The 144,179-nt window shown below is 39.0% G+C and overlaps 2 protein-coding genes across 7 annotated transcripts; both read right to left on the minus strand.

Moving 5' to 3' along the window:
* Nucleotides 1-9,332: 9,332 nt before the first annotated feature.
* LOC104217268 (pentatricopeptide repeat-containing protein At2g13600-like) lies at nucleotides 9,333-96,646 on the minus strand. 3 transcript variants are annotated; one of them, XM_070150487.1, is made up of 5 exons: nucleotides 96,618-96,646; nucleotides 43,488-43,684; nucleotides 38,273-39,179; nucleotides 37,136-38,206; nucleotides 36,781-36,816 (listed from the first exon to the last, which is right to left on the minus strand). In XM_070150487.1, the coding sequence occupies exons 3-4, from the start codon at nucleotides 39,162-39,164 to the stop codon at nucleotides 37,422-37,424; spliced, it is 1,677 nt and encodes a 558-aa protein (XP_070006588.1). In that variant the 5' UTR covers nucleotides 39,165-39,179; nucleotides 43,488-43,684; nucleotides 96,618-96,646; the 3' UTR covers nucleotides 36,781-36,816; nucleotides 37,136-37,421. The 3 variants fall into 3 exon arrangements, 1 of the variants encoding a protein (XP_070006588.1); XR_011400830.1 differs by lacking the exons at nucleotides 37,136-38,206; nucleotides 38,273-39,179 and adding an exon at nucleotides 9,333-9,368 and having other exon boundaries at nucleotides 36,662-36,816; XR_011400831.1 differs by lacking the exons at nucleotides 37,136-38,206; nucleotides 38,273-39,179 and adding an exon at nucleotides 9,333-9,368 and having other exon boundaries at nucleotides 36,662-36,835.
* LOC138872457 (pentatricopeptide repeat-containing protein At2g13600-like) lies at nucleotides 82,493-97,605 on the minus strand. Of its 4 annotated transcripts, none has more exons than XM_070150486.1 (6): nucleotides 97,424-97,605; nucleotides 95,120-95,316; nucleotides 87,535-88,441; nucleotides 86,398-87,468; nucleotides 85,924-86,078; nucleotides 82,493-82,656 (listed from the first exon to the last, which is right to left on the minus strand). In XM_070150486.1, exons 3-4 carry the CDS (start codon nucleotides 88,424-88,426, stop codon nucleotides 86,684-86,686), a joined length of 1,677 nt encoding a protein of 558 aa, XP_070006587.1. In that variant the 5' UTR covers nucleotides 88,427-88,441; nucleotides 95,120-95,316; nucleotides 97,424-97,605; the 3' UTR covers nucleotides 82,493-82,656; nucleotides 85,924-86,078; nucleotides 86,398-86,683. The 4 variants fall into 4 exon arrangements, with proteins under 4 accessions (XP_070006587.1, XP_070006586.1, XP_070006584.1 ...); XM_070150485.1 differs by lacking the exon at nucleotides 82,493-82,656 and adding an exon at nucleotides 83,670-84,140 and having other exon boundaries at nucleotides 85,953-86,078; XM_070150483.1 differs by lacking the exon at nucleotides 82,493-82,656 and adding an exon at nucleotides 83,670-84,140.
* Between the last annotated feature and the right edge of the window lie 46,574 nt (nucleotides 97,606-144,179).

The raw sequence follows: 144,179 nt of genomic DNA on the forward strand, positions 1-144,179 counted from the left end.
CCTAGGCTCTGATACCAACTTGTCACGACCCAATTCCCGAACTTGGTCGTGATGGCGCCTCTCATGAAGACAAGGCCAGCCATTCAACCCAATTCATCCTTTTAAGACAATTAATTAACACAATTATAGTATAACATGGTTTAATAATATCCAATAGCGAAAAGTATAGATAAAATACGGAAATCCAACCCAACTCAGCCCTAACCGGAGTGTCACAAGTCATGAGCTACTACAGAGTTTACTAAAATTCTACAAAGTATGGAATTAGGAACAAAGTCTGAAGATATCATAAATAACAGAAGATAAGGGAGAAAACGGGTTTGCGAACGCCATACAGCTACCTCGATAACTCCGATGAAAACTGAACAGCAGAAAACTCGCTCTATGCCTTAGGAATACATGTACCTGCACACATGATGCAGGGAGTAATGTGAGTACTCCGACCCAGTGAGTAATACTTATAAATAATGACTGAAGGTAAGAAAATACGTTAAGGCACACAACATTATATACAGAAGCAGTGAAATCATTTAAAATAACAATTCAGTAAAACATCATGTGAAATTTCTTTTAAACCAGTAAAACAGGTAATTTGGCAGTAAAATGACTAGTAAAAATCGGCCCCTCGGGCTCAATACCAAAACAACAAGTAGAAATCTGCCCCTCAGACTCAGTATCAAAATAACAAGTAGAAATCTACCCCTCGGGCTCAGTATCAAAATAATAATTAGAAATCTGCCCCTCTGGTTCAGTATCAAAATAATAAGTAAAAATCTGCCCCTCGGGCTCAGTATTAAAATAATAATTAGAAATCTGCCCCTCGGGCTCAGTATCAAAATAATAAGTAGAAATCTACCCCTCGGGCTCAGTATCTCAGAACAGTATCAGCCCCTTAGGCTCAGAACAGTATGAAGCAACCAGTCAATGAAATAAGAGCACATAATTATTATGGCAGATAATGCAGATAAGGAATAAATGCATGAGTGCAATGCAATTCATATGACGGTACCCTCTGGTACCCACTGCGGCGTGCATCCCGAGCCATCCATATTTATTTATCGTCGACAACGCTCACTGGGGGTGTGTACAGACTCCGGAGAGGCTCCTACAGCCTAAGCGCAATATCAAGCCATCTCGTGGCATCAAATCTAGGCCCTCGGCCTCATATCAATATTAGTATAATCACCCAGGCTCTCGGCCTCAATATCAATGTAATCAACCAGGCTCTCGGCCTCAATATCAATGTAATCAACCAGGCTCTCGGCCTTAATATCAATGTAATCAACCAGGCTCTCGGCCTCAATATCAATGTAACACTGTTGCGGCACGCAACTCGATCCATGCTCAGTCCAGAAATCATCATAAGCCCCTTGGGCATTCGTAAAACAATAGTTCTCAGCCCGAAATATCATTTAGAAATATCATTTAAGTTTTCAAATCTTAGAAAGATGGCTGAGTTTGCAAAACAGTATTTAAAACCTTGGACTGAGATCAAATGATATGCAAAATATGCGAAAACAGTGATATCAATCCCTGAAGGATTCAAATAATTGGCAAGAAGCCCAAATGTAACAATCAAATCTAAGTAAGGATGATTCTCAATTTAGTTCAAGTAGAAAACACGGTAAAAACATCTCTCGGGATGGACCAAGTCACAATTCCCAATAGTGTTGTACCCCACGCCCATTATCCGGCGTGCAAGTCACCTCAATATAGCGTTACGATGTGAAATTCCGGGGTTTCAAACCCTCAGGACATCATTTACATCAATTACTCACCTCAAGACGGCCAAAAGTCTAGCTCGCTATGCCTTTGCCTCTCGAATTGGCCTCTTCGTGCGTCGAATCTATCCAAAATCAGAACGAATATGTCACATTATGCTGTAGGAACAATACCCAATCGAAAATAACTGAAAAACATCAAAATCCCGAAATTTGGCAAAACCCGAGCCCTGGACCCACTTCTCGAAATTCAGAAAAATTAACATCAACGGATTCCTTATCTCGCCACGAGTCTATACATATAAAATTTACCAAAATCGGACATCAACTCGACCCTCAAATCTTCAAATCTTATTTTCAAATCCCTAGGCCTAAATCCCCAATTTACTCCTCAAAAACATGTAATCTAGTCGGATTATTCGATGATAATTCAATATTATGGAGTAGAAATGATCACAAGTGACTTACCTCAAGATTTCCCATGATTTCTTGCTCAAAAATCGCCCCAAGCCGTGTTCTTCACAAGAAAAACGTGAAAATGAGCTAAAAAACAGAACAACACTAATAAAGCCCATTCTGGTCGCTAAAGGTGCCAAATCTGGTCACTAAAGGTGCACACCAGAACCTTCTGCACCAGCAATTTTTATTTTCACTAAAAAGGCTCTAACTCCACCATACGAACTCTGAATTCGATGATTCTTGTTCCTATGAGTCACAAATAATGATACGAACATAGTCCTTCAATCGAAACTCAATTAGGAGCTCGTTTGCTTATTGCGATATCCATTTCGCTTGTTAAACAATTAACAGATGTTTCGCGTCAAAAACCCAATCGCGACTTGATGAAATTAGACCAAACTTTCCAGATTAGTCCTATAATTCATTATTAAAATTCCGGAAGTCTCGAAATCAAATTTCAATCTCTAGAACTAAAAATGGACCTTTGGATCATTACGTGCTTATGCTCAAAACGACAAAAATCTTTCAAAAACTCTTCCAAAACTTATCCGAGCCTCATGTGACCCCGAACAAACATGACAACACACCCCATAACATCATTCAAACTTTTTCCAATCAACAAAACACCTCAAACAACATCAAAACCATCAATTCACATCGAATTCAAGCCTAAATTTTCCAAAAACTTCCGAAACACGCATTTGATCAAAAACCTGACCAAATCACCTCCGAATGATATAAAATTTTTCACACACATCCCAAATCACATAATGAAGCTACAGAAACTCTAGGAATTCCATTCCGACCCTTGGATCAAAATCTCACCTATCAACCAGAAATCGCTAAAATACTACTTTCGCCAATTCAAGCCAAATTCCACACCGGACCTCCAAAACCAATTATGATCACGCTCCTAAGTCATAAATCACCTAATGGAGCTAGACAAATCATAAAAGTTCCAATCCGAGATCATTTACACATAAGTCAACTCTTGGTCAAACCTTTCAAATTCAAAGCTTTCAACTGAAACTATTCTTTCAAATTCATTCCAATTTTTTTTCCTGAAAACCAAAACCAACGATCAACATCAGTCATAATACATAACACGGGTCAATTCATGCCTGAGAACTGGAGATCAAAGCGTAAAAGCTCAAAACGACCGGTCGGATCGTTACATCCTCCCCCACTTAAACACACGTTCGTCCTCGAACGTTCCAGAGTTGTTCTAGAAGCTAACCAATAGCTGAATAACCTTACCAAACACATACCCGGGGGTGATCCCACGTCACCCTATCTCATATAGTTCCGATAGCACAATATAACTGAAATTTCACAACACAATCTAGCCCATAACCTTAGAACCACATTTCCATTTCCGAAATCATACACAAGGTCAGAACCTCACATCTATATTCAGAATAAGCCCGAACCAGCTGTAATAACCGATACCTGCAACCTCAGGTGCAATTACATGATAGACCACATAACTCAAACGCTTGTAGTGATAACTTCTAATCACAACAGTTGCACACAACACCCGAATATCGATAGAAAAACTCGTATCAACTAAAGTGTCATCTCAACACTTTTACATACTACCAATGCTAACTAAATCAAACGGTAAGCCATAACCATTTTCCATATCAACCATTCATGAAGCCACTTCTCCTTCGGCAAATGCTACATCAAATTTCTGAGCCGAAGCTCGATATTATCCTTTCAACATGCTGAAATCAAATCCGTTCCTATTCATTAATGATCCCACTGATCTCTTCTAATCCAACACATTATTTTGGTGACATGACACATCAATACAGGCCTAAGCCACCACTCACACAATACGCGCGCCAATAAGCAACAGTTCGAGCATACTCAATTCATAAAAATGACTTAAACGAAAGAGTTGTACCTCAAGCTCACCAGTACCACCACAACACAAGGCTGAGAACCCGTCTCACATCATAGAAATATAACACACGAATCTAACTCGGAAGGTCATATCTCCACATAGCTTTGCTTCCATGCGCGACCCTATCCAGACACTAGTTCACATGAGACGCCCCAAGTCACCATGCTCAAAATCATCAACCAAGCACAATTTGATATCTAGTACCACCAGTGAATAACCATACCCACAGAGAAGTACATAATACAATGCCATACTGGAAAACCTCACTATTGCGCCATCTGGTACCCCAAAAAGGGAGAATACCTTAAAGAAAAAAGCCGCTTTGCATGTTCCACAAGTACCACCCCAACGATATGCTATGGGCTCGTCAATCACAGTGGAACCAAGATATATGAATATAATAATAATAACCGGCTCTTCTATTGCTCACATTGACATCAACCTCACGAGCAACTTAGCTGCCAATAACATAATCCACATGGCACGGTCACAGACCTCCAGTCCAAGAATATCATATAGAAGCAATCCAACAAGTACACATGTATATGCTAACTGAAACAAGATTCTCATTCTCCTTGACTGGAATAAATAACACTCTATATCGTAGGCATGAGCAAACTGCGTTGTCATATCTTAAATTATCAAGTTAACACAAAATTAGTAATTACCAAGTTTGTTCTGGAATTAAGCATCTTGGAAATCTCAAGTATAGTCCAGATAGTTCTTAACAGAGTTACGAATACGAGAAACATTATACCTTAGCCCAATATCCCACTCTAGGCATATCATAGCCTACGTATCTTCCGAGCATGAATATTAGCTCGGTGCTTGCACACAGGTTCAACCCTCACATATATTCTCGCTCACAGCGCATAGTTATCACCATCAATTAGCTCAACTAGTGCATCCAAAGAGTTTAGATAAGACACTCACCTCAAACATGCCACAATCCCGAAATAGTATATTTTTGAGAATTCCCCGTCTCCAAATTCCTAGATTACCTAAATCATCGTAACTGATCACAACCTCAACACTCAATGACTGACACATCCCTCAAGTACGATCATTTCATGATAATTATTCTCAAAATTTTCCTATAATACATAGCAAGATCGAAATATTGGCAGTCGATCAACCAAGTGGTGTTGAAATACCAATAGACATTTGTTGGTTAAAATATAGTGTGCACCCTTCTAAGGTCTTACCGAGCAGTTATAACATTCATCTAAATACCTGAAACTGACTATTCCATCCAGAACTCGTGACCTTCCCTTTAAGAATGAACTGCCACGTTGCACATGAAAATATTAATCATGTACACACCACGTCTATCATACCATCTTGTTGCAAACAAAAAATCTCATTAGAAATTTATGGGCTATAGGAAAATTACATTCCGGCAGTTAGAAATCTTCTATTTGCTCCCATTTAAGAGGAGTTCGTAATATACAATATGTTCCGCGCACCGGTAGAAGATATACGGCTCGAACTATGGTAAAAACCATCAAGAAAACTTTCAAATCTGCTCACACACACCCATGTTATCAAAACAGAATTCCTCTGGCTTGACCAGGCCATGTAGGTCACCAACCCAAAAATATTTCCATAAAACATCTGTAAAGCATCATAATATACGGTATATGAATCTGAAGCTAATGGAAAAACCAACACTGGAGTTATGGTCAAAGCTGTCTTGAGCTTCTGAAAACTCTTCTCACATTCGTCTGACCATACAAACGGTGCACCCTTCTGAGTCAGCTTGGTCAAGGGCGATGCAATGGATGAAAAATCCCTCACAACTGGGATAGAATCGATGCTAGTAGTCTCAGCTCCAACATCTAGCACAAACGCTAGATATGACAGACAACCCTTCCCAACTATATGCTGGGCTTTCAAGAAAGAAATTACTCTGCTAGGAACATAATCAGTCATACCAGGGCACTCGATCCGCGGTACACCCGGCATAGCCAAAGTAACTGTCTTAGCATGACAGTCTAGAATAACATGATACAAAAATAACCAATCCATGCCCAATATAACATCAAAGTCCACCATGCTCAATAGCAATAGATCAACTCGGGTCTCCAGACCCTCAATAATCACAACACATGACCGGTACACACGGTCCACAACAACAGTATCGCCCACCGGGGTAGATACATGAACAGGTAAAGAAGGAAACTCTCGGGGTGTACCCAAATAATGAGCAAAATATGAGGACACATAAGAATATGTGGAACCGAGATCGAATAATACAGAGGCATCTCTGTGGCAGACTGGACAATTCCTGTAATGACAGCATATAAAGCAATAGCATAAAAAAACAGGCCCGTCCACCGCCTGATCGACCTTAATCCCCGTAAGCAATAACCGACTCACCAACACGCCTCAAACTGGAACCAATATAGCACATAATCGTGCAATCAACTTATTTAATAGCAAACTCCCCAACTTGGCTCAAAGACATAGATCAAAACGCACTCAATAAATCATAACGCACATACTCTATTATTGCTGTAATACCATAGTGAGATTGAACTCACTCCTTCATAAGCTTGTGGAAACACAAATCATTTGAAATTTTAACTCTTCTGCAATTCTTGCATCCACTCACATAACAGTTAAGCCCACTCTCTAGGCGACCAAATTTAGATTTCAACGCATATTCTTCACTTGTAAATGAGATCTTCTAATAGACAGTATAAGAATCGCACCACCTTAGAACACTCCGCGGGAAATTACCCACCTGTTTCACTTCTAATTAATATTTTTGTATACCTTCCACCGTTATTAACATTACACAATCACTTAGTCTTCCTGAGTCTAAACTTATACCGTAACATGAAATTTACTTCACTCCAAACAGTAGACATGAAAAAATTCTTCACGCGCCCATAACTCGAGGCTACACATCAGATCACAATGAAAATCAAACACTTAATAGTTCATCTATCATCCTGCCGCCCTTCCTCGTCACCTCCAAGTCATATAGATATATCTCGCAGTACTAACATACTCCTCACGTGGCTATCAAACCATCATTCCCACTAATAGGGACAATACCGAACATATAATTTCAAAACTCTTGCTCACACAATCAACACTTCGGTGCTCAAGCCATAGGCAAGGATCTAGCCTCAAGTCTTCCAAACTGGCCTAACATCAAACTCACAGCGATTACGTCTCGCCCTTCGACCGGGGAATTACAAGACATCAAGGCACATCTAATACTGAGCGCTTGTTCGCGCATACAAACACGTGGATGGAATTGTAAGAGTTACTTTTTTTCAGCTGAATCAAGGATGCACGATAAGAATTCAAGAATATGAAGTTTTCCTAAAGGTTCTACAACCTTTTGAGGATAAATACAGACGTCTCCGTACCGATCCGCAAGACTCTACTAAACCTGCTCATGACTCGCGAGACTTAGTAACCTAGGCTCTGATACCAACTTGTCACGACCCAATTCCCGAACTTGGTCGTGATGGCGCCTCTCATGAAGACAAGGCCAGCCATTCAACCCAATTCATCCTTTTAAGACAATTAATTAACACAATTATAGTATAACATGGTTTAATAATATCCAATAGCGAAAAGTATAGATAAAATACGGAAATCCAACCCAACTCAGCCCTAACCGGAGTGTCACAAGTCATGAGCTACTACAGAGTTTACTAAAATTCTACAAAGTATGGAATTAGGAACAAAGTCTGAAGATATCATAAATAACAGAAGATAAGGGAGAAAACGGGTTTGCGAACGCCATACAGCTACCTCGATAACTCCGATGAAAACTGAACAGCAGAAAACTCGCTCTATGCCTTAGGAATACATGTACCTGCACACATGATGCAGGGAGTAATGTGAGTACTCCGACCCAGTGAGTAATACTTATAAATAATGACTGAAGGTAAGAAAATACGTTAAGGCACACAACATTATATACAGAAGCAGTGAAATCATTTAAAATAACAATTCAGTAAAACATCATGTGAAATTTCTTTTAAACCAGTAAAACAGGTAATTTGGCAGTAAAATGACTAGTAAAAATCGGCCCCTCGGGCTCAATACCAAAACAACAAGTAGAAATCTGCCCCTCAGACTCAGTATCAAAATAACAAGTAGAAATCTGCCCCTCGGGCTCAGTATCAAAATAATAATTAGAAATCTGCCCCTCTGGTTCAGTATCAAAATAATAAGTAAAAATCTGCCCCTCGGGCTCAGTATTAAAATAATAATTAGAAATCTGCCCCTCGGGCTCAGTATCAAAATAATAAGTAGAAATTTACCCCTCGGGCTCAGTATCTCAGAACAGTATCAGCCCCTTAGGCTCAGAACAGTATGAAGCAACCAGTCAATGAAATAAGAGCACATAATTATTATTGCAGATAATGCAGATAAGGAATAAATGCATGAGTGCAATGCAATTCATATGACGGTACCCTCTGGTACCCACTGCGGCGTGCATCCCGAGCCATCCATATTTATTTATCGTCGACAACGCTCACTGGGGGTGTGTACAGACTCCGGAGAGGCTCCTACAGCCTAAGCGCAATATCAAGCCATCTCGTGGCATCAAATCTAGGCCCTCGGCCTCATATCAATATTAGTATAATCACCCAGGCTCTCGGCCTCAATATCAATGTAATCAACCAGGCTCTCGGCCTCAATATCAATGTAATCAACCAGGCTCTCGGCCTTAATATCAATGTAATCAACCAGGCTCTCGGCCTCAATATCAATGTAACACTGTTGCGGCACGCAACTCGATCCATGCTCAGTCCAGAAATCATCATAAGCCCCTTGGTCATTCGTAAAACAATAGTTCTCAGCCCGAAATATCATTTAGAAATATCATTTAAGTTTTCAAATCTTAGAAAGATGGCTGAGTTTGCAAAACAGTATTTAAAACCTTGGACTGAGATCAAATGATATGCAAAATATGCGAAAACAGTGATATCAATCCCTGAAGGATTCAAATAATTGGCAAGAAGCCCAAATGTAACAATCAAATCTAAGTAAGGATGATTCTCAATTTAGTTCAAGTAGAAAACACGGTAAAAACATCTCTCGGGATGGACCAAGTCACAATTCCCAATAGTGTTGTACCCCACGCCCATTATCCGGCGTGCAAGTCACCTCAATATAGCGTTACGATGTGAAATTCCGGGGTTTCAAACCCTCAGGACATCATTTACATCAATTACTCACCTCAAGACGGCCAAAAGTCTAGCTCGCTATGCCTTTGCCTCTCGAATTGGCCTCTTCGTGCGTCGAATCTATCCAAAATCAGAACGAATATGTCACATTATGCTGTAGGAACAATACCCAATCGAAAATAACTGAAAAACATCAAAATCCCGAAATTTGGCAAAACCCGAGCCCTGGACCCACTTCTCGAAATTCAGAAAAATTAACATCAACGGATTCCTTATCTCGCCACGAGTCTATACATATAAAATTTACCAAAATCGGACATCAACTCGACCCTCAAATCTTCAAATCTTATTTTCAAATCCCTAGGCCTAAATCCCCAATTTACTCCTCAAAAACATGTAATCTAGTCGGATTATTCGATGATAATTCAATATTATGGAGTAGAAATAATCACAAGTGACTTACCTCAAGATTTTCCATGATTTCTTGCTCAAATATCGCCCCAAGCCGTGTTCTTTCACAAGAAAAACGTGAAAATGAGCTAAAAAAAATAGAACAACACTAATAAAGCCCATTCTGGTCTCTAAAAGACCTTTCCGGTCCCTAAAAGTGCTAAATCTGGTCGCTAAAGGTGCACACCAGAACCTTCTGCTCCAGCAACATTTATTTTCACTAAAAAGACTCTAACTCCATCATACGAACTCTGAATTCGATGATTCTTGTTCCTATGAGTCACAAATAATGATACGAACATAGTCCTTCAATCGAAACTCAATTCGGAGCTCGTTTGCTCAGTGCGATATCCATTTCGCTCGTTAAATAATTAACAGATGTTTCGCGTCAAAAACCCAATTGTGACTTGATGAAATTAGACCAAACTTTCCAGATCAATCTTATAATTCATTATCAAAATTTCGGAAGTCTCGAAATCAAATTTCAATCTTTATAACTAAAAATGGACATTTGGATCATTACGTGCTTATGCTCAAAAGGACAAAAATCTTCCAAAAACTCTTCCAAAACTTATCCGAGCCCCATGTGACCCAGACCAAACATGCCAACACACCCCATAACATCATTCAAACTTTTTCTAATAAAAAAAACTCCTCAAACAACATCAAAACCATCAATTCACATCGAATTCAAGCCTAAGTTTTCCCAAAACTTCCGAAACACGCATTTGATAAAAAAACCCGACCAAATCACCTCCGAATGACATGAAATTTTGCACACACATCCCAAATCACATAATGAAGCTACAAAAACTCTCAGAATTCCATCCGACCCTTGGATCAAAATCTCACCTATCAACCGAAAATCGCTAAAATACTACTTTCGCCAATTCAAGACAAATTCCACACCGGACCTCCAAAACCAATTACGATCGCGCTCCTAAGTCATAAATCACCTAATGGAGCTAGACAAATCATAAAAATTCCGATCTGAGATCATTTACACATAAGTCAACTCTTGGTCAAACTTTTCAAATTCAAAGCTTTCAACTGAGACTATTCTTTCAAATTCATTCCGATTTTCTTTTCCTTGAATACCAAAACCAACGATCTACATCAATCATAATACATAACACGGGGCAAGTCATGCCCGAGAACAGGCGATCAAAGCGCAAAAGCTCAAAACGACTGGTCGGGTCGTTGCAAGTTTATTATTAAATCTACTAAAGTATTGTATTGTTTATCTTCGGTATGTAATATATGTTCTCCACTACTAAAATTATACTTTATTACCGTATTATGTTTTAATATTCTATACTTCTTTTCTGGGTATATTTTTAAATCTAAATATTCTAGGTTCTTTAATTTATCTATTTTGTTCAACCTAATGGTATCCAAATTTTTCGGTTCTTAAAGAATTTTATTCTTTGATTTTCTAAATATATTTCTCCTTCTATATGTTGTATTTTCCACTCTAAAGCTGATATGGTTTATGAAATAATACTATGTTTTACTATATAACTTGGTTCTCTATTTATTTTTAGATCTGATTCTTTTATTTGTTTAGCTAATTCTAAAGTTGATATTAATAGAGTCTTAGTCTTTCGTAGTATTTTCTTTAATTCTTCTTTTCTCTATATATTTCTACATAAAATCCAATAGTTACAAGCTATTTCTTTAGCTAAAGGATGCTGTCTTAACATATATGTTACCCTAATGGGATATGTTTTATCTTATTTCTGATGGTTCGGATATAATTCTTTTCTTGTTGTATTTCAATATTAGTTCTTTCTATTTCAAAATGAAGGAAATTTTGAAAATTTTCAGTATTTAAAATATCTAGTTCTGGGTTTTCAAAAAGCCTTTGTTGTGATTCTAATGTTTCTCTATATTCTCTGTTATTTCTAATGCTCTCAAAACTAATATATATTAGGTGGTGATGGTAACTTATGTATTTAGCAAAAATATGTTGTTTCATAAACTTTTTGGTCCGAAAATCTTCTTGCTCTGATACCAATATAAGAGGGGATTTTGGATTAAAGTTAAAGTCTTAAAGTATAAAATGGTAGTGTATGTCTTTAGTGGGGTTAAAATCTTCTACTTAGATGGTATAGATGATATGATTGATGGTATGATAATATTAACAATATTAGATGCAGTTGTTTTCTATATATATCTGAACAGATACTACTATTATGTTGTAGGTAGATAAACTGTATGGCCAAATCTACTATCGAATAGAATCCGGTTTCTATGTCTAATATAAATTCTTCTAAACTTTGGGTAAGGCTCCTAGCAAAGCTTTCTAGATGGGTATAATTATTACGATTAATGGACATTAACAATAAAATTATTTTTTGCAATTAAACTCTTATATTGTGAAAATCCTACTTGGTACTCTCTCTTATTCTATAGACTTGTATAGTTACAATATTATCCAAATTATGAACTAAGATTATGTGATGACCCAAAATGTCATCTTTAAATTAAATAATCATCTCGGTATTCTTAGGACCTTGAAAAGCGGTATCAATAATTCCTCGACTTGCATGAGCAGTCCGTATAATTTTCCGGAAGGTTCTTATGTAAAAAATGGATTAAATTGTGAACTAGAGCTTTAAAAACTCAATTGAGTTGACTTCGGTCAACATTTTGAGCAAACGAACTCGGATAAAAGTTTTGACCATTCCGGTAGTTCCGTATCGTGAATGGGGACTTGGTCATATGCCTGAAAGTGAATTTGGAGATCCCTAGATCAAATTATCGCCATTTAACGGAACCTAGAAATCTAACGCGAAAGATTTCTTAAGTTTGACAGGAGAGTTTAATTTTTTATATCGGGGTCGGAATCCAGTTTTGAAAATTTTCATAGCTTCATTATGTCATTTATGACTAGTGTACAAAATTTGAAGTCAATCGGACTTGATTTGATAGGTTTTTGCATCGAATATAGAAGTTCGACGTACTTAGTTTCATTAGGCTTGAATTGGGGTGTGATTCACGGTTTTAGCATTATCTGATGTGATTTGAGGTTTCGACTAAGTCCGTATCATGTTTTAGGACTTGTTGGTGTATTTTGTAGAAGTCCCGAGGGCCTCGGGTGGATTTCGGAAGGTTAACGGATATAAAAAGGCTGCTGAATTTTCTCTTTGGACAGTTGATAATTTTTTTCACAGCATGTGAATAGTACCCATAAACAGTCCCCGTGAACAGTACCCCGTGAACAGTACCCCGTGAACAGTACCGAAATTCTGGACAGAATGTTTATTTCTGAAAATGGGACTTTTGTCAAATTGGAGCTCGGGAAGAGGCGATTTTCGGGAGATTTTCAGAGAAAACAATGGGGTAAGTGTTCTTAACTTAATTTTGGTTAGATTACCAGAATCTATTACTAGTTTTGGCATTTATTGGTGATTTTAGTTGGGAAAAATCTTGAAAACCCTCTTGGTTTAATTTGAAGATTTGAGGGTCGAGTTGATGTAGGATCTTGGTAAAATTGGTATGGTTGGACTCGTGGTTGGATGAGGTTTCATGTTCCGTAATTTTTGTCGGGTTCCGAGATGTGGGCCCCACGGGTGAATTTTTAGTGCAATTTCGGATTTAAATGGAAAATGTAGAATTTCATACGGAATTAATTCCTATAATTTTTATTGACTGAATCGAATTGTTTATGACTAGATTTGACAATTTCAGGCACGAATTCGCGAGGCAAAGGCTTGTTGGAATTTTGAATTGGTTGCAAAGCGAGGTAAGTGTTTGGTCTAACCTTAGCTTGAGGGATTTTGAGTTGTGTCTTATTTGCTACATTTTAATTGTGGAGTACGACATATAGGCATGGTGACGAGTATCTATACGTTGGTGTCAAGCATGCCCGTGAGTTTTGTATTATAATTGTTATGACTCTGTTGTGATTTATTGCGCTCCATATGTTATTATCACCATTGTTCCCTTGCCGGGATGTTTGTTTGATATTATTGTTCCCTTGCCGGGATGTTTGTTTTGATAGTATTGTTCCCTTGCCGGGATGTTGTTGAAATATCATTGTTCCCTTGCCGGGAAGTTGTTATACTGCTCTTGTTCCCTTGCCGGGATTCTTTGTGATTATTGTTGGCTTGTAACTGGGAGCGGGTGGTACGCCTACCATAAGATATAATGAAATGGGAGAGGATGGTACGCCTACCACAAGATATAATAAAATGGGAGCAGGTGGTACGCCTACCACAAGATATGGTACACCTACCACAAGATATAATGAAATGGGAGCGGGTGGTACGCCTACCACAAGATATAATAAAATGGGAGTGGGTGGTATGCCTACCACAAGATATAATAAAATGGGAGCGGGTGGTACGCTTACCACGAGATACATGAAATGGGAGCGGGTGGCACGTCTGCCACGAGATACAGGAAATGGGATTGGGTTGCACGCCTGCAACAAAATGTGAAAAGAAAGTGAAATCTGCCTTTGTTTTCCTTATTCTTGTTAGTGGTTGGATTTTGATTCCTTTATAATTCTCTTGATATTCTGTTTTTACTCTCTCTTTTTTATATGTTCAATACTCCAAATTTCAACAATTGTTACATTTTTAACTCAATTGATTTCTCAACTAAATTTTCCTTAAACCATTTGAGGTTGTACTTTACTTAAAAATGAATTTATACTATGTTTTGATTTATTGATTTCTCATATTAAAGGTAATGATTCATTCGATATTGTACTTTAATTGAAAAGAGTATCTTCTTTATCAAATGATTTTTAAAAATAACTTCATCTTTTCTTATTGATTTCCTAATTGGGCTGGAAGTTGTACTCTACTTTATGTTAAGTGAATGAGGCGTCACAAGGTGACCTTTACTCAAAAGAATTATATTCGAAAGATAATTATTTGAAAGATATTTATTTAAAGGAAATATATTCGAAATCTATTCATTGAAAAGCATATTATCTTATAGATTATTACTTGACTGTCTGTGAAGCTGTGACACCAAATTCTAGGTAGAGTTGTATTTAGACTTCCGTAGTTTTGTATTAAGATAAATTGTTCGATTTTGTCTTCCGCTTAATTATTTTCACTATTTGCATGATATCTACTCTTCACTGATAATGATTTAAAACTGGAAAAGGTTAAGTAATTAGGATAATTTGGTTTGCCTAGCTGTGACGACCTGGCAAGTCATCTCATGAGTTACCGCTCCCTTTCCCCATTTTAGCTTCTTTACGCTTCGTTATCCGTGTTTTATGTGATCGGGTTGATTAGTTCGAGTTCGGTGAGGATTTGGTAAGAAATGAGACACTTAGTCTCTTTTAAGAAGGTTTAAATTGGAAAAGTCAACCGGATGTCGACTTATGTGTTAGAAGGCTCGAAAGTGAGTTTCGATGGTTCGGTTAGCTTTGGGAGGTGATTTGTGACTTAGAAGCGCTATAGGAATGAGTTTTGGAGTTGTAGAGAAGATTTAGGCTTGAATTGGCAAAATTGATATTTTGGCAAACTCCGATTGATAGGCGAGATTTTGATATAGGGGTTGGAATAGAATTTCGAGAGTTGCAGTAGCTTCATTGTGTCATTTGGGATGTGTGTGTAAAAGTTCAGGTCATTCGGACGAGATTTGATAGACCTTTTGATCGAAAGCATAATTTAAGAGTTCTTGGAGTTCTTAGGCTTGAATCCTATGTTAAATTGGTGATTTGATGTTGTTGTAAGTGTTCCGAAGTGTTGAACAAGTTTGTACGATGCCATGGGATGTGTTGGCACAATTAGTTTGAGGTTTCGGGGGTCCCGGGTAGGTTTCGGGATGTTTTAGGCCAAAAATCATAGCTGTAGCAGGTCCAGGAAGGTTGCAGGCCCCGGAACTCACCCACGCGGTCCGCACAAAAATGAGTGCGCCCGCGGTGAGTGCTGTGCGGACCGCACAAAAGCGGGCGCGGCCGTGGTAGGCGTCGTGCGGACCGCACAAAAGTGGGCACGGCCGCGGTGAAGAACCTTCCTGCTGGTCCAACTTCGGAAGCTCATATCTTATGATCTACAAGGAATTGTGAGGTGATTAAAACGAAGGTTGTATCCCTTCGTGTCTAGTTTCTAGAAAGGTAAAGATATTGCAATTTGGACATCTTTAGCAAATGTTATGGCCAAAATACTAAAGCTTGTCACTGCAGAGGAAGACTTGTGCGGCCGCGGTCGTTTTTGCACAGACCGCACTGGCTTGTGCAGACAGCGGTCGATTTAGTGCGGCCCGCGGTAGCTGAAATCTGAGGGGTACCTATAAATACGAGGTTTTGGGTTTTATTTAATATTTTGACCTAGAGAGCTCGAATTTTGGCGATTTTTTGAAGGTTTTTCAAGAAATTCATCGGGGTAAGTGATTTTAACTCAGATTTGGATAGAATACATGAATCTATCACTGAATTCATCATTTAATTCGTGATTTGGGATGGAATTTGGGAAGAAAATTGTGAAACCTTTCAAAAATGTAAAATGATGATTTGAAGGATCAAATGGTATCAGAATTGGATAATTTTGGTATGGTTAGACTCGTGAGGGTATGAGGATTCTGAAAATGTAAATTTTACCCGATTTCGAGACGTGGGCTTGTGCTCGGGTTTTGCTAATTTCAGGATTTTTGATATTTTTCGAATGTTTTCGCTTGGGCTTTGTTCCCTTAGCATATTGTGGCGTATTCGTTCTAATTTTGGATAGATTCGACGCGCGTGGAGGCTAATTCGAGGGGCAAAGGCATCACGAGCTAGAGAATTAGCCAGTTCGAGGTGAGTAATGGTTGTAAATGATGTCCTGAGGGTTTGAAACGCCGGATTGCACATCGTAGTGCTATATTGAGGCAAGATACGTGCTGGATGATGAGCGTGGGGTCTTTCACTACTAGGGATTGTGACTTGGTCCATCCCGATTGATGATTTTACCGAATATTTGACTGAAATTCATTTGTTATCATCATGATTAGAGTTGATTGTCATATTTGGGCTTCGTGCCAACTATTTGAACCCTTCGGGGATTTTTATCACTGTTTCCTCACTACTTGACTTATTATTTGAATTCAGTCCTGTTGATATCTACTGTTTTACAAACTCATCCACTTTTACTCAGATTTGAAACTTAAATGATATTTCTAGATCATGATTTGGGCTGAGAACTACTGTTTTACTAATGCCCAAGGGTCTTATGATTATTTCCGGACTGAGTGAGGCCGAGGGCCATATGTGAGGATATGCTAAGTGATATGAGGCTGAGGGCCTTAGTTACTATTTATGCCACGCAGTGGCTTGAGTGATGTGAGGCCGAGTGATATGAGGTCGAGGTCCTGATATACTATATATGCCACGCGTTGGCTTAAGTGATGTGAGGATATGCTGAGTGATGATTCCATGAGGTGGCTTGATATAGCTTTTGGGTCGTAAGGGGGCCCCTCCGGAGTCTGCACACCCATAGTGAGCACGGGTACCCATTGTTCTGAGTGATTGATGCTATGCCCGAGGGGCTGATATGAGTGATTGTGAGGTAGCCCGAGGGGCTGATACTATTTTGACAGTGAGCTCGAGGGGCTAATACTGTTCTGAGTGATTGATACTGAGCCCGAGGGGCTGATACTGTACTAAGAGTGAGCCTGAGGGGCTGATACTATGCTGAGCGATTGATACTGTGCCCGATGGGTGGATTTCTACTTGTTATTTACCTGTTAAATTACCGGTTTTACTTGTTTTAAAAGGAATATCATTTGATTTCTTCACTGATTTACTACTTTAAGTGATTTTTACTGCTTGATGTAGAATTGCTTTGTGCCTTTACATGTTTCATACTTTCAGCCATTATTTATAATTATTACTCAGTGAGTCGGAGTACTCACATTACTCCTTGCACCGTGTGTGCAGATTCAGGCATAGCAGAGTCCGCACCTGAGCGCTGATTCCGTCCAGGCTAGGCGATGATTTGGAGTTACGAGGTAGCTGTTGACATCCGCAACCCCTTGTCTCCCTTATCCTCTATCATTTATGTTTTCTTCAGACTATAGTATCGGATTCCGTACTTTTTTGACTTATAGCAGATTCTGTAGTAGCTCATGACTTGTGACACCCCGGTTTGGGCTATGCCGGGATGGTTCTTGCGATTACTATCGTTAAATTCCGCAATTTATGAGTATTATATTATATGTTATTACTGTTTATGATGATTAACTATTTAAAAGAGGTATTTCATTTTGGTCTGGCTGGCCTTATCTTCACGAGAGGCACCATTACGACCGGGTTCGGGGGTTGGGTCGTGACAAGTTGGTATCAGAGTCTAGGTTACATAGGTCTCACGAGTCATGAGCAGGTTTAGTAGAGTCTCGCGGATCGGTACGGAGACGTATGTATTTATCCTCGAGAGGCTGCAGAACCTTTAGGAAAAACTTCATATTCTTGAAACTCCTGTCGTGCGAACTTGTTGATCCGAATGCTAAACTTATATTATTCAATTCTCTCACAGATAGTGAGGACTCGCGCTACCGGACAAGGTGGACGACCACCAGTGCCACTCACTGAGGCCACCAGAGGTCGTGGACGCGGTCGTGGACGTGGTAGAGGCAGAGCAGCGAGGGCAGCACCTGTTGATCCACCAGCTGCCCCAGCTTCGGATCAGGCTCCAGCAGAACCAGTTCAGGCACCAGCTGTGCCTATCGTGGTTCCGGGTCTTCAGGAGTCCTTGACACAGATCTTATCAGTTTGTACTGGTCTGGCTCAGGCAGTTTCAGCCACTACAGCAGCAACTACTTCACGGGCCGGGGGAGGCAATCAGACCCCCGCTGCTTGCACACCTGAGTAGGTAGTGTAGGGACTACAGACACTGGGGGCACCTCCAGCTCAGTCGGTTGCACCAGCTCAGGAGTTTGTTGTGCCAATTATGCCGGATGATGAGCAGCGTCGTCTTGAGAGGTTTGGTAGACTCTATCACCTCCATATTCATATGACCCCAGAGAGGGTGTTGGGTGCTACATTCGAGGAGGTGGTCGATATCGCTCGTGAGATTCAGACAGTTCACATTAGGATCGAGAGGAGAGGGAGGCCAAGAAGCCTCGAGGATCTGACAGTTATAGTGGTGCTTCATCGAGGGGCCAGTTTCAACATGGTAGAGGCCGTTCTTTCAGGCCTGCTCAGTCAGCCTGCCTAGAGTATCACGGAGCATCTTCGGGTCATGGTCATCATGGATCTCAGCGGGGCCAGTCATTACTCAGTGCCCTTCCAGCCCAGAGTTCATCTCGTGCCCCGTTAGCTCAGGGTTCTTCTATGCCGAGTGCGTCAGCTGGTCACTCCGGTGTGAGGGGTTCCCTTTAGTCCCCTTCTCCAGCACCTGGGAGTTGTTTTGAGCGTGTAGAGTTTGGACATGTGTGGAGGCAGTGTCCTCATTGTGTTGCTAGTTCGTCCCAGCAGAGGGGTCAGCCCTCGACTTCTGCTCCAGTTACTTCACCACCCGCCCAACCAGCTACGGGTGGAGGTCAGGCAGCCAGGGGTCGCCCTAGAGGGGGAGGTCGATCAGGGGGCGGTCAGACCCATTTCTTTGCACTCCCGGGTAGACCCGACGCCATTGCTTCGGATACTGTCATTAAAGGTATTGTTTCAGTCTTCCATAGAGATGCCTTTGTATTATTTGATCCCGATTCCACCTTTTCTTATGTGTCATCATACTTTGCTCATTATTTGGGTACGCCCCGTGAGTTTCTTGCTTTACCTATTTATGTATCTACCTCGGTGGGCGATGCTATTGTTGTAGACCGTGTGTACCGGTCATGTGTGGTGACTATTGGGGTTCTGGAGACCCGAGTAGATCTATTGCTATTGAGCATGGTGGATTTTGATGTCATTTTGGGCATGGATTGGCTATCTCCATGTCGTGTTATTCTAGACTGTCATGCTAAGACAGTCACTTTGGCTATGTCGGGTGTACCGCGGATCGAGTGGCGTGGTGTGACTGATTATGTTCCTAGTAAAGTGATATCCTTCTTGAAGGCCCAACGTATAGTTGGGAAGGGTTGCCTTTCATATCTAGCATTTGTGAGGGATGTTGGAGTTGAGACTCCTAGTATTGATTCTGTTCCAGTTGTGAGGGATTTTCCCGATGTTTTTCCTGTAGACCTGTCGGGCATGTTACCGGACAAGGATATTGATTTTGGTATTGACCTGGTGCCGGGCACTCAGCCCATTTCTATTCCGCTGTATCGTGTGGCACCAGCAAAGTTGAAGGAATTGAAAGAACAGCTTTAGGAACTCCTAGATAAGGGGTTCATTCGGCCTAGTGTGTCACCTTGGGGTGCACCCGTTTTGTTTGGGAAGAAGAAGGATGGCAGAATGAGAATGTGCATCGATTATAGGCAATTTAACAAAGTAACAATTAAGAACAAGTATCATTTGTCTCGCATTAATGATTTATTTGATCAGCTTCATGGAGCGAGAGTGTTCTCCAAGATTGATCTCCGTTCGGGCTATTACCAGTTGAAGATTAAGGATTCAGATATTCTTAAGAATGCTTTCAAGACCAGATATGGTCATTATGAGTTTCTTGTTATGTCTTTCGGGCTAACCAATGCCCCAGCAGCATTCATGCATTTGATGAACAACGTATTCCGGCCTTATCTTGATTCGTTCATTATAGTATTCATTGATGATATCCTAGTGTACTCGCATAGTCAGGAGGAGCACGCAGAGCATTTGAGAGTTGTGTTGCAAAGATTGAGGGAGGAGAAGCTTTATGCAAAGTTCTCCAAGTGTGAGTTTTGGCTTAGTACAGTGGCTTTCTTGGGACACGTGGTGTCCAGTGAGGGTATTCAGGTTGACTCAAAGAAGATAGAGGTGGTTCAGAGTTGGCCTAGGCATCCTCAGCCACAGAGATTCGTAGCTTTCTTGGGTTAGCAGGCTATTATCGTCGGTTTGTTCAGAGATTTTCATCCATTGCATCGCCCTTGACCAAGTTTACTCAGAAGGGTGCTCCATTTGAATAGTCGGACGAGTGTGAGGAGAGCTTTCAGAAGCTCAAGACAGCCTTGATCACAGCTCTAGTGTTGGTTTTTCTATCAGCTTCGGGTTCATATATTGTGTATTGTGATGCTTTGAGAGTTGGGATTGGTTGTGTCTTGATGCAAGAGAGTAGAGTTATTGCTTATGCTTCTCGTCAGTTGAAGCCCCATGAGAAGAACTACCCCGTCCATGATTTGGAGTTGGCTGCCATAGTTCATGCATTGAAGATTTGAAGGCATTACTTGTATGGCGTATCTTGTGAGGTGTTCACTGATCATCGCAGTCTTCAGCATTTATTCAAGCAAAAGGATCTTAATTTGAGGCAGCGGAGATGGTTGGAGTTGCTTAAGGATTATGATATCACTATATTGTACCATCCGGGAAAAGCCAATATGGTGGCCGATGCATTGAGCCGAAAGGCAGTGAGCATGGGGAGTTTGGCATATATTCTAGTTGGGGAGAGACCCCTTGCAGTTGATGTTCAAGCCTTGGCCAATCAGTTTGTGAGATTAGATATTTCGGAGCCCAGTCGGGTGTTGGCATGTGTGGTTTCTCGGTCTTCCTTATATGATCGCATCAAAGAGCGTCAGTATGATGATCCTCATTTGCTTGTCCTTAAGGACAGAGTTCAGCATGGTGATGCCAGAGATGTGACCATCAGTGATGATGGTGTGATGAGGATGCAGGGCCGGATTTGTATGCCCAATATGGATGGGCTTAGAGCGTTTATTCTGGAAGAGGCCTATAGCTCGCGGTATTCTATCCATCCGGGTGTCGCGAAGATGTATCAGGATTTGAGGCAAAACTATTAGTGGAGAAGAATGAAGAAAGATATCGTGGGATTTGTAGCTCGGTGGCTCAATTGTCAGTAGGTGAAATATGAGCATCAGAGACCGGGTGGCTTGCTTCAGCAGATGGATATTCCCGAGTGGAAGTAGGAGAGAGTCACCATAGATTTTGTGAGTGGTCTTCCTCGGACTTTGAAGAAGTTCGTTGCTATTTGAGTGATTGTGGATCGGATGACCAAGTCCGCGCACTTCATCCCTGTGTGTACTACCTATTCTTTAGAGCGGTTGGCAGGGATTTATATTCGGGAGATTGTTCGGTTGCATGGTGTTCCAGTCTCCATCATCTCAGATAGAGTTACTCAGTTTACTTCCCAGTTTTAGAAATCTGTTCAGTAAAGGTTGGGTACTCAGGTGGAGTTGAGCACAGCTTTTCATCCTCAGACGGACGAACAGTTCGAGCGTACGATTCAGATATTGGAGGACATGTTGTGTGCTTGTGTTATTGACTTTGGAGGTTCATGGGATGAGTTTCTACCGCTTGCAGAGTTTGCTTACAATAACAGCTACCAGTTGAGTATTCAGATGGTATGAGGCTTTGTACGGGAGGCGGTGTAGATCTCCGGTTGGTTGGTTCGAGCCTGGCGAGGCTAGACTATTGGGGACAGATTTGGTTCAGGATGCCTTAGAGAAGGTGAAGGTGATTCAAGAGAGACTTCGTACAGCGCAGTCGCGTCAGAAGAGTTATGCGGACCGGAAGGTTCGAGATGTGTCCTATATGGTTGGTGAGAAGGTCTTGCTGAAGGTTTCTCCCATGAAGGGTGTTATGTGGTTTGGGAAGAAAGGCAAGTTGAGTCCTCGGTTCATTGGGCCTTTTGAGGTGCTTCGGAGGATTGGGGAGGTGGCTTATGAGCTTGCTTTGCCACCCAGCCTGTCGAGTATGCATCTGGTATTTCATGTTTCTATGCTCCGGAAGTATATTGGGGATCCGTCTCATGTTTTGAACTTCAGCACGGTTTAGTTGGATGATGATTTGACCTTTGATGTGGAACCAGTAGCTATTTTGGGTCGCCAGGTTCGGAAGTTGAGGTCAAAGGATATAACTTCAGTGAAAGTGCAGTGGAGAGGTCGGCCCGTGGAAGAGGCTACCTGGGAGACCGAATGGGAGATAAGGAGCAGATATCCTCATCTGTTTGAGGCTTCAGGTATATTTGTTGACTCGTTCGAGGACAAACGTTTGTTTAAGTTGGGGAGGATGTGACGACCCGGCCAGTCGTCTCATGAGTTACTGCTCTATTTTCCCATTTCAGCTTCTTTACGCTTCATTATCCGTGTTTTATGTGATCAGGTTTTATCCGTCTGCACATAAATGAGTGCACCCGCGGTGAGTGTTGTACGGACCACACAAAAGGGGGCGCGGCCGCGGTAGGCGGACCGCACAAAAGTGGGCGCGGCCGCGGTGAAGAACCTTCCCGCTGATCCAATTTCGGAAGCTCATATCTTTTGATCTACAAGGAATTTTGAGGTCATTCAAAAACAAAAGTTGTAGCCCTTAGTGTCTAGTTTCCAGAAAAGTAAAGATATTGCAATTTGGACATATATAGAAAACGTTATGGCCAAAATACTAAAACCTGTCACTCAGAGGAAGGCCTGTGCGGCCGCGGTCGTTTTTGCGCGGACCGCGGTCGATTTGGTGCGGCCTGCGGTAGCTGAAATCTGAGGAGTAACTATAAATACGAGTTTTTGGGTTTTATTTAATATTTTAACCTAGAGAGCTCGGATTTTGGCGATTTTTCTAAGGTTTTTCACGAAATTCATCGGGGTAACTGATTTTAACTCAGGTTTGGCTAGAATACATGAATCTATCACTGAATTCATCATTTAATTCGTGATTTGGGATGGAATTTGGGAAGAAAATTGTGAAACCTTTAAAAAATGTAAAATGATAATTTGAAGGATCAAATGGTATCGGAATTGGATAATTTTGGTTTGGTTAGACTCGTGAGGGTATGAGGATTCTAAAAATGTAAATTTTACCCTATTCCGAGATGTGGGTCCGGGGCTCGGGTTTTGCTAATTTCAGGATTTTTGATATTTTTCGAATGTTTTTGCTTGGGCTTTGTTCCCTTAGCATATGGTGATGTATTCGTTCTGATTTTGGATAAATTCGACGCGCGTGGAGGCTAATTCAAGGGGCAAAGGCGTCACGAGCTAGAGAATTAGCCAGTTCGAGGTGAGTAATGATTGTAAATGATGTCCTGAGGGTTTGAAACCCCGGATTGCACATCGTAGTGCTATATTGAGGCAAGATACGTGCTGGATGATGAGCGTGGGGTCTTTCACTACTGGGGATTGTGACTTGGCCCATCCCGATTGATGATTTTACCGAATATTTGACTGAAATTCATTTGTTATCATCATGATTTGGTTTGATTGCCATATTTGGGCTTCGTGCCAACTATTTGAACCCTTCGGGGATTTTTATCATTGTTTCCTCACTGCTTGACTTATTATTTTAACTCAGTCCTGTTGATATCTACTGTTTTTCAAACTCATCCACTTTTACTCAGATTTGAAACTTAAGTGATATTTCTAGATCATGTTTTGGGCTGAGAACTTGTAACGACCCGACCGATCGTTTTGAACTTTTGCACTTTGATCGCCAGTCTTCGGGCATGACATGCCTCGTGTATACATTATGCCTTAAGTAAATCGTTTTATTTGGTTTTCAGGGTAATCGGAATGAATTTGGAAGAACAGTTCTCAATTTGAAGCCTTAAATTTGAAAGGTTTGACCAAAATTTGACTTATGTGTATTTGATCTCGGATGGGAATTTTTATGATTTGGTTAGCTCCGTTAAGTGATTTGGGACTTAGGAGCGTGATCGGAATGCATTTTGGAAGTCCGTGGAAGGTTTAGGCTTGGATTGGCGAAATTGATATTTCGGCGATTTCCAGTTGATATGTGAGATTTTGATATAAAGGTTGGAATGAAATTCTGAGAGTTGCAGTAGCTTCGTTATGTCATTTATGACTTGTGTGCAAAATTTGGGGTCAATCGCACCTGATTTGATATGTTTCGGCATTGTTTGTGGGATTTGAAATTTCTAAGTTCTTAAGCTTGAATCCGAAGTTGATTTGGTGTTTTGATGTTATTTTGAGTGATTCGAAAGCTCGACTAGGTGTTAATGATGTTATGAAGGTGTTGGTTTGTTTAGGTTGAGGTCTGATGGCTCCGGGTGTGTTTCGGGTGAGTTTTGAGCGAGTACAGACATTTCAGAACTTAGAAAATGGATGGGGGCAGAATTGTTAGTGCTGGTCGTGGTAGAATTAGCGCTGGGCGCGCTGGTCTAGTGCTGGGCGCGGAAAATGGTCGCAGACTGCGGTCATGAAGATCCGCAGATCGTTGGTCCAACTTCGGAAGCTCATATCTTTTGATACACAAGGAATTTTGAGATGATTCAAAAAGTAATTTGGACATCTGTAAAGATATCCAAATTTGGACATTTGTAAAGATATCCAAATTCGGAAAGGTAAAGATATCGTAATTTGGACATCTGTAGCAAAAGTTATGGCCACAATACTAAAGCCTGTCACTACAGAGGGAGGCATGTGCGGCCGCAATCGTTTTTGCGCGGACCGCACTGGCTTGTGCGGACCGCGGTCGATTTGGTGCAGCCCGCGGTATCTGAAATCTGAGGGGGTACCTATAAATACGAGGTTTTGGGTTTTATTTAATAGTTTGACCTAGAGAGCTCGGATTTTGGCGATTTTTCGACGGTTTTTTCAAGAAATTCATCGGGTAAGTGATTTTAACTCAGATTTTGCTAGAATGCATGAACCTATCACTTAATTCAGCATTTAATTCGTGATTTGGGATGGAATTTGGGAAAAAAATTGTGAAACCTTTAAAAAATGTAAAATGATGATTTGAAGGACCAAATGGTATCGGAATTGGATAATTTTGGTATGATTAGACTCGTGAGGGTATGTGAATTCTGAAAAAGTAAATTTTACCCGATTTCGAGACGTGGGCCCGGGGCTCGGGTTTTGCTAATTTCGGTATTTTTGATATTTTTCGAATATTATCGCTTGGTCTTTGTTCCCTTAGCATATTGTGACGTGTTCGTTCTGATTTTGGATAGATTCGACGCGCGTGGAGGCCAATTTGAGAGGCAAGGTCATAGCGAGCTAGAGTTTTGGCCAGTTTGAGGTGAGTAATGATTTTAAATGATGTCCTGAGGGTTTGAAACCCCGGATTTGCACAACGTAGTGCTAAACTAAGTTGAGATACACGCTGTGTGACAAGCGTAAGGTTCAATGCTTTGGGGATTGTGATCTGGTCTATCCCGAATGATATTTTACTCCATTTTTTATTGAGACATATACTTTATTATTGTGAATTGGGCTTGTTGCCATGCTTGGGGCCTTGTGCCGACCAGTAGAACCCTTAGGGGATTTTTGACTAGTTTTCCTCACTTATTTTGTTAAAGAATTTATATCATCAGTCATGTTTCCAATTGCTTAAGAATGATATGAACCAGATTTTTGAAATGTTAATCATAAATAGAAAGATATATGAGGGCTGAGATCCCGACCGTACATTATGCCCGAGAGGCTGTAATTTTTAAATGACTGAGAGGGATCGAGGACCCAATAGTGAGGATATATATTTTAAATGACTGAGAGGGATCGGGCTGCGCGCAATATCAGATATATCTTTTACATGATATGGATCGGGCTCCACGCCACAACAGATATATATATTACACAATTTTATGGATTGGGCTGCACGCTGCAGCAATTATATAGCGTTTGGGCTGAAGGAGCCCCTCCGGAGTCTGCACAACCCCAGTGAGCGCAGTCGACTATTATTATTATGGATCGGGCTGTACGCCACAGCAATATACGGATCGGACTGCACGATGCAGCAGTATATATATTTATTTATTCGATTATCGTGTGAAGTATATGAATTGAGAACTGAGGATAAGAACAAATAGATGAATTGAAATGCTTGAGGAGATAATTTATACTGATTATATCTGTTTTAGCTGGTTTAAAGAATTTCACATGATTTCTTCATTCACTGCTGCTTAAATGATTTTACTGTTTTGATATAGAACTGCTTAGTGCCTTTACGTGGTTTCGTACTATCAGCCATTATTTATTGTTATTTCTCACTGAGTCGGAGTACTCACATTACTCCCTGCACCATGTGTGCAGGTACAGGTATTCCTGAGGCATAGAGCGAGCTTTCTTGCCGTTCTGTTTTCATCGGAGTTATCGAGGTAGCTGTATGGCGTTCGCTGACCCGATTTCTCCTTCTATCTCCACTTATTATTCCGCATTTTCGACATATTTCTGTATTAGATTATTGAAACCTTGTATTAGAGGCTCAGACTTGTGACACCGGATTAGTGGGCTGTTTTACAGAGATTTTTCGTGATTATGGTTTCCGCAAATTTCATCTGTTAAATCCACACTTCTCTTTATATTAAATTGGTATTAAATCCCGAAAATTAGTATTGAATTACAAAGAAAGAGATTGTGAGATGTTAATTAGTCGGGCTTGCCTAGCATTGTGTTGGGCGCCATCACGGCCGAGGTTGGGGTCGTGACAAGTTGGTATCAGAGCCTAAGTTACTTGGTCTCGCGAGTCATGAGCCGGTTTAGTAGAGTCTCGCGGATCGGTACGGAGACGTCTGTATTTATCCCCGAGAGGCTGCAGAACCTTTAGGAAAACTTCATATTCTTGAATTCTTATCGTGCATCCTTGATTCAGCTTGAAAAATAACTCTTGAAATTCCTTCCACGCGTTCGTTTGCGCGCATGAGCGCTTAGTATCAAATGTGCATCAATGGCTTGCGATTCCCTGATCGAGGGGCGAGATATGATCTCTGTGAGTTTGATGTTGGGCCAGTCTAGAGGACTTGAGGCCGGATCTTTGCCTATGGCTTGAGCACCGAGGTGCTGATTGTGTGAGAAAGTGTTTTGAACTTATATGTGCGGTATTGTCCCTATTAGTAGAAGTGATGGCTGACAACTATGTGATGAGTATGTTGGTACTGCGAAAGGTATCTATATGACTTAAAAGTGACGAGGAAGGTCTGATGGATGATAGATGAACTATTAAGTGTTTGATTTCCATTGTGGTTGGATGTGTAGCCCCGAGTTATGGGCGTGTGAAGAATTTTTTCATGTCTCCTAGTTGGAGTGAAGTAAATTTCATGTTGCGGTATGAGTTCAGACTCAGGAAGATTAAGTGACTGTGTAATGTGTATGACGGTGGAAGGTATACAGAAATGTTATATTGAGGCGAAGTAGGTGGGTTGTCTCCTGCGGTGTTTTGAGATTGTGTGATCCTTATGCTGTCTGTTAGAAGATCTCCTTCACAAGTGAAACATATGTGTTGAAATTTAAATTTGGGTCACTTAATAGAGTGGGCTTAACTGTTACGAGAGTGAATGCGAGATTTGTATAGAGTTAAAGTACCTGATGGTCAGTGTTTCAAGAGCTTATGAAGGACTGAGTCTAATCTCACTATGGTATTATGGAAACAATAGAGTATACGCGTTATAAGTTATGGTGCGTGTTTTGATCTATGGCTTTTAGCCAAGTGGGGGAGTCCGCTATTGAATAATTGATTGCACGGTTTTGTGCTCTAATGGTTCCAGTTTGAGGTGTATTTGTGAATCAGTTATGGCTCGAGTAAAGGAAATTTCAATAAAGGTTATGTGGACGGAGGAGTGTGAGGTAAGCTTTCAGAAGCTTAATATAGCTTTGACTACAGCCCCAATTTTGATACTACCTACAGGTTCGGGGTCTTACATGGTCTATTGTGATGCATCGAGGATTGGCCTTGGAGCGGTTTTGATGCAGAACTGTAGGGTGATTGCCTACACGTCCAGACAGTTGAAGGTTCACGAGAAGAATTATCTGATCCATGACCTTGAGTTAGCTGCCATTGTCCATGCCCTGAAGATCTGACATCATTATTTGTACGGGGTTACTTGTGAGATTTATAGTGATCATCAGAGCTTGCAGCACTTGTTCAAGCAAAAGGATCTAAATTTATGCCAGACGAGATAGTTAGAGTTGTTGAAGGACTATGATATCACTATTTTGTATCACCCGGGCAAGGCCAATGTGGTGGTCGTTGCCTTGAGTCGATGGGTAGAGAGTTGGGGAGTTTGGATAATTTACCCGCATTGGAGAGGCCTATTGTGATGGATGTTCAGGCCTTAACCAACCAGTTTATGAGATTGGATCTTTCGGAACCCAGTCGGGTTCTAGATTACGTGGTTTCTCGGTCTTCCTTATTTGATCGTATTAGGTAGCGTTAGTATGATCACTCTAATTTGCTTGTCCTCAAGGACAAGGTTCAGCATGGTGATGCCAAAGATGTGACTATTGGTGATGACGGGGTTTTGAGGATGCAGGGTCAGATTTGTGTACCCAATATTGATGGGCTTCGGGAGTTAATTCTAGAGGAGGCCCACAGTTTGCGGTATTCCATCCATCCGGGTACCGTGAAGATGTAGCAGGATTTGAGGCAGCACTATTGGTGGAGGCGGATGAAGAAAGATATAGTTGGGTTTGTAGCTTGGTGCCTCAATTGTCAGCATGTGAAGCATGAGCACCAGAGACCGGGTGGGTTGCTTCAGTAGATAGAGATTTCGGAGTGGAAGTGGGAGCGGATCACCATGGACTTCGTAGTTGGGCTCCCACAGACTTTGAGAAAGCTCAATGATGTTTGGGTGATTATGGATCGGCTGACCAAGTCCACACACTTCATTCCTGTGTGTACTACCTATTCTTTGGAGCGTCTAGCGAAGATTTATATCAGGGAGATTATTCATCTATATGGTATTCCAGTTTCCATCATTTTAGATAGACGTACTCATTCACATCACGGTTCTGGAGGGCCGTCTAGCATAAGTTGGGTACTCGGGTGGAGTTGAGTACAACATTTCACCCTCAAATGGGCGGACAGTCCCAACATACTATTCAGATTCTTGAGGATATGCTTCGTGTGTGTGTGATTGAGTTTGGAGGGTCTTGGGATCAATTCTTGCCATTGGCAGTGTTTTCTTACAACAACAACTATTAGTCCAGCATTCAGATGGCACCGTATAAGGCTTTATATGGTAGGCGGTGTAGATCCCTGGTGGGTTGGTTTGAGCCGGGTGAGGCTAGATTGTTGGGCACAGACTTGCTTCAGGATACTTTGGAAAAGGTTAAGGTGATTCAGGATAGACTCCGTACAGCCCAGTCCAGACAGAAGAATTACGCAGACGGGAAGGTTAGTGATGTTTCCTATATGGTTGGAGAGCGGGTTCTGCTTTGGGTATCGCCTATGAAGGGCGTTATGATATTTGGGAAGAAAGGGAAGTTGAGTCCGAGGTTTATTGGCCCTTTTAAGATATTGAGGCGTGTTGGGGAGGTTGCTTATGAGCTTGCCTTACCTCCCAACTTGGCAGGAGTTCATCTGGTACTTCAAGTTTCGATGCTCCGGAGGTACCACTGTGACCCGTCGCACGTATTGGATTGCAGCTCAGTCCAGCTGGACAAGGATCTATCCTATGTTGAGGAGCCAGTGGCAATATTGGACAGGCAGGTTAGAAAGTTGAGGTCAAAGAACATTGCGTCAGTGAAGGTTCAGTGGAGGGGTCAGCCGGTCGAGGAGGCGACCTGGCAAACCGAGCAGGATATAGGCAGCCCTTACCCTCATCTTTTCACTACTTCAGGTATGTCTCTATGCTCGTTCAAAGACGAACGAATGTTTAAGTGTAGGAGGATGTGATGACCCAGCCTATCTTCTTAAGAATTAACGCCCTGATCCCCTATTAACTGTTGTCCTCGTTTTATTTCTACTATTTTGATTTGCCGGGATGTTCGGTTTTGAGTTTCGGAGAGTTTTGGGACACTTAGTCCCTAAATGAGAGCTTAAGTTTGGGAAATTTGACCCTAGTTGGAACAATGTGAATACGGCCTCGAAATGGAATTCAGAGGGTTTCGTTAGCTCCGTTGGGTGATTTTGGGTTTAGGAGTTTGATTGGATTGTGTTTTGGAGGTCCATATCTAATTTAGGCTTAAAATGCTGAAAGTTGAATTTTTGAAGTTTCCTGTTCGATAGTGAGACTATGATCCAAGGGTCGGAATGGAATTCCGGAAGTTGAAGTAGCTCCATAGTGTTGAATGTGACTTGTGTGCAAAATTTCAGGCCATTCGGAGGAGGTTTAATAGACATTTTGATCGAAAGCGTAATTTGTGAGTTTTTGAAGTTCTTAGGCTTGAATCCAATGTTAAATTGGTGTTTTGATGCCGTTTTGAGCGTTCCGAAGGTTGGAACAAGTTTGAATGATGTTTTAGGACTGGTTGGCATGTTTTGTTGAGGTTTCGGGGGCCTCGGGTGAGTTTCGGGTGGTTGACAGAAGTTGAATTTGGACTTAGGGAGATTTTTGCATTGCTGAACCTGTCATAACCGCACCTGCGTGTGTGGGACCGCAATGTGGCGCCGTAGAAGCGGCTATTGGACCGCAAAAGCGGAAATTTGGTCTAGGTCAAAGAGCCGCATGTGCGAGAAGTGTAACGCACCTGCGAGACCGCAGGTACGGAAGGTCTATCATAGAAGCGGAAAATGGATTTAAGTGAAATGTCGCAGATGAAACCATGTCCTTGCTGAAGCGGGACCGCATCGCAGAAGCGGATTAGCTGGGCAGAAACATATAAATTCTTGCATTCGCGAATTTGAGCTATTTTCACCTTTTTTCAAACAGGAAGAAGCCTTGGGGAGCAGTTTCAAGAGAGATTTTCGGAGGAATTCATTGGGGTAAGGTCTTTGGTCCCAAACTCGTTATTGAGGTGACTTTTATCATTATAAACATGAAAATTTAAGGAAAATTAGTGGTAATTTGGGGGTTATGGCTTAACTAATTAGAGACCTTTGAGTGATGATTTGAGGGACCATTTGAGGTCCGATTTTTGTACTTTTGGTATGACTGAACTCGTAATAGTGTGAGGATTCTGGAAATATGAATTTCTCCAGATTCTGAGATGTGGGCTCGAGGGGCATTTTCGTTATTTTACCTAATTTTGCGTTTTAGCTTAGAATTTCTTTGTAGAATCAGTTACTTGAAGTGTTATTTACATTATGAAATTGAATTGAATAGATTTGGGCCATTTGGAGTCGAATATTCGTGGCAAGAGCGTGGTTCCAGATTGATTTGAGCTGGTTCGAGGTAAGTGGCTTGCCTAACCTTGTGTGAGGGACCTTCCCCTTAAGATTTGGTATATTTGATAATTGAAATACCTTGTACGTGAGGCGACGAGTGTGTACTTGAGCTAATTGTTGAAAATCCGATTTTCTTTAAGTAATTTTAATTGTGTTCCTTTTTCCTGTTTTATACTACTTGCAAATTTAAGTCCATTTTTAACTTAGAAAAAACATGTTTAATTGACTTAATTGCTTGCTTGCTTAAACTGCCTTAATTGTATTATGTGAAGCATGTTAGGTTAGAATTACCTGTTTTACTTGGTACGAAATTGAGCTTAGTTGAGTATTCTTTGTATTGCTATTGTGTGTTTTACTTTGGGACTACGGGACGGCATCACGAGAGATCCCCTATACGCATTTATGATTTGAGCTGAGGTGCGGGATACCAAGAGATCCTGGCACGTATATTGAGGATACCAAGAGATCCCTAGTACATATTGAGGACACCAAGAGATCCTTTGGATACCACGAGATCCCTGACACATATTGATGGTACTATGAGATCCTCGAGATACTGAGAGATCCCCGGTTATTATCCTTATGAAGACTGGTATTTCCTTGCGATTATTTTATCTATATTCCAGTTATTGTATTCCTTATTATCCTGTATTAAATTCTTACTGCCAGCTTTCAACTGTACTGCTTATCTTATTCTGTCATCCCTTATATTGTTTAATCTCAGTAGGGCCCTGACCTTCCTCGTCACTACCCGACCGAGGTTAGGCTTGGCACTTACTGAGTACCGATGTGGTGTACTCATGCCCTTTCTATGCATGTTTTTCATATGCAGATCCAGATACCTCAACGCAGACTTTCCATGCTTGAGTCGAGGCGTTCGTAGAGACTTAAAGGTATATCTGCCGCGTCCGCAGACCGAAGAGTCCCTTTTCTACTCTCCCTTTTGTATTAGCCCTTCCATATTTGTATCCTTGTTAGATATTCTGGAGTTAGACGTTGTAGACTTTCAAAGGCTTGTTATCATGAGATTCCGGGTTTTGGGAAAAATGTGATTAGCTTTTGAGAGTTATTATTGTGTATGCCAAGCGGCACTTTAAATTTACTAATTTAATTTATTTTTTTGGTTTTAAATTGTTTCTTCTGCAAATTCGTTTACTTTTTTTGCATTGTTAGGCTTACCTAGTCGTAGAGACTAGGTGCCGTCACGATGGTTCACGGATGGCGAACCGGGGTCATGACAGCAAGACACAAAATATGTTTGGGGAAAAGCAACATTTTCTAGAAAAAAAGTAGTATTCTTTTGTTATATAATCTTCTAAATAAATAATGATTATGACACTCTAAACCCGCCGGTTGTCGCGACCCAAAATCTAATTAGTCGTGATGACACCTAACTTCACCCGCTAGGTAAGCCAATTTAATAATAATCCAATTTAAATGAGATTTACTGAGAGAAATAATGATAATAAAAATGGACTTATATACAAAGAGCTCCCAAGGACTGGTAGTACAAGTCATGAGCCACTAAGACTTAGATTTTTATAAAACTAAATTGAAATAATTACATCGTCTATTTGAAATGTAAACGAGCTGTGGATCAAATGCAACAAGTGATAGCCATAAGTGGAATGCAGGTGCATCTTCAATATCAGCCTTCGCCGTACACAGCAACATCAACACAAATATCTGCACGCAAGGTGCAGAAGTGTAGTATAAATACAATCGGCCCCATGTACTCAATAAGAATCCTAACTAGCCTCGGCGAGGTAAAAGAAGAAAGAACTGTAGATGATACTCACTAACACCTATGCAGTTCAGTATTTTCAACAAGTATAGAACATGTATATGATCAAATCAGGGACAATATCAGGTAAAACCATTTTTATGCTCACAATTCTTAGCCTTAGAGTGTTCTGCTCAGCCAACAATCCAACATATAAGGAAGATATACAAGTAAATCGGGTAATCAGTTAAGTGATTAGCAAGCAAAGATGAAAGATTTCCGACATCGGATCACTCCTCAATTCTTATTTTACATTTTGAATGGTTTTTACAAAATTTCTCATTTTCTTCCATTTAATTAAATAATTTAATGATATAAATAAGTATGAAATCATGAAATGTAACTAGCTTTACTAGAGCTCACATAAATATCAACTGCACGGATAACTCACACGATATAGTGCCAATATACAGATCCGCACTGACAACTCACATGCTCAAGGAAAATTCATGTGCTATATTATCAATATCTAGATCTGCACGGACAGCTCACGTGCTATAGTATCAATATCTGGATCTGCACGGACAACTCACGTGCTATAGTATCAATCCGCCCGGCGTGGTCACAGGTATAAAAGTCCAAATCATATTGCACAGAAGCAAGTATACAAGAACACATGTATATGATAGATAAAATATCAGATTTCATATAATTACATGCTAAAAGTGTAGGCATGTGCAATGTGCGCTATCGTAGCTCAAATCGACAATTTATCATAGAACTTGCAATTACCAAGTTTTATTCAGGGAATTACCCTCTTCGTAATCTCAAACATATCTCAAATAGTTCACAACAATTCAACAATTACCTAAATATGCACTCTCCCGAGTTATGCACACTAAATAGGCACAGCTAATTGAGGATCCTATCAATTAACTACAACAAGAACGTAGTTGAACAAATAGAGATTAAACCAGGCAACTATATTAACATAACAAGAAGTTCATCCTTCAATAGGTTCCATCAAAACCTTAGACTAAATATTTAGCTACTCATACTAGGATTCATCACAACAAGATTCAAATTCATCATAAATCGTAAAAACAAAAGGAAGAAAGGAAGAACTCGATGTTGAATTATCCTCCTTGCCTCTTGCCTCTCCTTGCCTTGAACTAAGCTATGAAAACCTTGATAATCCTCTCTTGGGCGATCTAGACCTTCTATAGGTTAAGTGGATTTGCCCCCGAACTTATTTTACCCCTGCAATTTACTCTTCCGGAACTGGGCTAGCACGGTCGCGCTAATGGACGCGCTAGTCCAGGTCTTCATTTCATCTCTTCCTTTTCTCGTATTCCCACGTACTCGGCTCCTAGGGGCTTTTCTTGCTTCAATTTAGATCCAATCATAGCTTTAAGGCCTCATACGTGCTACTCACTCCTACAACGTGTGAAATTCACAATTAGAGCCAATTTATCATCATTTAACTATATTATCACAATGAAACATAATCAAGCTGAGGCATAAACAATCGCTAAATTACATAAATCTAGCCTATTATCAGACACATTGTGCATTCAGTGGGCTCCATTTATTCCGAAATTATTTTTTCAGACATTATTTCGACATTTTGTTGCTGCTAACTTTTTGTTTTTGTTTTCTGTTTCAGAAAGTTTACTGTTTCATTATTTATTATAGTGATACAAATTTCAATAATAGGAATAAATGACATTTATATAAATAAGGAGAATGATTCAGCCAATAATGAACGAGATAGATGATTATTCTTCCTGACAATGATAAATGACAGACGAATCCTAGAATGTCGAAACTATTCTCGGATCTGATGGAAAAGTGTGGAATAATGTGTGTGAGAATATTGATGAAAAGGTAAAGTTAGTATCTTTGCTATGGAGAGAGAGAATCTTCTTTTCAAGAAGTGTTCTTGTCAAGTGAATATTACGTGCCTTACACCATTGTCTCTTTTCCTCTTTATATGAGATATGTCCCTAACAAACCCTAATAGTACAAGTGCAGAGAATAGAATATTCTCTTTAACATCCTATTATAAAATCTAGCTGTTATTGTTCTATTCTTGGTGCTCGACCTCGGTCATTGTTGACAGCCCGACCGCGAATCTCACTGCTTCCTGGTCGACCTCGACTGGCCCTTTCCGTAATGCCACTTCACGCTAAATTTCCTAGGGCATATTTTGGCTTATACAACCATATATCAAAAGAAACCAAATTCCTAAACCATTGGAGCGTCTTGTGAAAATAACACTAATATGAATACTGTAGCTACACATTATCAATCTGAAGTGTCAAAGATGTGAAAACAAAAAATGACATGACAGTGAATTACAGTAATAATAAGAATAAAGTATATGGGTAGAGCAAAATCTCCTAGACAATTTGATTAAATGGTCGGCGTCAATGGCCAATGGTTCACATTCGGATCATAAATGATGATATGGATAAAAACCATTAAAATGGAACAAGCATGTCATGAACCACTGCTAGTTCTCAAAGATCGGAGTTGTAGATTTTGTAGGAGGTGAAGAGCAATGGAGGAGAGGAGCAACATTAAAGAATTGCAAACATTTAGATTTTTTTCCTTCAAATTGATGCTTGACTGGGGATAACGCAAGGGCAACTTTTGGGAACATAACATAAGTTTTCGATGCCTCAATTTCTTCAACCATGATTAAAATTACTCACCTTCAGCAAATGGTCCTATGCCTTAAAAGATCCTCATATCAAATCCCTAAAAACCTTTTTTCCTCACTTTATGGAAAACCTAGCAGCCAATATTTTATGCATTTGAAGAATGAATATTAAAAAGTGATGGAACTTCTGCAATTGCAAGTCTTAAAGGTAATGTTAATAGAGGTAAACTACTATTAAATTACTCAAGCTTCAGCAAATCGTCCCTTATTTGCTACAGAATCCTCATCTCAATTCTCTAAGAACCAAATTTGCCTCGCTTGGAGAACCTAACAAGCCATTATTTTTTGCATTTGAAGAATGAGTATTTAATAGTTGAAGATTTTTAACTGCACATCTGGAAGATAAGTAGCTTCAAGCGTTATAAAAATTGTGAACCACACAATGGATATTCCCTCTCAATGTTAAATGCAATGGTTAGAGGCATGATGAATCAGGATCAACCAGAACTTCAGAAACTGTCATAGTAAAAATTTAAACAGAGATGGTAGTATACCTCAGAGCTGTCTCTGTGGCATGTCGTACCTTCTGAATATTCTAGCCCATGATTTATATTTTCCCTGTTAGGCTATCCCAGCTTCTTAATATTGCTGCAGTGAACTTCGAGCAGACTGGTTTTGCACTTAACTCAAGGAATGCCTATTCAGTAACCTGCCATCAATAGCAATGACTGAGAGAAAATTAGTTGTCAAAAAGAATATATTTCTAATAATATAGATATGTTGAGGCACTTAACAACATTAAGAATTTTAAATAGCTCATGATTGAGGAGAAGTGTAGGAATGGCATCGATACCATTTTTCCCTTAAGAAACATTTGGATGGTGGGAATGGGATCTTCGAATGAACAACATAAAGCCAGTTGTTCATAAAATATGATAGGTTGTGATAGTTAACAGGTCCATGTGAAAGAACATTCAGATTTTTCTTACCAAAATGAAAAGCACTAAATCAAGGCACAGAAACATTACCTGTGCACCAAAGAGGTGAGTACAGGCACGTTAATGATGGATCTATCTGCTGCTCGTAACATTAATATCTCTGAAGCTTCAAGCAGCATGAATTACAGTGCCTCACATTTTATGATCATGTTTCTTATCTTTAGTGTAAGTGATGGAGTAATATCTTGAAAAACAAAATTTCTCCCTCACTTTTCCTTTCCCAAATTTTCAGCAAAGCAGGTAACCAACCACCAGAGCTCATATTAATTGTTAAATTAGAAACTGTTATACATGGTTACTACCTGTTTTAATTATGTCAACAAAATGCATCATCTACAAGAAAGTATGAGCATTCAATTTGAAATATGTATCCAGCATCCTTCATTGGATCTACGAGTTTAAGCAGCAACTCTTTTATTTCTTCTAACTGACTGTGGGACTTATCTTTAGCGATAAACTTATGTCTGATATTGTTTATCTCAATCCAACTATAAGATGTTTCTTTCACCAATCCTCTGTCATAGATGTACCTTCGCAGAGTGCGGGCATCACCCCACATTCCTGCTGCTGCATAGATGTTGGATAACATAATATACCTGGCAGCATTATCAGGTTCCAGCTCAAATAGATTTTCAGCCACCCTTCTAGCAAGTTTTAAGTTCCCATGTACCCTGCAAGCACCCAAAAGTGCGCCCCACATTCCAATATTGTCTCTTCCCCAAGGAGCTCTCTTGATCAAATTCGCAGCTTCTCCAAGCATATTCTTCCGTCCAAGTAAATCAATCAAGATGGCATAGTGATCCAACTGGGGTACTATACCGTATTTCCTCTCCATTGAATGGAGATATTGAAATCCTTCAGGTAATAAACCACAGTGGCTACAGGCAGATAAAACCCCAAGAAAAGTTACATGATTTGGTGTTGTATCTGTTTCAATCATTTTCTCAAACCTGAACAAAGACATCACTCCATTCCCATTTTGAGCAAATCCATTTATTATCGAGTTCCAAGTAACTCGATCCTTCCCATCTAACCTCTCAAACAATCTCATAGCAGATATCATGTCTCCACATTTAGAATACATGTCAACCAAAGCATTAACTACAAAAACATTATGCAAATCAATTAAACATGTACATCTAAAAATGTGTCCATGAACTTGCTTACCTTTTTCAATAAGAGGTATGCCTGCACAAGAACTTAGGACACCAACGTAAGTGGATGCACGCGGTACAATACCTTCTTCCAGCATTTCCTTGAAAGTACACAAAGCCTTATCTCCTTCTCCATTTTGTGCAAACCCTGTGATCAGAGCAGTCCAAGCCACCACATTTCTGATCAGCATATGATCAAAAAGTGAGCACGCATCTGGCATTCTAGACGCACGTATATAAGCAACCAACAGCGAAGTCCACGAGAATACATCAGTCTCGCGCATTTGACAGAAAATAGAATAAGAGTACCCGGGTTTGCCACATTTCCCATAAGCATCAATAAGTGCATTGCAAACCACAAGATTAAACCTCACACCAATCACAGTTGCTAACCCATGCAATTCACGCAACAAGTTCAATGAACCCAAACCTGCACAAGTATTTACCACGCTAACAACCGTGAACTCGTCAATCAAAAACCCACTCCCACACTGAGTTTGCATTCTTTTGAAAAACCCCATAGCTTTTCTAGGGAACCCGTGATGAGTTAAGCTTGAAATGATTGAGTTATAGCTCACAACATTTGGATCAGGCATTACATCGAGCATCTGGAAGGTTTTCTCAAAAAGACCCTTTTGAGAGTAAGCTGACAGCATTGTGTTCCAAAATTGGGTGTTCTTGTCTGACAGTTCATTAAAAGCCTGTTGCGCATAGTCTATGGAACAGCATTTAGAGTACATGTATATCAGATGGTTGGCGAGGAATGTGTTAAAGGTTAATGCCGTCTTGATCAGACGAGAGTGTATGAGTCTCCCAAGCTTGAGATCATTAGTTCGGATGCAGTTTGAAAGGAGGCGCGCGAAGTGATGCACAGGCTCAGCGGATATTGCTTCACTTGGTTGCATGAGAGCAGATTATTTCTATAATTAACAAAAATATTCAGGATTAGCAAGGGAAGAATATGTCGCAGAATGCATGAAATAATCGTATATTTGAAATCTTATGGAATTTTACATGGTAGCGATTTGCGAATTTAAAATTTTCGTGACAGATATTTTTGTCGACTTCTCATGATTTATTTAGTAATAGTTCCAAAATTGCGATAGGGAATTGTAGCTAATATAGAAAACATGTACATTTAATTCTTGTTGAAACAGTATTAGGGAGTACTAATTTCTTTATTTGGAAAACAGCTTAAAGTACCCCTATCGTATGCTAAATGGTTTATAAAAATCCCGTCCATCTATTCATCTGAAAATATATATGACGTTAATTCTATTGTCAAAATTACACCGCGACTAATGGCACTTCATGTGGGCCTCTCATTAAATGATGTGGAATTCTTTCATTTGTCCACGTAGCTCAGTGGGGATGAAATTATGAGCCTGTTTGGATGGGCTTAAAAGCAGGTTTGACCAGCTTTTAAGTCATTTTTTAGCTTGTTGAGGTGTTTGGCAAACTTAAAATCAGTTTAAAGGTCAAATGCTTTTAAATCAAAAGGTCCAAATTAAGCCAAAAGTGATAGTTGGGTAATTCCAACTTCTTTTTTTTCTAGCTTAAAAGTCACCCCTCTTTGACCAAGTAATTTACACTACTATCCCTGATACTTATGTATAATTTCCAAAATACCCAATCATTTCTTTTTCTCCTTTCCTCCGCCATTTTCAATCCCTGCCTTCCAAATTCCATAATCTTTTATTTTTCTCCTTTCCTTTGCCATTTCAAATTTGTGCCTTCCAAATTCCATCACCGCCGAACTATTTGTTTTGTTTTAGTTTCTTTTTTGGTTCCATAATATTTTTTTTTAAAAGATTGTTGTTGAATCCCTCATTTTTTTAAATTGGTGAAACTATATTCTAAATCAAAATTTTCAATGAGTCTACATGTTAACAAAGAACTTGAAGCTATGAGACCAAAAAATATATTTTGGTGAAATAATAGATTATTGCATGTTATTTAAATAAATAATTTATATTTAGGCAATCAGTTTAAATTGAAAATGAACTAAATTATAATTTTTTTGTATATGTATTAATTTAGAATAAAATATTAATCATTTTCTTTATAGTGTAAACAACTTTAAGGATATTTCAGTCATTTTGTAGAAATAAGTGCTTACCAGCACTTATTTACCAAACACTTCAATAACTTTTTTTAAGTTTCAGCATTTTTATCCAAACATTTAACTGCTTATTTATAAAACAAGCTCCAGCACTTAAAAAGTGTTTTTAAGCCCATATACTTAAAATTCACTTTTTTTAAGCCAATCCAAACGGGCTCATGGACCTGGAGAAGAATCCCCAGTGCTTGGAATGGCTCAATTTGACCCAGAAACGAGTGACCAGGCGATTTTGTGCTACAGAAATCCCAACACCATTTTGCAAATCTGTAGCAGCTGGGGAATTTTTTTGGGTAATGGTTTACTCAGAATAGTGCGCAATTGGAAGGCGCATCTTTTGGTGGTGGTCCGGTGGCATTTCACCGACGAACGGCGGAGGAGTGTGCATTAAAGCACGACTGCGTTACTGTTCACGGCAGTCGCACTGTACGGAGAGTTGACCCACATAAAAAAGAGGGTCGGATCGGTTAAATGGGTCGAAATTTACCCAAATATAGAGCCTGTTTGGATGGTCTTAAAAACTGGTCAAACCAGTTTTTAAGTCATTTTTTAGCTTATTGAGGTGTTTGGCAAACTTAAAATCAGCTTAAAAGTCAAATTCTTTTAAGTCAAAAGGTCCAAATTAAGCCAAAAGTGATAAGTTGGGTAATCCCAACTTTTTTTTTCTAGCTTAAAAGTCACCCCTCTTTAACCAAGTATTTTACACTACTATCCATGATACTTATGTATAATTTCCAAAATACCCAATCATTTCTTTTTCTCCTTTCCTCCGCCATTTTCAATCCCTGCCTTCCAAATTCCATAATCTTTTCTTTTTCTCCTTTCCTTTGCCATTTCCAATTTGTGTCTTCCAAATTCCATCACCGCCGAACTATTTGTTTTGTTTTAGTTTTTTTTTTGGTTCCATAACATTTTTTTTAAAAGATTGTTGTTGAATCCCTCATTTTTTAAATTGGTGAAACTATATTCTAAATCAAAATTTTCAATAAGTCTACATGTTAACAAAGAATTTGAAGCTATGAGACGAAAAAATATATTTTGGTGAAATAATAGATTATTGCATGTTATTTAAATAAATAATTTATATTTAGGCAATCAGTTTAAATTGAAAATGAACTAAATTATAATTTTTTTGTATATGTATTAATTTAGAATAAAATATTAATCATTTTCTTTATAGTGTTAACAACTTTAAGGATATTTCAGTCATTTTATAGAAATAAGTGCTTACCACCACTTATTTACCAAACACTTCAATAACTTTTTTTAAGTTTCAGCATTTTTATCCAAACATTTAACTGCTTATTTATAAAACAAGCTTCAGCACTTAAAAAGTACTCTTAAGCCCTTATACTTAAAAGCCATTTTTTTAAGCCAATCCAAACGGGCTCATGGACCTGGAGAAGAATCCCCAGTGCTTGGAATGGCTCAATTTGACCCAGAAACGAGTGACCAGGCGATTTTGTGCTACAGTAATCCCAACACCATTTTGCAAATCTGTAGCAGCTGGGGAATTTTTTTGAGAAATGGTTTGCTGAGGATAGTGCGCATTTCTAAGGTGCATCTTTTGGTGGTGGTCCAGTGGCTTTTCACCGACGGACGGTGGAGCAGTGTGCATTAAAGCACGACTGCGTTACTGTTCACGGCAGTCGCACTATACTGAGAGTTGACCCACATAAAAAAGAGGGTCGGATCGGTTAAATGGGTCGAAATTTACCCAAATATAGAGCATGTTTGGATGGGCTTAAAAGCTGGTTGAGGTGTTTGGCAAACTTAAAATCAGCTTAAAGGTCAAATGCTTTTAAGTCAAAAGGTCCAAATTAAACCAAAAGTGATGAGTTGGGTAATCCCAACATTTTTTTTTCTAGCTTAAAAGTCACCCCTCTTTAACCAAGTATTTTACACTACTATCCCTGATACTTATGTATAATTCCCAAAATACCCAATCATTTCTTTTTCTCCTTTCCTCCGCCATTTTCAATCCCTGCCTTCCAAATTCCATAATCTTTTCTTTTTCTCCTTTCCTTTGCCATTTCCAATTTGTGCCTTCCAAATTCCATCACCGCCGAACTATTTGTTTTGTTTTAGTTTCTTTTTTGGTTCCATAACATTTTTTTTAAAAGATTGCTGTTGAATCCCTCATTTTTTTAAATTGGTGAAACTATATTCTAAATCAAAATTTTCAATGAGTCTACATGTTAACAAAGAATTTGAAGCTATGAGACGAAAAAATATATTTTGGTGAAATAATAGATTATTGCATGTTATTTAAATAAATAATTTATATTTAGGCAATCAGTTTAAATTGAAAATGAACTAAATTATAATTTTTTTGTATATGTATTAATTTAGAATAAAATATTATCATAATCATTTTCTTTATAGTGTTAACAGCTTTAAGGATATTTCAGTCATTTTACAGAAACAAGTGCTTACCAGCACTTATTTACCAAACACTTCAATAACTTTTTTTAAGTATCAGCACTTTTATCCAAACATTTAACTGTTTATTTATAAAACAAGCTCCAGCACTTAAAAAGTGTTTTTAAGCCCTTATACTTAAAAGCCACTTTTTTTAAGCATACTTGTAGCTTTTTCACCTTTCTGATATGTACACCAGCTTTTGGGATTAGTAAGCTCAAGGCCCTGTGGTTGCGCATTTAGGTAGCTTTTTCAACTGAGAAATTGTGCCTTTTGCACCCTAGTTCATCTTGCAGCCCTTTACTAGTTAGTACTGAATAGTGTCTTTTGCACCCCAGTTCACCCCCAGAAAATAATAACTTAATAGATACATATCATCAGTGGGAAATACTTAGAAAACTGCTCCTAACCATGAATTCCGAAGTTGAACCTCCTAACATGTATTCCGAAGTTGAACCTCCTTATGATATTCAGAGGAAGGGCAATATACCATTCTGTTAAAACTGGGCGGCATAAAAACAATGAAAGAAGAACTAGGCAGCATTTTAGCGAAGAGGAGAAGACTTAGAAAGAAGAATCGAAGGTAAAAAAAATTCGCCAGTATTTCACTGCTATTTGGACGCTGAAGAAGAATAAGAAGAAGAAGAAGGAGGAGGAGAAGGAGGAGGAGGAAGAAATCATCACATACCTGTTGCCACTGAATCTCTGTTGAAGTTGAAAAGGGAACGCTAGTCGCTGTTGCTGCTGGTCGTGTTTTAATAAAAGTGCAATGATCCCTTCTTTTTTAATTAAATAGGCTGGCAGCTTCACTCGCTTCGCTGCTACACCAACAGATTCAACGACCTCTATATTCTTTCTCTGTGTAGCTAATTTGCGAGCAGCACCCTGAGAAAAAATAAGAAGGCAAAGGTTTGATGATGTCCAAGAGAGGAAAGACATAAATGTACCAAAAGCTAGTATTCTCGTGTAATCTTCAGATATTTTCTGAATAAAATAAAAAAAAATAGATTTTTCGACCAACTCTATGTCTGTTCTTCTAGCTATTTGTGATCTTTCCATATCCTTTATACATTCTGATATCAGTTAGCTTGGTATAATTGTCTTCTTAAGGTTGATTACTCTTTTCTACAATATTCAAACCTTACTATTTCTATTTTAAGACAAATAATTGTAAGATCATGCCCCATTATATTAACAATTTAAATTAATTAAAACTGCAGAGATCATATAAAGGAACTCATGAGAATCTTGAACCAAATGATTCAATTGATATAAACATTAATGATAAAAAAAGAAGAGAACATAATCACTTTGTGAGGTCACTGGTCAAAGAGTGAATATTGTTGTCGTTGGAGATACTCCAGTAAGTTTATTATTCCTTAGAGGCAATGTCATCAAGGGAAAATGCATGAAAATTTATATGTTTTCCATGCTTCTGTTGGTTATGCAGTCATGCAAGCTATTGAGCAATTATGATTTTATCAATTCTTCACTGAATAAGAAAGAATATGCAATGAAGATGAGACAAATTAAGAAAGCAACAGGTGAAACTTAGCAAGCAAAATAAGCTAGAAAGACAGAATTCTGGTGAAAGAAATCAGAGACTCGATGTACAGAAGTGAACAAGGGGACAATTATTGGATTATTAGCTATGATGCAACTCTTCGTTACCCTTATCTGTTACAACTCTTTAGTACCCTCATTCAGACTATTTGGCTGATAACAGCCTTATTAATAATTTGTTGGATAAAATTAAGAGAAGGGTAAAATAGCCATTTAGTTTTTGATGGATATTTTGATAATTCAACTTTGACTTTAGGACCTTCCCACTTTTAGAATAGTATGACTAGTCTCTCGGCACGTGCGTTGCACGTGTATCATAAGGTATGTAGTAAAATAATTTTGTAAAAGTTTTCGATACTATTTAAGTGAAGCTTTGACTAAGTGATTTTGGAAATAAGGTTCATAAATTAAAGAACCAGAAAAGGTAGAAACACTCTTGAAATGACGAAAGGACATCAATATATAATTCCTTTTCTTTTTACAAATAAAAATTGTATCATCATTCAAATAGCAATTTTTCTTCAATCTGTATCAATTTTTCTTGAATCTGTATATTCAGAAAGGCAAGCAATTTGTCTGAGAAGAATAACCCCAATGTCTAATAGACGTGAAGGCAAACACTTACCCATTAGACTAATGCACAGACATGAACGAATCTCACAATTTTAAGTGAAAGCAACACAAGCATAATTGAACAGAAGTAAAAGAATATGTTTATCAAAAATATTACCAGAGAAAGAAAAAAGGGGCAGCGAAAAGATTTTTCTGAATAACCAAGAAAGCGAACAGGGAAGATCGAACATCGATAGCAAACATCGAACAAAAATCTCATGGTTTCAAACAGAACATCAAAACCTAACAAATAAATCCCTCAATTTTACAAACTAGAAATCACAACAAAGATCGAACATCGATAGCAAACATCGAATAAAGAAATTGGGGCAGCAAAATGATTTTTCTGAATATTACTGGAGAAAGAAAAAGGAGCAGCAAAAATAGGATTAGACGGTTTGAGGTAAGTAATGATTGTAAATACTGTCCTGAGGGTTTGAAACCCCGTATTATACGTTGTTGTATTACTTTGAGGTGACTTGCACGCTGGATGATGAGCGTGGGGTAGAGCACCGCTGGGGATTGTGACCTAGTCCATCCCGAACGAATATTTTAATGCGTATTTGATAGTTAATTGTTTGACATTATTATATTTTTGGGTTGTATGCCATGTTTGGGGCCTTGTGCCGACTTGTTGAGACCCTTAGAGGCATTTTTACTATCTTTCCTCACTCTATTTGTTTGAAAGCATATTCTCAGTCATGTTTTACCTGTTTATTGCTCAAATCTGGCTTTATCACTATAGTCTTAACATGTGGAAATTGTTTTGGCCTGAGTTCCCTGTTTTAATGAGGTAGACCGAGGGTTTGATTGTGAGATTGATGACTGAGATAGACTGAGAGTCTGATGGTGAGGTTAATGACTGAGAGAGGCTGAGGGCCTAGTTGTGAGGATTATATATCTATGGATCAGGCTGCACGCCGCATCAATGTACATATATATATATATGTGTATATGGATCGGGCTGTACGCCGCAATAATACTTATATGGATCGGGCTGCGCGCCGCAGCAATATAGCACTTGGGCTGTAGGAGCCCTTCCGGAGTCTGCACACTCCCGGCGAGCGCAGTTGACTATTTATATGGATCGGGTTGTGCGCCACAGCGATGCATGGATCGGGCTGCACGCCGTAGCGGTTACTTTGATTTCAGTTATTGTGAGAGATATACGGATCGGGCTGCACGCCACAACGGTTACTATATGGTACCAATTGAGCGTGAATGCTAAGTGCGAGTACTGATTGGTAAGAGTTGAGTCACGAGTGACAGAGAGGCTATCCCGAGGGGCGATAGATATATATATGCATATGAGTGGTGTTTTGCCTGAGAGGCCTGTTTATGGACTTATTGATTTCACTCCTCTTAAAATGAGTTTCTATCGAATATGTTGATTTATTGACTGTTTTACCTCATCTTTATATTGAGCCTCTGTCGGAAAGTTGTACAAATGTTTTAAAATAACTTTTATTTAACCTGTGGTTTATGAGATGTTCAGAAATTAATCACTGATTTGACATTGGTTATTTCCACTGAGATTTTCAAGTTATGAAGTGTTTGTGATTACTGTTTTGCTCGAGGAGCTGTTTTACGAACTATGCTTTGCCCGAGGGGACGATTATGAATTTAATCTCTATTATTATTTTAAATGGTATTGAACCCCTACTGAAACTGTTGGAAGGTATTTCAAAGATGATTTTTACTAAAAGCTGGATTTTAAAAGGGAAGATTGACTCGTATTATGATTTGAAAGCCTGTTGTGTTTATTGAACCCAACGTAAATGTGGATTCATTGTTTCCTACTGCTAAGCCTTTATTTACTCTTATTACTTACTGGGTTGGAGTACTCACATTACTCCTTGTACCTCGTGTGCAGATTCAGGTATATCGGAACCCGGTAGCGGGTGTTGATAGCTCAGCCGCAGAGTCATCAGAGTTAGCAAGGTGGCTGCATGACGTTCGCAGCACCGCTTCCTTCCCCTCATTGTTGTTACTGTATTTAGTACATTTTAAGACTTTTGTTGTATTCAGACCTTGATAGTTGCTCATGACTAGTGACACCCCGAGAGGCGCCATCACGACCGGGCCGGTTTGGGGTCGTGACATGGGGAGATATAGTAATTTGGTCCTAGTATTCCTCTTGCATAATCTAATGCTTTAGTAATGTCATTAAAACCTTTGAAAAGCGGTTTTTCTATATCTTTAATAGAGTCTAGTACTTCTAACCATGTGCGAAAAATACCCTTTGTCTTACCATGTATAACTCCATAGCGCTTAAATCTTTTGTCTTGGTTTTTATCTGTAAAATATTGTCCTAAGACATTAAGAGCCGCTATAAAATATTTAGTATCTTTTTTATTATATGTTATCCATAAGTTATTAATTAGACACCTTTGAGGTCCGTCTATGACACATTCTGGTAGAACTCTAAACGACATATTTGATGGTGGAACGAATATTAAATCATGTTTTCCAAAACTTAATCTTTCTATATTAGTTTGTTCTGCAAAAGGGTGTGGCTTAAAATGAAGATTACCTAATACTGTCTGCAAGTATTTGTCTGAGGGTGAGGCTTGAATGCCCTTCCCTTTGTCTTCAGTCTTGGAAACTGTTGGTCTCATGCTGTACATGTAAAATATTTTTTTATTAATTGACAGTAATTTTAAGCCTACTTAACTGATCTACTAAATTATTATCTTTTCCTTTAATATGTTCAAAAAACTAAATTATATATTGTTATAGTATCAATAAAATATAACCATCTTCTTCTACTACTATTTTTGCGTTTATCTTTTGGTGAAACATAACTATGGCTTCGCAATCAGGTTCTAATTGTTACTTCTTGTTTATTTAATATATATATTTTAAAACTATTTAATCCGTAAATTAAAGCTAATATCTCTGCATCTATACTACTCATATTTCTTTTTTCTCTATATTTACCACTTTGGTAAGCACATATATTTTCTGTATTCTTATCACTATATTTATTTGGTTTTGCTTTTAAAACTGCTCCCCATCCTTCAAAACTACAGTCTGTTTCTATAAGCAAGTAGTCTGTTTCTAATGGCATGTTTAAATCAGGAATATTGTTTTTATTTTTTCTTTAACTTTTTGTACTAATTTAATGTCTTCTGTGTTGAAATGTTTTTGTCCTGTAGAGCCTGTCTTAGCATATAATGGTTGTGCTATTTTTTCTAAGTCTTTTATAAAATTTCTCTCATAATTTACTATTCCTAAAATTATTTGTAGCTCTTTGGTATTATCCAATTTATCTGGCATTTCTAGAGCTTTTTTGGCTATATGGGGTTGTAATTTAATTTTTTCATCCCCTAAATTTACTCCTAGAAAATTTATATAATTTTTACATAGTTTCATTTTCTTTTTACTAATTATTATTCTATTGTCTACAAATAACCTAAATACTGTCTGTAGATGTCCTAAATGTTCTTTAGTATCTTTACTAAATACTAATATATCATCTACATATACTAAAACAAATCTCTTATATTCTCCAAATATATTATCCATTTTTCGTTGAAAAATTGGTGGAGCTGTCTTTAGTCCGAACGACATTACTAACCATTCGAAATATCCTTCTGGACAAGTAAATGTTGTCCATTCAATGCTTTCTTCATGCATTTTTACTTGCCAATACCCTGATTTACAGTCAAACTTACTGCATATCTTTTTTCCTTGTATTCTATTTATTAATTCTGTTTTATCAGGCAACTTATATCCATCTGTTCTAGTGTTATCATTAAGTCTTTTGTAGTTTATTACCATTCTTGCTTTTCCTCTTACTATCTCAGTATGATTTCTAACCATAAAAGTTGTTGACCTGTGTTTAGATGTAGATCTTCTTATTACACCTAAATTCATAAGTTCTTTAATTTGAATTTTGAAGTCTTCTAAAAATCTTGATTTGTAGCTTCTATTGAAGCTGTTTTAATTATATATTCTAGATTAATTATATCCAATTTACACATCACTTTATTATTTTCCCAATATTTTAAAGGTTTTTCTCCTATTATTTCTATTTCATCTAATATCTTTATTATATTATCCAGATCTTTTTCGTTTTTTATTATTCCTATTTTTTGTAATCATGTTTTAAAATTGTATAATTCTGTTTCGATATCTATTAAAGTGTAGTCTTTTTCTAATATATCTCTATCTTCATTTTCTTCTAGTATTAAGGTTTTAGATTCTTCTTTAATCTTACAGCATGTATTTTTATCTTTACACTCTTTACAACATTCTTCCTGATTTTCTTGCAGGTTTTTCTGGCTTGTGTTCAGTCGTGTCCTTATCCTGGTTGCAGTTTATATTATTTGTACCGGTATTTGTGTAATGTTTTTAAAGAATATTACTCCATCTCTACTGAGTAGACAACTACCATTATTATGTAATATAAAACTTAATCCTAATACAAAGTCTACATTTATGTTTAAGTCTCTTACCCAGATTTTGTCTACCTTATAGCTAGGTTTATAAAAATCTAAACATGTATTTATAAAGCTAATCTGTGATTTATCTACATAATGTTTGTATATATTATGAGTTCCATCCATTTGCATAGCTGCAACTGGCTTATCTAAGGTTTTGATTAGATTTGGAAGAACTATCTTTTTATTTATTATACATCTTGTGCATCCGGAATCTACTAGAGGTAATGTTTCTATTTCGTAATCTTCTATTTTGATTCTTGCTAAATTTTTTTATTGTACTTAATCTTTTATCTTCTTACCATATCAGCGGTATCACGACCCAATCCCCGAACCCGGTCGTGATGACGCCTCTCGTGAAGACAAGGCCAGCCAGACCAAAACGGAATACCTCTTTTAAACAGTTAATCATCATAAACAATAATAATATATAATATAACGTTAACAACAGCAGGAACTATCCCAACACCGCCCAAACCGGGGTGTCACAATTCATGAGCAACTAAGAAGTCCGGATACAAGTCTACTGAACACAAAATCCGATACAATAGTTCATAAAAAACATGGAAATGATAGGATAAGGGAGGCACAGGGCTACGAACGCCAACAACTACCTCGTAGTCTCTGAATCACTGCGTGGACTAGGAGAAATCAACACTCAGGAGCGGACTCTGCGATGCCTGAATCTGCACACATGGTGCAGGGAGTAATATGAGTACTCCGACTTAGTGAGTAACAATTATAAATAATGGCAGAAAGTATGAAAACACGTAAAGACACAAAGAAATTCCATATTAAGCAGTAAAATCACTTAAAACGGTAAATCAGTGAAGAATCAAATGATATTCCTTTTAAAACAAGTAAAACAGGTAATTTAACAGGTAAATAAGAAGTAGAAATCCGCCCCTCGGGCAGAGTATCAATCGCTCAGCATAGTATCAGCCCCTCGGGCTCACTCTCATTACAGTATCAGCCCCTCGGGCTCACTCTCGGAATAGTATCAGCCCCTCGGGCTACCTCACAATCACTCATATCAGCCCCTCGGGCATAGCATCAATCACTCAGAACAATGGGTACCCGCGCTCACTATGGGTGTACAGACTCCGGAGGGGCCCCTTACAGCCCAAGCGCTATATCAAGCCACCTCGTGGCATCATCACTCGGCACTCGGCCTCACATCACTCGGCACTCGGCCTTACATCACTCAAGCCACCTCGTGGCATATAAAGTATCTCAGGACCTCGGCCTCAAATCACTCAGCATATCCTCACATATGGCCCTCGGCCTCACTCAGTCCAAAATCATCACAAGCCCCTTAGGCATTAGTAAAATAGTAGTTCTCAGCCCAAAACATGATGTAAAAATATCATTTAAGTTTCAAATCTGAGTAAAAGTAGTTGAGTTTGTAAAACAGTAGATATCAATAGGACTGAGTTCAAATAATAAGTCAAGTAGTAAGAAAAACAGTGATAAAAATCCCCGAAGGGTTCAAATGGATGGCACGAAGCCCAAATATGGCAATCAGCCCAAATCATGATGATAACAAATGAATTTCAGTCAAATATTCGGTAAAATCATCAATCGGGATGGACCAAGTCACAATCACCAGTAGTGAAAGACCCCACGCTCATCATCCAGTGCATATCTTGCATCAATATAGCACTACGTTGTGCAATCCGGGGTTTCAGACCCTCAGGACATCATTTACAACCATTACTCACCTCGAACTGGCTAATTCTCTAGCTCGCGACACCTTTGCCCCTCAAATTGGCCTCCACGCGTGTCGAATCTATCCAAAATCAGAACGAATACGTCACAATATGCTAAGGGAAAAGAGCCCAAGCAAAACCATTCGAAAAATATCAAAAATCTCGAAATTAGCAAAACCCGAGCCCCGGGCCCACGTCTTGGAATCGAGTAAAATTTATATTTTCAGAATCCTCATACCCTCACGAGTCTGACCATACAAAAATTATCCAACTCCGATACCATTTGGTCCTTCAAATCATCATTTTATATTTTTGAAAGGTTTCACAATTTTCTTCCCAAATTCCATCTCAAATCACAAATTAAATGATGAATTCAGTGATAGATTCATGTATTCTAGCCAAATATGAGTTAAAATCACTTACTCCGATGAATTTCTTGAAAAATCTTCGAAAAATCGCCAAAATCCGAGCTCTCTAGGTTAAAATATTATCTAAAACCCAAGATCTCGTATTTATAGGTACCCCTCAGGTTTCAGCTACCGCGGTCGCGCCCACTTTTGTGCGGTCTGCGCGATGCCTACCGCGGCCGCTTTTGTACAGTCCGCGCGACGCCTACCGTGGCCGCACCCGCTTTTGTGCGGTCCGCACATCACTCAACGCGGGCGCACTTATTTTTGTGTGGACCGCGTGAGTGAGTTCCGGGGCCTGCAACCCCTATAGACCTGCTACAACTATGATTTTTGTACTAAAACATCCCGGAACCTACCCGAAACTCCTAGAACTTCGAACCAATTGCACCAACACATCCCATAACATCGTTCAAACTTGCTCAAAACTTTGGAACGCTCACAACAACATCAAATCACCAATTTAACATAGGATTCAAGCCTAAAAACTCTTAAATTATGCTTTCGATCAAAAGGTCTATCAAATCTCGTCAGAATGCCCTGAAATTTTGCACACATATCCCAAATGACAAAATGAAGCTACTGCAACTCTCAGAATTCTATTCCGACCCTAATATCAAAATCTCGCCTATCAACCAAAATTTGCCGAAATATCAATTTCGCCATTTCAAGCCTAAATCTTCACTACAACTCCAAAACCCATTCCGATCGCGCTCCTAGGTCACAAATCACCTCCCGAAGCTAACCGAACCATCAGAACTCACTTCCGAGCCTTCTAACACATAAGTCAACACCCGGTTGATTTTTCCAACTTAAGCCTTCATAAAAGAGACTAAGTGTCTCATTTCTTACCAAATCCTCTCCGAACTCGAACTAATCAACTCGATCACATAAAAAATGGATAACGAAGCATAAAGAAGCTGTAATGGGGGAAACGGAGTGGTAACTCATGAAACAACTGGCCGGGTCGTCACATCCTCCCCAACTTAAACAAATGTTCGTCCTCGAATGAGTCAAGAAACATACCTGAAGACTCAAACCGATGAGGATACATGCTCTGTATCTCCCGCTCGGTCTCCCAGGTAGCCTCCTCCACGGGCCGACCTCTCCACTGCATTTTTACTGAAGTTATATCCTTTGACCTCAACTTCCGAACCTGGCGACCCAAAATAGATACTGCCTCCACATCAAAGGTCAAATCATCATCCAACTGAACCGTGCTGAAGTGCAAAATATGAGACGGATCCCCAATATACTTCCGGAGTATAGAAACATGAAATACCGGATGCACACTCGACAAGCTAGGTGGCAAAGCAAGCTCATAAGCCACCTCCCCAATCCTCCGAAGCACCTCAAAAGGCCCAATGAACCGAGGACTCAACTTGCCTTTCTTCCCAAACCTCATAACACCCTTCATGGGCGAAACCTTCAGCAAGACCTTCTCACCGACCATGTAGGACACATCTCGAACCTTCCGGTCTGCATAACTCTTCTGACGCGACTGCGATGTACGAAGCCTCTTCTGAATCACCTTCACCTTCTCTAAGGCATCCTGAACCAAATCTGTCCCCAATAGTCTAGCCTCGTCGAGCTCGAACCAACCAACCGGAGATCTACATCGCCTCCCGTACAAAGCCTCATATGGAGCCATCTGAATACTCGACTTGTAGTTGTTGTTGTAAGCAAACTCTGCAAGTGGTAGAAACTTATCCCATGAACCTCCAAAGTCAATAACACAAGCACACAACATGTACTCCAATATCTGAATAGTATGCTCGGACTGTCCGTCCGTCTAAGGATGAAACACTGTTCTCAACTCTACTTGAGTACCCAACTCTCTCTGCATGGCTCTCCAAAACTGCGAAGTAAACTGAGTACGTCTATCTGAGATGATGGAGACCGGAACACCATGCAACTGAAAAATATCCCGGATATAAATCCCTGCCAACCGCTCTGAAGAATAGGTAGTACACACAGGGATGAAGTGCACAAACTTGGTCAGCCGATCCACAATCACCCAAATAGCATCGAACTTCTTCAAAGTCCGAGGAAGACCACTCACAAAATCCATGGTGACCCTCTCCCACTTCCACTCGGGAATAACCACCTGCTGAAGCAAGCCACTCGGTCTCTGATGCTCATATTTCACTTGCTGACAATTGAGACACCGAGCAACAAATCCCACGATATCTTTCTTCATTATTCTCCACTAATAGTGCTGCCTCAAATCCTGATACATCTTCCCGGCACCCGGATGAATGGAATACCGCGAGCTATGGGCCTCCTCCAGAATCAACTCTCTAAGCCCATCCACATTGGGCACACAAATCCAGCCCTGCATCCTCAACACACCATCATCACCGATGGTCACATCTCTGGCATCATCATCTTGGACTCTGTCCTTAAGGACAAGCAAATGCGGATCATTATACTGGAGCTCTTTGATACGATAATATAAGGAAGTCCGAGAAACCACACATGCCAACACCCGACTGGGCTCCGAAATATCCTATCTATCGAACCGATTGGCCAAGGCCTAAACATCAACTGCAAGGGGTCTCTTTCCAACTGGAATATATGCCAAACTCCCCATACTCACTGTCTTTTGGCTCAATGCATCGTCCACCACGTTGGCCTTTCCCGGATGGTACAGAATAGTGATATTATAATCCTTAAGCAACTCTAACCATCTCCGCTGCCTCAAATTAAGATCTTTTTGCTTGAACAAATGCTGAAGACTGCAATGATCAGTGAACACCTCACAAGATAAGCCATACAAGTAATGCCTCCATATCTTCAATGCATGAACTATGGCAGCCAACTCCAAATCATGAACGGGGTAGTTCTTCTCATGGGGCTTCAACTGACGGAAAGCATAAGCAATAACTCTACCCTCTTGCATCAACACACAACCAATCCCAACTCTCAAAGCATCACAATACATAGTATATGAACCTGAAGCTGATGGCAAAACCAACACTAGAGTTGTGCTCGAGATTGTTTTGAGCTTCTGAAAGCTCTCCTCATACTCGTCCGACCATACAAATGGAGCACCCTTCTGAGTCAACTTGGTCAAGGGCGATGCAATGGATGAAAATCCCTGAACAAAACGGAGATAATAGCCTGCAAACCCAAGAAAGCTATGAATCTCTGTGGCTGAGGACGGTCTAGGCGAACTCTGAATAGCCTCTATCTTCTTTGGGTCAACCTGAATACCCTCACTGGACACCACGTGTCCCAAGAAAGCCACTATACTGAGCCAAACCTCACACTTGGAGAACTTTGCATAAAGCTTCTCCTCCCTCAATCTCTGCAACACAACTCTCAAATGCTCCGCGTGCTCTTCCTGACTACGCGAGTACACAAGGATATCATCAATGAATACTATCACGAACGAATTAAGATAAGGCCAGAACACGCTGTTCATCAAATGCATGAATGCTGCTGGGGCATTGGTTAGCCCAAAAGACATAATAAGAAACTCATAATGACCATATCTGGTCCTGAAAGAAGTCTTAAGAATATCTGAATCCCTGATCTTCAACTAGTGATAACCCAAACGGAGATCAATTTTGGAGAATACCCTCGCTCTCTGAAGCTAATTACATAAATCATCAATGCGAGGCAAAGGATACTTGTTCTTAATTGTTACTTTATTTAATTGCCTATAATCAATGCACATTCTCATCGTGACATCCTTCTTCTTCACAAATAAAATCGATGCACCCCAAGGGGACACACTAGGCCGAATGAACCCCTTATCTAGGAGTTCTTGAAGCTGTTCTTTCAATTCTTTCAACTCTGCTAGTGCCATACGATATGGCGGAATAGAAAAGGGCTGAGTGACCAGCACCAGGCCAATACCAAAATCAATGTCCCTGTCCAGTGGCATGCCCGGCAGGTCTGCAGGAAACACATCGGGAAAATCCTTCACAACTAGGACAGAATCGATACTAGGAGTCTCAGCTCCAACATCAATTACAAATGATAGATATGAAAGGCAACCCTTCCCAACCATACACTAGGCCTTCAAGAAAGAGATCACTCTACTAGGGTTATAATCAGTCATACCACGCCAGTCGATCCGCGGTACACCTGGCATAGCCAAAGTGACTGTCTTAGCATGACAGTCTAGAATAGCACGACATGGGGATAGCCAATCCATGCCCAAAATGACATCAAAATCCACCATGCTCAATAGCAATAGATCCACTTGGGTCTCCAGATCCCCAATAGTCACCACACATGACCGGTATACACGGTCTACAACAACAGTATCGCCCACTAGGGTGGATACATGAATAGGTAAATCAAGAAACTCACGGGGCGTACCCAAATAATGAGCAAAGTATGATGACACATAAGAAAAGGTGGAACCGGGATCAAATAATACAAAGTCATCTCTGTGGCAGCTTGAAACAATACCTGTAATGAACGCATCTGAAGCAATAGCATCTGGCCTGCCAGGAAGTGCACAGAAATGGGCCTGACCGCCCCCTGGTCGACCTCCCCCTCTGGGCTCAAAGCCATAGATCAAAACACGCACCATAACTTATAACGCGTATACTTTGTTGCTTCCATAATACCATAGTGAGATTAGACTCAGTCCTTCATAAGCTCTTGAAACACCGACCATCGGGTACTTTAACTCTATGCAAATCTCGCATTCACTCTCGTAACAGTTAAGCCCACTCTACCAAGTGACCCAAATTTAAATTCCAACACATATGTTTCACTTGTGAATGAGATCTTCTAACATGCAGCATAAGGATCACACAATCTCAGAACACCGCAGGAGACAACCCGCCTGCTTCGCTTCAATATAACATTTCTATATACCTTCCACCGTCATACACATTACGCAGTCACTTAATTCATTTTTTTTCCTGAATCTGAACTCATACCGCAACATAAAATTTACTTCACTCTAACTAGGAGACATGAAAAGATTCTTCACGTGCCCATAACTCGGGGCTACGCATCCAACCACAATGGAAATCAAACGCTTAATAGTTCATCTATCATCCATCAGACCTTCCTTGTCACTTCCAAATCATATAGATACCTCTCGCAGTACCAACATACTCATCACATAGTTGTCAGCCATCACTTCTACTAACAGGGACAATACCGCACATATAAGTTCAAAACACTTGCTCACACAATCAGCACCTCGGTGCTCAAGCCGTAGGCAAAGATCCGGCCTCAAGTCCTCTAGACTGGTCCAACATCAAACTCACAGAGATCATATCTCGCCCCTCGACCAGGGAATCACAAGCCATCAAGGCATATCTAATACTAAGCGCTCATGCGCACATACGAACGCGTGGAAGGAATTTCAAGAGTTACTTTTTCAAGCTGAATCAAGGACGCACGATAAGAATTCAAGAATACAAAGTTTTCCTAAAGGTTCTGCAGCCTCTCGAGGATAAATACAAATGTCTTCGTACCGATCCGCGAGACTCTACTAAACCTGCTCATGACTCGTGAGACCTAAGTAACCTAGGTTCTGATACCAACTTATCACGACCCAATCCCCGAACCCGGTCGTGATGGCGCCTCTCGTGAAGACAAGGCCAACCAGACCAAAACGGAATACCTCTTTTAAACAGTTAATCATCATAAACAATAATAACATATAATATAACACTCATAAATTGCGGAATTTTAACATTAACAATAGCAAGAACCATCGTAACACAGCCCAAACTGGGGTGTCACAAGTCATGAGCAACTAAGAAGTCCGGATACAAGTCTACTGAACACATAATCCGATACAATAGTTCAGAAAAAAAACATGGAAATAATAGGATAAGGGAGGCACGGGGCTACGAACGCCAACAACTACCTCATAGTCTCCAAATCACTGCCTGGACTGGGAGAAATTAGCACTCAGGAGCGGACTCTGCGATGCCTGAATCTGCACACATGGTGCAGGGAGTAATGTGAGTACTCCGACTTAGTGAGTAACAATTATAAATAATGGCTGAAAGTATGAAAACACGTAAAGACACAAAGCAATTCCATATTAAGCAGTAAAATCACTTTAAGCAGTAAATCAGTGAAGAATCAAATGATATTCCTTTTTAAAACAAGTAAAACAGGTAATTTAACAGGTAAATAACAAGTAGAAATCCACTCCTCGGGCACAGTATCAATCGCTCAGCATAGTATCAGCCCCTCGGGCTCACTCTCAGTACAGTATCAGCCCCTCAGGCTCACTCTCGGAATAGTATCAGCCCCTCAGGCTACCTCACAATCACTTATATCAGCCCCTTAGGCATAGCATCAAGCACTCAGAACAATGGGTACCCACGCTCACTATGGGTGTGCAGACTCCGGAGGGGCCCCTTACGGCCTAAGCGCTATATCAAGCCACCTCGTGGCATCATCACTCGGCACTCGGCCTCACATCACGCAAGCCACCTCGTGGCATATAAAGTATCTCAGGACCTCAGCCTCATATCACTCAGCATATCCTTACATATGGCCCTCGGCCTCACTCAGTCCAAAATCATCACAAGCCCCTTGGGCATTAGTAAAATAGTAGTTCTCAGCCCAAAACATGATGTAGAAATATCATTTAAGTTTCAAATTTGAGTAAAAGTGGCTGAGTTTGTAAAATAGTAGATATCAATAGGACTGAGTTCAAATAATAAGTCAAGCAATGAGGAAAGCAGTGATAAAAATCCCCGAAGGGTTCAAATAGTTGGCACGAAGCCCAAATATGTCAATCAGCCCAAGTCATGATGATAACAAATGAATTTCAGTCAAATATTCGGTAAAATCATCAATAGGGATGGACCAAGTCACAATCCTCAGCAGTGAAAGACCCCACACTCATCATCCAGCGCGTATCTTGCCTCAATATAGCACTACGTTGTGCAATCCGGGGTTTCAAACCCTTAGGACATCATTTACAACCATTACTCACCTCGAACTAGCTATTTCTCTAGCTCGCGATGCCTTTGCCCCTTGAATTAGCCTCCACGCGCGTCGAATCTATCCAAAATCAGAACGAATACGACACAATATGCTAAGGGAACAAAGCCCAAGCGAAAACTTTCGAAAAATATCAAAAATCTCGAAATTAGCAAAACCCGAGCCCCAGGCCCACGTCTCGGAATCTGGTAAAATTTATATTTTCAGAATCCTCATACCCTCACGAGTCTAACCATACCAAAATTATCCAATTCCGATACCATTTGGTCCTTCAAATCGTCATTTTACATTTTTGAAAGGTTTCACAATTTTCTTCCCAAATTCTATCTCAAATAACGAATTAAATGATGAATTCAGTGATAGATTCATGTATTCTAGACAAATCTGAGTTAAAATCACTTACTCCGATGAATTTCTTGAAAAACCTTCGAAAAATCGCCAAAATCCGAGCTCTCTAGGTTAAAATATTAAATAAAACCCAAGACCTCGTATTTATAGGTACCCCTCAGGTTTCAGCTACCGCGGCCGCGCCCACTTTTGTGCGATCTGCCTGACGCCTACCGCGGCCGCGCAATCTTTTGTGCGGTCTGCGCGACGCCTACCGCGCCCACTTTTGTGCGGTCCGCACAACACTCTACGCGGGCACACTTATTTTTGTGCAGACCGCGTGAGTGAGTTCCGGGGCCTGCAACCCTTATAGACCTGCTACAACTATGATTTTTGCACTAAAACATCCCGGAACCTACCCGAAACTTCCAGAACTTCTAACCTATTGCACCAATTGTACCAATTGTGGTGCGGCCCACGGTAGCTGATACCTGAGGGGTACCTATAAATATGAGGTTTTGGGTTTTATTTAATATTTTGACCTAGAGAGCTCAGATTTTGGCGATTTTTCGAAGGTTTTTCAAGAAATTCATCGGGGTAAGTGATTTTAACTAAGATTTGGCTAGAATACATGAATCTATCACTGAATTGATCATTTTATTCGTGATTTGAGATGGAATTTGGGAAGAAAATTGTGAAACCTTTCAAAAATGTAAAATGATGATTTGAAGGACCAAATGGTATCGGAATTGGATAAGTTTGGTATGGTTAGACTCGTGAAGGTACGAGGATTCTGAAAATGTAAATTTTACCCAATTTCGAGACGTGGGCCCGACGCTCGGGTTTTGCTAAATTCGAGATTTTGATATTTTTTCGAATGTTTTCGCTTGAGCTATGTTCCCTTAGCATATTGTGACCTATTCGTTCTGATTTTGGATAGATTCGACGCGCGTGGAGGCCAATTTGAGAGGCAAGGGCATAGCGAGCTAGAGTTTTGGCCATTTTGAGTTGAGTAATGATTTTAAATGATGTCATGAGGGTTTGAAACCCCGGATTTGCACAACGTTGTTCTATACTAGGTTGAGATACACGCTGTGTGACGAGCATGAGGTTCAATGCTATGGGGATTGGGACTTGGTCCATCCCGAATGATATTTTAGTACATTTTTGATTGAGACATATACTTTATTGTTGTGAATTGGGCTTGTTGCCATGCTTGGGACCTTGTGCCGACCTGTAGAACCCTTAGGGGATTTTTGACTGGTTTTCCTCACTTACTTTGTTAAAAAATTTATATCCTCAGTCATGTTTCCAATTGTTTAAGAATGATATGAACCAAATTTTTGAAATGTTAACCATAAATAGGAAGAGATATGAGGGACGAGATCCCGACCGTACATTATGCCCGGGAGGCTGTGATTTTTAAATGACTGAGAGGGGTCGAGGACCCAATAGTGAGGATATTTTATATGATATGGATCGGGCTGCGCGCCGTAGCATATATATATATATATATATATATATATATATATATATATATATATATATATTATACATTATGGATCGGGCTGCACGCCGTAGTAACTACTTATATGGATCGGGTTGCACGCCGCAACAATTATAAAGCGCTTGGGTTGAAGGAGCCCCTTCGGTGTCTGCAGACCTCCAGTGAGCGCAATCGACTATTATTATTATGGATCGGGTTGTACGCCACAGCGATATATGGATCGGGCTGCACAACGCAACGGTATATATATTTATTCACTCGGTTATCGTGAGAAGTATATGAATTGAGAACTAAGGATAAGAACGAATAGATGAACTAAAATGCTTGAGGAGCTGATTTATACTGATTATATCTGTTTTACTTGGTTAAAAGAATTTCACATGATTTCCTTATTCACTGATGTTTAAATGATTTTACTGTTTTGATATAGAACTGCTTAGTGTCTTTACGTGATTTCATACTGTCAGTCATTATTTATTGTTTTTACTCACTGGGTCGGAGTACTCACATTACTCCCTGCACCATGTGTGCAGGTATAGGTATTCCCGAGGCATAGAGCGAGCTTTCCTGCCGTTCTGGTTTCATCAAAGTTATCGAGGTAGCTGCATGGCGTTCGCAGACCCGATTTCTCCTTCCATCTCCACTTATTATTCCGCATTTTAGGCATATTTCTGTATTAGATTGTTGAAACCTTGTATTAGAGGCTCAGACTTGTGACACTGGATCAGTGGGCTGTTTTACAGAGATTTTTCGTGATTATGGTTTCCGCACATTTCATCTGTTAAATTTATACTTCTATTTATATTAAATTAGTATTAAATATCAAAAATTTGTATTGAATTATAAGAAAGAGATTGTGGGATGTTAGTTGGTCGGGCTTGCCTAGCATTGTGTTGGGAGCCATCACGGCCGGGGTTGGGGTCGTGACACATTTACATCAATTACTCACCTCAAAACGGCCAAAAGTCTAGCTCGCTATGCCCTTGCCTCTCGAATTGGCCTCTTCGTGCGTCGAATCTATCCAAAATCAGAACGAATATGTCACATTGTGCTGTAGGAACAATACCCAATCGAAAATAACTGAAAAACATCAAAATCCCGAAATTTGGCAAAATCCGAGCCCCAAGCCCACTTCTCGAAATTCAGAAAAATTAACATCAACGGATTCCTTATCTCGCCACGAGTCTATACATATAAAATTTACCAAAATCGGACATCAACTCGACCCTCAAATCTTCAAATCTTATTTTCAAATCCCTAGGCCTAAATCCCCAATTTACTCCTCAAAAACATGTAATCTAGTCGGATTATTCGATGATAATTCAATATTATGGAGTAGAAATGATCACAAGTGACTTACCTCAAGATTTTCCATGATTTCTTGCTCAAAAATCGCCCCAAGCCGTGTTCTTTCACAAGAAAAACGTGAAAATGAGCTAAAAAACAGAACAACACTAATAAAGCCCATTCTGGTCGCTAAAAGACCTTTCCGGTCGCTAAAGGTTCCAAATCTGGTCACTAAAGGTGCACACCAGAACCTTCTGCACCATCAATTTTTATTTTCACTAAAAAGGCTCTAACTCCACCATACGAACTCTGAATTCGATGATTCTTGTTCCTATGAGTCACAAATAATGATACGAACATAGTCCTTTAACCGAAACTCAATTCGAAGCTCGTTTGTTTATTGCGATATCCATTTCGCTCGTTAAACAATTAATAGATGTTTCGCGTCAAAAACCCAATCGCGACTTGATGAAATTAGACCAAACTTTCCAGATTAGTCCTATAATTCATTATAAAAATTCCGGAAGTCTCGAAATCAAATTTCAATCTCTAGAACTAAAAATGGACCTTTGGATCATTACGTGCTTATGCTCAAAACGACAAAAATCTTCCAAAAACTCTTCCAAAACTTATCTGAGCCTCATGTGACCCCGACCAAACATGACAACACACCCCATAACATCATTCAAACTTTTTCCAATCAATAAAACACCTCAAACAACATCAAAACCATCAATTCACATCGAATTCAAGCCTAAGTTTTCCAAAAACTTCCGAAACACGCATTTGATCAAAAACCTGACCAAATCACCTCCGAATGACATGAAATTTTGCACACACATCCCAAATCACATAATGAAGCTACAGAAACTCTCGGAATTCCATTCCGACCCTTGGATCAAAATCTCACCTATCAACCAGAAATCGTTAAAATACTACTTTCGCCAATTCAAGCCAAATTCCACACCGGACCTCCAAAACCAATTACGATCACGCTCCTAAGTCATAAATCACCTAATGGAGCTAGAAAAATCATAAAAATTCCGATCCGAGATCATTTACACATAAGTCAACTCTTGGTCAAACCTTTCAAATTCAAAGCTTTCAACTGAGACTATTCTTTCAAATTCATTCTGATCTTTTTTTCCTGAAAACCAACGATCTACATCAGTCATAATACATAACAAGGGTCAATTCATGCCCGAGAACTGGCGATCAAAGCGCAAAAGCTCAAAACGACCGGTCGGATCGTTACATCCTCCCCCACTTAAACACATGTTCGTCCTCGAATGTTCCAAAGTTGTTCTAGAAGCTAACCAATAGCTGAATAACCTTACCAAACACATACCCGGGGGTGATCCCACGTCACCCTATCTCATATAGTTCTGATAGCACAATATAACTGAAATTTCACAACACAATCTAGCCCATAACCTTAGAACCACATTTCCATTTCCGAAATCATACACAAGGTCAGAACCTCACATCTATATTCAGAATAAGCCCGAACCAGCTGTAATAACCGATACCTGCAACCTCAGGTGCAATTACATGATAGACCACATAACTCAAACGCTTGTAGTGATAACTTCTAATCACAGCAGTTGCACACAACACCCGAATACCGATAGAAAAACTCGTATCAACTAAAGTGTCATCTCAACACTTTTACATACTGCCAATGCTAACTAAATCAAACGGTAAGCCATAACAATTTTCCATATCAACCATTCATGAAGCCACTTCTCCTTTGGCAAATGCTACATCAAATTTCTGAGCCGAAGCTCGATATTATCCTTCCAACATGCTGAAATCAAATCCGTTCGTATTCATTAATGATCCCACTGATCTCTTCTAATCCAACACATTATTTTGGTGACATGACACATCAATACAGGCCTAAGCCATCACTCGCACAATACGCGCGCCAATAAGCAACAGTTCGAGCATACTCAATTCATAAAAATGACTCAAACGAAAGAGTTCTACCTCAAGCTCACCAGTACCACCACAACACAAGGCTGAGAACCCGTCTCACATCATAGAAATATAACACACGAATCTAACCCAGAAGGTCATATCTCCACATAGCTTTGCTGTCATGCGCGACCCTATCCAGACACTAGTTCACATGAGACGCCCCAAGTCACCATGCTCAAAATCATCAACCAAGCGCAATTTGATATCTAGTACCACCAGTGAATAACCATACCCATGGAGAAGTACATAATACAATGCCATACTGGAAAACCTCACTATTGCGCCATCTGGTTACCCCAAAAAGGGAGAATACCTTAAAGAAAATAGCCGCTTTGCACGTTCCACAAGTACCACCCCAACGATATGCTATGGGCTCGTCAATCATAGTGGAACCAAGATATATGAATAGAATAATAATAACCGGCTCTTCTATAGCTCACATTGACATCAACCTCACGAGCAACTTAGCTGCCAATAACATAATCCACATGGCACGGTCACAGACCTCCAGTCCAAGCATATCATATAGAAGCAATCCAACAAGTACACATGTATATGCTAACTGAAACAAGATTCTCATTCTCCTTGACTGGAATAAATAACACTCTATATCGTAGGCATGAGCAAACTGCACTGTCACAGCTTAAATTAGCAAGTTAACACAAAATTAGTAATTACCAAGTTTGTTCTAGAATTAAGCATTTTGGAAATCTCAAGTATAGTCCAGATAATTCTTAACAGAGTTACGAATACGAGAAACATTATACCTTAGCCCAATATCCCACTCTAGGCATATTATAGCCTACGTATCTTCCGAGCATGAATATTAGCTCGGTGCTTGCACACAGGTTCAACCCTCACATATATTCTCGCTCACAGCGCATAGTTATCACCATCAATTAGCTCAACTAGTGCATCCAAAGAGTTTAGATAAGACACTCACCTCAAATATGCCACAATCCCGAAATAGTATATTTTTGAGAATTCCCCGTCTCCAAATTCCTAGATTACATAAATCACCGTAATTGATCACAACCTCAGCACTTAATGACTGACACATCCCTCAAGTACGATCATTTCATGATAATTATTCTCAAAATTTTCCTATAATACATAGCAAGATCGAAATATTGGCAGTCGATCAACCAAGTTGTGTAGAAATACCAATAGACATTTATTGGTTAAAATATAGTGTGCACCCTTCTAAGGTCTTACCGAGCAGTTATAACATTCATCTAAATACCTGAAACTGACTATTTCATCCAGAACTCGTGACCTTCCCTTTAAGAATGAATTGCCACGTTGCACATGAAAATATTAATCATGTATAACACACCACGTCTATCATACCATCTTGTTGCAAACACAAAATCTCATTAGAAATTTCTGGGCTATAGGAAAATTACATTCCGGTAGTTAGAAATCTTCTATTTGCTCCCATTTAAGAGGAGTTCGTAATATACAATATGTTCCGCACACCGGTAGAAAATATACGACTCGAACTATGGTAAAAACCATCAAGAAAACTTTCAAATCTGCTCACACATACCCAAGTTATCAAAACAGAATTCCTCTGGCTTGACCAGGCCATGTAGGTCACCAACCCAAAAATATTGCCATAAAACATCTGTAAAGCATCATAATATACGGTATATGAATCTGAAGCTAATGGAAAAACCAACACTGGAGCTATGGTCAAAGCTGTCTTGAGCTTCTGAAAGCTCTTCTCACATTCGTCTGACCATTTAAACGGTGCACCCTTCTGAGTCAACTTGGTCAAGGGCGATGCAATGGATGAAAAATCCCTCACAACTGGGATAGAATCGATACTAGTAGTCTCGGCTCCAACATCTAGCACACACGCTAGATATGACATACAACCCTTCCCAACTATACGCTGGGCTTTCAAGAAAGAAATTACTCTGCTAGGAACATAATCAGTCATACCATGCCACTCGATCCGCGGTACACCTAGCATAGCCAAGGTAACTGTATTAGCATGACAGTCTAGAATAACATGATACAAAAATAACCAATCCATGCCCAATATAACATCAAAGTCCACCATGCTCAATAGCAATAGATCAACTCGGGTCTCCAGACCCTCAATAATCACAACACATGACCGGTACACACGGTCTACAACAACAGTATCGCCCACCGGGGTAGATACATGAACAGGTAAAGAAAGAGACTCTCGGGGTGTACCCAAATAATGAGCAAAATATGAGGACACATAAGAATAGGTGGAACCGGGATCGAATAATACAGAGGCATCTCTGTGGCAGACTGGACAATTCCTGTAATGACAGCATCTAAAGCAATAGCATAAAAAACAAGCCCGTCCACCGCCTGATCTACCTTAATCCCCGTAAGCAATAACCGACTCACCAACACGCCTCAAACTGGAACCAATATAGCACATAATCGTGCAATCAACTTATTTAATAGAAAACTCCCTAACTTGGCTCAAAGACATAGATCAAAACGCACTCAATAAATCATAACGCACATACTCTATTATTGCCGTAATACCATAGTGAGATTGAACTCACTCCTTCATAAGCTTGTGGAAACACAAATCATTTGGAGTTTTAAATCTTCTGCAATTCTTGCATCCACTCACATAACAGTTAAGCCCACTCTCTAGGCGACCAAATTTAGATTTCAACGCATATTCTTCACTTGTAAATGAGATCTTTTAATAGACAGTATAAGAATCGCACCACCTTAGAACACTCCGCAAGAGATAACAAACCTGTTTCACTTCTAATTAATATTTTTGTATACCTTCCACCGTTATTAACATTACACAATCACTTAGTCTTCCTGAGTCTAAACTTATACCGTAACATGAAATTTACTTCACTCCAAATAGTAGACATGAAAAAATTCTTCACACGCCCATAACTCAGGGCTACACATCAGATCACAATGAATATCAAACACTTAATAGTTCATCTATCATCCTGCCGCCCTTCCTCGTCACCTCCAAGTCATATAGATATATCTCGCAGTACTAACATACTCCTCACGTGGCTATCAAACCATCATTCCCACTAATAGGGACAATACCAGACATATAATTTCAAAACTCTTGCTCGCACAATCAACACTTCGGTGCTCAAGCCATAGGCAAGGATCTAGTCTCAAGCCCTCCAGACTGGCCTAACATCAAACTCACAGCGATTACGTCTCGCCCTTCGACTGGGGAAGTACAAGCCATCAAGGCACATCTAATACTGAGCGCTCGTTCGCGCATACGAACACGTGGATGGAATTGTAAGAGTTACTTTTTTAGCTGAATCAAGGACGCACGATAAGAATTCAAGAATATGAAGTTTTCCTAAAGGTTCTACAGCCTTTCGAGGATAAATACAGACGTCTCCGTACCGATCCGCAAGACTCTACTAAACCTGCTCATGACTCGCGAGACTTAGTAACCTAGGCTCTGATACCAACTTGTCACGACCCAATTCCCGAACTTGGTCGTGATGGCGCCTCTCATGAAGACAAGGCCAGCCATTCAACCCAATTCATCCTTTTAAGACAATTAATTAACACAATTATAGTATAAACATGGTTTAATAATATCCAATAGCGGAAAGTATAGATAAAATACGGAAATCCAACCCAACTCAGCCCTAACCGGGGTGTCACAAGTCATGAGCTACTACAGAGTTTACTAAAATTCTACAAAGTATGGAATTAGGAACAAAGTCTGAAGATATCATAAATAACAGAAGATAAGGGAGAAAACGGGTCTGCGAACGCCATACAGCTACCTCGATAACTCCGATGAAAAATGAAAACAGAAAACTCGCTCTATGCCTTAGGAATACCTGTACCTGCACACATGATACAGGGAGTAATGTGAGTACTCCGACCCAGTGAGTAATACTTAAAAATAATGACTGAAGGTAAGAAAATACGTTAAGGCACACAACATTATATACAGAAGCAGTGAAATCATTTAAAATAACCATTCAGTGAAACATCATGTGAAATTTCTTTTAAACCAGTAAAACAGGTAATTTGGCAGTAAAATGACGAGTAGAAATCGGCCCCTCGGGCTCAATATCAAAACAACAAGTAGAAATCTGTCCCTCAGACTCAGTATCAAAATAACAAGTAGAAATCTGCCCCTCGGGCTCAGTATCAAAATAATAATTAGAAATCTTCCCCTCGGGTTCAGTATCAAAATAATAAGTAGAAATTTGCCCCTCGGGCTCAGTATCAAAATAATAATTAGAAATCTGCCCCTCGGGCTCAGTATCAAAATAATAAGTAGAAATCTACCCCTCGGGCTCAGTATCTCAGAACAATATCAGCCCCTCAGGCTCAGAACAGTATGAAGCAACCAGTCAATGAAATAAGAGCACATAATTATTATGGCAGATAATGCAGATAAGGAATAAATGCATGAGTGCAATGCAATGCATATGTCGGTACCCTCTGGTACCCACTGCGGCGCAGCCCGAGCCATCCATATTTATTTATCGTCGACGGCGCTCACTGGGGGTGTGTACAGACTCCGGAGGGGCTCCTATAGCCCAAGCGCAATATCAAGCCATCTCGTGGCATCAAATCTAGGCCCTCGGCCTCATATCAATATCAGTATAATCACCCAGGCTCTCGGCCTCAATATCAATGTAATCAACCAGGCTCTCGGCCTCAATATCAATGTAATCAACCAGGCTCTTGGCCTTAATATCAATGTAATCAACCAGGCTCTCGGCCTCAATATCAATGTAACACTGTTGCGGCACGCAACTCGATCCATGCTCAGTACAGAAATCATCATAAGCCCCTTGGGCATTCGTAAAACAATAGTTCTCAGCCCGAAATATCATTTAGAAATATCATTTAAGTTTTCAAATCTTAGAAAGATGGCTGAGTTTGCAAAACAGTATTTAAAACCTTGGACTGAGATCAAATGATATGCAAAATATGCGAAAACAGTGATATCAATCCCTGAAGGATTCAAATAATTGGCAAGAAGCCCAAATGTAACAATCAAATCTAAGTAAGGATGATTCTCAATTTAGTTCAAGTAGAAAACACGGTAAAAACATCTCTCGGGACGGACCAAGTCACAATTCCCAATAGTGTTGTACCCCATGCCCGTTATCCGGCGTGCAAGTCACCTCAATATAGTGTTAAAATGTAAAATTCCGGGGTTTCAAACCCTCAGGACATCATTTACATCAATTACTCACCTCAAGACGGCCAAAAGTCTAGCTCGCTATACCCTTGCCTCTCGAATTGGCCTCTTCGTGCGTCGAATCTATCCAAAATCAGAACGAATATGTCACATTATGCTGTAGGAACAATACCTAATCGAAAATAACTGAAAAACATCAAAATCCCGAAATTTGGCAAAACCTGAGCCCCGGACCCACTTCTCGAAATTCAGAAAAATTAACATTAACGGATTCTTATCTCGCCACGAGTCTATACATATAAAATTTACCAAAATCGGACATCAACTCGACCCTCAAATCTTCAAATCTTATTTTCAAATCCCTAGGCCTAAACCCCCAATTTACTCCTCAAAAACATGTAATCTAGTCGGATTATTCGATGATAATTCAATATTATGGAGTAGAAATAATCACAAGTGACTTACCTCAAGATTTCCCATGATTTCTTGCTTAAAAATCGCCCCAAGCCGTGTTCTTTCACAAGAAAAACGTGAAAATGAGCTAAAAAAAAATAGAACAGCACTAATAAAGCCCATTCTGGTCGCTAAAAGACCTTTCCGGTCGCTAAAGGTGCCAAATCTGGTCGCTAAAGGTGCACACCAGAACCTTCTGCTCCAGCAACATTTATTTTCACTAAAAAGACTCTAACTCCACCATACGAACTCTGAATTCGATGATTCTTGTTCCTATGAGTCACAAATAATGATACAAACATAGTCCTTCAATCGAAACTCAATTCGGAGCTCGTTTGCTCAATGCGATATCCATTTCGCTCGTTAAACAATTAACAGATGTTTCGCGTCAAAAACCCAATTGTGACTTGATGAAATTAGACCAAACTTTCCAGATCAATCCTATAATTCATTATCAAAATTTCGGAAGTCTCGAAATCAAATTTCAATCTTTAGAACTAAAATCTTTCAAAACGTGCTTATGCTCAAAACGGCAAAAATCTTTCAAAAATCTTCCAAAACTTATCCGAGCCTCATGTGACCCAGAACAAACATGCCAACACACCCCATAACATCATTCAAACTTTTTCTAATAAAAAAACTCCTCAAACAACATCAAAACCATCAATTCACATCGAATTCAAGCCTAAGTTTTCCCAAAACTTCCGAGACACGCATTTGATCAAAAACCCGACCAAATCACCTCCGAATGACATGAAATTTTGCACACACATCCCAAATCACATAATGAAGCTACAAAAACTCTCGGAATTCCATTCCGACCCTTGGATCAAAATCTCACCTATCAACCGAAAATCGCTAAAATGCTACTTTCGCCAATTCAAGCCAAATTCCACACCGGACCTCCAAACCCAATTACGATCGCGCTCCTAAGTCATAAATCACCTAATGGAGCTAGACAAATCATAAAAATTCTGATCCGAGATCATTTATACATAAGTCAACACTTGGTCAAACTTTTCAAATTCAAAGCTTTCAACTGAGACTATTCTTTCAAATTCATTCCGATTTTTTTCCTTGAAAACCAAAACAAACGATCTACATCAGTCATAATACATAACACGGGGCAAGTTATGCCCGAGAACAGGTGATCAAAGCGCAAAAGCTCAAAACGACTGGTCGGGTCATTACAAATTTATTATTAAATCTACTAAAGTATTGTATTGTTTATCTTCGGTATGTAATATATGTTCTCCACTACTAAAATTACACTTTATTACCGTATTATGTTTTAATATTCTATACTTCTTTTCTGGGTATATTTTTAAATCTAAATATTCTAGGTTCTTTAATTTATCTATTTTGTTCAACCTAATGGTATCCAAATTTTTCGGTTCTTAAAGAATTTTATTCTTTGATTTTCTAAATATATTTCTCCTTCTATATGTTGTATTTTCCACTCTAAAGCTGATATGGTTTTTGAACTAATACTACGTTTTACTATATAACTTGGTTCTCTATTTATTTTTAGATCTGATTCTTTTATTTGTTTAGCTAATTTTAAAGTTGATATTAATAGAGTCTTAGTCTTTCGTAGTATTTTCTTTAATTCTTCTTTTCTCTATATATTTCTACCTAAAATCCAATAGTTACAAGCTATTTCTTTAGCTAAAGGATGTTGTCTTAACATATATGTTACCCTAATGAGATATGTTTTATCTTATTTCTGATGGTTCGGATATAATACTTTTCTTGTTGTATTTCAATATTAGTTCTTTCTATTTCAAAATGAAGGAAATTTTGAAAATTTTCAGTATTTAAAATATCTAGTTTTGGGTTTTCAAAAAGCCTTTGTTGTGATTCTAATGTTTCTCTATATTCTCTGTTATTTCTAATGCTCTCAAAACTAATATATATTAGGTGGTGATGGTAACTTATGTATTTAGCAAAAATATGTTGTTTCATAAATTTTTTGGTCCGAAAATCTTCTTGCTCTGATACCAATATAAGAGGGGATTTTGGATTAAAGTTAAAGTCTTAAAGTATAAAATGGTAGTGTATGTCTTTAGTGGGGTTAAAATCTTCTACTTAGATGGTATAGATGATATGATTGATGGTATGATAATATTAACAATATTAGATGCAGTTGTTTTCTATATATATCTGAACATATACTACTATTATGTTGTAGGTAGATAAAATGTACGGCCAAATCTACTATCGAATAGAATCCGGTTTCTATGTCTAATATAAATTCTTCTAAACTTTGGGTAAGGCTCCTAGCAAAGCTTTCTAGATGGGTATAATTATTACGATTAATGGACATTAACAATAAAATTATTTTTTGCAATTAAACTCTTATATTGTGAAAATCCTACTTGGTACTCTCTCTTATTCTATAGACTTGTATAGTTACAATATTATCCAAATTATGAACTAAGATTATGTGATGACCCAAAATGTCATCTTTAAATTAAATAATCATTTCGGTATTTTTAGGACCTTGAAAAGCGGTATCAATAATTCCTCGACTTGCATGAGCAGTCCGTATAATTTTCCGGAAGGTTCTTATGTAAAGAAAATGGATTAAATTGTGAACTAGAGCTTTAAAAACTCAATTGAGTTGACTTCGGTCAACCTTTTGAGCAAACGAACTCGGATAAAAGTTTTGACCATTACGGTAGTTCTGTATCGTGAATGGGGACTTGGTCATATGCCTGAAAGTGAATTTTGAGGTCCCTAGATCAAATTATCGCCATTTAACGGAACCGAGAAATCTAACGCTAAAGATTTCTTAAGTTTGACAGGAGAGTTGACTTTTTGATATCGGGGTCGAAATCCAGTTATGAAAATTTACATAGCTTCATTATGTCATTTATGACTAGTGTACAAAATTTGAAGTCAATCGGACTTGATTTGATAGGTTTTTGCATCGAATATAGAAGTTCGACGTACTTGGTTTCATTAGGCTTGAATTGGGGTGTGATTCACGGTTTTAGCATTATCTGATGTGATTTGAGGTTTCTACTAAGTCCGTATCATGTTTTAGGACTTGTTGGTGTATTTTGTTGAAGTCCCGAGGGCCTCGGGTGGATTTCGGAAGGTTAACGGATATAAAAAGGCTGCAGAATTTTCTCTTTGGACAGCTGATAATTTTTTTCACAGCATGTGAATAGTACCCGTAAACAGTACCCCGTGAACAGTCTTATGAATAGTATCGTGAACAGTACCCCGTGAACAGTATCGAAATTCTGGACAGAACGTTTATTTCTGAAAATGGGACTTTTGTCAAATTGGAGCTCGGGAAGAGGCGATTTTCGGGAGATTTTCAGAGAAAACAATGGGGTAAGTGTTCTTAACTTATTTTGGTTAGATTACCCGAATCTATTACTAGTTTTGGCATTTAATTGGTGATTTTAGTTGGGAAAAATCTTGAAAACCCTCTTGGTTTAATTTGAAGATTTGAGGGTCGAGTTGATGTAGGATTTTGGTAAAATTGGTATGGTTGGACTCGTGGTTGGATGAGGTTTCATGTTCCGTAATTTTTGTCGGGTTCTGAGATGTGGGACCCACGGGCGAATTTTTAGTGCAATTTCGGATTTTAAATGGAAAAAGTAGAATTTCATACGGAATTAATTCCTATAATTTTTATTGACTGAATCGAATTGTTTATGACTAGATTTTATAATTTCAGGCACGAATTCGCGAGGCAAAGGCTTATTGGAATTTTGAATTGGTTGCAAAGCGAGGTAAGTGTGTGGTCTAACATTAGCTTGATGGATTAAGAGTTGTGTCTTATTTGCTACATTTTAATTGTGGAATACGACATATAGGCATGGTGACGAGTATTTATACGTTGGTGTCAAGCATGCCCGTGAGTTTTGTATTATAATTGTTATGACTCTGTTGTGATTTATTGCGCTCCATATGTTATTATCACCATTGTTCCCTTGCCGGGATGTTTGTTTGATATTATTGTTCCCTTGCCGGGATGTTTGTTTTGATAGTATTGTTCCCTTGCCGGGATGTTGTTGAAATATCATTGTTCCCTTGCCGGGAAGTTGTTATACTGCTCTTGTTCCCTTGCCGGGATTCTTTGTGATTATTGTTGGCTTGTAACTGGGAGCGGGTGGTACGCCTACCATAAGATATAATGAAATGGGAGAGGATGGTACGCCTACCACAAGATATAATAAAATGGGAGCAGGTGGTACGCCTACCACAAGATATGGTACACCTACCACAAGATATAATAAAATGGGAGCAGGTGGTACGCCTACCACAAGATATGGTACACCTACCACAATTCTTTGTATTTTGAAGCCTTAAATTTGAAAGGTTTGACCAAAATTTGACTTATGTGTATTTGATCTCGGATGGAATTTTTATGATTTGGTTGGCTCCTTTAGGTGATTTGGGACTTAGGAGCGTGATCGAAATGCATTTTGGAAGTCCGTGGAAGGTTTAGGCTTGGATTGGCGAAATTGATATTTCGGTGATTTCCGGTTGATATGTGAGATTTTGATATAAAGGTCGGAATGAAATTTCGAGAGTTGCAGTAGCTTCGTTATGTCATTTATGACTTGTGTGCAAAATTTGGGGTCAATCGAACCTGATTTGATATGTTTCAGCGTTGTTTGTGGGATTTGAAATTTCTTAGTTCTTAAGCTTGAATCCGAAGTTGATTTGGTGTTTTGATGTTATTTTGAGTGATTTGAAAGCTCGACTAGGTGTTAATGATGTTATGGAGGTGTTGGTATGTTTGGGTTGAGGTCTGATGGCTCCGGGTGTGTTTCGGGTGAGTTTTGAGCGAGTACGGACATTTCAGAACTTAGAAAATGGATGGGGGCAGAATTGTTAGTGCTGGCCGTGGTAGAATTAGCGCTGGGCGCGCTGGTCTAGTGCTGGGCGCGGAAAATGGTCGCAGGCCGCGGTCATGAAGATTCGCAGATCGTTGGTCCAACTTCAGAAGCTCATATCTTTTGATACACAAGGAATTTTGAGATGATTCAAAAACGCAAATTGTAGGCCTTCGTGTCTAGTTTTCGGAAAGGTAAAGATATCATAATTTGGACATCTGTAGAAAAAGTTATGGCCACAATACTAAAGCCTATCACTACAGAGGGAGGCCTGTGCTGCTGCAGTCGTTTTTGCGCGGACCGCACTGGCTTTTGCGGACCGCGGTCGATTTGGTGCAGCCCGCGGTAGCTGAAATCTGAGGGGGTACCTATAAATATGAGGTTTTGGGTTTTATTTAATAGTTTGACCTAGAGAGCTCGGATTTTGGCGATTTTTTGACGGTTTTTCAAGAAATTCATCGGGTAAGTGATTTTAACTCAGATTTGGCTAGAATACATGAACCTATCACTGAATTCATCATTTAATTCGTGATTTGAGATGGAATTCGGGAAGAAAATTGTGAAACCTTTCAAAAATGTAAAATGATGATTTGAAGGACCAAATGGTATCAGAATTGGATAATTTTGGTATGATTAGACTCGTGAGGATATGTGAACTCTAAAAAAGTAAATTTTACCCGATTTCGAGACGTGGGCCAGGGGCTCGGGTTTTGCTAATTTCGGGATTTTTGATATTTTTCGAATGTTTTCGCTTGGGCTTTGTTCCCTTAGCATATTGTGACGTGTCCGTTCTGATTTTGGATAGATTCGACGCGCGTGGAGGCCAATTTGAGAGGCAAGGGCATAGCGAGCTAGAGTTTTGGCCAGTTTGAGGTAAGTAATGATTTTAAATGATGTCCTGAGGGTTTGAAACCCCGGATTTGCACAACGTAGTGCTAAACTAAGTTGAGATACACGCTGTGTGACGAGCGTAAGGTTCAATGCTTTGGGGATTGTGATCTGCTCTATCCCGAATGATATTTTACTACATTTTTTATTGAGACATATACTTTATTATTGTGAATTGGGCTTGTTGCCATGCTTGGGGCCTTGTGCCGACCTGTAGAACCCTTATGGGATTTTTGACTAGTTTTTCTCACTTATTTTGTTAAAGAATTTATATCATCAGTCATGTATCCAATTGCTTAAGAATGATATGAACCATATTTTTGAAATGTTAATCATAAATAGAAAGAGATATGAGGGCTGAGATCCCGACCGTACATTATGCCAGAGAGGCTGTAATTTTTAAATGACTGAGAGGGGTCGAGGACCCAATAGTGAGGATATATATTTTAAATGACTGAGAGGGATCGGGATGCGTGCAAAATCAGATATATATTTTACATGATATGGATCGGGCTCTGCGCCACAACAGATATATATATTACACATATTATGGATCGGGCTGCACGCTGCAGCAATTATATAGCGCTTGGGCTGAAGGAGCCCCTCCGGAGTCTGCACAACCCCAGTGAGCGCAGTCGACTATTATTATTATGGATCGGGTTGTACGCCACAACAATATACGGATCGGGCTGCACGACGCAGCGGTATATATATTTATTGATTCGATTATCGTGTGAAGTATATGAATTGAGAACTGAGGATAAGAACAAATAGATGAATTGAAATGCTTGAGGAGCTGATTTATACTGATTATATCTGTTTTAGCTGGTTTAAAGAATTTCACCTGATTTCTTCATTCACTGCTGCTTAAATGATTTTACTGTTTTGATATAGAACTGCTTAGTGCCTTTGCGTGGTTTCATACTGTCAGCCATTATTTATTGTTATTACTCACTTATTCGGAGTACTCACATTACTCCCTGCACCATGTGTGAAGGTAGAGGTATTCCTGAGGCATAGAGCGAGCTTTCTTGCCGTTCTGTTTTCATCGGAGTTATCGAGGTACCTGTATGGCGTTTTACACTTATTATCTCCTTCTATCTCCACTTATTATTCCGCATTTTCGACATATTTCTGTATTAGATTGTTGAAACCTTGTATTAGAGGCTCAGACTTGTGACACCGGATCAGTGGGCTATTTTACAGAGATTTTTCGTGATTATGGTTTCCGCACATTTCATCTGTTAAATCCACACTTCTATTTATATTAAATTGGTATTAAATCCCGAAAATTAGTATTGAATTACAAAGAAAGAGATTGTGAGATGTTAATTAGTCGGGCTTGCCTAGCATTGTGTTGGGCGCCATCACGGCCGGGGTTGGGGTCGTGACAAGTTGGTATCAGAGCCTAAGTTACTTGGTCTCGCGAGTCATGAGCCGGTTTAGTAGAGTCTCGCGGATCGGTATGGAGACGTCTGTATTTATCCTCGAGAGGCTGCAGAACCTTTAGGAAAACTTCATATTCTTGAATTCTTATCGTGCGTCCTTGATTCAGCTTGAAAAATAACTCTTGAAATTCCTTCCACGCGTTTGTATGCGCGCATGAGCGCTTAGTATCAAATGTGCATCAATGGCTTGCGATTCCCTGATCGAGGGGCGCGATATGATCTCTGTGAGTTTGATGTTGGGCCAGTCTAGAGGACTTGAGGCCGGATCTTTGCCTATGGCTTGAGCACCGAGGTGCTGATTGTGTGAGAAAGTGTTTTAAACTTATATGTGCGGTATTGTCCCTATTAGTAGAAATGATGGCTGACAACTATGTGATGAGTATGTTGGTACTGCGAAAGGTATCTATATGACTTGAAAGTGACGAGGAAGGTCTGATGGATGATAGATGAACTATTAAGTGTTTGATTTCCATTGTGGTTGGATGTGTAGCCCCGAGTTATGGGCGTGTCAAGAATTTTTTCATGTCTCCTAGTTGGAGTGAAGTAAATTTCATATTGCGGTATGAGTTCAGACTCAGGAAGATTAAGTGACTGTGTAATGTGTATGACGGTGGAAGGTATACAGAAATGTTATATTGAGGCGAAGTAGTTGGGTTGTCTCTTGCGGTGTTCTGAGATTGTGTGATCCTTATGCTGTCTGTTAGAAGATCTCCTTCACAAGTGAAACATATGTGTTGAAATTTAAATTTGGGTCACTTAATAGAGTGGGCTTAACTGTTACGAGAGTGAATGCAAGATTTGTATAGAGTTAAAGTACCTGATGGTCAGTGTTTCAAGAGCTTATGAAGGACTGAGTCTAATCTCACTATGGTATTATGGAAACAATAGAGTATACACGTTATAAGTTATGGTGCGTGTTTTGATCTATGGCTTTTAGCCAAGTGGGGGAGTCCGCTATTGAATAATTGATTGCACGGTTTTGTGCTCTAATGGTTCCAGTTTGAGGCGTATTTGTGAATCAGTTATGGCTCGAGTAAAGGAAATTTCAATAAAGGTTATGTGGACGGAGGAGTGTGAGGTAAGCTTTCAGAAGCTTAATATAGCTTTGACTACAACCCCAATTTTGATACTACCTACAGGTTCGGGGTCTTACATGGTCTATTGTGATGCATCGAGGATTGGCCTTGGAGAGGTTTTGATGCAGGACTATAGGGTGATTGCCTACACGTCCAGACAGTTGAAGGTTCACCAGAAGAATTATCCGATCCATGACCTTGAGTTAGCTGCCATTGTCCATGCCCTGAAGATCTGACATCATTATTTGTACGGGGTTCCTTGTGAGATTTATAGTGATCATCAGAGCTTGCAGCACTTGTTCAAGCAAAAAGGATCTAAATTTATGCCAAACGAGAAAGTTAGAGTTGCTGAAGGACTATGATATCATTATTTTTATCACCCGGGCAAGGCCAATGTGGTGGTCGTTGCCTTGAGTCGATGGGTAGAGAGTTGGGAAGTTTGGATAATTTACCCGCATTGGAGAGGCCTATTGTGATGGATGTTCAGGCCTTAACCAGCCAGTTTGTGAGATTGGATCTTTAGGAACCCAGTCGGGTTCTAGATTACGTGGTTTCTCGGTCTTCCTTATTTGATCGTATTAGGGAGCGTTAGTATGATCACTCTAATTTGCTTGTCCTCAAGGACAAGGTTCAGCATGGTGATGCCAAAGATGTGACTATGGCTGATGACGGGGTATTGAGGATGCAGGGTCAGATTTGTGTACCCAATGTTGATGGGCTTCGGGAGTTAATTCTAGAGGAGGCCCACAGATTGCGGTATTCCATCTATCCGGGTAGCGCAAAGATGTACCAGGATTTGAGGCAGCACTATTGGTGGAGGCGGATGAAGAAAGATATAGTTGGGTTTGTAGCTTGGTGCCTCAATTGTCAGCATGTGAAGCATGAGCACCAGAGACCGGGTGGGTTGCTTCAGTAGATAAAGATTCCGGAGTGGAAGTGGGAGCGGATCACCATGGACTTCGTAGTTGGGCTCCCACGGACTTTGAGAAAGCTCAATGATGTTTGGGTGATTGTGGATCGGCTGACCAAGTCCATGCACTTCATTCCTGTGTGTACTACCTATTCTTCGGAGCGTCTAGCGGAGATTTATATTAGGGAGATTATTCATCTACATGGTATTCCAGTTTATATCATTTTAGATAGAGGTACTCATTCACATCACGGTTCTGGAGGGCCGTCCAGCATGAGTTGGGTACTCGGGTGGAGTTGAGTACAACATTTCACCCTCAGATGGGCGGACAGTCCCAGCATACTATTCAGATTCTTGAGGATATGCTCCGTGTGTGTGTGATTGAGTTTGGAGGGTCTTGGGATCAGTTCTTGCCATTGGCAGTGTTTGCTTACAACAACAACTATTAGTCCAGCATTCAGTTGGCACCGTATAAGGCTTTATATGGTAGGCGGTGTAGATCCCTGGTGGGTTGGTTTGAGCCGGGTGAGGCTAGATTATTGGGCACAGACTTGGTTCAGGATACTTTGGAAAAGGTTATGGTGATTCAGGATAGATTCAGTACAACCCAGTCCAGACAGAAGAATTACGCAGACGGGAAGGTTAGTGATGTTTCCTATATGGTTGGAGAGCGGGTTCTGCTTTGGGTATCGCCTATGAAGGGCGTTATGATATTTGGGAAGAAAGGGAAGTTGAGTCCGAGGTTTATTGGCCCTTTTAAGATATTGAGGCGTGTTGGGGATGTTGCTTATGAGCTTGCCTTACCTCCCAGCTTGGCAGGAGTTCATCCGGTACTTCAAGTTTCGATGCTCCGGAGGTACCACGGTGATCCATCGCACGTATTGGATTGCAGTTCAGTCCAGCTGGACAAGGATATATCCTATGTTGAGGAGCCAGTGGCAATATTGGACAGGCAGGTTAGAAAGTTGAGGTCAAAGAACATTGCATCAGTGAAGGTTCAGTGGCGGGGTCAGCCGGTCGAGGAGGCGACCTGGCAGACCGAGCAGGATATGGGCAGCCCTTACCCTCATCTTTTCACTACTTCAGGTATGTCTCTATGCTCGTTCAAAGACGAACGAATGTTTAAGTGTAGGAGGATGTGATGACCCAGCCTATCTTCTTAAAAATTAACGCCCTGATCCCCTATTAATAGTTGTCCTCGTTTTATTTCTACTATTTTGATTTGCCGGGATGTTTGGTTTTGAGTTTCGGAGAGTTTTGGGACACTTAGTGCCTAAATGAGAGCTTAAGTTTGGGAAATTTGACCGTAGTTGGAACAATGTGAATACGGCCACGGAATGGAATTCGGATGGTTTCGTTAGCTCCGTTGGGTGATTTTGGGTTTAGGAGTGTGATTGGATTGTGTTTTGGAGGTCCATATCTAATTTAGGCTTAAAATGCCGAAAGTTGAATTTTTGAAGTTTCATGTTCGATAGTGAGACTATGATCCGAGGGTCGGAATGGAATTCCGGAAGTTGAAGTAGCTCCATAGTGTTGAATGTGACCTGTGTGCAAAATTTCAGGCTATTCGGACGAGGTTTAATAGACATTTTGATCGAAAGCGTAATTTGTGAGTTTTTGAAGTTCTTAGGCTTGAATCCGATGTTAAATTGGTGTTTTGATGCCGTTTTGAGCGTTCCGAAGGTTGGAACAAGTTTGAATGATGTTTTAGGACTGGTTGGCATGTTTTGTTGAGGTTTTGGGGGCCTCGGGTGAGTTTCAGGTGGTTGACAGAAGTTGAATTTGGACTTAGGGAGATTTTTGCATTGCTGAACCTGTCATAACCGCACCTGCGTGTGTGGGACCGCAAGCGCGGCGCCGTAGAAGCGGCTATTGGACCGCAAAAGCAGAAATTTGGTGCAGCTCCAGGAGCCGCAGGTGCGAGAAGTGTAACGCACCTGCGAGACCGCAGGTGAGGAAGGTCTATCATAGAAGCGGAAAATGGATTTAAGTGAAATGTCGCAGATGAAACCATGTCCTTGCTGAAGCGGGACCGCATCGCAGAAGCGGATTAGCTGGGCAGAAACATATAAATTCTTGCCTTCGGGAATTTGAGCTACTTTCACCTTTTTTCAAATAGGAAGAAGCCTTGGGGAGCAGTTTCAAGAGAGATTTTCGGAGGAATTCAATGGGGTAATGTCTTTAGTCCCAAACTCGTTATTGAGGTGACTTTTATCATTATAAACATGAAAATTTAAGGAAAATTAGTGGTAATTTGGGGGTTAGGGCTTAACTAATTAGAGACCTTTGAGTGATGATTTGAGGGACCATTTGAGGTCCGATTTTTGTACTTTTGGTATGACTGAACTCGTAAGAGTGTGAGGATTCTGAAAATATGAATTTCTCCGGATTCCGAGATGTGGGCTCGAGGGGCATTTTCGTCATTTTACCTAATTTCGCGTTTTAGCTTAGAATTTCTTTGTAGAATCAGTTACTTGAAGTGTTATTTACATTATGAAATTGAATTGAATAGATTTGGGCCATTTGGAGTCGAATATTCGTGGCAAGAGCGTGGTTTCAGATTGATTTGAGCTGGTTCGAGGTAAGTGGCTTGCCTAACCTTGTGTGAGGGACCTTCCCCTTAAGATTTGGTATATTTGATAATTGAAATGCCTTGTACGTGAGGTGATGAGTGTGTACTTGAGCTAATTATTGAAAATCCGATTTTCTTTAAGTAATTTTAATTGTGTTCCTTTTTCCTGTTTTATACTACTTGCAAATTTAAGTCCGTTGTTAACTTAGAAAAAGCATGTTTAATTGACTTAATTGCTTACTTGCTTAAACTGCCTTAATTGTATTATGTGAAATATGTTAGGTTAGAATTACCTGTTTTACTTGGTACGAAATTGAGCTTAGTTGAGTATTCTTTGTGTTGCTGTTGTGTGTTTTACTTTGGGACTACGGGACGGCATCACGGGAGATCCCCTATACGCATTTATGATTTGAGCTGAGGTGCGGGATACCAAGAGATCCCTGGCACGTATATTGAGGATATCAAGAGATCCTCGGGATACCAAGAGATCCCTAGTACATATTGAGGACACCAAGAGATCCTTTGGATACCACGAGATCTCTGGCACATATTGATGGTACTAAGAGATCCTCGAGATACTGAGAGATCTCCGGTTATTATCCTTATGAAGACTGGTATTTCCTTGCGATTGTTTTATCTATATTCCAATTATTGTATTCCTTATTATCCTGTATTAAATTCTTATTGTCAGTTTTTCAACTGTACTGCTTATCTTATTCTGTCATCCCTTATATTGTTTAATCTCAGTAGGGCCATGACCTTCCTCGTCACTACCCGACCGAGGTTAGGCTTGGCACTTACTGAGTACCGATGTGGTGTACTCATGCCCTTTCTATGCATGTTTTTCATATGCAGATCCAGATACCTCTACGCAGACTTTCCATGCTTGAGTCGAGGCGTTCGTAGAGACTTAAAGGTATATCTGCCGCGTCCGCAGACCGAAGAGTCCCTTTTCTACTCTCCCTTTTGTATTAGCCCTTCCATATTTGTATCCTTGTTAGATATTCTAGAGTTAGACGTTGTAGACTTTCAAAGGCTTGTTATCATGAGATTCCGGGTTTTGGGAAAAATATGTATAGCTTTTGAGAGTTATTATTGTGTATGCCAAGCGACACTTTAAATTTACTAATTTAATTTAATTTTTCGGTTTTAAATTGTTTCTTCTGCAAATTGGTTTACTTTTTTTGCATTGTTAGGCTTACCTAGTCGTAGAGACTAGGTGCTGTCATGATGGTTCACGGATGGCGAACCGGGGTCATGACAGCAAGACACAAAATATGTTTGGGGAAAAGAAACATTTTCTGGAAAAAAAAAGTAGTATTCTTTTGTTATCTAATCTTCTAAATAAATAATGATTATGACACTCTAAACCCGCCGGTTGTCGCGACCCAAAATCTAATTAGTCGTGATGACACCTAACTTCACCCGCTAGGTAAGCCAATTTAATAATAATCCAATTTAAATGAGATTTACTGAGAGAAATAATGATAATAAAAATGGACTTATATACAAAGAGCTCCCAAGGACTGGTAGTACAAGTCATGAGCCACTAAGACTTAGATTTTTACAAACTAAATTGAAATAATTACATCGTCTGTTTGAAATGTAAACGAACTGGATCGAATGCAACAAGTGATAGTCATAAGTGGAATGCAGGTACATCTTCAATGTCAGCCCTCGCCGTACAAAGCAACATCAACACAAATATCTGCACGCAAGGTGCAGAAGTGTAGTATGAGTACAATCGGCCCCATGTACTCAATAAGAATCCTAACTAGCCTCGGCGAGGTAAAAGAAGAAAGAACTGTAGATGATACTCACTAACACCTGTGCAGTTTAGTATTTTCAACAAATATAGAACATGTATATGATCAAATCAGGGACAATCTCAGGTAAAACCATTTTTATGCTCACAATTCTTAGCCTTAGAGTGTTCTGCTCAGCCAACAATCCAACATATAAGGAAGATATACAAGTAAATCGGGTAATCAGTTAAGTGATTAGCAAGCAAAGATGAAAGATTTCCGACATCGGATCACTCCTCAATTCTTATTTTACATTTTCAATGGTTTTTACATAATTTCTCATTTTCTTCCATTTAATTAAATAATTTAATGATATAAATAAGTATGAAATCATGAAATGTAACTAACTTTACTAGAGCTCACATAAATATCAACTGCACGGATAACTCACGCGATATAGTGCCAATATACAGATCCGCACTGACAACTCACATGCTCAAGGACAATTCACGTGCTATATTATCAATATCTAGATCCGTACGGACAACTCACATGCTATAGTATCAATGTCTGGATCTGCACTGACAACTCACGTGCTATAGTATCAATCCGCCCGGCGTGGTCACGGGTATAAAAGTCCAAATCATATCGCACAGAAGCAAGTATACAAGAACAGATGTATATGATAGCTAAAATATCAGATTTCACGCTCCTGGACTGGTATAATTACATGCTAAAAGTGTAAGCATGTGCAATGTGCGCTATCGTAGCTCAAATCGACAATTTATCATGGAACTTGCAATTACCAAGTTTTATTCATGGAATTACCCTCTTCGTAACCTCAAACATATCTCAAATAGTTCACAACAATTCAACAATTACCTAAATATGCACTCTCCCGAGTTATGCACACTAAATAGGTACAGCTAATTGAGGATCCTATCAATTAACTACAACAAGAACGTAGTTGAACAAATAGAGATTAAACCAGACAACTATATTAACATAACAAGAAGTTCATCCTTCAATAAGTTCCATCAAAACCTTAGACTAAATATTTAGCTACTCATACTAGGATTCATCACAACAACATTCAAATTCATCACAAATCGTAAAAACAAAAGGAAGAAAGGAAGAACTCGATGTTGAATTATCCTCCTTGCCTCTCCTTGCCTTGAACTAAGCTATGAAAACCTTTATAATCCTCTCTTGGGCGAGCTAGACCTTCTATAGGTTAAGTGGATTTGCCCCCGAACTTCCAATTTTACCCCTGCAATTTACTCTTCTGGAACTGGGCTAGCGCGGTCGCGCTAATGGACGCGCTAGTCCAGGTCTTCATTTCATCTCTTCTTTTTCTCGTCTTCCCACGTACTCGGCTCCTAGGGGATTTTCTTGCTTCAATTTATCTCCAATCATAGCTTTAAGGCCTCATACATGCTACTCACTCCTACAACGTGTGAAATTCACAATTAGAGCCAATTTATCATCATTTAACTATATTATCACAATGAAACATAATCAAGCTGAGGCATAAACAATCGCCAAATTACATAAATCTAGCCTATTATCAGACACATTGTGCATTCAGTGGGCTCCATTTATTCCGAAATTATTTTTTTAGACATTATTTCGACATTTTGTTGCTGCTAACTTACTATTTTTGTTTTCTGTTTCAGAAAGTTTACTGTTTCATTATTTATTATAGTGATACAAATTTCAATAATAGCAATAAATGGCATTTATGTAAATAAGGAGAATGATTCATCCAATAATGAACGAGATAGATGATTATTCTTCCTGACAATGATAAATGACAGACGAATCCTAGAATGTCGAAACTATTCTCGGATCTGATGGAAAAGTGTGGAATAATGTGTGTGAGAATATTGATGAAAAGGTAAAGTTAGTATCTTTGCTAGGGAGAGAGAGAGAATCTTCTTTTCAAGAAGTGTTCTTGTCAAGTGAATACTACGTGCCTTACACCATTGTCTCTTTTCCTCTTTATATGAGACATGTCCCTAACAAACCCTAATAGTACAAGTGCAGAGAATAGAATATTTTCTTTAACATCCTATTATAAAATCTAGCCGTTATTGTTCTATTCTTGGTGCTCGACCTCGGTCATTGTTGACAGCCCGACCGCGAATCTCACTGCTTCCTGGTCGACCTCGACTGGCCCTTTCCGTAATGCCACTTCACGCTAAATTTCCTTAGGGCATATTTTGGCTTATACAACCATATATCAAAAGAAACCAAATTCCTAAACCATTGGAGCGTCTTGTGAAAATAACACTAATATGAATACTGAAGCTACACATTATCAATCTGAAGTGTCAAAGATGTGAAAACAAAAAATGACATGACAGTGAATTACAGTAATAATAAGAATAAAGTATATGGGTAGAGCAAAATCTCCTAGACAATTTGATTAAATGGTCGGCGTCAATGGCCAATGGTTCACATTCGGATCATAAATGATGATATGGATAAAAACCATTAAAATGGAACAAGCATGTCATGAACCACTGCTAATTCTCAGAGATCGGAGCTGTAGATTTTGTAGGAGGTGAAGAGCAATGGAGGAGAGGAGCAACATTAAAGAATTGCAAACATTTAGATTTTTTTCCTTCAAATTGATGCTTGACTGGGGATAACGCAAGGGCAGCTTTTGGGAACATAACATAAGTTTTTGATGCCTCAATTTCTCAACATGATTAAAATTACTCACCTTCAGCAAATGGTCCTATTCCTTAAAAGATCCTCATATCAAATCCCTAAAAACCTTTTTTCCTCACTTTATGGAGAACCTAGCGGCCAATATTTTATGCATTTGAAGAATGAATATTAAAAAGTGATGGAACTTCTGCAATTGCAAGTCTTAAAGGTAATGTTAATAGAGGTAAACTACTATTAAATTACTCAAGCTTCAGCAAATCGTCCCTTATTTGCTACAGAATCCTCATCTCAATTCTCTAAGAACCAAATTTGCCTCGCTTGGAGAACCTAACAAGCCGTTATTTTTTGCATTTGAAGAATGAGTATTTAATAGTTGAAGATTTTTAACTGCACGTCTGGAAGATAAGTAGCTTCAAGAGTTATAAAAATTGTGAACCACACAATGGATATTCCCTCTCAATGTTAAATGCAAAGGTTAGAGGCATGATGGATCAGGATCAACCAGAACTTCAGAAACTGTCATAGTAAAAATTTAAACAGAGATGGTAGTATACCTAAGAGCTGTCTATGTGGCATGTCGTACCTTCTGAATATTCTAGCCCATGATTTATATTTTCCCTGTTAGGCTATCCCAGCTTCTTAATATTGCTGCAGTGAACTTCGAGCAGACTGGTTTTGCACTTAACTCAAGGAATGCCTATTCAGTAACCTGCCATCAATAGCAATGACTGAGAGAAAATTAGTTGTCAAAAAGAATATAGTTCTAATAATATAGATATGTTGAGGCACTTAACAACATTAAGAATTTTAAATAGCTCATGATTGAGGAGAAGTGTAGGAATGGCATCGATACCATTTTTCCCTTAAGAAACATTTGGATGGTGGGAATGGGATCTTCGAATGAACAACATAAAGCCAGTTGTTCATAAAATATGATAGGTTGTGATAGTTAACAGGTCCATGTGAAAGAACATTCAGATTTTTCTTACCAAAATGAAAAGCACTAAATCAAGGCACAGAAACATTACCTGTGCACCAAAGAGGTGAGTACAAGCACGTTAATGATGGATCTATCTGCTGCTCGTAACATTAATATCTCTGAAGCCTCAAGCAGCATGAATTACAGTGCCTCACATTTTATGATCATGTTTCTTATCTTTAGTGTAAGTGATGGAGTAATATCTTGAAAAACAAAATTTCTCCCTCACTTTTCGTTTCCCAAATTTTCAGCAAAGCAGGTAACCATCCACCAGAGCTCATATTAATTGTTAAATTAGAAACTGTTATACATGGTTACTACCTGTTTTAATTATGTCAACAAAATGCATCATCTACAAGAAAGTATGAGCATTCAATTTGAAATATGTATCCAGCATCCTTCATTGGATCTACGAGTTTAAGCAACAACTCTTTTATTTCTTCTAACTGACTGTGGGACTTGTCTTTAGCGATAAACTTATGTCTGATATTGTTTATCTCAATCCAACTATAAGATGTTTCTTTCACCAATCCTCTGTCATAGATGTACCTTCGCAGAGTGCGGGCATCACCCCACATTCCTGCTGCTGCATAGATGTTGGATAACATAATATACCTGGCAGCATTATCAGGTTCCAGCTCAAATAGATTTTCTGCCACCCTTCTAGCAAGTTTCAAGTTCCCATGTACCCTGCAAGCACCCAAAAGTGCGCCCCACATTCCAATATTGTCTCTTCCCCAAGGAGCTCTCTTGATCAAATCCGCAGCTTCTCCAAGCATATTCTTCCGTCCAAGTAAATCAATCAAGATGGCATAGTGATCCAACTGGGGTACTATACCGTATTTCCTCTCCATTGAATGGAGATATTGAAATCCTTCAGGTAATAAACCACAGTGGCTACATGCAGATAAAACCCTAAGAAAAGTTGCATGATTTGGTGTTGTATCTGTTTCAATCATTTTCTCAAACATGAACAAAGACATCACTCCATTCCCATTTTGAGCAAATCCATTTATTATCGAGTTCCAAGTAACTCGATCCTTCCCATCTAACCTCTCAAACAATCTCATAGCAGATATCATGTCTCCACATTTAGAATACATGTCAACCAAAGCATTAACTACAAAAACATTATGCAAATCAATTAAACATGTACATCTAAAAATGTGTCCATGAACTTGCTTACCTTTTTCAATAAGAGGTATGCCTGCACAAGAACTTAGGACACCAACGTAAGTGGATGCACGCGGTACAATACCTTCTTCCAGCATTTCCTTGAAAGTACACAAAGCCTTATCTCCTTCTCCATTTTGTGCAAACCCTGTGATCAGAGCAGTCCAAGCCACCACATTTCTGATCAGCATATGATCAAAAAGTGAGTACGCATCTGGCATTCTAGACGTACGTATATAAGCAACCAACAACGAAGTCCACGAGAATACATCAGTCTCGCTCATTTGACAGAAAATAGAATAAGAGTACCCGGGTTTGCCACATTTCCCATAAGCATCAATAAGTGCATTGCAAACCACAAGATTAAACCTCACACCAATCACAGTTGCTAACCCATGCAATTCACGCAACAAGTTCAATGCACCCAAACCTGCACAAGTATTTACCACGCTAACAACCGTGAACTCGTCAATCAAAAACCCACTCCCACACTGAGTTTGCATTCTTTTGAAAAACCCCATAGCTTTTCTAGGGAACCCGTGATGAGTTAAGCTTGAAATGATTGAGTTATAGCTCACAGCATTTGGATCAGGCATTACATGGAGCATCTGGAAGGTTTTCTCAAAAAGACCCTTTTGAGAGTAAGCTGACAGCATTGTGTTCCAAGATTGGGCGTTCTTGTCTGACAGTTCATTAAAGGCCTGTTGCGCATACTCTATGGAACAGCATTTAGAGTACATGTATATCAGACGGTTGGCGAGGAATGTGTTAAAGGTTAATGCCGTCTTGATCAGACGGGAGTGTATGAGTCTCCCAAGCTTGAGATCATTAGTTCGGATGCAGTTTGAAAGGAGGCGCGCGAAGTGATGCACAGGCTCAGCGGATATTGCTTCACTTGGTTGCATGAGAGCAGATTATTTCTATAATTAACAAAAATATTCAGGATTAGCAAGGGAAGAATATGTCGCAGAATGCATGAAATAATCGTATATTTGAAATCTTATGGAATTTTACATGGTTGCGATTTGCGAATTTAAAATTTTCGTGACAGATATTTTTGTCGACTTCTCATGATTTATTTAGTAATAGTTCCAAAATTGCGATAGGGAATTGTAGCTAATATAGAAAACATGTACATTTAATTCTTGTTGAAACAGTATTAGGGAGTACTAATTTCTTTATTTGGAAAACAACTTAAAGTACCCCTATCGTATACTAAATGGTTTATAAAAATTCCGTCCATCTATTCATCTGAAAATATATATGACGTTAATTCTATTGTCAAAATTACACCGCGACTAATGGCACTTCATGTGGGCCTCTCATTAAATGATGTGGCATTCTTTCATTTGTCCACGTAGCTCAGTGGGGATGAAATTATGAGCCTGTTTGGATGGGCTTAAAAGCTGGTTTGACCAGCTTTTAAGTCATTTTTTAGCTTATTGAGGTGTTTGGCAAACTTAAAATCAGCTTAAAGGTCAAATACTTTTAAATCAAAAGGTCCAAATTAAGCCAAAAGTGATGAGTTGGGTAATCCCAACTTCTTTTTTTCTAGCTTAAAAGTCACCCTCTTTGACTAAGTATTTTACACTACTATCCCTGATACTTATGTATAATTTCCAAAATACCCAATCATTTCTTTTTCTCCTTTCCTCCGCCATTTTCAATCCCTGCCTTCCAAATTCCATAATCTTTTCTTTTTCTCCTTTCCTTTGCCATTTCCAATTTGTGCCTTCCAAATTCCATCACCGCCGAATTATTTGTTTTGTTTTAGTTTCTTTTTTGGTTCCATAACATTTTTTTAAAAAAGATTGCTGTTGAATCCCTCATTTTTTTAAATTGGTGAAACTATATTCTAAATCAAAATTTTCAATGAGTCTACATGTTAACAAAGAATTTGAAGCTATGAGACGAAAAAATATATTTTGGTGAAATAATAGATTATTGCATGTTATTTAAATAAATAATTTATATTTAGGCAATCAGTTTAAATTGAAAATGAACTAAATTATAATTTTTTTGTATATGTATTAATTTAGAATAAAATATTAATCATTTTCTTTATAGTGTTAACAGCTTTAAGGATATTTCAGTCATTTTATAAAAATAAGTACTTACCGGCACTTATTTACCAAACACTTCAATAATTTTTTTTAAGTTTCAGCATTTTTATCCAAACATTTAACTGCTTATTTATAAAACAAGCTTCAGCACTTAAAAAATGTTTTTAAGCCCTTATACTTAAAAGCCACTTTTTTAAGCCAATCCAAACGGGCTCATGGACCTGGAGAAGAATCCCCAGTGCTTGGAATGGCTCAATTTGACTCAGAAACGAGTGACCAGGCGATTTTGTGCTACAGTAATCCCAACACCATTTTGCAAATCTGTAGCAGCTAGGGAATTTTTTTGGGAAATGGTTTGCTGAGGATAGTGCGCATTTGGAAGGCGTATCTTTTGGTGGTGGTCCGGTTGCTTTTCACCAACGGACGGCGGAGCAGTGTGCATTAAAGCACGACTGCGTTACTGTTCACGGCAGTCGCACTGTACTGAGAGTTGACCCACATAAAAAAGAGGGTCGGATCGGTTAAATAGGTCGAAATTTACTCAAATATAGAGCCTGTTTGGATGGGCTTAAAAGCTGGTTGAGGTGTTTGGCAAACTTAAAATCAGCTTAAAGGTCAAATGCTTTTAAGTCAAAAGGTCCAAATTAAGCCAAAAGTGATAAGTTGGGTAATCCCAACTTTTTTTTTTCTAGCTTAAAAGCCACCCCTCTTTAACCAAGTATTTTACACTACTATCCTTGATCTTTATGTATAATTTCCAAAATACCCAATCATTTCTTTTTCTCCTTTCCTCTGCCATTTTCAATCCCTGCCTTCCAAATTCCATAATCTTTTCTTTTTCTCCTTTCCTTTGCCATTTTCAATTTGTGTCTTTCAAATTCCATCACCACCGAACTATTTGTTTTGTTTTAGTTTTTTTTTGGTTCCATAACATTTTTTTTAAAAGATTGCTGTTGAATCCCTCATTTTTTTTAAATTGGTGAAACTATATTCTAAATCAAAATTTTCAATGAGTCTACATGTTAACAAAGAATTTGAAGCTATGAGACGAAAAAATATATTTTGGTGAAATAATAGATTATTGCATGTTATTTAAATAAATAATTTATATTTAGGCAATCAGTTTAAATTGAAAATGAACTAAATTATAAATTTTTTGTATATGTATTAATTTAGAATAAAATATTAATCATTTTCTTTATAGTGTTAACAGCTTTAAGGATATTTCAGTCATTTTATAGAAATAAGTGCTTACCAGCACTTATTTACCAAACACTTCAATAACTTTTTTTAAGTTTCAGCATTTTTATCCAAACATTTAACTGCTTATTTATAAAACAAGCTTCAGCACTTAAAAAGTGTTTTTAAGCCCTTATACTTAAAAGCCACTTATTTAAGCCAATCCAAACGGGCTCATGGACCTGGAGAAGAATCCCCAGTGCTTGGAATGGCTCAATTTGACTCAGAAACGAGTGACCAGGCGATTTTGTGCTACAGTAATCCCAACACCATTTTGCAAATCTGTAGCAACTAGGGAATTTTTTTGGGAAATGGTTTGCTAAGGATAGTGCACATTTGGAAGGCGCATCTTTTGGTGGTGGTCCGGTGGCTTTTCACCAATGGACGACGGAGCAGTGTGCATTAAAGCACGACTGCGTTACTGTTCACGGCAGTCGCACTGTACTGAGAGTTGAACCACATAAAAAAGAGGGTCGGATCGGTTAAATGGGTCGAAATTTACCCAAATATAGAGCCTGTTTGGATGGGCTTAAAAGCTGGTTGAGGTGTTTGGCAAACTTAAAATCAGCTTAAAGGTCAAATGCTTTTAAGTCAAAAGGTCCAAATTAAGCCAAAAGTGATAAGTTGAGTAATCCCAACTTTTTTCTTTCTAGCTTATAAGCCACCCCTCTTTAGCCAAGTATTTTACACTACTATCCTTGATCTTTATGTATAATTTCCAAAATACCCAATCATTTCTTTTTCTCCTTTCCTCCGCCATTTTCAATCCCTGCCTTCCAAATTCCATAATCTTTTCTTTTTCTCCTTTCCTTTGCCATTTCCAATTTGTGTCTTCCAAATTCCATCACCACCGAACTATTTGTTTTGTTTTAGTTTTTTTTTGGTTCCATAACATTTTTTTTAAAAGATTGCTGTTGAATCCCTCATTTTTTAAATTGGTGAAACTGTATTCTAAATCAAAATTTTCAATGAGTCTACATGTTAACAAAGAATTTGAAGCTATGAGACGAAAAAATATATTTTGGTGAAATAATAGATTATTGCATGTTATTTAAATAAATAATTTATATTTAGGCAATCAGTTTAAATTGAAAATGAACTAAATTATAATTTTTTTGTATATGTATTAATTTAGAAATAAAATATTAATCATTTTCTTTATAGTGTTAACAACTTTAAGGATATTTCAGTCATTTTATAGAAATAAGTGCTTACCAACACTTATTTACCAAACACTTCAATAACTTTTTTTAAGTTTCAGCATTTTTATCCAAACATTTAACTGCTTATTTATAAAACAAGCTTCAGCACTTAAAAAGTGTTTTTAAGCCCTTATACTTAAAAGCCACTTTTTTTAAGCCAATCCAAACGGGCTCATGGACCTGGAGAAAAATCCCCAGTGCTTGGAATGGCTCAATTTGACTCAGAAACGAGTGACCAGGCGATTTTGTGCTACAGTAATCCCAACACCATTTTGCAAATCTGTAGCAACTAGGGAATTTTTTTGGGAAATGGTTTGCTGAGGATAGTGCGCATTTGGAAGGCGCATCTTTTGGTGGTGGTCCGGTGGCTTTTCACCAACGGACGGCGGAGCAGTGTGCATTAAAGCACGACTGCGTTACTGTTCACGGCAGTTGCACTGTACTGAGAGTTGACCCACATAAAAAAGAGGGTCGGATCGGTTAAATGGGTCGAAATTTACCCAAATATAAAGCCTGTTTGGATGGGCTTAAAAGCTGGTTGAGGTGTTTGGCAAACTTAAAATCAGCTTAAAGGTCAAATGCTTTTAAGTGAAAAGGTCCAAATTAAGCCAAAAGTGATAAGTTGGGTAATCCCAACTTTTTTTTTTCTAGCTTAAAAGCCACCCCTCTTTAACCAAGTATTTTACACTACTATCCTTGATCTTTATGTATAATTTCCAAAATACCCAATCATCTCTTTTTCTCCTTTCCTCCGCCATTTTCAATCCCTGCCTTCCAAATTCCATAATCTTTTCTTTTTCTCCTTTCCTTTGCCATTTCCAATTTGTGTCTTCCAAATTCCATCACCACCGAACTATTTGTTTTGTTTTAGTTTTTTTTTGGTTCCATAACATTTTTTTTTAAAAGATTGCTGTTGAATCCCTCATTTTTTTAAATTGGTGAAACTGTATTCTAAATCAAAATTTTCAATGAGTCTACATGTTAACAAAGAATTTGAAGCTATGAGACGAAAAAATATATTTTGGTGAAATAATAGATTATTGCATGTTATTTAAATAAATAATTTATATTTAGGCAATCAGTTTAAATTGAAAATGAACTAAATTATAATTTTTTTGTATATGTATTAATTTAGAATAAAATATTAATCATTTTCTTTATAGTGTTAACAGCTTTAAGGATATTTCAGTCATTTTATAAAAATAAGTGCTTACCAGCACTTATTTACCAAACACTTCAATAACTTTTTTTAAGTTTCACCATTTTTATCCAAACATTTAACTGCTTATTTATAAAACAAGCTTCAGCACTTAAAAAGTGCTTTTAAGCCCTTATACTTAAAAGCCACTTTTTTAAGCCAATCCAAACGGGCTCATGGACCTGGAGAAGAATCCCCGGTGCTTGGAATGGATCAATTTGACCCAGAAACGAGTGACCAGGCGATTTTGTGCTACAGTAATCCCAACACCATTTTGCAAATCTGTAGCAGTTGGGGATTTATTTGGGAAATGGTTTGCTGAGGATAGTGCGCATTTGGAAGGCGCATCTTTTGGTGGTGGTCCGGTGGCTTTTCACCGACGGACGGCGGAGCAGTGTGCATTAAAGCACGACCGTGTTACTGTTCACGGCAGTCGCACAGTACTGAGAGTTGATCCACATAAAAAAGAGGGTCGGATCGGTTAAATGGGTCGAAATTTACCCAAATATAGAGCCTGTTTGGATGGGCATAAAAGCTTGTTGAGGGGTTTGGCAAACTTAAAATCAGCTTAAAGGTCAAATGCTTTTAAGTCAAAAGGTCCAAATTAAGCCAAAAGTGATGAGTTGGGTAATCCCAACTTTTTTTTTCTAGCTTAAAAGCCACCCCTCTTTAACCAAGTATTTTACACTGCTATCCCTGATACTTATGTATAATTTCCAAAATACCCAATCATTTCTTTTTCTCCTTTCCTCCGCCATTTTCAATCCCTGCCTTCCAAATTCCATAATCTTTTCTTTTTCTCCTTTCCTTTGCCATTTCCAATTTGTGCCTTCCAAATTCCATCACCGCCGAACTATTTGTTTTGTTTTAGTTTCTTTTTTGGTTCCATAACATTTTTTTTAAAAAGATTGCTGTTGAATCCCTCATTTTTTTAAATTGGTGAAACTATATTCTAAATCAAAATTTTCAATGAGTCTACATGTTAACAAAGAATTTGAAGCTATGAGACGAAAAAATATATTTTGGTGAAATAATAGATTATTGCATGTTATTTAAATAAATAATTTATATTTAGGCAATCAGTTTAAATTGAAAATGAACTAAATTATAATTTTTTTGTATATGTATTAATTTAGAATAAAATATTATCATAATCATTTTCTTTATAGTGTTAACAGCTTTAAGGATATTTCAGTCATTTTATAGAAACAAGTGCTTACCAGCACTTATTTACCAAACACTTCAATAACTTTTTTTAAGTATCAGCACTTTTATCCAAACATTTAACTGCTTATTTATAAAACAAGCTCCAGCATTTAAAAAGTGCTTTTAAGCCCTTATACTTAAAAGCCACTTTTTTTAAGCATACTTGTAGCTTTTTCACCTTTCTGATATGTACACCAGCTTTTGGGATTAGTAAGCTCAAGGCCCTGTGGTTGTGCATTTAGGTAGCTTTTTCAACTGAGAAATTGTGCCTTTTGCACCCTAGTTCATCTTGCAGCCCTTTACTAGTTAGTAATGAATAGTGTCTTTTGCACCCCAGTTCACCCCCAGAAAATAATAACTTAATAGATACATATCATCAGTGGGAAATACTTAGAAAACTGCTCCTAACCATGAATTCCGAAGTTGAACCTCCTAACATGTATTCCGAAGTTGTACCTCCTTATGATATTCAGAGGAAGGGCAATATACCATTCTGTTAAAACTGGGCGGCATAAAAATAATGAAAGAAGAACTAGGCAGCATTTTAGCGTAGAGGAGAAGACTTAGAAAGAAGAATCGAAGGTAAAAAAAATTCGCCAGTATTTCACTGCTATTTGGACGCTGAAGAAGAATAAGAAGAAGAAGAAAGAGGAGGAGAAGGAGGAGGAGGAAGAAGAAATCATCACATACCTGTTGCCACTGAATCTCTGTTGAAGTTGAAAAGGGAACGCTAGTCGTTGTTGCTGCTGGTCGTGTTTTAATAAAAGTGCAATGATCCCTTCTTTTTTAATTAAATAGGCTGGCAGCTTCACTCGCTTCGCTGCTACACCAACAGATTCAACGACCTCTATATTCTTTCTCTGTGTAGTTAATTTGCGAGCAACACCCTGAGAAAAAATAAGAAGGCAAAGGTTTGATGATGTCCAAGAGAGGAAAGACATAAATGTACCAAAAGCTAGTATTCTCGTGTAATCTTCAGATATTTTCTGAATAAAAAAAAAAAATAGATTTTTCGACCAACTCTATGTCTGTTCTTCTAGCTATTTGTGATCTTTCCATATCCTTTATACATTCTGATATCAGTTAGCTTGGTATAATTGTCTTCTTAAGGTTGATTACTCTTTTCTACAATATTCAAACCTTACTATTTCTATTTTAAGACAAATAATTGTAAGATCATGCCCCATTATATTAACAATTTAAATTAATTAAAACTGCAGAGATCATATAAAGGAACTCATGAGAATATTGAACCAAATGATTCAATTGATATAGACATTAAGGATAAAAAAAGAAGAGAACATAATCACTTTGTGAGGTCACTGGTCAAAGAGTGAACATTGTTGTCATTGGAGATACTCCAGTAAGTTTATAATTCCTTAGAGGCAATGTCATCAAGGGAAAATGCATGAAAATTTATATGCTTTCCATGCTTCTGTTGGTTATGCAGTCATGCAAGCTATTGAGCAATTATGATTTTATCAATTCTTCACTGAAAAAGAAAGAATATGCAATGAAGATGAGACAAATTAAGAAAGCAACAGGTGAAACTTAGCAAGCAAAATAAGCTAGAAAGACAGAATTCTGGTAAAAGAAATCAGAGACTCGATGTACAGAAGTGAACAAGGGGACAATTATTGGATTCTTAGCTATGATGCAACTCTTCGTTACCCTTATCTGTTACAACTCTTTAGTACCCTCATTCAGACTATTTGGCTGATAACAGCCTTATTAATAATTTGTTGGATAAAATTAAGAGAAGGGTAAAATAGCCATTTAGTTTTTGATGGATATTTTGATAATTCAACTTTGACTTTAGGACCTTCCCACTTTTAGAATAGTATGACTAGTCTCTCGGCACGTGCGTTGCATGTGTATCATAAGGTATGTAGTAAAATAATTTTGTAAAAGTTTTCGATACTATTTAAGTGAAGCTTTGACTAAGTGATTTTGGAAATAAGGTTCATAAATTAAAGAACCAGAAAAGGTAGAAACACTCTTGAAATGACGAAAGGACATCAATATATAATTCCTTTTCTTTTTACAAATAAAAATTGCATCATCATTCAAATAGCAATTTTTCTTCAATCTGTATCAATATTTCTTGAATCTGTATATTCAGAAAGGCAAGCAATTTGTCTGAGAAGAATAACCCCAATGTCTAATAGACGTGAAGGCAAACACTTACCCATTAGACTAAAGCACAGACATGAACGAATCTCACAATTTTAAGTGAAAGCAACACAAGCATAATTGAACAGAAGTAAAAGAATATGTTTATCAAAAATATTACCAGAGAAAGAAAAAAGGAGCAGCGAAAAGATTTTTCTGAATAACCAAGAAAACGAACAGGGAAGATCGAACATCGATAGCAAACATCGAACAAAAATCTCATGGTTTCAAACAGAACATCAAAACCTAACAAATAAATCCCCCAATTTTACAAACTAGAAATCATAGCAAAGATCGAACATCGATAGCAAACATCGAATAAAGAAATTGGGGCATCGAAATGATTTTTCTGAATATTACCGGAGAAAAAAAAAGGAGCAGCAAAAATAGGAGCAGCGAAAGAAAAAATTACTCGAGAAAGAAAAAAGCCGCCAAAATATTACCAGAGAAAGCAAAAAAAGAGCAGCGAAACAATGTTATTGAATAACCAAGAAAGCAAACATCGATAGCAAACATCGAATAAAGAAAATCTCATGGTTTTAAACAGAAAATCAAAACCTAACAAATAAATCCCCCAATTTTGCAAACTAGAATCACAAATGTATCATGTAATACAAACAAAGCAGAAGCAAAGACCTTCAAACAACAACAATAACAACAACGCCATTGGAGTCGAAAATGACGATGCAACTGAGGCCAAAAGCGCTCCTATTCTTAAGGAGAAGAAATCCAAACGCCAAATTAAAGAAAACATAAGGGAAAAAAGAAAGAGAAAATTGAATAGTTATACAAACATCAAACAGGGGAAAATCGATAGCCTACCTCGGAGATTGCTCGTATGTTAGCCGAAACTGGTCGTCAATCACCGGCAGTTTCCGTCCGTCACCGGAGCTGGCCGACAGAGTCCATTGATGGTGAGGCCGATGTGTTCTAGGTTGAGGTTGAGAGAGACGGTGTTCAAGGTTTAATTTTGAGACTCAGAGTTTAGAGAGAGTGACAGAACCTTCTATGTCAAATATTAAAGAGTTATTAAAATATTAGTGGGGTCAATGTTTTTAATAAAAATAAAAATATAGGAGGGAAAGTAAGGAGGAAAAAGTAAATTTTCCCAATATACTTTTATTTTATAAAACCGTTCCCACAGGTAACTCTATGGTATCGCTTTTACAAACCGTCTCCATATATTCACTTATAATAACGGTTATTATACTATTGGAACGTTTGTTCTTCAGAAGTGTTCCAAAAACCTTTTGACTCTATTAGGACGGTCTAACCGTTCTAATATATGATCTATTGTAACAGTTACAAAACCGTTGCACAATAACTGTTCCAATAAAGTCATTTTCTAGTAGTGGGTGTTTTGCCTAAGAGGCCTGTTTATGGACTTATTGATTTCACTCCTCTTAAAATGAGTCAAAAGCGTTTTTGATCCAACTCGTTTCGGCATCTTTCCTCAACATCTTGAAGATGGGTTCTCATATAAATATGGGTTGTGCTATGAAGAGACTGATATAGTTGAGATGTCCCAGGAAGCTCATTACGTCCTTCTTGCTCTTTGGTGGCGGTAACTCTTGAATAGCCTTAACTTTGGACGGGTCCAACTCGATCCCTTGACGCCTGACAATGAATCCCAAAAGTTTTCCTGCAGGAACCCCCGAATGCATATTTTGCGAGGTTCAATTTGATGTTGTACCTCCTTAGCCTGTCAAAGAACTTTCTCAAATCCGCTATGTGATCTACGACCCTATTGGATTTGATAATGACATAGTCAACATACACCTCTATTACCTTGTGTATCATATCATGGAAGATGGTTATCATGGCTCTCATGTAAGTAGTCCCATCATTCTTTAGACCAAATGGCATCACCTTATAGCTGTACACCCCCCACGGTGTAATGAAAGCTATTTTCTGTGCATCTTCTATATCCATCCAGATGTGGTAATAACCCAAGAAGCAATCTACAAAGGATTGGAGCTCATGCTTGGTGCAATTGTCGATCAAGATATGTATGTTTGGCAGTGGAAAGTCATCCTTGGGACTTGCTCTATTTAAATCTCGATAGTCAACACATACTTTGACTTTCCCATCTTTCTTCGGAACTGGTACAATGTTGGCTAACCAGGTTGGGTATTCAACTACCTGAGAACTTTGGCCTTTATTTTCTTAGTGACCTCCTCCTTGATTTTCAAGCTCATGTTTGGTTTGAATTTTCTGAGTTTCTGCTTCACTGGCGGACACATTGGATTGGTAGGCAACTTGTGAGCCACTATGGATGTGCTTAGACCAGTCATGTCATCATATGACCATGCAAAGACATCCTCATATTCCCTCAAGAAATGAATGTACTCCTCCTTCCCTGGCGGTGATTAGTGAATGCTTACGCGAGTTTCCTTGATGGTATCGGCGTCTCCCAAATTTACTGCTTCGGTTTCGTCCAAGCTGGACTTAAACTTATTCTCAAAGTTCTTGACCTCTCGGACAATTTCCTCAGGTATTTCATTTTCTTCCTCCGAGTTACTCTCCTTATGTTGCGTTGTCTCATTATATGCCACAACCATCGGTTCATCAGGAAAAGTAATAATAATGCTGTAGAAAAAAAAAGTGTGAAAGATAACAATGAATAATAAATAGAAATGCATTTTGATTAAATTTTTGAAAGTATCCAAAACAAGTACGGCTCGATGAATCAAGCAATTATTTTGAAACAAAATGCGTTTTTAAGAAAAAAATTACTGAAAACATCTGAAAAGCCTAGCGTGACTATAGAAATAAAATTAGGCTAAATGCCAAGCTACCTAGGGACTCGGCGGGCACGAGATGGTGTGGCAGTCCAATTCCTGAGAACGGATCCTTTCTCCACAGTCTGAATGGTGGCCTTCTTCCTCCTCCTCCTCCTCAATTATTGCACTGCAATCCATATCCTCGTCCCCTAGGAACAAATTTCTCAGCCCAGCTAAAGTTTCTTCTGTCGTTCCCTATATTGTATCATCCTGGTGAAAAATCTGACCCAAATGTGGCTCTGGTTGTTCAAAAGGGTAATAAAGACCACGCCATGGAGGAGACCAATCATCATACTCTTACCATGTATACTGGTATCTGAGCCCGAAGGTTGTACCATGACATTTCAGCTGTATTGGGTTAGTAATATCCTGGAGATACTTCCCAAGCCCTTTGTCGGGTTCATACCCAGACCATGCTAGTATGCTTTCTATTTTGTTACTTCACCATTTGTCTTTGTTAACTACATTGATATGTTCGATGTGGTAATAAGTTTCCCCTCCTAGACTTCTTCTGTTCCCGATAACCAGGATAGTTTGACTAGTGTAAATAGGATTACTTTTATCTATGTGAATGATCACCTCCTGATGGTTACATTCGAACTTCACGGCCTGGTGTAGTGTGGAAGCCACAGCCCCAACGGCATGTATCCAAGGTCGACCCAACAGACAATTGTATGTAGCTAATATGTCAACCACTTAGAATTCAATATTGAACCAAGTTGGCCCCATCTACAGACAAAGATTAATCTCCCCAATCGTGGCCCTTTGAGACCCATCAAAGGCTTTCACGTTCATGCTTCCTGCCCGTATCTCATGAAAACCTTTGCCAATCTTTTCATAGTAGACAATGGGCAAATGTTAAGGCTTGAACATCCATCTATCAGGACCCTGGTAGCATATTTATCTTCAAACTACACTGTGATGTGCAATACCCGTTTGTGACCAAAACCTTCAGGCAGTAATTCATCCTCGTGGAAGGTAATCTTATGACTTTCCAGCACTTGCCCTACCATGTTGGCTATTTCTCCGCAGGTGATGTTGTTAAGAACATAATCTTCATTCAACACCTTCATCAAAGCATTCTTGTGCGCCTCTAAATTTTGCAATAATGATAAGATGGATATCTAGGCGGGTGTTTTGTTCAAATGATCGATAATGGAGCATTCCTTTGCCTGTACTTTCCTCCAAAGATCATCTGGTCCAGTTTTAATGATAGGTTGCTTAGTAGCAGCCTCCTTGCTTGATTCTCCTAAGTGTTTAGGTGTATAGATCCTTCCCGTTCTGGTCATTCCTTGTGCAATATCAAATTCTTTCATCTTTGCCTTTCCTTTTTGCCTAGCTTCAGCAACGTAATCCCAAGGTATGGCTTTGGAATTGAAAGGAGGTGTGGTTTATACTGTCACTGTGAAAGGTGTGGCCGTTGGCGAGGCCACTTCTACCTCAAATGGAACCGATGCGATTACCTCAACCTCGACTGATGGATGCATCTGCACCACAAAAGGAGTGAGTGTGATTGCGGGTTTAAAATCATCACCTTCTCGAATAAGCCCGATTGACCCCTCAGGATCCCATTCTTCATCTGTCTCTATCACATGTACCCCGTCACCCCTATGATTATATCGAATATGTTGATTTATTGACTGTTTTCTCTCATCTTTATATTGAGCCTCTGTCAGAAAGTTGCACAAATATTTTAAAACAACTTTTATTTAAACTGGGGTTTATGAGATGTTCAGAAATTAATCACTGATTTGACATTGGTTATTTCCACTGAGATTTTCAAGTTATAAAGTGTTTGTGATTACTGTTTTGCCCGAGGGGCTGTTTTACGAACTATGTTTTGCCCGAGGGGCCGATTATGACTTTAATCTCTATTATTATTTTAAATGGTATTGAACCCCTACTGAAACTGTTGGAAGGTATTTCAAGATGATTTTTACTAAAAGCTGGATTTTAAAAGGGAATATTGACTCGTATTATGATTTGAAAGTATATTGTGTTTATTGAACCCAACGTAAATGTGGATTCATTTTTTCCTACTGCTCAGCCTTTATTTACTCTTATTACTTACTGGGTTGGAGTACTCACATTACTCCCTGCACCTCGTATGCAAATTTAGGTATATCGGAACCCGGTAGCGGGTGTTGATAGCTTAGCCGTGGAGTCATCAGAGTTAGCAAGGTGGCTGCATGACGTTCGCAGCACCGCTTCCTTCCCCTCATTGTTGTTACTGTATTTAGTACATTTTTAGACTTTTGTTGTATTCAGACCTTGATAGTTGCTCATGACTAGTGACACCCCGATGTCGGGCTGGTATTTTATTCCGCACTATTATTCTAGGATTTTATTATGAAACATTGTTTAATTTAAAGACTTAAAAATGACTCTTAATGCTTGAAGGGTTAAGGTGAGTGTTGTGTCGGCTCGCCTTGTCTTCACGAGAGGCGTCATCACAACTAGGCCGGTTTGGGGTCGTGACAAGTTGGTATCAGAGCCTAGGTTACATAGGTCTCACGAGTCATGAGCAGGTTTAGTAGAGTCTTGCGGATCGGTACGGAGACATCTATATTTATACTTGAGAGGCTGCAGAACCTTTAGGAAAACTTCACATTCTTGAATTCTTATCGTGCGTCCTTTGATTCAGCTTGAAATGTAACTCTTTGAATTCCTTCCATGCGTTTGTATGAGTGCATGATCGCTCAGTATCAGATGTGCCTTGATGGTTTGTGATTTCCCGATCGAGGGGCAAGGTGTGATCTCTGTAAGTTGATGTTGGGCCAGTCTGAAGGACTTGAGGCCAGATCTTTGCTTATGGCTTGAGCACCGAGGTGCTGATTGTGTGAGCAAGTATTTTAAACTTATATGTTCGGTATTGTCCCTATTAGTGGAAGTGACGGTTGAGTAACTATGTGATGAGTATGTTAATACTGCGAGATGTATTCATATGATTTGGAAACGACAAGAAGGGTCTGCTGGAGGATAAAAGAACTATTAGGTGCTTGAATTCCATCTTGATTTGAGGTATAGACCCGAGTTATAGGCGTGTGAAGAATCTTTTCATGTTTCCCAGTTGTGAGTGAATTAAAAAAAAATCCATGTAGCGGTATGAGTCCAGAATCAAGAAGACTAAGTGACTGCGTACAGTTTATGATGGTGGAAGGTATACATAAATGTTAGTTAAGGCGGAGCAGGTGGGTTATCTCCTGCAAAGTGTTCTGGAGTTGTGTGATCTTTATATTGTCCGTTATAAGATCCCATTTACAAGTGAAATATATATATGTGTGTGAATTTAATTTGGGTCACTTAAGAGAGTGGGTTTAATTGTTATGAGAGTAAATACGAGATTTGTAGAAGATATGAAGTACCAAATGGTTTGTGTTCTACGAGCTTATGAAGGATTGAGTTAATTTCACTATGGTATTATGGCAGCAATAAAGCATATGTGTTATGAGTTATGGTGCGTGTTTGACCTATGGCTTTGAGCCAAGTGGGGGAGTCCGCTATTGAATAGTTGATTGCACGGTTATATGCTCTAATGGTCCCAGTTCGAGGCACATTTGTGAATCAGCTATGGCTCAAGTAAAGGAAATTTCAATAAAGGCTATGTTATGCTTTATGGGTGTACGAGAATCGGGGAATGACTTGAGTTGTGGTTGGTAAGGAATGCCCGGTGCATAGGGCAAGAAGTTGCTTGGTTATATTGGAATGAGGTCACATTCTGTAGTGTCGGAGTGCTAATGAAGCACAGGTTGTTCGGTTTATTTAATCAATCTAACTACGGTTTGAGTAGTGTGGATGACTCTAGAGAATGGTCCTATTGTGTTCAAAACTCTACATGCAATAATTGGAGGCTTCTAAGTTGTACTTATGGATAGAAACTGAGTTTTCAGTGGAAGATGGTAAGACTTGTGGTATTTTCAATATTAATTATGGGATTCTATATATCAGTATCGGGAAGGTGAAGGTAATGGATTTGGGGAACATTTAAAGAGTATTCAGCGGCTTAGGAGCCTTAGACGGTGTAGCTTTATGCTTGGGTTTCGTGTGATAAGCCTAAGCTGAGGAAATTGTGGTGTTACAGCAAGAAGGAATATCAAGTTGAAGATGAATCAGAAGGAATTTAGATAGATGGGGTATCTTGATAGTAGACCAAATCGGTATGGTAAGGATATGCTGAATTCCTTGTGTGTGTTCGAGGTAATGAGTTTCTACAGCTATTTTGCAACAATGCTCTTGGGTTTTAATGGCTTTCTTAGCTTGGTCTAGTTAGAAGGATTCAGTCCTAGCAGTTGAATTTGTGCAAATGGAATTGGGAGAGTTCTTATTGATTTCTACCGTGGTTGGAGAGGTGCAATTTCTCCGAGTGTGAGAAGCATAGGATATGTAATGATTTTTCTTCTAGATGGGATCAATGGAAGTTCTTGGCTAGATGAGTTACAGTTCAATTTTGAAAGGTAGTTCATGAAACTCTTAAGTAGCGGGTAACCTCAGATGATTAAGGAAATGGTACTTCTAATTGGAAATGATTTGACGAGAGTATATGATTTAGTAAAAGGGCAATGTTATTAAGTTGATAGCACTTCGGTAGTATTGCAGCACCTTCTTTTTAGATCGACTGGTGATATTCAGGTTTGCTTGGTGGCACAGGGAAATTTTAGAGTATCTATAGTGGAATGATTGGGTATTAGAGGTTGTGAGATGATACGATCTGTTGGTTATAGGCACCTATGGTGTGGTTCTATCGGAGTTTCATAATGGAAGTCGAGCAGGAATAGTAATTTGGTGTTGCTCGGTGAACAGCGTATCGGTCATGTCCTATCGGGTGTGCGTGGTATATGTTATTTGCTTCATCGTGAGTATGATAAATTGCTTTGGTTCCAGATATCAAATGTTGCGTGGTTGTCGATTTCGAGCATAGTGACTTAAGGTGGTTCCATGTAGAGCAGTGTTTAAATAAGGTCGCGCATTGCAGTGAATATATGTGGAGGTATGACCTTGCAGGTTAGATTCATGTGTTCTGTTCCTATGATGTGAGACGAGTTCTCAGTCTTGTGTTGTGGTGGTACTACTGAACTTGAGGTTCAGCTCTTTCATTTGAGTCATTTTCATGATTTGAGTATGTTCGGATTGTTGCGTATTGATGCGTGTATTGTGCAAGTTGTGGCTTAGGTCTGTATGGATGTGTCATGTCCCTAGAGTAATGTGTTGGATTAGAGGAGATCCTTGGGGATCATTAATAAATACAAACGGATTCGATTTCAGCATGTTTGATGGGTAAATATCGAGGTTCAATTCAGAAATTTGTTATGGTCCTTGACAAAGGAGAAGTAACCTTATGGATGACTGATTTGAGAGATGGTTATGATTTATTGTGTGTTTCATTTATTATTGGCAGTATATGGAAGTGTTGGAATGAGACTTTAGTTGAAAAGAGGTTTCTACCGGTATTCGGGTGTTGTGTGCAGCTGCTATGAATGGAAGTTATCGCTACATGTGTTTGAGTTATGTGGTATATCGGATAACTGCACTTGAGGTTGCAGGCATGGGTTACTACAACTAGTTCGGGTCTATTGAAAGTATAGGTGTGAGGTTCTGATAGTATTGAGGATTTTAGAAGCAGAAATGTGGTTCTATGGTTTATGGACTAGGATGGATTGTGAAATTTCAGTTATATTGTGTTATCGAACCTATATGAGGTAGGGTAACGTGGGATCACCCCCGGGTATATGCATGGTAAAGTTATTCAGCAATTGGTTGGCTTCTGGAACAACTCTGGGCACGTTCGAGGACGAACGTGTGTTTAAGTGGGGGAGGATGTAATGACCCGACCGGTCGTTTTGAACTTTTGCACTTTGATCGCCAGTTCCTGGGCATGACTTGCCCCGTGTAATGTATTATGACTGATGTAGATCGTTGGTTTTGGTTTTCAGGAAAAATCGGAATGAATTTGAAGTAACAGTCTCAGTTGAAAGCTTTGAATTTGAAAGGTTTGACTAAGAGTTGCTTATTTGTATATGAGCTCGTATCGGAAATTTTATGATTTGGATAGCTTCGTTGGGTGATTTATGACTTAGGAGCGCGATCGGAATGCATTTTGGAAGTCCGTGGAAGGATTTGGCTTGAATTGGCAAAGTTAATATTTTGGCGAATTCCGGTTGATAGGTGAGATTTTGATCCGAGGGTCGGAATGGAATTCCGAGAGCTGTTGTAGCTTCGTTATGTCATTTGTGATGTGTATGCAAAATTTTAGGTCATTTGGACGTCGTTTGGTTGACTTTTTGATCGAATTCGGATTTCGGAAGTTTTGGAATTCTTAGGCTTGAATCTGAGGGTGATTTGATGTTTTGAGCGTTCCGAAGGTTGGAACAAGTTTGAATTATGTTATGGGGTGTGTTGGCATGTTTGGTCGAGGTTTCATGAGTCTCGGATAAGTTTTGGAAGATTTTGCCATTTTGAGCATAAGCATGTAATGATACAAAGATCCATTTTTAGTTCTAGAGATCGAAATTTGATTTCGAGACTTCCGGAATTTTGATAATGAATTATAGGACTGATCTGGAAAGTTTGGTCTAATTTCATTAAGTCACGATTGGGTTTTTGACATGAAACATGATTTAATTGTTTAACGAGCGAAATGAGTATTGAACTGAGCAAATGAGCTCCGAATTGAGTTTCGACTGAAGGGCTATGTTCGTATTATTATTTGTGACTCATAGGAACAAGAATCATCGAATTCCGAGTTCGTATGATGGAGTTAGAGCCTTTTTAGTGAAAAGAAAAGCTGCTGCAATTTTCTGGGCAGTTCCTGCATTTTTCGCTCGTGTGAACAGTGACCTCACCTGCGTGAACAGTACCCCCGTGAACAGTGTGAACAGTACTAGACAGAATGTTAAGTTCTGGAAAATGGGATTCGTCCCATTTTCCATTTTTACCAAATTGGAGCTCGGGGAGAGGCGATTTTCGGGAGATTTTCAGAGAAAACAACGGGGTAAGTGTTCTTAACTTAATTTTGGTTAGATTACCCGAATCTATTACTAGTTTTAGCATTTAATTGGTGATTTTAGTTGGGAAAATCTTGAAAACACTCTTGGTTTAATTTGAAGATTTGAGGGTCGAGTTGATGTCGGATTTTAGTAAAATTGGTATGGTTGGACTCGTGGTTGGATGAGGTTTCATATTCCGTAATTTTTTACGGGTTCTGAGATGTGGGCCCCACGGGCGAATTTTGAGTGCAATTTCAGATTTTTAATGGAAAATGTAGAATTTCATATGGATTTAATTCCTATAATTTTTATTAACTGAATCGAATTATTGTGGCTAGATTCGAGGCATTTGGAGGTCGATTTGAGAGACAAAGGCATCACGAGCTAGAGGATTAGCCGGTTTGAGGTAAGTAATGATTGTAAATACTGTCCTGAGGGTTTGAAACCACGTATTATACGTCGTTGTATTACTTTGAGGTGACTTGCACACTGGATGACGGGCGTGGGGTAGAGCGCCGCTGGGGTTTGTGACCTAGTCCATCCCGAATGAATATTTTAATGCGTATTTGATAGTTAATTGTTTGACATTATTATATTTTTGGGATGCATACCATGTTTGGGGCCTTGTGCCGACTTGTTGAGACCCTTAGGGGCATTTTTACTATCTTTCCTCACTCTATTTGTTTGAAAGCATATTCTCAGTCATGTTTTACCTGTTTATTGCTCAAATCTGGCTTTATCACTATATTCTTAACATGTGGAAATTGTTTTGGCCTGAGTTCCCTGTTTTACTGAGGTAGACCGAGGGTCTGATTGTGAGATTGATGACTGAGATAGACTGAGAGTCTGATGTTGAGGTTAATGACTGAGAGAGGCCGAGGGCCTAGTTTTGAGGATTATATATCTATGGATCGGGCTGCACGCCGCATCAATGTACATATATATATGTGTATATGGATCGGGCTGCACGCCGCAGCGATACTTATATGGATCGGGCTGCGCGCCGCAACAATATAGCACTTGGGCTGTAGGAGCCCTTCCGGAGTCTGCACACCCCCGGTGAGCGCAGTCGACTATTTATATGGATCGGGTTGTGCACCACAGCGATGCATGGATCGAGCTGCACGCCGTAGCGGTTATTTTGATTTCAGTTATTGTGAGAGATATACGGATCGGGCTGCACGTCGCAACGGTTACTATATGGTACCAATTGAGCGTGAATGTTGAGTGCGAATACTGATTGGTAAGAGTTGAGTCACGAGTGACAGAGAGGCTATCCCGAGGGGCGATAGATATATATATATATGCATATGAGTGGTGTTTTGCCTGAGAGGTCTGTTTATGGACTTATTGATTTCACTCCTCTTAAAATGAGTTTCTATCGAATATGTTGATTTATTGACTGTTTTCCCTCATCTTTATATTGAGCCTCTGTCGGAAAGTTGCACAAATGTTTTAAAACAACTTTTATTTAAACTGGGGTTTATGAGATGTTCAGAAATTAATCACTGATTTGACATTGGTTATTTCCACTGAGATTTTCAAGTTATGAAGTGTTTGTGATTACTGTTTTGCTCGAGGAGCTGTTTTACGAACTATGCTTTGCCTGAGGGGACGATTATGACTTTAATCTCTATTATTATTTTAAATGGTATTGAACCCCTACTGAAACTGTTGGAAGGTATTTCAAAGATGATTTTTACTAAAAGCTGGATTTTAAAAGGGAAGATTGACTCGTATTATGATTTGAAAGCCTGTTGTGTTTATTGAACCCAACGTAAATGTGGATTCATTGTTTCCTACTGCTCAGCCTTTATTTACTCTTATTACTTACTGGGTTGGAGTACTCACATTACTCCTTGCACCTCGTGTGCAGATTCAGGTATATCGGAACCTGGTAGTGGGTGTTGATAGCTCAGCCGCAGAGTCATCAGAGTTAGCAAGGTGGCTGCATGACGTTCGCAACACCGCTTCCTTCCCCTCATTGTTGTTACTGTATTTAGTACATTTTTAGACTTTTGTTGTATTCAGACCTTGATAGTTGCTCATGACTAGTGACACCCTGAGAGGCGCCATCACGACCGGACCGGTTTAGGGTCGTGACATGGGGAGATATAGTAGTTTGGTCCTAGTATTCCTCTTGCATAATCTAATATTTTAGTAAAGTCATTAAAACCTTTGAAAAGCGGTTTTTCTATAACTTTAATAGAGTCTAGTACTTCTAACCATGTGCGAAAAATACCCTTTGTCTTACCATGTACAACTCTATAGCGCTTAAATCTTTTGTCTTGGTTTTTATCTGTAAAATATTGTCCTAAGACATTAAGAGCCGCTATAAAATATTTAGTATCTTTTTTATTATATGTTATCCATAAGTTATTAATTAGACACCTTTGATGTCCGTCTATGACACATTCTGGTAGAACTCTAAACGACATGTTTGATGGTGGAACGAATATTAAATTATGTTTTCCAAAACGTAATCTTTCTATATTAGTCTGTTCTGCAAAAGAGTGTGGCTTAAAATGAAAATTACCTAATACTATCTGCAAGTATTTGTCTGAGGGTGAGGCTTGAATGCCCTTCCCTTTGTCTTCAGTCTTGGAAACTGTTGGTCTCATGTTGTACATGTAAAATACTTTTTAATATTTTAATCCGTATAATATTAATTATAATTGGTGAAACTTAATTATGGCTTCGCAATCAGGTTCTAATTGTTACTTCTTGTTTATTTAATATTTATATTTTAAAACTATTTAATCCGTAAATTAAAGTTAATATCTCTGCATCTATACTACTCATATTTCTTTTTTCTCTATATTTACCACTTTGGTAAGCACATATATTTTCTGTATTCTTATCACTATATTTATTTGGTTTTGCTTTTAAAACTGCTCCCCATCCTTCAAAACTACCGTCTGTTTCTATAATCAAGTAGTCTGTTTCTAATGACATGTTTAAATCAGGAATATTTTTTTTATTTTTTCTTTAACTTTTTGTCCTAATTTAATGTCTTCTGTGTTGAAATGTTTTTGTCCTGTAGAGCCTGTCTTAGCATATAATGGTTCTGCTATTTTTCCTAAGTCTTTTATAAAATTTCTCTCATAATTTACTATTCCTAAAATTATTTGTAGCTCTTTGGTATTATCCAATTTATCTGGCATTTCTAAAGCTTTTTTGGCTATATGGGGTTGTAATTTAATTTTTTCATCCCCTAAAATTACTCCTAGAAAATTTATATAATTTTTACATAGTTTCATTTTCTTTTTACTAATTATTATTCTATTGTCTACAAATAACCTAAATATTGTTTGTAGATGTCCTAAATGTTCTTTAGTATCTTTACTAAATACTAATATATCATCTACATATACTAAAACAAATCTCTTATATTCTCCAAATATATTATCCATTTTTTGTTGAAAAATTGGTGGAGTTGTCTTTAGTTCGAACGACATTACTAACCATTCGAAATATCCTTCTGGACAAGTAAATGTTATTCATTCAATGCTTTCTTCATGCATTTTTACTTGCCAATACCCTGATTTACAGTCAAACTTACTGAATATCTTTTTTCCTTGTATTCTATTTATTAATTCTGTTTTATCAGGCAACTTATATCCATCTGTTCTAGTGTTATCATTAAGTCTTTTGTAGTTTATTACCATTCTTGCTTTTCCTCTTACTATCTCACTATGATTTCTAACCATAAAAGCTGTTGACCTGTGTTTAGATGTAGATCTTCTTATTATACCTAAATTCATAAGTTCTTTAATTTGAATTTTGAAGTCTTCTAAAAATCTTGATTTGTAGCTTCTATTGAAGCTGTTTTAATTATATATTCTAGATTAATTATATCCAATTTACACATCACTTTATTATTTTCCCAATGTTTTAAAGGTTTTTCTCCTATTATTTCTATTTCATCTAATATCTTTATTATATTATCCAGATCTTTTTCGTTTTTTATTATTCCTATTTTTTGTAATCCTGTTTTAAAATTGTATAATTCTGTTTCGATATCTATTAAAGTATAGTCTTTTTCTAATATATCTCTATCTTCATTTTCTTCTAGTATTAAGGTTTTAGATTCTTCTTTAATCTTACAACATGTATTTTTATCTTTACACTCTTTACAACATTCTTCCTGATTTTCTTACAGGTTTTTCTGGCTTGTGTTCAGTCGTGTCCTTATCCTGGTTGCAGTTTATATTGTTTGTACCGGTATTTGTTTAATGTTTTTAAAGAATATTACTCCATCTCTACTGAGTAGACAACTACCATTATTATGTAATATAAAACTTAATCCTAATACAAAGTCTACATTTATGTTTAAGTCTCTTACCCAGATTTTGTCTACCTTATAGCTAGGTTTATAGAAATCTAAACATGTATTTATAAAGCCAATCTGTGATTTATCTACATAATGTTTGTATATATTATGGGTTCCATCCATTTGCATAGCTGCAACTGGCTTATCTAAGGTTTTGATTAGATTTGGAAGAACTATCTTTTTATTTATTATACATCTTGTGCATCCGGAATCTACTAGAGCTAATGTTTCTATTTTGTAATCTTCTATTTTGATTCTTGCTAAAATTTTTATTGTACTTAATCTTTTATCTTCTTAACATATCAGCGCTATCATGACCCAGTCCCCGAACCCGGTCGTGATGGCGCCTCTCGTGAAGGCAAGACCAGCCAGACCAAAACGGAATACCTCTTTTAAACAGTTAATCATCATAAACAATAATAACATATAATATAACACTCATAAATTGCGGAATTTTAACGTTAACAACAGCAAGAACCATCCCAACACAGCCCAAACCGGGGTGTCACAATTCATGAGCAACTAAGAAGTCCGGATACAAGTCTACTGAACACAAAATCCGATACAATAGTTCAGAAAAAAACATGGAAATGATAGGATAAGGGAGGCACGGGGCTACGAACGCCAACAACTACCTCGTAGTCTCCAAATCACTGCCTGGACTAGGAGAAATCAACACTCAGGAGCAGACTCTGCGATGCCTGAATCTGAATACATGGTGCAGAGAGTAATGTGAGTACTCCGACTTAGTGAGTAACAATTATAAATAATGGCTGAAAGTATGAAAACACGTAAAGACACAAAGAAATTCCATATTAAGCAGTAAAATCACTTAAAACAGTAAATCAGTGAAGAATCAAATGATATTCCTTTTTAAAACAAGTAAAACGGGTAATTTAACAGGTAAATAAGAAGTAGAAATCCGCCCCTCGGGCAGAGTATCAATCGCTCAACATAGTATCAGCCCCTCGGGCTCACTCTCAGTACAGTATAAGCCACTCGGGCTCACTCTCGGAATAGTATCAGCCGCTCGGGATACCTCACAATCACTCATATCAGCCCCTCGGGCATAGCATCAATCAGTCAGAACAATGGGTACCCGCGCTCACTGTGGGTGTGCAGACTCCGGAGGGCCCCTTACGGCCCAAGCGCTATATCAAGCCACCTCGTGGCATCATCACTCGGCACTCGGCCTCACATCACTCAAGCCACCTCGTGGCATATAAAGTATCTCAGGCCCTCGGCCTCATATCACTCAGCATAACCTCACATATGGCCCTCGGCCTCACTCAGTCCAAAATCATCACAAGCCCCTTGAGCATTAGTAAAATAGTAGTTCTCAGCCCAAAACATGATGTAAAAATATCATTTGAGTTTCAAATCTGAGTAAAAGTGGTTGAGTTTGTAAAACAGTAGATATCAATAGGACTGAGTTCAAATAATAAGTCAAGTAGTGAGGGAAACAGTGATAAAAATCCCCGAAGGGTTCAAATAGATGGCACGAAGCCCAAATATGGCAATCAGCCCAAATCATGATGATAACAAATGAATTTCAGTCAAATATTTGGTAAAATCATCAATCGGGATGGACCAAGTCACAATCCCAAGTAGTGAAAGACCCCACGCTCATCATCTAGTGCGTATCTTGCATCAATATAGCACTACGTTGTGCAATCCGGGGTTTCAAACCCTCAGGACATTATTTACAACCATTACTCACCACGAACTGGCTAATTCTCTAGCTCGCGATGTCTTTGCCACTCAAATTGGCCTCCACGCGCTTCGAATCTATCCAAAATCAGAACAAATACGTCACAATATGCTAAGGGAACAAAGCCCAAGCAAAAACATTCGAAAAATATCAAAAATCTCGAAATTAGCAAAACCCGAGCCCTGAGCCCATGTCTTGGAATCGAGTAAAATTTATATTTTCAGAATCCTCATACCCTCACGAGTCTGACCATACAAAAATTATTCAACTCTGATACCATTTGGTCCTTCAAATCATCATTTTACATTTTTGAAAGATTTCATAATTTTCTTCCCAAATTCCATCTCAAATCACAAATTAAATGATGAATTCAGTGATAGATTCATGTATTCTAGCCAAATCCGAGTTAAAATCAATTACCCCGATGAATTTATTGAAAAACCTTCGAATAATCGCCAAAATCCGAGCTCTCTAGGTTAAAATATTAAATAAAACCCAAGACCTCGTATTTATAGGTACCCCTCAGGTTTCAGCTATCGCGATAATGAATTCAGTGATATATTCATGTATTCTAGCCAAATCTGAGTTAAAATCACTTACCCCGATAAATTTATTGAAAAACCTTTGAAATATCGCCAAAATCCGAGCTCTCTAGGTTAAAATATTAAATAAAACCCAAGACCTCGTATTTATAGGTACCCCTCAGGTTTCAGCTACCGCGGCCGCTCCCACTTTTGTGCGGTTCGCGCGATGCCTACCGCGCCCGCGCCCGCTGTTGTGCGGTCCACACAGCACTCAACGCGGGCGCACTTATTTTTGTACGGACCGCGTGAGTGAGTTCCGGGGCCTGCAACCCCTATAGACCTGCTACAGCTATGATTTTTGTACTAAAACTTCCCGGAACCAACCCGAAACTCCTAGAACTTCGAACCAATTGCACCAACACATCCCATAACATCGTTCAAACTTGCTCAAAACTTCGGAACGCTCACAACAACATCAAATCACCAATTTAACATAGGATTCAAGCCTAAGAACTCTAAGAACTCTTAAATTATGCTTTCGATCAAAAGGTCTATCAAATCTCGTTCGAATGACCTGAAATTTTGCACACACATCCCAAATGACAAAATGAAGCTACTGCAACTCTCGGAATTCTATTCCGACCCTAATATCAAAATCTCGCCTATCAACCAAAATTTGCCGAAATATCAATTTCGCCAATTCAAGCCTAAATCTTCACTACAACTACAAAACCCATTCTGATCGCGCTCCTAGGTTACAAATCACCTCCCGAAGCTAACCGAACCATCAGAACTCACTTCCGAGCCTTCTAACACATAAGTCAACACCCGGTTGACTTTTCCAACTTAAGCCTTCTTAAAAGAGACAAAGTGTCTCATTTCTTACCAAATCCTCTCCGAACTCGAACTAATCAACTCGATCACATAAAAAATGGATAACGAAGCATAAAGAAGCTGAAATGGGGGAAACAGAGCGGTAACTCATGAAACGACTGGCCGGGTCGTCACATCCTCCCCAAGTTAAACAAACGTTCGTCCTCGAATGAGTCAAGAAACATACCTGAAGCCTCAAACAGATGAGGATACATGCTCTGTATCTCCCGTTCGGTCTCCCAGGTAGCCTCCTCCACGGGCCGACCTCTCCACTGCACTTTCACTGAAGTTATATCCTTTGACCTCAACTTCCGAACCTGGCGACCCAAAATAGCTACTGGTTCCACATCAAAGGTCAAATCATCATCCAACTGAACCGTGATGAAGTCCAAAATATGAGACGGATCCCCAATATACTTCCGGAGCATAGAAACATGAAATACCGGATGCACACTCGACATGCTAGGTGGCAAAGCAAGCTCATAAGCCACCTCCCCAATCCTCCGAAGCACCTCAAAAGGCCCAATGAACCGAGGAATCAACTTGCCTTTCTTCCTAAACCTCATAACACCCTTCATGGGCGAAACCTTCAGCAAAACCTTCTCACCGACCATGTAGGACACATCTCGAACCTTCCGGTCTGCATAACTCTTCTGACGCGACTACGTTGTACGAAGCCTCTCCTGAATCACCTTCACCTTCTCTAAGGCATCCTGAACCAAATCTGTCCCCAATAGTCTAGCCTCGTCGGGCTCGAACCAACCAACCGGAGATCTACATCGGCTCCCGTACAAAGCCTCATATGGAGCCATCTGAATACTCGACAGGTAGCTGTTGTTGTAAGCAAACTCTTCAAGTGTTAGAAACTTATCCCATGAATCTCCAAAGTCAATAACACAAGCACGCAATATGTCCTCCAATATCTGAATAGTACGCTCGGACTGTCCGCCCGTCTAAGGATGAAACGCTGTGCTCAACTATACCTGAGTACCTAACTCTCTCTGCACGGCTCTCCAAAACTTCAAAGTAAACTGAGTACCTCTATCTGAGATGATGGAGACCGGAACACCATGCAACTGAACAATCTCCCGGATATAAATCCCTGCCAACTGCTCTGAAGAATAGGTAATACACACAGGGATGAAGTGCACAAACTTGGTCAGCCGATCCACAATCACCCAAATAGCATCGAACTTCTTCAAAGTCCGAGGAAGACCACTCAAAAAATCCATGGTGACCCTCTCCCACTTCCACTCGGGAATAACCATCTGCTGAAGCAAGCCACCCGGTCTCTGATGCTCATATTTCACTTGCTGACAATTGAGACACCGAGCAACAAATCCCACGATATCTTTCTTCATTCTTCTCCACCAATAGTGCTGCCTCAAATCCTGATACATCTTCGCGGCACCCGGATGAAGGGAATACCGCGAGCTATGGGCCTCATCTAGAATCAACTCTCTAAGCCCATCCACATTGGGCACACAAATCCAGCCCTGCATCCTCAACACACCATCATCACCGACGGTCACATCTCTGGCATCATCATGCTGGACTCTGTCCTTAAGGACAAGCAAATGCGGATCATCATACTGGCGCTCTCTGATACGATAATATAAGGAAGATCGAGAAACCACACATGCCAACATCTGACTGGGCTCCGAAATATCCAATCTCACGAACCGATTGGCCAAGGCCTGAACATCAACTGCAAGGGGTCTCTCCCCAACTGGAATATATGCCAAAATCCCCATACTCACTGTCTTTCGGCTCAATGCATTGGCCACCACGTTGGCCTTTCCCGGATGGTACAGAATAGTGATATCATAATCCTTAAGCAACTCTAACCATCTCCGCTGCCTCAAATTAAGATCTTTTTGCTTGAACAAATGCGGAAGACTACAATGATCAGTGAACACCTCACAAGATAAGCCATACAAGTAATGCCTCCAAATCTTCAATGCATGAACTATGGCAGCCAACTCCAAATCATGAATGGGGTAGTTCTTCTCATGGGGCTTCAACTAACGAAAAGCATAAGCAATAACTCTACCCTCTTGCATCAACACACAACCAATCCCAACTCTCGAAGCATCACAATACATAGTATATGAACCTGAAGCTGATGGCAAAACCAACACTGGAGTTGTGGTCAAGGCTGTCTTGAGCTTCTGAAAGCTCTCCTCACACTCGTCCGACCATACAAATGGAGCACCCTTCTGAGTCAACTTGGTCAAGGGCGATGCAATGGATGAAAATCCCTGAACAAACCGGCAATAATAGCCTGCAAACCCAAGAAAGCTACGAATCTCTGTGGCTGAGGATGGTCTAGGCCAACTCTGAATAGCCTCTATCTTCTTTGGGTCAACCTGAATACCCTCGCTGGACACCATGTGTCCCAAGAAAGCCACTATACTGAGCCAAAACTCACACTTGGAGAACTTTGCATAAAGCTTCTCCTCCCTCAATATCTGCAACACAACTCTCAAATGCTCCGCGGGCTCCTCCTGACTACGCGAGTACACAAGGATATCATCAATGAATGCTATCACGAACGAATTAAGATAAGGTCAGAACACGCTGTTCATCAAATGCATGAATGCTGCTGGGGCATTGGTTAGCCCGAAAGACATAATAAGAAACTCATAATGACCATATCTGGTCCTGAAAGCAGTCTTAAGAATATCTAAATCCCTGATCTTTAACTGGTGATAACCCGAACGGAGATCAATTTTGGAGAATACCCTCGCTCTCTGAAGCTGATCAAATAAATCATCAATGTGAGGCAAAGGATACTTGTTCTTAATTGTTACTTTGTTTAATTGCCTATAATCAATGCACATTCTCATCGTGCCATCCTTCTTCTTCACAAATAAAATCGGTGCACCCCAAGGGGACACACTAGGCCGAATGAACCCCTTATCTAGGAGTTCTTGAAGTTGTTCTTTCAATTCTTTCAACTCTGCTGGTGCCATACGATATGGCGGAATAGAAAAGGGCTGAGTGCCCAGCACCAGGCCAATACCCAAATCAATGTCCCTGTCCGGTGCCATGCCCGACAGGTTTGCATGAAACACATCGGGAAAATCCTTCACAACTGGGACAGAATCGATACTAGGAGTCTCAGCTCCAACATCCCTTACAAATGCTAGATATGAAAGGCAACCCTTCCCAACCATACACTGGGCCTTCAAGAAAGAGAACACTCTACTAGGGATATAATCGGTCATACCACGCCACTCGATCCGCAGTACACCTGGCATAGCCAAAGTGACTGTCTTAGCATGACAGTCTAGAATAGCACGACATGGGGATAGCCAATCCATTCCTAAAATGACATCAAAATCCACCATGCTCAATAGCAATAGATCCACTCGGGTCTCCAGACCCCCAATAGTCACCACACATGATCGGTATACATGGTCTACAACAACAGTATCGCCCACTAGGGTGGATACATGAATAGGTAAAGCAAGAAACTTATGGGGCGTACCCAAATAATGAGCAAAGTATGATGACACATAAGAAAAGTTGGAACCGGGATCAAATAATACATAGGCATCTCTGTGGCAGCTTGAAACAATACCTGTAATGACAACATCTGAAGCAATAACATCTGGCCTGCTAGGAAATGCATAGAAATGGGCCTGACCGCCCCCTGGTCGACCTCCCCCTCTGGGCTCAAAGCCATAGATCAAAACACGCACCATAACTTATAACGCGTATACTTTGTTGCTTCCATAATACCATAGTGAGATTAGACTCAGTCCTTCATAAGCTCTTGAAACACCGACCATCGGGTACTTTAACTCTATGCAAATCTCGCATTCACTCTCGTAACAGTTAAGCCCACTCTACCAAGTGACCCAAATTTATATTTCAACATATATGTTTCACTTGTGAATGAGATCTTCTAACAGACAGCATAAGGATCACTCTCGTAACAGTCACTTAATTCTTTTTTTTATCCTGAGTCTGAACTCATACCGCAACATGAAATTTACTTCACTCCAACTATGAGACATGAAAAGATTCTTCACGTGCCCATAACTCGGGGCTACGCATCCAACCACAATGGAAATCAAACGCTTAATAGTTCATCTATCATCCATCAGACCTTCCTTGTCACTTCCAAATCATATAGATACCTCTCGCAGTACCAACATACTCATCACATAGTTGTCAGCCATCACTTTTACTAACAGGGACAATACCGCACATATAAGTTCAAAACACTTGCTCACACAATCAGCACCTCGGTGCTCAAGCCGTGGGCAAATATCCGGCCTCAAGTCCTCTAGACTGGTCCAACATCAAACTCATAGAGATCATATCTCGCCCCTCGACCAGGGAATCACAAACCATCAAGGCATATCTGATACTAAGCGCTCATGCACACATACGAACGCGTGGAAGGAATTTCAAGAGTTACTTTTTCAAGCTGATTCAAGGACGCACGATAAGAATTCAAGAATACAAAGTTTTCCTAAAGGTTCTGCAGCCTCTCGAGGATAAATACAAACGTCTCCGTACCGATCCGCGAGACTCTACTAAACCTGCTCATGACTCGTGAGACCTAAGTAACCTAGGCTCTGATACCAACTTATCACGACCCAATCCCCGAACCCGGTCGTGATGGCGCCTCTCGTGAAGACAAGGCCAGCCAGACCAAAACGGAATACCTCTTTTAAATAGTTAATCATCATAAATAGTAATAACATATAATATAACACTCATAAATTGCGGAATTTTAACGTTAATAACAGCAGGAACCATCGTGACACAGCCCAAACCGGGGGGTCACAAGTCATGAGCAACTAAGAAGTCCGGATACAAGTCTACTAAACACAAAATCCTATACAATAGTTCAGAAAAAAACATGGAAATGATAGGATAAGGGAGGCACGGGGCTACGAACGCCAACAACTACCTCGTAGTCTCCAAATCACTGCCTGGACTGGGAGAAATCAGCACTCACGAGCGGACTCTGCGATGCCTGAATATGCACACATGGTGCAGGGAGTAATGTGAGTACTCCGACTCAGTGAGTAACAATTATAAATAATGGCTGAAAGTATGAAAACACGTAAAGACACAAAGCAATTCCATATTAAGTAGTAAATCAGTGAAGAATCAAATGATATTCCTTTTTAAAACAAGTAAAACAGGTACTTTAACAGGTAAATAACAAGTAGAAATCCACTCCTCGGGCACAGTATCAATCGCTCAGCACAGTATCAGCCCCTCGGGCTCACTCTCAGTACAGTATCAGCCCCTCGGGCTCACTCTCGGAATAGTATCAGCCCCTCAGGCTACCTCACAATCACTCATATCACCCCCCAGGCATAGCATCAATCACTCAGAACAATGGGTACCCGCGCTCACTATGGGTGTGCAGACTCCGGAGGGGCCCCTTACGGCCTAAGCGCTATATCAAGCCAGCTCGTGGCATTATCACTCGGCACTCGGCCTCACATCACGCAAGCCACCTCGTGGCATATAAAGTATCTCAGGCCCTCGACCTCATATCACTCAGCATATCCTTACATATGGCTTTCGGCCTCACTCAGTCCAAAATCATCACAAGCCCCTTGGGCATTAGTAAAACAGTAGTTCTCAGCCCAAAACATGATGTAGAAATATCATTTAAGTTTCAAATCTGAGTAAAAGTGGCTGAGTTTGTAAAATAGTAGATAACAATAGGACTGAGTTCAAATAATAAGTCAAGCAGTGAGGAAAACAGTGATAAAAATCCCCGAAGGGTTCAAATAGTTGGCACGACGCCCAAATATGTCAATCAGCCCAAATCATGATGATAACAAATGAATTTCAGTCAAATATTCGGTAAAATCATCAATCGGGATGGACCAAGTCACAATCCTCAGCAGTGAAAGACCCCACACTCATCATCCAGTGCGTATCTTGCCTCAATATAGCACTATGTTGTGCAATCCGGGGTTTCAAACCCCCAGGACATCATTTACAACCATTACTCACCTCGAACTAACTATTTCTCTAGCTCGCGACGCCTTTGCCCCTCGAATTGGCCTCCACGCGCGTCGAATCTATCCAAAATCAGAACGAATACGTCACAATATGCTAAGGGAACAAAGCCCAAGCGAAAACATTCGAAAAATATCAAAAATGTCGAAATTAGCAAAACCCGAGCCCCGGACCCACGTCTCGGAATCGGGTAAAATTTATATTTTCAGAATCCTCATACCCTCATGAGTCTAACCATACCAAAATTATCCAATTTCGATACCATTTGGTCCTTCAAATCATCATTTTACATTTTTGAAAGGTTTCACAATTTTCTTCCCAAATTCCATCTCAAATAACGAATTAAATGATGAATTCAGTGATAGATTCATGTATTCTAGCCAAATCTGAGTTAAAATCACTTACTCCGATGAATTTCTTGAAAAACCTTCGAAAAATCGCCAAAATCCGAGCTCTCTAGGTTAAAATATTAAATAAAACCCAAGACCTCGTATTTATAGGTACCCCTCAGGTTTCAGCTACCGCGGTAGCGGCCACTTTTGTGCGATTCGCGCGACGCCTACCGTGGCCGCGCCCACTTTTGTGCGGTCTGCGCGACGCCTACCGTGCCCGCTTTTGTGCGGTCCGCACAACACTCAACGCGGGCGCACTTATTTTTGTGCAGACCGCGTGAGTGAGTTCCGGGGCCTGCAACCCCTATAGACCTGCTACAACTATGATTTTTGCACTAAAACATCCCGGAACCTACCCGAAACTCCCAGAACTTCGAACCAATTGAACCAACACATCCCATGACATCGTTCAAACTTTCTCAAAACTTCGGAACACTCACAACAACATCAAATCACCAATTTAACATAGGATTCAAGCCTAAGAACTCCAAAAACTCTTAAATTATGCTTTCGTTCAAAAGGTCTATCAAATCTCGTCCGAATGACCTGAAATTTTGCACACACATCCCAAACGACAAAATGAAGCTACTGCAACTCTCGGAATTCTATTCCGACCCCAGTATCAAAATCTCGCCTATCAACCGGTATTTGCCGAAATATCAATTTTGCCAATTCAAGCCTAAATCTTCTCTACAACTCCAAAACCCATTCCGATCGCGCTCCTAGGTCACAAATCACCTCCGAAGCTAACCGAACCATCGAAATTCACTTCTGAGCCTTCTAACACATAAGTTAACACCCGGTTGACTTTTCCTACTTAAGCCTTCTTAAAAGAGACTAAGTGTCTCATTTCTTACCAAATCCTCTCCGAACTCGAACTAGTCAACTCGATCACATAAAACACGGACAACGAAGCGTAAAGAAGCTGAAATGGGGGAAACGGAGCGGTAACTCATGAGACGACTGGCCGGGTCGTCACAAGCGCATCATAATTTTCTGTACTCATTAGTTCTTCCTCTACTGTTGTTTCTTTTATGTCTTCCAATTTCTCTTTTCCCTTTTCCATTTTTTGTATTCTTTTTTCTAATTCATTTATTTTAGCTTCTAACATCATTATTCTCAAATTCATGGTTGAATCATTTATTTCTTGGTATTTTTGTTCTTTATTTATTTTTATTTCAAAATCTTTTTCTATACATGCAATACATCCTTCTAGATAACATAGTTTACATTTAGCTCTTTTATTTCTAGGGTACCATTGCATATAAAAAATACTGGTTACTATCTAATCCTTTATTTCTTTCAAAATTATGGGTACATTCTTCTGATATGTTTACAAAAGTATTTTCTTCTAAATCTAATTTTTCTAATCCTATTTCATTTATTAATTCTTCTTCCTCTGATTCTAAGGTATCTATTTGAGTTTTTTCTTCTATATCTACACTTACTATAGAGTATATGTTTTCATTATCTGACATATATTCGTCTACATTTATTAGAGTTTCTTGAAAATCTTCTATTAACTGTAAACTTCTTGTTTTATTATTAATTCTTTTTGGGCACGTATTTGCTAAGTGTTCTACACTACCACAAGTAAAGCATTCTAGTTTATTTTATAGTTTCTATCTGTTCTATACTTTCTAACATGTCTATCTCTATCTAGGTATGGTTTTCTAGCTGATGATTTTCTAAGATAATAACTTTTTCTATTATATCCCTTATTGTATTGAGGTTTATACTTTCTATATTTCTTCCTTTTATATTCATTTTTGTCATAACTTTGTATTGTATACACAGTTGATCTACAGAAACTCATATTGTTCTGTTTTAGTTATTTTTGTATTTGTATATGAGTACATTTTCCTTGTAGTATTTCCATTATATGTTGTACTTTGTGTCATATAGACCATTTTGCATAAGGATTTTGTATTACTCCCTCTCTTTTATACCATCGTTCTTCTATTTCTCTTCCTAAGACTCCTGGTAGTTTATTAAATAATTTTTTACCTAAGTCTTGATCAAAAGCGTTTCCACTAATAGTACAATAATAAAAATAATCATTTAATTTTTTTTATATGAAACCAACTGCTTATACTTAATTGTTCTAATTTTATTAAAGCATTCTTCTGTAATACTACTAATCCACTATTTTGATCTTCGCGTGTGATTAAGCTATGTATTTTATTTGTAAAATTATAAGGATTTGGCTCAATTGCTATTAAGGTTTGAAAGTCCTGTGGAAATTCTGACTTATAGGCTTCCCATAAGCCCTTTGTTAATTATCATAAGAAAGTCTTCATATATTTATACATTTTTTCTGCGTCTGTGTCATTATAAGTTTTTATAAAGTTTGCCACTACTATTCGTTTCCATAGGTCTATTACTGAGTTCCACATTTGTGGGTCATGAGCTGCTATATTTAGTATTTTACCCTTACTTCCTCCTTCTTGTAATCTTATAGGTTCTTCTATGGGCATCATTTTTCCTGATGGTTTTACATTTTCTATCTCTGTCACATGATCTACTCTATATACTCTTTTTCTAGGTACATTTCCCGTGCTGGTATCTATTGTACTTTGATGAGTTGTTCTCTGAAATGGGCTTGGACTAGAACTAGTTAATTCCATTAATTCTGTTAGACTTATTAGAGATTCTGTTTCTGTTTCTTCATAACTATCTTGTATTTCTTCAAAAATTTGGTCGAATTTATCCAATGTTTTCTGTGAAATACTTTCCTTTCTATATCCCCAGTTATCTATTCTTAATTCGCATTTCTTAAAATTTTCTTCTACTTCGCTTAAGGTTAACTTTCCAATTTTACATTCTTTACATTGGAAAGTCTTATTTTTATTTTCTTTAACTAGTCTCCTTGTTTTTTCTAATGCTATATCTACTTCAAATTCATCTTGTATTATTTCGACATTCATAAATTCAGTATCATTATTTTCTACCGTACTTTCGGTTCCATCATCTGTTTCTTTTTGGGTAGAATAATTATAATCAGTAAATCTAATTGAGGTTTCTACTTTTGAGTTTGTATACATTTAATGAGATTCTGGTTTAAATATTTTTGGCTTTGCAAAATCTTTTAGGTTCCATTCTAATCCAGCATATTCTTCTGGGTTTATCTTAATAGGTTTTATTAATTTTATCCCCTTATTTTCCATTACTTCAACTACATCGTCTACCTTAATTCTAAATTTTGTATTACTATTAGTTGCCATTTTTCCTATGAAACCTACACATATCAGTAGATTATTTCCATTATTCATTTCCTCTTATCCTTTAGTCTGTATTCCTATTTTAATATTTTTTCCAAATTCTGCTAAATTTATCATGAAGTCTGGGCTAATATAAAATATTCCTCCATTATTGGTCATGTCTACTTCTGTTAAACCTATTATAGATTTCTTTTGATCTGACCATCTGTCATCATATACTACTACTAGTACTTTAGTTCCTAAATTTTTTCTAGTTAGTCCTTTTAATCCTATTACTATTAATCCTATATGCATTAAATTCTTTTTATAATTTTTTATTTGTCGTACTGATTCTGGGTAATTAAATTCAATGTTGCCACTTTATTTCCTATGGTTGATAATTGCTCTTCTCTGTAATGCCTATATAATTGAGAATTATTTGAAAAATAACCTGTATTATATAATATTTTTGGATTAAGTAACCTTAGTTGATTTTGTTGAAAAATTTGTATGTCTTTGTCTATGTCAATTATTTCCTCTAATTTCTGATTTTCTTCTTGTCCTTTTCTAGTTAAAATTCTTGCTAACATATTATTACCTATTTTATTATCTGAAAAACTTATTCCTGTTCTTTCTTCGTTTGTTGTTCTTGACCCACCTGGAAAAAGGTCCATTTTTGTGATTTTTTATTTTTGTTTTATCTTTTTGTGGTGTAATTTCAACTCTTTTTAATTGTTCTATTAAATCGTCTACTTTTGGAATTTCAGTTTTTATCTCCTTTTCTTTAATAATTTTATCTAGCTTTCTATTAATTTCTAAAAGTAATATTATTAAAGTATTATTCTGTTTTATTATTGTTTGATCCGCTTTCCCTTGAGGAGTATAACTAGTCAGTCCTTCTAGATTGGTTTGAATTCTTTCTGTGAATTTTAATGCTTCCTTATATACTGGATCTAGTTCTAGTTGTAAATCACTCATTAAAGAACTTTCTTTTTTTGTGTCTATCTTTTCTTTTAAGGTACTTATCTCACTTTTTAATACTTCTACTTGATGTGTTATTTTTCTACTAATCTGGTTGTTTGTATTTCTAATTCTTTAGGCTTTTCTGTAATAGTTTTAATTAAGTTCTCTATTTCATTTTTCGTAGGTATTTTTTTAGATTAAACTTATTGTTCAAAAATTGTATTTTTCTGTCTATTTCTAGTTTTTGTGATTTTAGGAAATCTAAATTTTGCTCTAATTTTTCTAGAGTCTTCATTTGTTTAGTTTGTAATGCTTCCACTAGTTCTAGTGTTCTTATTATGTTTTTATTATTTTCCTGAGTTTTTTCTCCAAAGTTTTGTCACGACCCAATTCCTGAACCTGGTCGTGATGGCGCCTCTCATGAAGACAAGGCCAGTCATTCAACCCAATTCATCCTTTTAAGACAATTAATTAATACAATTATAGTATAAACTGGTTTAATAATATCCAATAGTGGAAAATATAGATAAAATACGGAAATCCAACCCAACTCAGCCCTAACCGGAGTATCACAAGTCATGAGCTACTACAGAGTTTACTAGAATGATACAAAGTATGGAATAAGGAACAAAGTCTGAAGATATCAAAAATAACATAAGATAAGGGAGAAAACGAGTCTGCAAACGCCATACAGCTACCTCGATAACTCCGATGAAAACTGAACAGTAGAAAACTCTCTCTATGCCTTAGGAATACCTGTACCTGCACACATGGTGCAGGGAGTAATGTGAATACTCCGACCCAGTGAGTAATAATTATAAATAATGACTGAAGGTAAGAAAATACGTTAAGGCACACAACATTATATACAGAAGCAGTGAAATCATTTAAAATAACAATTCAGTGAAACATCATGTGAAATTTCTTTTAAACCAGTAAAACAGGTAATTTGGCAGTAAAATGACGAGTAGAAATCTGCCCCTCGGGCTCAATATCAAAACAACAAGTAAAAATCTGCCCCTTGGGCTCAGTATCAAAATAACAAGTAGAAATCTGCCCCTCGGGCTTAGTATCAAAATAATAATTAGAAATCTGCCCCTCGGGCTCAGTATCAAAATAATAAGTAGAAATCTGCCCCTCGGGCTCAGTATCAAAATAGTAATTAGAAATCTGCCCCTCGAGCTCAGTATCAAAATAATAAGTAGAAATATGCCCCTCGGGCTCAGTATCTCAGAACAGTATCATCCCATCAGGCTCAGAACAGTATGAAGCAACCAATCAATGAAATAAGAGCACATAATTATTATGGCAGATAATGCATATAAGGAATACATGCATGAGTGCAATGCAATGCATTTGATGGTACCCTCTGGTACCCACTGCGGCGTGCAGCCCGAGCCATGCATATTTATTTATCGTCGACGGCGCTCACTGGGGGTGTGTACAGACTCCGGAGGGGCTCCTACAGCCCAAGCGTAATATCAAGCCATCTCTTGGCATCAAATCTAGGCCATCGGCCTCATATCAATATCAGTATAATCACCCAGGCTCTGGGCCTAAATATCAATGTAATAAACCAGGCTCTCAGCCTCAATATCAATGTAACACTGTTGCGGCGCGCAGCCCGATCCATGCTCAGTTCAGAAATCATCATAAGCCCCTTGGGCATTCGTAAAACAATAGTTCTCAACCCGAAATATCATTTAGAAATATCATTTAAGTTTTCAAATCTTAGAAAGATGGCTAAGTTTGCAAAACAGTATTTAAAACCTTGCACTGAGATACAATGATATGCAAAATATGCGAAAAGAGTGATATCAATCCCTGAAGGATTCAAATAATTGGCAAGAAGCCCAAATGTAACAATCAAATCTAAGTAGGGATGATTCTCAATTTAGTTCAAGTAGAAAACACGGTAAAAACATCTCTCAGGACGGACCAAGTCACAATTCCCAATGGTGCTCTACCCCACGCCCATTATCCGGCGTGCAAGTCACCTCAATATAGCGTTATGATGTGAAATTCCGGGGTTTCAAACCCTCAGGACATCATTTTGTGACAACCTGGTCAGTTGTCTCATGAGTTACCGCTCCATTTCAGCTTCTTTACGCTTCGTTGTCCGTGTTTTATGTTATCGAGTTTATTAGTTCGAGTTCGGAGAAGATATGGTAAGAAATGAGACACATAGTCTCTTTTAAGAAAGCTTAAGTTGGAAAAGTCAAACGGATGTTGACTTATGTGTTAGAAGTCTTGGAAGTGAGTTCCGAGGGTTCGGTTAGCTTCGGGAGGTGATTTGTGACTTAGGAGCGTGATCGGAATGGGTTTTGGAGTTGAGAAGATTTAGGCTTGAATTAGCGAAATTGATATTTTCACAAATTCCGGTTTGAACGATGTCATGGGATGTGTTGGTGCAATTGGTTCGAAGTTCTAGGAGTTCCGGGTAGATTCCGGGATGTTTTAGTACAAAATTCATAGTTGTAGTAGGTCTACAGGGGTTGCAGGCCCCGGAACTCACTCACGCGGTCCGCACAAAATATGTGCGCCCGCGTTGAGTGCTGTGCGGACCACACAAAGTGGTGTGCGGCCGCGGTAGGTGTCATGCGGACCGCACAAAATGGTGTGCCGCCGCAGTGGAGAATGATCCGCTGGTCCTACTTCGGAAGCTCATATCTTTTAATATACAAGGAATATTTAGATAATCCAAAAACAAACATTGTAGTCCTTCGTGTCTAGTTTTCAGAAAGATAAATATATCTCAATTTGGACATCTGTAGCAAAGGTTATGGCCAAAATACTAAAGCCTGTCACTGCAGAGGGAGCCCTGTGCGGCCGCATGTTGCCTTTGCGCGGACCGAACTGGCTTGCGCGGACCGCGTGAGTTTTGGTGCGGCCCGCGGTAGCTGATACCTGAGGGGTACCTATAAATATGAGGTTTTGGGTTTTATTTAATATTTTGACCTAGAGAGCTTGGATTTTGGCGATTTTTCGAAGGTTTTTCAATAAATTCATCGGGGTAAGTGATTTTAACTCAGATTTGGCTAGAATACATGAATATATCACTGAATTCATCATTTTATTCGTGATTTAAGATGGAATTTGGGAAGAAAATTGTGAAACCTTTCAAAAATGTAAAATGATGATTTGAAGGACCAAATGGTATCAGAATTGGATAATTTTGGTATGGTTAGACTCGTGAGGGTACGAGGATTCTGAAAATGTAAATTTTACCCGATTCCGAGACGTGGGCCCGGGGCTCGGGTTTTGCTAAATTCGAGATTTTGATATTTTTCGAATGTTTTCACTTGGGATATGTTCCCTTAGCATATTGTGACCTATTCGTTCTAATTTTTGATAGATTCGACGCGCGTGGAGGCCAATTTGAGAGGCAAGGGCATAGCGAGCTAGAGTTTTGGCCAGTTTGAGGTGAGTAATGATTTTAAATGATGTCCTGAGGGTTTGAAACCCCGGATTGGCACAACGTAGTTCTATACTAGGTTGGGATACACGCTGTGTGACGAGCGTGAGGTTCAATACTATGGGGATTGGGACTTGGTCCATCCCGAATGATATTTTACTACATTTTTGATTGAGACATATACTTTATTGTTGTGAATTGGGCTTGTTGCCATGCTTGGGGCCTTGTGCCGACCTGTAGAACCCTTAGGGGATTTTTGACTGGTTTTCCTCACTTACTTTGTTAAAGAATTTATATCCTCAGTCATGTTTCCAATTGTTTAAGAATGATATGAACCAAATTTTTGAAATGTTAACCATAAATAGGAAGAGATATGAGGGCCGAGATCCCGACCGTACATTATGTCGCGATATATATAGTGAGGATATTTTATATGATATGGATCGGGCTGCGCGCCGTAGCAGATATATATATATATATTATATACATTATGGATCGGGCTGCACGCCGCAGTAACTACTTATATGGATCGGGCTGTATGCCGCAGCAATTATAAAGCGCTTGGGTTGAAGGAGCCCCTCCGGAGTCTGCACACCCCCAGTGAGCGCAATCGACTATTGTTATTATGGATTGGGCTGTACGCCACAACGATATATGGATCGGGTTGCACGCCACAGCGGTATATATATTTATTCACTCGGTTATCGTGAGAAGTATATGAATTGAGAACTGAGGATAAGAACGAATAGATGAACTAAAATGCTTGAGGAGCTGATTTATACTGATTATATCTGTTTTACCTGGTTAAAAGAATTTAACATGATTTCCTTATTCACTGATGTTTAAATGATTTTACTATTTTGATATTGAACTGCTTAGTGTCTTTACGTGATTTCATACTGTCAGTCATTATTTATTGTTATTACTCACTGGGTCGGAGTACTCACATTACTCCCTGCACCATGTGTGCAGGTACAGGTATTCCTGAGGCATAGAGCGAGCTTTCCTGCCCTTCTGGTTTCATCAGAGTTATCGAGGTAACTGCATGGCGTTCGCAGACCCGATTTCTCCTTCTATCTCCATTTATTATTCTGCATTTTAGGCATATTTCTGTATTAGATTGTTGAAACCTTGTATTAGAGGCTCAGACTTGTGACACCGGATCAGTGGGCTATTTTACAGAGATTTTTGTGATTATGGTTTCCGCACATTTCATCTATTAAATTCATACTTCTATTTATATTAAATTGGTATTAAATATCGAAAATTGGTATTGAATTATAAAGAAAGATATTGTGAGATGTTAGTTGGTCGGGCTTGCCTAGCATTGTGTTGGGCGCCATCACGACCGGGGTTGGGGTCGTGACACATTTACATCAATTACTCACCTCAGGACGGCCAAAAGTCTAGCTCGATATGCCCTTGCCTCTCGAATTGGCCTCTTCATGCGTCGAATTTATCCAAAATCAGAACGAATATGTCACATTGTGCTGTAGGAACAATACCCAATCAAAAATAACTGAAAAACATCAAAATCCCGAAATTTGGCAAAATCCGAGCCCCGATCCCACTTCTCGAAATTCAGAAAAATTAACATCAACGGATTCCTTATCTCGCCACGAGTCTATACATATAAAATTTACCAAAACCGGACATCAACTCGACCCTCAAATCTTCAAATCTTATTTTCAAATCCCTAGGCCTAAATCCCCAATTTACTCCTCAAAAATATGTAATCTAGTCGGATTATTAGATGATAATTCAATATTATGGAGTAGAAATGATAACAAGTGACTTACCTCAAGATTTCTCATGATTTCTTGCTCAAAAATCGCCCCAAGTCGTGTTCTTTCACAAGAAAAATGTGAAAATGAGCTAAAAAATAGAACAACACTAATAAAGCCCATTCTGGTCGCTAAAAGACCTTTCCGGTCGCTAAAGGTGCCAAATCTGGTCGCTAAAGGTGCACACCAGAACCTTCTGCACCAGCAATATTTATTTTCACTAAAAAGGCTCTAACTCCACCATACGAACTCTGAATTCGATGATTCTTATTCCTATGAGTCACAAATAATGATACGAACATAGTCCTTTAATCGAAACTCAATTCGGAGATCGTTTGCTTATTGCGATATCCATTTCGCTTGTTAAACAATTAACAGATGTTTCGCGTCAAAAACCTAATCGCGACTTGATGAAATTAGACCAAACTTTCCAGATTAGTCCTATAATTCATTATCAAAATTCCGGAAGTCTCAAAATCAAATTTCAATCTCTAGAACTAAAAATAGACCTTTGGATCATTACGTGTTTATGCTCAAAACGACAAAAATCTTCCAAAAACTCTTCCAAAACTTATCCGAGCCTCATGTGACCCCGACCAAACATGCCAACACACCCCATAACATCATTCAAACTTTTTCCAATCAACAAAACACCTCAAACAACATCAAAACCATCAATTCACATCGAATTCAAGCCTAAGTTTTCCAAAAACTTCTGAAACACGCATTTGATCAAAAACCTGAAATCGCTAAAATACTACTTTCGCCAATTCAAGCCAAATTCCACACCGGACCTCCAAAACCAATTATGATCGTGCTCCTAAGTCATAAATCACCTAATGGAGCTAGACAAATCATAAAAATTCCGATCCGAGATCATTTACACATAAGTCAACTCTTGGTCAAAGCTTTCAACTAACACAATTCTTTCAAATTCATTCCGATTTTTTTTCCCTGAATACCAAAACCAATGATCTACATCAGTCATAATACATAACAGGGGTAAATTCATGCTCGAGAACTGGCGATCAAAGCGCAAAAGCTCAAAACGACCGGTCGGGTCGTTACATCCTCCCCCACTTAAACACACGTTCGTCCTCGAACATTCCAGAGTTATTCTAGAAGCTAACCAATAGCTGAATAACCTTACCAAACACATACCCGGGGGTGATCCCACGTCACCCTATCTCATATAGTTCTGATAGCACAATATAACTGAAATTTCACAACACAATCTAGCCCATAACCTTAGAACCACATTTCCATTTCCGAAATCATACACAAGGTCAGAACCTCACATCTATATTCAGAATAAGCCCGAACCAGCTGTAATAACCGATACCTGCAACCTCAGGTGCAATTATATGATAGACCACATAACTCAAACGCTTGTAGTGATAACTTCTAATTACAGCAGTTGCACACGACACCCGAATACCGATAGAAAAACTCGTATCAACTAAAGTGTCATCTCAACACTTTTACATACTGCCAATGCTAACTAAATCAAGCGGTAAGCCATAACCATTTTCCATATCAACCATTCATGAAGCCACTTCTCCTTTGGCAAATGCTACATCAAATATCTGAGCCGAAGCTCGATATTATCCTTCCAACATGCTGAAATCAAATCCGTTCGTATTCCTTAATGATCCCTCTGATCTCTTCTAATCCAACACATTATTCTAGTGACACGACACATCAATACAGGCCTAAGCCACCACTCGCACAATACGCGTGCCAATAAGTAACAGTTCGAGCATACTCAATTCATAAAAATGACTCAAACGAAAGAGTTGTACCTCAAGCTCACCAGTACCACCACAACACAAGGCTGAGAACCCGTCTCACATCAAAGAAATATAACACATGAATCTAACCTGGAAGGTCATATCTCCACATAGGTTCGCTGCCATGCGCAACCCTATCCAGACACTAGTTCACATGAGACGCCCCAAGTCACCATGCTCAAAATCATCAACCAAGCGCAATTTGATATCTAGTACCACCAGTGAATAACCATACCCACAGAGAAGTACATAATACAATGCCATACTGGAAAACCTCACTATTGCGCCATCTGGTTACCCCAAAAAGGGAGAATACCTTAAAGAAAAAAGCCGCTTTGCACGTTCCACAAGTACCACCCCAACGATATGCTATGGGCTCGTCAATCACAGTGGAACCAAGATATATGAATAGAATAATAATAACCGGCTCTTCTATAGCTCACATTGACATCAACCTCATGAGCAACTTAGCTGCCAATAACATAATCCACATGGCACGGTCACAGACCTCCAGTCCAAGCATATCATATAGAAGCAATCCAACAAGTACACATGTATATGCTAACTGAAACAAGATTCTCATTCTCCTTGACTGTAATAAATAACACTCTATATCGTAGGCATGAGCAAACTGCGCTGTCATAGCTTAAATTAGCAAGTTAACACAAAATTAGTAATTACCAAGTTTGTTCTGGAATTTAGCATCTTGGAAATCTCAAGTATAGTCCAGATAGTTCTTAACAGAGTTACGAATACGAGAAACATTGTACCTTAGCCCAATATCCCACTCTAGGCATATCATAGCCTACGTATCTTCTGAGCATGAATATTAGCTCGGTGCTTGCACACAGGTTCAACCCTCACATATATTCTCGCTCACAGCGCATAGTTATCACCATCAATTAGCTCAACTAGTGCATCCAAAGAGTTTAGATAAGACACTCACCTCAAACATGCCACAATGCCGAAATAGTATATTTTTTAGAATTCCCCGTCTCCAAATTCCTAGATTACATAAATCACCGTAACTGATCACAAACTCAGCACTCAATGACTGACACATCCCTCAAGTACGATCATTTCATGATAATTATTCTCAAAATTTTCCTATAATACATAGCAAGATCGAAATATTGGCAGTCGATCAACCAAGTGGTGTTGAAATACCAATAGACATTTGTTGGTTAAAATATAGTGTGCACCCTTCTAAGGTCTTACCGAGCAGTTATAACATTCATCTAAATACCTGAAACTGACTATTCCATCCAGAACTCGTGACCTTCCCTTTAAGAATGAACTGCCACGTTGCACATGAAAATATTAATCATGTACCACACACCACGTCTATCATACCATCTTGTTGCAAACACAAAATCTCATTAGAAATTTTTGGGCTATAGGAAAATTACATTCCGGCAGTTAGAAATCTTCTATTTGCTCCCATTTAAGAGGAGTTCGTAATATACAATATGTTCCGCGCACCGGTAGAAGATATACGGCTCGAACTATGGTAAAAACCATCAAGAAAACTTTCAAATCTGCTCACAATCAAAACAGAATTCCACTGGCTTGACCAGGCCATGTAGGTCACCAACCCAAAAATATTGCCATAAAACATCTGTAAAGCATCATAATATACGGTATATGAATCTGAAGCTAATGGAAAAACCAACACTGGAGCTATGGTCAAAGCTGTCTTGAGCTTCTGAAAGCTCTTCTCACATTCGTCTGACCATACAAACGGTGCACCCTTCTGAGTCAACTTGGTCATGGGCGATGCAATGGATGAAAAATCCCTTACAACTGGGATAGAATCTATACTAGTAGTCTCAGCTCCAACATCTAGCACAAACGCTAGATATGACAGACAACCCTTCCCAACTATACGCTGGGCTTTCAAGAAAGAAATTACTCTACTAGGAACATAATAAGTCATACCACACCACTCGATCCGCGGTACACCCGGCATAGCCAAAGTAACTGTCTTAGCATGACAGTCTAGAATAACATGACACAAAAATAACCAATCCATGCCCAATATAACATAAAAGTCCACCATGCTCAATAGCAATAGATCAACTCGGGTTTCCAGACCCTCAATAATCACAACACATGACCGGTACACACAGTCCACAACAACAGTATCGCCCACCGGGGTAGATACATGAACAGGTAAAGAAGGAAACTCTCGGGGTGTACCCAAATAATGAGCAAAATATGAGGACACATAAGAATAGGTGGAACCGGGATCGAATAATACAGAGGCATCTCTGTGGCAGACTGGACAATTCCTGTAATGACAGCATCTAAAGCAATAGCATAAAAAACAGGCCCGTCCACCGCCTGATCGACCTTAATCCCCGTAAGCAATAACCGACTCACCAACACGCCTCAAACTGGAACCAATATAGCACATAATTGTGCAATCAACTTATTTAATAGCAAACTCCCCAACTTGGCTCAAAGACATAGATCAAAACGCACTCAATAAATCATAACGCACATACTCTATTATTGCCGTAATACCATAGTGAGATTGAACTCACTCCTTCATAAGCTTGTGGAAACACAAATCATTTGGAATTTTAACTCTTCTGCAATTCTTGCATCCACTCACATAACAGTTAAGCCCACTCTCTAGGCGACCAAATTTAGATTTCAACGCATATTCTTTACTTGTAAATGAGATCTTTTAATAGACAGTATAAGAATCGCACTACCTTAGAACACTCCGCAGGAGATAACCCACCTGTTTCACTTCTAATTAATAATTTTGTATACCTTTCACCGTTATTAACATTACACAATCACTTAGTCTTCCTGAGTCTAAAATTATACCGTAACATGAAATTTACTTCACTCCAAACAGTAGACATGAAAAAATTCTTCACGCGCCCATAACTCGGGGCTACACATCAGATCACAATGAAAATTAAACACTTAATAGTTCATCTATCATCCTGCCGCCCTTCCTCGTCACCTCCAAGTCATATAGATATATCTCGCAGTACTAAAATACTCCTCACGTGGCTATCCAACCATCATTCCCACTAATAGGGACAATACCGGACATATAATTTCAAAACTCTTGCTCGCACAATCAGCACTTCGGTGCTCAAGCCATAGGCAAGGATCTAGCCTCAAGTCCTCCAGACTGGCCTAACATCAAACTCACAGCGATTACGTCTCGCCCTTCGACCGGGGAATTACAAGCCATCAAGGCACATCTAATACTGAGCGCTCGTTCGCGCATACGAACACGTGGATGGAATTGTAAGAGTTACTTTTTTTCAGCTGAATCAAGGACGCACGATAAGAATTCAAGAATATGAAGTTTTCCTAAAGGTTCTACAGCCTCTCGAGGATAAATACAGACGTCTCCGTACCGATCCGCAAGACTCCACTAAACCTGCTCATGACTCGCGAGACCTAGTAACCTAGGCTCTGATACTAACTTGTCACGACCTAATTCCCGAACTTGGTCGTGATGGAGCCTCTCATGAAGACAAGGCAAACCATTCAACCCAATTCATCCTTTTAAGATAATTAATTAACACAATTATAGTATAAACATGGTTTAATAATATCCAATAGCGAAAAGTATAGATAAAATACGGAAATCCAACCCAACTCAGCCCTAACTGGGGTGTCACAAGTCATGAGCTACTACAGAGTTTACTAAAATTCTACAAAGTATGGAATTAGGAACAAAGTCTGAAGATATCATAAATAACAGAAGATAAGGGAGAAAACGGGTCTGCGAACGCCATGCAGCTACCTTGATAACTCCGATGAAAACTGAACAGCAGAAAACTCGCTCTATGCCTCAGGAATACCTATACCTGCACACATGGTGCAGGGAGTAATGTGAGTACTCCGACCCAGTAAGTAATAATTATAAATAATGACTAAAGGTAAGAAAACACGTTAAGGCACACAACATTCTACACAGAAGCAGTGAAATCATTTAAAATAACAATTCAGTGAAACCTCATGTGAAATTTCTTTTAAGCCTGTAAAACAGGTAATTTGGCAGTAAAATGACGAGTAGAAATCGGCCCCTTGGGCTCAATATCAAAACAACAAGTAGAAATCTGCCCCTCAGACTCAGTATCAAAATAACAAGTAGAAATCTCCCTTTCGGGCTCAGTATCAAAATAATAATTAGAAATCTGCCCCTCGGGTTCAGTATCAAAATAATAAGTAGAAATCTGCCCATCGGGCTCAGTATCAAAATAATAATTAGAAATCTGCCCCTCGGGCTCAGTATCAAAATAATAAGTAGAAATCTACCCCTCGGGCTCAGTATCTCAGAACATTATCAGCCCCTCAGGCTCAGAACAGTATGAAGCGACCAGTCAATGAAATAAGAGCACATAATTATTATGGCAGATAATGCAGATAAGGAATAAATGCATGAGTGCAATGCAATGCATATGACGGTACCCTCTGGTACCCACTGCGGCGTGCAGCCCGAGCCATCCTTATTTATTTATCGTCGACGGCGCTCACTGGGGGTGTGTACAGACTCCGGAGGGGATCCTACAGCCCAAGCGCAATATCAAGCCATCTCGTGGCATCAAAGCTAGGCCATCGGCCTCATATCAATATCAGTATAATCACCCAGGCTCTGGGCCTAAATATCAATGTAATCAACCAGGCTCTCAGCCTCAATATCAATGTAATCAACCAGGCTCTCGACCTTAATATCAATGTAATCAACCAGGCTCTCGGCCTCAATATCAATGTAACACTGTTGCGGCACGCAGCTCGATCCATGCTCAGTGCAGAAATCATCATAAGCCCCTTGGGCATTCGTAAAACAATAGTTCTCAGCCCGAAATATCATTTAGAAATATCATTTAAGTTTTCAAATCTTAGAAAGATGGCTGAGTTTGCAAAACAGTATTTAAAACCTTGGATTGAGATCAAATGATATGCAAAATATGCGAAAACAATGATATCAATCCCTGAAGGATTCAAATAATTGGCAAGAAGCCCAAATGTAACAATCAAATCTAAGTAAGGATAATTCTCAATTTAGTTCAAGTAGAAAACATGGTAAAAACATCTCTCGGGACTGACCAAGTCACAATTCCCAATAGTGTTGTACCCCACGCCCGTTATCCGGCGTGCAAGTCACCTCAATATAGTGTTACGATGTGAAATTCCGGGGTTTCAAACCCTCAGGACATCATTTACATCAATTACTCACCTCAAGATGGCCAAAAGTCTAGCTCGCTATGCCCTTGCCTCTCGAATTGGCCTCTTCATGCGTCGAATCTATCCAAAATCAGAACGAATATGTCACATTGTGTTGTAGGAACAATACCCAATCGAAAATAACTGAAAAACATCCAAATCCCGAGCCCCGGGCCCACTTCTTGAAATGCAGAAAAATTAACATCAACGGAATCCTTATCTCGCCACGAGTCTATACATATAAAATTTACCAAAATCGGACATCAACTCGACCCTCAAATCTTCAAATCTTATTTTCAAATCCCTAGGCCTAAATCCCCAATTTACTCCTCAAAAACATGTAATCTAGTCGGATTATTCGATGATAATTCAATATTATGGAGTAGAAATAATCACAAATGACTTACCTCAAGATTTCCCATGATTTCTTGCTCAAAAATCGCCCCAAGTCGTGTTCTTTCACAAGAAAAGCGTGAAAATGAGCTAAAACAAAATAGAACAGCACTAATAAAGCCCATTCTGGTCGCTAAAAGACCTTTCCGGTCGCTAAAGGTGCCAAATCTGGTCGCTAAAGGTGCACACCAGAACCTTCTGCACCAACAACATTTATTTTCACAAAAAAGACTCTAACTCCACCATACAAACTCTGAATTCAATGATTCTTGTTCCTATGAGTCACAAATAATGATATGAACATAGTCCTTCAATCAAAACTCAATTCGGAGCTCGTTTGCTCAGTGTAATATCCATTTCGCTCGTTAAACAATTAACAGTTGTTTCGCGTCAAAAACCCAATCGTGACTTGATGAAATTAGACCAAACTTTCCAGATCAGTCCTATAATTCATTATCAAAATTTCGAAAGTCTCGAAATCAAATTTCAATATTTAGAACTAAAAATGGACCTTTGGATCATTACGTGCTTATGCTCAAAACGGCAAAAATCTTCCAAAAACTCTTCCAAAACTTATCCGAGCCTCATGTGACCCAGACCAAACATGCCAACACACCCTATAACATCATTCAAACTTTTTCTAATAAAAAAAACTCCTCAAACAACATCAAAACCATCAATTCACATCGAATTCAAGCCTAAGTTTTCCAAAAACTTCCGAAACACGCATTTGATCAAAAACTCGACCAAATCACCTCCGAATTCAACTGAGACTATTCTTTCAAATTCAATCCGATTTTTTTTTCCTGAAAACCAAAACCAACGATCTACATCAGTCATAATACATAACACGGGGCAAGTCATGCCCGAGAACTGGCGATCAAAGCGCAAAAGCTCAAAACGACTGGTCGGGTCGTTACAAGTTTATTATTAAATCTACTAAAGTATTGTATTGTTTATCTTCGGTATGTAATATATGTTCTCTACTACTAAAATTACACTTTATTACCGTATTATGTTTTAATATTCTATACTTCTAGTTCTGGGTTTTCAAAAAGCCTTTGTTGTGATTCTAATGTTTCTCTATATTCTCTGTTATTTCTAATGCTCTCAAAACTAATATATATTAGGTGGTGATGGTAACTTATGTATTTAGCAAAAATATGTTGTTTCATAAACTTTTTGGTTCGAAAATCTTCTTGCTCTAATACCAATATAAGAGGGGGTTTTGGATTAAAGTTAAAGTCTTAAAGTATAAAATGGTAGTGTATGTCTTTAGTGGGGTTAAAATCTTCTACTTAGATGGTATAGATGATATGATTGATGGTATGATAATATTAACAATATTAGATGCAGTTGTTTTCTATATATATATGAACAAATACTACTATTATGTTGTAGGTAGATAAAATGTACGGCCAAATCTACTATCGAATAGAATCCAGTTTCTATGTCTAATATAAATTCTTCTAAACTTTGGGTAAGGCTCCTAGCAAAGCTTTCTAGATGGGTATAATTATTATGATTAATGGACATTAACAATAAAATTATTTTTTGCAATTAAACTCTTATATTGTGAAAATCCTACTTGGTACTCTCTCTCTCTCTCTTTTTCTATAGACTTGTATAGTTACAATATTATCCAAATTATGAACTAAGATTATGTGATGACCAAAAATGTCATCTTTAAATTAAATAATCATCTCGGTATTTTTAGGACCTTGAAAAGCGATATGAATAATTCCTCGACTTGCATGAGCAGTCCGTATAATTTTCCGGAAGGTTCTTATGTAAAAAAAATGGATTAAATTGTGAACTAAAGCTTTAAAAACTCAATTGAGTTGACTTCGGTCAACATTTTGAGAAAACAAACTCGGATAAAAGTTTTGACAATTCCGGTAGTTCCATATCGTGAATGGGGACTTGGTCATATGCCTGAAAGTGAATTTGGAGGTCCCTAGATCAAATTATCGCCATTTAACGGAACCTAGAAATCTAACGCTAAAGATTTCTTAAGTTTGACAGGAGAGTTAACTTTTTGATATCGGGGTCGGAATCCAGTTATGAAAATTTTCATAGCTTCATTATGTCATTTATGACTAGTGTACAAAATTTGAAGTCAATCGAACTTGATTTGATAGGTTTTTGCATCGAATATAGAAGTTCGACGTACTTAGTTTCATTAGGCTTGAATTGGGGTGTGATTCACGGTTTTAGCATTATCTGATGTGATTTGAGGTTTCGACTAAGTCTGTATCATGTTTTAGGACTTGTTGGTGTATTTTGTTGAAGTCCCGAGGGCCTCGGGTGGATTTCGGAAGGTTAACGGATATAAAAAGGCTGCTGAATTTTCTCTTTGGACAGCTGATAATTTTTTTCACAGCATGTGAACAGTACCCGTAAACAGTCCCTGTGAACAGTCCCTCGTAAACAGTCTTATGAATAGTATCGTGAACAGTACCCCGTGGACAGTATCGAAATTCTGGACAGAATGTTTATTTCTGAAAATAGGATTTTTGTCAAATTGGAGCTCGGGAAGAGGCGATTTACGAGAGATTTGCAGAGAAAACAATGGGGTAAATGTTCTTAACTTAATTTTGGTTAGATTACCCGAATCTATTACTAGTTTTGGCATTTAATTGGTGATTTTAGTTGGGAAAAATCTTGAAAACCCTCTTGGTTTAATTTGAAGATTTGAGGGTCGAGTTGATGTCGGATTTTGGTAAAATTGGTATGGTTGGACTCGTGGTTGGATGAGGTTTCATATTCCGTAATTTTTGTCAGGTTCCGAGATGTGGGCCCCACGGGCGAATTTTTAGTGCAATTTCGTATTTTAAATGTAAAATGTAGAATTTCATACGGAATTAATTCCTATAATTTTTATTGACTGAATCGAATTGTTTATGACTAGATTTGACAATTTCAGGCACGAATTCGCGAGGCAAAGGCTTGTTGGAATTTTGAATTGGTTGTAAAGCGAGGTAAGTGTTTGGTCTAACATTAGCTTGAGGGATTAGGAGTTGTGTCTTATTTGCTACATTTTAATTGTGGAGTACGACATATAGGCATGGTGACGAGTATCTATACGTTGGTGTCATGCATGCCCGTGAGTTTTGTATTATAATTGTTATGACTCTGTTGTGATTTATTGCGCTCCATATGTTATTATCACCATTGTTCCCTTGCCGGGATGTTTGTTTTATATTATTGTTCCCTTGCCGAGATGTTTGTTTTGATAGTATTGTTCCCTTGCCGGGAAGTTGTTATACTACTCTTGTTCCCTTGCCGGGATTCCTTGTGATTATTGTTGGCTTGTAACTGGGAGCGGGTGGTACGCCTACCATAAGATATAATGAAATGGGAGCGGGTGGTACGCTTACCACAAGATATAATGAAATGGGAGTGGATGGTATGCCTTCCACAAGGTATAATAAAATGGGAGTGGGTGGTACGCTTACCACGAGATACATGAAATGGGAGCGGGTGACACGCCTGCCACGAGATACAGGAAATGGGATTGGGTTGCACGCCTGCAACAAGATGTGAAAAGAAAGTGAAATCTGCCTTTGTTTTCCTTATTCTTGTTAGTGGTTGTATTTTGATTCCTTTATAATTCTCTTGATATTCTATTTTTACCCTCTCTTTTTTATATGTTCAATACTCCAAATTTCAACAATTGTTACATTTTTAACTCAATTGATTTGTCAACTAAATTTTCCTTAAACCGTTTGAGGTTGTACTTTACTTAAAAGGAATTTATACTATGTTTTGATTTATTGATTTCTCATATTAAAGGTAATGATTCATTCGATATTGTACTTTAATTGAAAAGGGTATCTTCTTTATCAAATAATTTTTAAAAATAACTTCATCTTTTCTTATTGATTTCCTAATTGGGCTGGAAGTTGTACTCTACTTTATGTTAAGTGAATGAGGCGTCACAAAGTGACCTTTACTCAAAAGAATTATATTCGAAAGATAATTATTTGAAAGATATTTATTTAAAGGAAATATATTCGAATTTTATTCATTGAAAAGCATATTATCTTATAGATTATTACTTGACCGTCTGTGAAACTGTGACACCAAGTTCTAGGTAGAGTTATATTTAGACTTCCACAGTTTTGTATTAAGATAAATTGTTCGATTTTATCTTCCGCTTAATTATTTTCGCTATTTGCATGATATCTACTCTTCACTGATAATGATTTAAAACTGGAAAAGATTAAGTAATTAGGATAATTTGGCTTGTCTAGCTGTGACGACCCGGCCAGTCGTCTCATGAGTTACCGCTCTGTTTCCCCATTTTAGCTTATTTACGCTTCATTATCCGTGTTTTATGTGATCAGGTTGATTAGTTCGAGTTCGGTGAGGATTTGGTAAGAAATGAGACACTTAGTCTCTTTTAAGAAGGTTTAAGTTGGAAAAGTCAACCGGATGTCGACTTATGTGTTAGCAGGCTCGGAAGTGAGTTCCGATAGTTCAGTTAGCTTCGGGAGGTGATTTGTGACTTAGGAGCGCGATCGAAATGGGTTTTGGAGTTGTAGAGAAGATTTAGGCTTCAATTGGCGAAATTAATATTTTGGCAAACTCCGGTTGATAGGCGATATTTTGATATAGGGGTTGGAATAGAATTTTGAGAGTTGCAGTAGCTTCATTGTGTCATTTGGGATGTGTGTGTAAAATTTCAGGTCATTCGGACGAGATTTGATAGACCTTTTCATCGAAAGCATAATTTAAGAGTTCTTGGAGTTCTTAGGCTTGAATCCTATGTTAAATTGGTTATTTGATATTGTTGTAAGCGTTCCGAAGTGTTGAACAAGTTTGTACGATACCATGGGATGTGTTGGCACAATTAGTTTGAGGTTTCGGGGGTCCCGGGTAGGTTTCGGGATGTTTTAGGCCAAAAATCATAGTTGTAGCAGGTCCAGGAGGGTTGCAGGCCCCAGAACTCACCCACGCGGTCCCCACAAAAATGAGTGCGCCCGCGGTGAGTGCTGTGCGGACCGCACAAAAGCGGGCGCGGCCGCAGTAGGCGTCGCGCGGACCGCACAAAAGTGGGCACGGCCACGGTGAACAACCTTCCTACTGGTCCAGCTTCGGAAGCTAATATCTTATGATCTACAAGGAATTGTGAGGTGATTAAAAAATGAAGGTTGTATCCCTTCGTGTCTAGTTTCCAGAAAGGTAAAGATATTGCAATTTGGACATCTTTAGCAAATGTTATGGCCAAAATACTAAAGCCTGTCACTGTAGAGGAAGGCCTGTGCGGCCGCGGTCGTTTTTGCACGGACCGCACTGGCTTGTGCAGACCGGGGTCGATTTGGTGCGGCCCGCAGTAGCTGAAATCTGAGGGGTACCTATAAATACGAGATTTTGGGTTTTATTTAATATTTTGACCTAGAGAGCTCGAATTTTGGCGATTTTTTGAAGGTTTTTCAAGAAATTCATCGGGGTAAGTAATTTTAACTCAGATTTGGCTAGAATACATGAATCTATCACTGAATTCATCATTTAATTCATGATTTGGGATGGAATTTGGGAAGAAAATTGTGAAACCTTTCAAAAATATAAAATGATGATTTGAAGGATAAAATGGTATCGGAATTGGATAATTTTGGTATGATTAGACTCGTGAGGGTATGAGGATTCTGAAAATGTAAATTTTACCCGATTCCAAGACGTGGGCCTGGGCTTGGGTTTTGCTAGTTTCAGGATTTTTGATATTTTTCGAATGTTTTCACTTGGGCTTTGTTCCTTTAGCATATTGTGACGTATTCGTTCTAATTTTGGATAGATTCGACGCGCGTGGAGGCCAATTCGAGGGGCAAAGGCGTCACGATCTAGAGAATTAGCCAGTTCGAGGTGAGTAATGGTTGTAAATGATATCCTGAGGGTTTGAAACGCCGGATTGCACATCGTAGTGCTATATTGAGGCAAGATACGCGCTGGATGATGAGCGTGGGGTCTTTCACTACTAGGGATTGTGACTTGGTCCATCCCGATTGATGATTTTACCGAATATTTGACTGAAATTCATTTGTTATCATCATGATTTGGGCTGATTGCCATATTTGGGCTTCGTGCCAACTATTTGAACCCTTCGGGGATTTTTATCACTGTTTCCCCACTGCTTGACTTATTATTTGAACTCAGTCCTGTTGATATCTACTGTTTTACAAACTCATCCACTTTTACTCAGATTTGAAACTTAAATGATATTTCTAGATCATGTTTTGGGCTGAGAACTACTGTTTTACTAATGCCCAAGGGTCTTATGATGATTTCCGGACTGAGTGAGGCCGAGGGCCATATGTGAGGATATGTTAAGTGATATGAGGCTGAGGGCCTGAGTTACTATTTATGCCACGCAGTGGCTTGAGTGACATGAGGTCGAGTGATATGAGGTCGAGGGTCTGAGATACTTTATATGCCACGCGGTGGCTTAAGTGATGTGAGGATATGCTGAGTGATGATTCCATGAGGTGGCTTGATATAGCGCTTGGGTCGTAAGGGGGCCCCTCCAAAGTCTGCACACCCATAGTGAGCACGGGTACCCATTGTTCTGAGTGATTGATGCTATGCCCGAGGGGCTGATATGAGTGATTCTGAGGTAGCACGAGGGGCTGATACTATTTTGATAGTGAGCCCGAGGGGCTGATACTGTTCTGAGTGATTGATACTGAGCCCGATGGGCTGATACTGTACTGAGAGTGAGCCTGAGGGGCTGATACTATTTTGAGCGATTGATACTGTGCCCGAGGGGTGGATTTATACTTGTTATTTACCTGTTAAATTACCGATTTTACTTGTTTTAAAAGGAATATCATTTGATTTCTTCAGTGATATACTACTTTAAGTGATTTTTACTGCTTGATATAGAATTGCTTTGTGCCTTTATGTGTTTTCATACTTTCAGCCATTATTTATAATTATTACTCACTGAGTCGGAGTACTCACATTACTCCCTGCACCGTGTGTGCAGATTCAGGCATAGCAGAGTCCGCACCTGAGCGCTGATTCCGTCCAGGCTAGGCGGTGATTTGGAGTTACGAGGTAGTTGTTGACATCCGCAGCCCCTTGTCTCCCTTATCCTCTATCATTTATGTTTTCTTCAGACTGTTTTATCGGATTCCGTACTTTGTAGACTTATAGCAGATTCTATAGTAGCTCATGACTTGTGACACCCCGGTTTGGGCTATGTCGGGATGGTTCTTGCGGTTACTATC

The sequence above is a fragment of the Nicotiana sylvestris genome, chromosome 7 (assembly GCF_000393655.2).
Source record: "Nicotiana sylvestris chromosome 7, ASM39365v2, whole genome shotgun sequence".
NCBI classification, from domain to species: Eukaryota; Viridiplantae; Streptophyta; class Magnoliopsida; order Solanales; family Solanaceae; genus Nicotiana; species Nicotiana sylvestris.

What these genes read in the sequence shown, in the direction of transcription:
- LOC104217268 (XM_070150487.1), bottom strand. Translation starts at nt 39,164, where the DNA reads ATGCAACCAAGTGAAGCAATATCCGCTGAGCCTGTGCATCACTTCGCG. An exon ending in CATACCTCTTATTGAAAAAG is followed by an intron (nt 38,207 to 38,272) that starts GTAAGCAAGTTC and finishes ATGTTTTTGTAG; the next exon opens with TTAATGCTTTGGTTGACATG.
- LOC138872457 (XM_070150486.1), bottom strand. Translation starts at nt 88,426, where the DNA reads ATGCAACCAAGTGAAGCAATATCCGCTGAGCCTGTGCATCACTTCGCG. An exon ending in CATACCTCTTATTGAAAAAG is followed by an intron (nt 87,469 to 87,534) that starts GTAAGCAAGTTC and finishes ATGTTTTTGTAG; the next exon opens with TTAATGCTTTGGTTGACATG.